Below are 144,179 nucleotides of genomic sequence, written 5' to 3'. Positions count from 1 at the left end.
ACCCGGGTCACACACTGTCTGAACACACTGGGATCTCCATCCTCCTTCCGGTCACACACTGACTTCTCTCAGTGGGATTTCCATTTCCTCACCAACCCCTCTTCACACACTGACTGATCACATTGAAATCTCCATCATCCTCCGGTCATACACTGACTCATCTCAGTGGGACCTTCATTCCCACGGGTCACACACTGATTGACCTTAGTGGGATTTCCATCCCCGGGGGTCACATACTGTCTGATTTCACTGCGATCTCCATCGTCTGCAAGGCACATACTATCTGAGCATCCAGGAGTGAATTGGAAGACCACTTTCCCTTTTCTGTTGATGTCAGAATGCTTTCATTTGTCTCCAAACCCACAGTCAGACCTCCCTTAGAGTACATGCATTAATTATGGGAGATTAATACAGTACATTAGAGAATGATAATCCTATAAACCCTGCATACTGACGCTCTGATTGTAAATATTAAATAAACTTTGCTCCATCAGCAATGAACAATCGATTTGGGCTGTCTCGATGGCATGTCTCCATCTCTGGTCACCGCGCATGCTCGCTGGTAAGTTGCTGCACAATGCTGTGAACCCGCACTTGGTTCTGCGCCGTTTGGTTCCCTCCCGTTCCTCAGAAGATTAAGATAACATGCAAAGTTATCATCTGAAGAAGCAATACATTGAATGCTGGTATTTCCAAATAAATCTGTTGGACTATAAACTGGTGTTGTGTGATTTCTAACTTTGTCTACTACTGACCAACACTGGTAACTCCAAATCTTTACAGTTTCTCGTGGTATCCCAAGCACTGTGTGTCTCGCGTTGAGTCAGTTCATCATCTGATCCACCTTGAACACGGTCGCGCAATGCAGAGAGCGGGTTGGCCCGCTACAATTTGTCGGAGCAACCACCTATCGACATCGTTTGGCCAATAGGCAGTTTTAACGCTCCAATCCTCATGTTGAACTGGACAGTTCAAGTTGGTATTGAGTATGTTGTCATTGCCTGTCAGGGTGGCCTCCGCCTCTGGAAATGGTGAAGGTTTCAGGCAGGGGTTCAGGTTATAATTAGGAATGTGAAGTGGAAGGAGATGGGGAGCACAGAGGCAGTTCAGGGGAACAGTCCAAGGAGGTGGTAGAGGAAGCCCAGAGGAGGCCAATTCAGTTCTAAACTAAATATTGGAGTCACAGTGTAATAAAGATGTACAGCTCAGATAAAGGTATTCCAGTGCATTGCGTTCACTCTGCTCAATAACAACGATTTTCATTCCATTTTCCATATCTTAGCCATGGTTTTGCATGTGTTGGCATTTCAAGCCCACATCTATTTATTTCTGCCTCTACCACCCTCACATACAGTGAGTTCAATATGCTCAACATCCACTGAGTGAAAAATATTTTTCACACGTATTTAAACCTTCTATCCCTCAACTTCAATATATGCCTCCTCGTTATTGAATTGAAGAATGTGGTGCTGGAAAAGCACAACTGGTCAAGTAGCATCCGAGGAGCAGGAGAATCAACATTTCGTGCATCAGCCCTTCATTAGGAATGAGGCTTTTGGGCCAAGGGGACTAGGAGATAGTTGGCTGGAGGGTCGGTCTGGGGAGAATGTAGCTGGAAATGCAGCATAAAAGTGGGGGGTGATGGTGATATGTCAGGGAGGAGGGCGTAGCAGGGAGGTCAGAAGGACGATGGGCAGGTAGGGCTTTTCAAGAGAGCGGCGCTGAGTCGGAAAGTTGGGACTGAATTGGTGGGGGGTGGGTAAATGCGAATACTGGTGAAATCCACATTGATCCCATGTGGTTGGAGGGACACAAGGCAGAATATGAGACATTCTTCGAAAGGCATCGGGTGGTTAGGGTTCGGCGATGGAAAAGGCGAAGGACAAGTATGTCCTTGACAGAATGGAAGGGGAGTTAAACTGAACAGCCGCAGGGTGATTGGATTGGTTAATATGGGTGTCCCAGTGATGTTCACTGAAACAATGCATAAGTTGGCATCCTGTGCCCTCAATGCAGTGAAGACCACATCGGGTGCCACGGATGCAGTACATGACGTGCGTGGAAGTAAATCTAAATTTCTATCAGATGTAGGAGGATCCTTTGGGAGTTTGAGCGGGGAGAATGACGGTATGGACGCGAGTTTTACATTTGTGGATGGAGGTGTGGGTTGGTGGTGAGCATGGATGTGACAAGAGAGCCACGGAAGGAATTGTTGCCACGTGGTTCGTGAGTTCCACCATCCTACTGGATCCATGAGTTTGACAGGCCTTGCGACATTGAACATTTCTTCCATTGCCTCCAACCCTGGGTTCACTTTTCCTGTAAATCCCCAGCTTCCAGCTACCCCATCTGGGTCCGTCATACTTTTGTAGACTCACTGAAGTCACGGTTAACATCTCTGCTGTGTAGAAAACAATCCCAGCTTGTCTAGTCTAACCCATTGGAGAATCCTCTTACCAGGACAGAATGTCCGTCCCTGCAATCCAAACTGCCCTCATTTTGTAACACACCATTTTTCTTCCCTTTGTTTTGTACCTGCCTGGACTTAATGACTCTCCCCTCCTCATTTATCTGCACACATATTTTTGTGTTATCCCCAGATTTTACGTTCGCTGACGCCTATAACCTTCCACTTATTTTGCCCCTCTGACGAAATATTTCTCCCCCTGAACATTGACATCCATCCAATTGCCCCTTACGTTGTGCAGGTTTGCATCCGCGCCCCCAAACCGCCCCTTATCGTTCCTTTATTATCAACCATCTCGCCAGCTCACACGCCATTATGTTCGGCAACATAGTGAGCACGTGTAGGAATTCACTAAACGTTTGAGTGACTGCTTCAAAGTAGAGCAAGATCCCAACTCGCATGCACCGCTCCTCACTGCAAAAGAGGCTTTATGTAACCCCCCATAAATTTTAATCCCCCCATAATTTTGTACTCCTCCCTCCCCAATTGTATTCCTGTCCAGAATTGCCACCCGTCAAATGTTCAGTCTCTCTCCACCATTTCAGGGGTTTTGCAGACTCCCTCTTGTATTTTATTCTCCAAATATTGGGCGTCCCCCAAATATCATGTGTGCATCAAAGTCCCCTCTGTGCCTCCTCCTTGTGCAATTCCACACCCACTCACCTCCACCATCATTCCCCATAACAACGAAGGGTTTAGGACCACAGAGAATAAGTGCAGAGACTGACCAGTGTTAATGACAAGTGCAGCAGCTCATGACACTGGATCCAATTAGAGAAGAAGGGTGAGAGAGACAAACAGACAGAGGGAGAGATGGGGGAAGGAGGTGGACAGTCAGAGAGGAAGAGAGTGTGCAGGGAAAGAGAGAGGCGGACACATATCGAGAGGGTAGAGAAAGGGAGCGAGACCAGGGTCAAAGATAAATAGATAGGCATAGAGAGAGAAAGTGATGGGCGGGGGGTGTAGTTGTGGGGTGACAGTGAGAGAGTGAGAGAGAGAGAGAGAGAGAGAGAGAGAGAGAGAGAGAGACAGAGACAGAGAGAGGCAATGACAGAGAGAGCCAAGGAAGGAGATAGATACTGTGGAGGGAAACAAAAGTGCAGGATTGGGACGACAAAAGCCAACAGAGTTTCAGATACAACGAAGGAGAGGCAGAGTGTGAAACCAGGGAAAGAGATTGAGAGAAAAGCACCCAGGCGAAGACAGCAAGGGACATAGAAACATCCCACGTAGCGAATGAAGGACAGACAGAATGAGACACAATGAAACTCCCTGCGTGATAAACAGAGGAGAGATGAGACAGACAGGAAACTAAGGTGGACAGAGATGACACAGATGACAGACAAGAGAGAGTGCACAACCCTGGGAGCAAATGAGAAAAGCATACAAACAGAATGAGATAGGAAGGCAGAGAGATAATACAAAGGGGAAAACCAAAAACAGAACTCAGAACAGGGTTAGACCAGGAAATTAAAAATGACCCGGGGAAGGAGAGAGAGAGAGAGAGAGAGATAGAGATAGAGAGAGACAGAGAGAGAGAAACTACAGGAAGAAATGGAAAAGAGAACGAGTCATAAATGCGTGCGAGAGAGGAGGATGTTGTTCGGCAGATAGAGTGATCCTCCATTAGGAACAGGAAGATTCCACATGGCTGAGAGAGAGGGAAAGGTGTGGAGAGAGCTGAGCAGGGAGCGGAGATAAGGAAAGACTGAACGATGAAACAATTCCAGGAGAAAGAATGAGGAGGCAGAGATCATAGAAAGGCAATCCACAGGAAAATATGAACAACATGAAGATGGGAGGGATGGGGAAGAGAGATGTGGGGGGAAGAGATAGAGAGACAGCTAGGAACACAGAGGTGAATATGGGAGCTTTAGTGAGAGACGAAGGCAGTGACATCTGTTGGATCAGACTAGTAGCACTTCTCAAAAACATGTTTACCCCCTTGCCAACCCAATCCCCAAACCCAGCCCGAGTTCGCATACATTCGTTCGGGCATGAATCTATAATTATTGTGTGTGTGTGTGTGTGTGTGTGTGTGTGTGTGTGTGTGTGTGTGTGTGTGTGTGTGTGTGTGTGTGTGTGTGTGTGTGTGTGCGTGTGCGTGTGTGTGTGTGTGTGTGTGTGTGTGTGTGTGTGTGTGTGTACAATAAGGAGACGGGACGGTTTCTGATTATTGTCCTTCTTATCTGACAATTTCTTACGAAGAATGATTTGATTTGGTCTGTTTCTGTAACATCTTATTTTCAGCTCCCCAATGAAGTCTGTTCCTCGAGGGGAGAGACTGGGAGGAAAATGGCAATTTATTAAAATGAAACAAAATTGTGACACCAAAAGGAAAGCAATATCCCACCACTTACCGCCTTCCATAATCTCACATTTTCCCAGCACATATTAAACCCAAAGAATGGGAACAGGTAGATGTCAAACTGCCTTCGCACTCCCAGTGTTCCTGTTAAAGGGATCGCGAAAGAATTTTATTCCAGAGGCAGGGACCCGTTGCAATCCCCTCCATACCAACTCAGAGAGAGCTTTTCTGTGTCTGTGTCCCAGAATCAGTCTCAGAAATCCACTCCAGCAGAGAGAGAGGAGGAGGTGTGGGGGTGGAGGAGAGAAGGAAATTGATCACACCAAGCCGAGCTCTTTTAAAACATTAAACAAGTGAAACAAACAAGATCCCGTCATGACATACCTCCCAACTCTTTTTCATTTCATGAGCACTTCCCCTTGGTTTTAATTCCAGAGAATGGGTGCAGATTCCACCTGGGTTCAAGGAGTTAATGTTTTCTGACTGCCCACCCCAAGGGTATATTTTCTGAGAGGGGGCCTGGGCAGTGAATCAATATTAGGGCGTCATTCCCAAAACCTGTCTCGTCGTCCACCCTCCGTGTTTACTCTACACCTTTCAGTTCTTTCTCTGACATACTGGGGACGAAAAAATAATACAAGAGACAAGACTGATGCCCCCAATATCCTAAACTCCTTCACCGCCCACAAACCACTGCCCAGTTTGCCTTCGATTGGGGCTGTTTCTAATCAAGTTATTCACAATGAAGCATCCAATAACAGTAGCGTCTTTCTCTTTCACTCGTTACATCTCTCTCCCTCGGTGTACATCATCCTTCTCTCCCTCCCTCGCTTTTCACTCCTTTGTGCCCCTACCGTTCACTCGTTCATCTCCCTTTCTCTTACTCTTTCCATCTCTCTGTCTCCTACTCACTTTCTGTCTCCTACTCTCTCTCCTTCTCTTTCGGATTCTCTCTCCCTCTCATATACTATGCCCCCCATCGCTGTCCCACCCTATCTGATCAGCTTTCTTTAGCTCTCGAGAAGTGTTTGGCCTCTGTCCTGCCATTCCCTCTGCATTCTGATTGAAATGCATTCTCCTCACCACCAATTTAAAGTGTACACCCATCTCCACATTCTTTCTTGTAGAGTCATGTCAATATCTCATTTTGGGGGAAAATGGAAGAGAGGTGAAAGTGGATTGTGCTGGTCTAGGAGGAATGATACACCCCACCTACTATCAGACCATCAGAAAACAGAGCGCAGACTCTGCAGACAGGCAGAGCGATTCCTGCTATGCCCTGCTAGAAGTCTCTGCACCCAACTATGCCACATCCAGAACCGCCCCCAAACACACACACACACATACACACACACAGGGACAGGCTGACATTGGAATTTTGCAAATTAGAATCCAACCATCCCACACTGACTGGCACGGTAAAGATGCCTGTACTTTCACTATCCACATTCATAACCATACGTCCTCCTCAACTCCCCAAATCGACCTACGTTTGACAAATGTGGCTCACTGCTACTGTAAATAAAAATGGTTCAGGCTGTTCATGCACAGCAAGATCCAACAGGCTGTAATATGAAAACGCCTCCCCCGAGTCACCAGCAAATGCTTCCAAACACCATTTCAACTTAAGGGCTGGATAACGAGAGAGGGAAATTCAGCCCTCTTCTATCCCTTCACCTCAACCTCCCGTTTTCAATAAGCTGCATTCAAGAGCGCCTGAGCCTTGCATTTAAACCTCACTACTTCCTGATCCTGTCGAAAAAAACCTGATATAACCATCCAATGATTCAGAAAGCCCCACACAGACTCAAAACTCCTAACGTACCCATCTTCCATGCACCCGCGCCCGCCCACCACCCACACAATCCCGCAGCAAGTACTAAAGTGGTAATGAAGGAACCACCGTACAGCAACATCCCACATGCTGTCCCACTGCGTGTGTAATAGTAACATATCTAAAACACGCAGTTGGAATCCAGAGGTTGCAAAGTTTGAGATGCTGCACATCTCTTTATGTGTTCATGGCTGTCTCATTCTCTTATCCCAACCTGGCATCTTTACATCACGGGCTGGGAAATATTTCCCCCTCAATTTCAATGTTCAATGACTGATCACTGGAGAGCACCCATTCCCCAACCATCAGACTTTGCGTATATTCTCGGCCCCAGATCAGACAGCCCCTCACTGCTCCAGCCCTGCCCTCCAGTCGATGACTTTCCATGCTCTCCCTGTCTCTACCTTTCTCTCCCCATCTCAGTCCCAACATTATCTCCAACGTAGACATCTGACTCTGAAACGTTGTAACTCCCGTCCTTTTGTAAACCTGACCTGTCGCGTCAGTGTTTTAAAATGATTGAATAGTCTGGAGAGATTGAGCAGGTCAGGAGGCAGACTCGGTAACAGCAATGGTGTTGGACAGAGGTAAGAAGAGAGAAGGAAAGAGGAATACAGGGAGAAAGTCTCAGACTATGGACAGGAGAATTCAGGGAAACGCATACAGTGAAAAGCGATGGAGATGGAGAGAAGGGAATGGACAGAGCGAGAGATGACGAGAATAAGATCAAAGCCACTGGAAGTTACATTTTCACACTGCAATGTCGGGCACCAAACAGGTCATTTGTGGTAGAGAAAGATCCCAAAAGTGGCACGCCTATTGTACGCATCACAGACGCTGGTTAAGAGGTCAATTCTGGCTCCAGGACGAGAAAGACCGTTCTGTTTGACAAATGCAAAACACTTTCCACTTTCTCACTTCCACACTGTTCTCCATTGCTAATCTTATTCTCTCTAACTCTGATTTAATCTTGTACATGATAACCTTTGTCTTATATTTTAAAACACTGCAGCGTTTATATTGACAACATTCCATTTTATTAACAGCAGCTCCCCTTCTCCGCTGTCTCTGTTCCTGCAATGCTATAGGCCATTAATGCACAGGGAGATTCCACAGAGTGGCTCCTTTCCTTCACCAGAATATACTCAAAGCCCACTTTCCATCCACCAAGAGATGATGGATTTCTTTAGGATTCCTGATTAAAAATTCACTGTTCTATCCCAGGATTCAGGTTTGCGAATGGCACTTTCTAGAAAAAAGTGATTGCTGCTGGGCAGTAATGAGACGTTGGAGACCCCCGTTCTCATCTCTTACCCAGATCCTGTCTCCCTTTCGCAGCACAGCTAAAATGACATATCTTATCTCTCTATCATTCCCTTCTTCGAACCCAACTCTCTCTCTCTTTGTCTGCATCTTGCATCTTTTTTACCTCTTTGAATAAAAAAACCTACTTTGAACTGACAGTAATATCTATCACATCGACTTCAAATAACCACTACTAACATAGCTTTATGTGGGATGGTTTTATTTGTTTGATAAATTAGCAAAAGAAGGCGAGAGAAGTTTCAACAGCGGGGCTACAGAGAGAGAGAGAGAGAGAGAGATAGAGAGAAATCCTCCCAGATGCTTTGTGAATTGAATTGAAATGGCCACACTGCGTCTTATTTGTCCCCGGTTACATTGACCCAAGGTTTCAAATCTGTTTTTAAATGACAGGGGCACACTCCAACAGGAGTCAGTTAACCAGTGACCCCTAAATCTCGGGGTTCCCCAGAGGAGATTAAACTTCGGGTAAATAAACACATAATCCATGTGGGCCCTCACAGTGTGCAGCGTGTGCAAACAAGCCTCAAGCCTCAGCATCGTCCTCCACACTGCAGACTGTTGCTGTCCAAGTCTTTCTTGGTCCCATACATTTTGGTTCCTCCCATTGCATCTTTCCAAATAAAATTTTCTCAGGATAAAAAAGAGAAAAGATTAGTTGAAAGTTGAAGCAAGAGCATGTTTAAGGAAAATGACACTGCAAGATGCCAGCCATCCAACTCAAGTGTACTGTAATGCATCACAGCAACTTTGAAATACAAACACATCCTAAGACAGCAACTAGAGTATAGAAACATGAATAAGCGCACATACATACATATACACACACGCAGACATACATACACACAGACATACATACACACAATTCTGATCAGACTGGGAGACCTGCTCACTCTCTCACCCACCCATCCGTCTCACCATTCCGATCCAGTATTATGCAAGAACTCCATCCCAGGCGCTGAATTCCTCCGCATCTGCCGTATCTAATCAGATGAGGAGACATTCCAGTCGCGAGCATCCAAGATATCCAAATATTTTGAACAATGCATGTTTCCTCCCTCTGTCATCCAGACAGACCTCTACCGCTCAAACTTCATAACCCATTGCAACGCTGTGAACCACCTCCCTGCCAACTCAATGAGGACAGAAACCACTTGTCCTCACCTATAACCCCACCAGTCTCTACATCCAACGCGTCACCCTCAAACAGTTCCGCTGTATCCAAATAGATCATTCCACCAAGAACATGTTCCCCTCCCCACCACACTCAGCCTTCTGCTAGGACCAATCCCTCTGACAGTTCATGGTTCACGCTGCACCCGCCAACTGGCATCGAATACCCAGGTACCTTCCCCTTCAAACAGAGAAAATGCAAAACCTGTCAGTACACAACAACCCTCGCCTTCTTTCAGGGCCCCAAACTGGTGAGACAGAGGTTCACCAGCCGCTATCCCAGCCTAGTTTACAAGATCAGGTGCTCCCAATGTGATCTTCTCTGTATCGGGATGTCCAATAAAACCGGTTCGGCGCGCATCACTGCTAGGTCTGCAGTAGCAGATTGGCCTTTCCAGTCACAACCTGATTTAATTCCCCTTCCCACTCCCTTTCCGACATAACCATCCTTTGCCTCCTCCATTGTCAAAACAAACCATAACGCCTACTGGAGGAAAATCACCATAGCCTCTGCGTGGGAACCCTATAGCCCGGTGGGTTGCAGTGTTCCAACGCAGAATAACTTCATCCTTTGACTCACTTCCCAGACCCTAAATCTCCATGCGACTTTTCCTGCCACCAATCAATTTCGTTCCTCCCATTGATCAACCAGCCGTACCCTCTACCTGTTTGCACCTATCTCCACTTCACCACGTTTCGCCCACCTCCCACTTTATCTGCAGCTCCCCCACACCCACCTCCAATCCTGAAGAAGGGTTCCACGCACTGATGCTCCCTGGCTTGTTCTGTTCTTCCAACCTCCTTCACGACCACTCTCTCAATATCGACAGAGAACATAGTTTGAGGATGAATTTGCCAATTTCTGTGCAGATTTAACCTGAACGTAATGTTTGCTGACTCCACCCCTAGAATCGCCAACTGCTTGCAAAGTCGGTCGATATGTTTCTTGGGGAGGCTTGTTTTTTTTTGAAATAGCAATGCCAAGGAAAGGAGCCATATTGGAAATTTCTTCCGACTGAGGTAGAAATTACCAGAATTGAGGCCTTATCGGACCTTCCTGGACATTGTGATATTAGTTTTAGGGTGGCAAAAGTTTTCATTAATCGTTCTGCATAATCTATTTGTAGCTTTGTTATGTATGTCGGTGCAATTTGAAAATAGTAAGCATTAGACCAAACCAGCATCTTAGAGTCTCACTTTTGACAACCCACTGGGAAGAGAGGGGGCTATTTGCTGAGGATCTACCAGGATCGTTTTGCTGTTCCTGTAGTTCTCACAACATAACTCTCTGTCTCTCTATCTGTCATCTGTCCTTCCCTGCCCTGATCTGCGTATAGCCATTTCTATGTAAACTTTAAGTCTTTTATTTTTTTACCCTTCTTGCACATATTGATAGAGTTTAGGAATGCAAAACATAGTTTATTTGCCTGCCCTTCAAACACGCACATGTCCCCTCTCCATGTTCCTGCCCTCAACCCCTCGCACCCATTGAAACTGCCTGCAACACAGGACTGGGAATAATATTGGCACTTCACAAGGCTTTTGGCGTAGGGGACATTGAGATGGGAGAGTCAGTGAGTGTCTGGGGAGAGTCATTGAGGGTCTGAGCTCACGATCGTCACTTTAATGTCTGAGTGTGTGTATGTCTGTGTGTATATATATGAGAGAGAGGTACAATATCTCTGTGAATGTATGCATGCAGGAGAGAGACAAAAAGCGATCGAGAGAGTAACAATGCCAGTTTGTTCTGTGTGTGTCCATGTGAGTGCACTGTTTAAGTGTCAAGTGTGTGACTCCATAATGTGACTTTTTTTAAACAATGTGTATATGTCCTTGAACGAGCAATGATCCTAAAACATATAAGCACTCCCTGATTCTCATTCACTCTTCACACTCACTGCACACAGCACACCCTCGCACATCACATTCAGTCCTACACACGCACAATTTCACACACGAGCATGCAGGCATTCGCATAGTGACATGCGCAGTCACTCTTACAGTCAAGTGCACACTCGAATTATTTCACATACACTGTCATGATCAGTACACATTCTCTCGCGCACACACGTAAACATACTCTCTTTTTGTACACACAAACTCATTTTGTCTCATGCATGAACTCACATTCTCTGTCTGGTGCGCATGTAGGCACTCCAGGCAACACATTCTGGCAGATGCCCTTCCTCTCTTGCACTCCCTCTCTCTCGCATAAGCGCACACACTCTCTCAGACATACGCTCTTACTCTCATGCACACATATGCCCCCTCTTGTGCACTCACAGACGTCCTGACGAATGCACATGCTCTCTCTCATGTGTACGTACTCTTTTTCCTGCCTAAGCACTCTCTTAGACATAAACACACTTCTTTTTGCATGGACACATACTCACTCTCTTGCACACGCTCACACTCTACCTAATGCACATGCAGGTGCTCGCTCTCCCACATACTTTGTTTCTCTCACAGGCACACACACTATTTCTCATGTATGCGCACACACACTCTCTCGCGTGCATATGCACAGTCTCTCTCAGGTAAGCATGCATGTGTTTCCTCTTGCACATGCGCAAGCTCTCTCGTGCGTGCATGCAGACACACCTTCTTTTGTCTTTCTTTCCTGCACGCATGCGCGCACAGACACACACACTCTCTCTCTCACACACACACACACACATAATTTCTCTCCCCCATTCGTGTTTGTATGCTCTCTCTCTCTCATGCATGTTTGCACACAATCACCCCATTTCCATCTCTCTGTCGCGCATGGGCACACACCTCTTCTCATGCACATACAAACTGTTTCTCTCGTGTAGATGCATACTTACTCACACAAGTACACATAATCTCTTTAATGAATCTATGCACGTGTATTGAGCACGCACACCTCTCTCACACACACATGCAAAATCTCTCACTATTATGCAGGCAAACACTGCCTCTCAATTGCACGAATACACTATATGCTGTCAACATTTACTATTTTCGCCATTGGTGGACAGTGGCAGTATTTTGAATGAACAGCAAGATGCATTCCTTCAACTTCCCCAGGATCTTTCAAATGTATTTCACAAAACCATAATCATAGAGCTCGACAGTGGGGAAACAAGCTATTCATCAAAACCTCGAATGTGTGCCTTGAATAACTCATCCATTTTCTCTCTTAAGGCACGTTCTTAGCATTTCTTTCGACGGTTCGAAGTTCACTCACTCGTTTATCCATCTCCTCCATGATTTTCTTAACCTCTCTAAGACTTTCCTCAGCCTCTGAAGCAGCAGGCAAAATAGACCACCCTAACAAACCTCTCCCTGAAGTTCGAACCCTCCAATCTGAACAACATCCTTCTGAATATTGCTTGAACCGTTGAATGTCTCGGGATACTAGTTATCTGTTCATACTGTTCAAACAGGCAGCATGTTTGGCAAAGTTGCCAGATGTTGATTTTGGGACACGTGTCTGTTTAAGTAGAATCTGTTCTATTCTCAGTATAACAGGTTCTTTTTGTTGGGTGCGATGGATTGTCAATAATAATGTAATTTACCTGACAATCCCTGACAAGTTTCACTTTGTCTGCGAATCAGTCAGCCAATGAACTACATACCTGCTTTCATAAACTGAAACAGAGGGGAATTTCTCATTGAACAAGGGGCAGATCACAAAGTCCTTTGACTGAGAATGTTTTCGTCCACTAACCACCAACCAGTATATCTAAAATATGTTTCTTGATTCCAGTCTCTGTCTAAATCTGACAGTCTGTGCTCTCTGATGAGGAATCAAACGCCTTGTTCTGAGCTCTTGAATGCAACAGTTAAAATAAATCAGTTTCACCAGTTAGTCGCACCAACTTACTATCCCACTGTATGATATGTCTTTTAGCGATATATTACCAGAAAGTCATGTTATTAAGGGAAGAGGGAATTGGCACTTCATATGAAATTTTCTGCTTTACATTTAATAGAGCTATAGCTTGTGATTGTGAGAGGGTAATGATGCTCTGTGTAACATTCTGAAAATAATCGCATTATATCCTCAAACACAGATTTCCTTTGTCTGCAAATTACACATGAACTGACTTGAACACGTGAAAAGGAATACATCCATTGTCATGTGATTTTCTAATTGTGGAACTCCCGAGGGACACAGTTGTGTGCAGACTTGGTTTCCTCACTTAAAGAAGCAGACATTGGCATGGAGTGATTGTAACAGACGGGTACCAGACACATTCCTGGGACTGGAGATTTTTTTATGATGTGGAAAAATGAGGATTAGATTTAGACATCCTGGACTGAATGTGAATTAGAGGTGTTCTCGGTGACCTGTAAATTATTTTTTAAAAAGTTGTCGGAATTCATGTTGTCTCCTGTTATCAGCTGTCTGTGCTGATAGGAATCCAGAACAATCGGTCATATTCTCGGACCTGTCGAGCAGCCTGAGTAACTCAGATAAGGAGCAAGGTCTTCACTCAAATACCTCTGAATCTGAAATCATTTCCACCTCAAGGAATGAACCACTTGACTGCGTTCCAAACAAAACTTAGAAATGTTTGCGATATTAAGGCGGCCAAAAGGTTGCAGAAATTGGATCAGTACTGAAACATCAAGAATGATGTTATTAAGATTTTTAAAAAGTGCTATAAATTCGGGAAATTTGAAACAAAACAGAAAATGCTGCAGTAGTTTCTGACCGCAGAAACAGAGTTAATATTTTGTATCTGATGTAATTCTTTTTCAGAACATTTCAGTACCTATAGTGACTCCAAGCGGTGTGTGCGTGTTAATATTTACAGGGAATACAAGGAGGACCAACAGTGTTTAAAGGGGCTGTTCCCAGAGAGAGTGGGTAACTATGTAAATGGTGTCCAAATTCAGTTTGTCAGCACTTACAGGCATTCTCTAGGGTGTGTGTTAGCTTTTTTTATAGTCTGCCATGGAAATTGAAAATTTTAACTCTATTGTCAGAGGGAATATTTAACAGGAGACCAGCTCGAGTATGTCTCATTCACAGAGGGTAATGTAATTGTTTACTTGAGTCTGAGATTAGTGTGTCGGTGTGCAAGAAACATACACAGGGAGATCGCAGTGACTCTCACAGTGAGTGTGCCCATGGGTCCGGATTTCGTGTCTCAGTGTGTAACAGACATACACAGAGACACATCACAGAGACTTTCGCAGTAAGCATATCACAATTTGAACGTGTGCCAAAGGATACAATTAGGATTTAGAGACAATGGGAAGAGTGTTCATATTTGCAGAAATGTCACAGTGTTTCCAGGGTGTCTGTTAGGAATGAACCAGCATTTGTAGCGAGTCCTCAATAACTGTGACATTATTCAATCTGTTTCTGCGGGAACTATACGCAGCAGTCCATTGCGTAAACATGAATGCAGTCCTATTTACAGTTTGACCACCAGGAACACGTTCAGGAGTTTACTGAGAAGTTCATCCTCCCTTACAGAGAGGGCCAAGGAGTTTGCAAAGTCGAGTCAGAAATTACGGGGTGCCTGGAGGGATGGTGACAGTATTTTCTCGGAGTCCCTGGCAGTACATTATTACTGACAGTGGGTGCACAGGGAGACTGCCAGGATTACAATAGAGTCTCTAGACAATGGAACAGTATTTACAGGGAACCAGTGCATTGTGTGTTCGCAGTTTCATGGATACTTGGCAGAAAAGCAGTATCATCGAATTCTTCAACTGTGACAACAAACATTCAACCTGTCAAGTCCATACCAACCCGCTGAGAAGCATCCCACCTTTCGAACGTAGCATCTGGAATTTTCCATGGTTAATGCACGTACACTGTATATCTCTGGAATGTGGGAGGAAACAGGACTAGATAGGCTGAAAATGTTCAAATTCCACACACAGTCAGCCGAGGATGGAAGTGAAACCAGGAGCGCGGGGTTGTGAGATATGTATCTATGCATAATACAAGGCAAGTGTGTTAAAATTTACAGGGTTTACAGATGAGACAAATCAGTACATACAGTATGAATGTGTGGCAGACCGTCAGCATTGATAGCATGTTTTTGAGGAGGTTTTCAATTTTTCAAGGATGTCCCTGTGGAGTATGACTAAAGTTACCAGGGAATGCCAGGAGACTATGTCAGGAAATCATTTACGAGAATGTTAATAATTTCTGGGAATCCAGGAAGTGTTTCAATATTTACTGGCTGGGCTGGGGAGTGGGTCGATTATGACAGGGAATACTTGAAAAATGTCAGAGTTTTCTGGGGTGACTGGACACTATATGAGTATCGTCAGGTTGAGTGTGTGAGTGTGGAGTGGCATGCCGGCTTGTGCTGTTCCCGCAGATTACAAGGGACCAACATTCGATTCCACCCTCGGGTGGCTGCATGGCATTTGCACATTAACTATGCGTCTGCTTAGGTTATCTCCGGGTATTCCAGTACCCTCCCACAGTTCAATGCTGCGTTTTCTAGATGGACTACCCATTGGAAATGCACAGTTTTAGAAAAAGGGTGAGTCTGAGCTGGATGGTATTCAGAGAGTCAGAGTGCATCCGATGGGCCGATTGCCGTCCTGCCATATTGCAGGGTTTGTTTGGTAATTACAGGGTGCCCCAGGCCCGATTCTGCAGTATCTTCAGGGTGACCCAGATGGGATGTAGCAGTATATTCAGGGTGTCCTAGCGCAAATGCCACAGCACCTTCTGGGTGTCCTCGAGGTTGATGCAGCATTGTCTACAGTGTGCCCCAAGGACAGCAGTATCTACAGGTTATCGAAAAGAGAATGCAGAGTATCTAACGGATGTCCCAATTGGGATGCAGGTGACCAGAGGTGATGGAGCAGTATCTACAGCGAGTCCAAGAGAGGTAGCACCAGTATCGACAAGGTACCCCAGAGAGAATGAAGCAGGATCTACAGGTGTTCCAGAGAGGACGCAACAGTACCCAAAAAGTGTCCCAGAGAGGATGCAGCAGTGTCCATAGGGAGTCCCAAAGGGGATACAGCAGTACCTACAGTGAGTCCCAGAATGCAGGCAGCAGTATCCAAATGGTATTACGGAGAGGATGCAGCAGTATCTACAGGGTGTCTCAGAGAGAATGTAGCAGCATATGCAGGGTACCCCAGAGACAACTCCACAGTTTCTACAGGGTATCACAGATGGGATGCAACAATATGTTCAGGATGCCCCAGAGACGATGTAGCAGTATAAACAGGTTGCCTCAGAGGGGATGCAGCAGAAGGTACAGGGACCCACAGGAAGATTGGAGTAGTATCTGCAGGATGTCGCAGAAGGAATGCATGATGTCCCAGAGAATATGCAGGAGAATCTGTAGGGTGTCCCAGAGGGGATGCAGCAATATCTACAGGGCATTGCAGCGAGGATGCAACAGTATCCACATTGTGTCTGCAGAAGGCTTGCCACAGTATCTACAGGGCATCACAGAAAGGAGACCGCATTACGTATAGGGTGTCCCAGAGCAGATGCAGCAGAATCTACATTTTGTCAGAGACAGATCCAGTAATATCTACCGGGTGTCCAAGAATGCACGCAGCAGTATCTACAGGGCGTCCGATAGGGAATGCAGCAGCATCTCGAGGATTTCAAATGGAGGATAGAGCATTATCTACAGGGTATCACAGAAGGGACGCATCAGTGTCCGCATGTGTCCCTGGGAGGGTCTCTCATTATTCATAGCCTGTCAAGGTTAACACCCACAGTCTTTCCACGGAGACCAGTGGGACTATTTGAATTTGAATGAAAAATCCGGCCAGTATCGGACAGGATAATGTGTAGTGTGTGTCATCATTTGCACATTGCCTTGTCTATGTTTCTATTGTCACGGGTCGTTCGTATATAAATGTGCAACAGACATCCACAGAGAGGCCGCAGTGAGTCTCCAAGTGAGTGTGTCCTTGTTAACATGGTTCTGCAGGATATAGTGTTACAGACATCCACAGGCAGACTCATAGTCAGTGTGTCCCTGTTAAAATGGGTTTAGCGGTTGTAGCGTGTCAGGGTGTAACAGAAATCCACAGAGACTCGTTAGTCTCTCAGTGAGTGTTTCCATGCTTACATGAGTCAGGAAGATCAAGAGCAACTGCTTTTTTATCGGATGGATTTTTCAGGCAGTTTGTTTTGACTCAGACGGTCAGAGGGAGGGTTCCACTGCGTGTTGAGCGTTCTCGGGGTGAGAAGAGTATTTGACGGGATTCTCTGGGAGTGGATCAGTATTTATAGGAATTTTTGGCAACTTATCAGTATTTATTGGGTGTGCTGAGTTGCAATGTCCTAATTGGTGTGTCTCCACAGGAATTCTGTCAGGATTTCTGGATCGTCCCAAGTATGTATTGCAGCAGTTAGTGCATTCATGGGATATTTATCTGTGACCCCGGGGATTGTGTCAGCTTTTATAGTGGCTCCCTACATTGGGGAAATGCATGGCGGATTTATTGTGATGCAGATAAACGTGATTTTATCTACTTTGATCCCAATAATAGGAAGCCAGTTTCTTGGAAACGGAATGTCGGCTTTCACAGTGAGAGTGTTCAGATACAGTAGCACGGATGCCTTGATGCAATTGTACAGGGCATTAGTGAGTACCCTAGAGTATTATGTGCAGCGTCTATCTCCTTTATCTCGGGAAGGATGTTCTGGCTGCAAAGGGAGTGTAACAAAGGAATATCAGACTGATTCCTGGGATGGCAGGAATGATGTATGAAAAGAGATGAGATTAGTACGGACGATATTCACTGGAGTTCAGAAGAATGACGGGGAAGGGGATCTCAGTGCCGACAAACGTGTAACACGCAACACACTGCAAGGATGTTCCTGATGTTCGTGTTTTCGTAAGTCGGGATCACAGTTTTAGAATCAAATGTGAGTCATTCAGGACTGAGATGAAGAGAAACCTTCTCACCCAGGGAATGGTGAAGCCGAGCTGGATAACCAACGACGCTTTAATTGAATGACTGAGCTGATTTGAGGGGCTGTAGGACCTTCTCCTGCTCCTGTTTATTGTGTTTCTTTATTCCTCTTGGATGGTTACATGTGGTCAATTAGTCACTAAGAATGTGGTTGCATTTCACATCATTTTGATTTGATATTATCCATCCCTTCTGAAAATGTGATACAATGTTATGGGAAATCAAAAACAGAGGAACTACATAACATACTCAGCATGTCTCACCATCAGGTCACCTTTGCAGAGAGAAACTCTGTGATTGTTTGAGTTGGTGATAACTTCAAGACTCAGCCTGCGATTGGACGTGCATTTTTAATCAATATTCATCGTGTGAACACTTTATGAATTATGTGTTTTTTACACATATATTCTCACTCTTATGCACCCCAAGGTATGGAGGACGATGCATATCGGAAGCTGGTTGTGGTTTTCGGACGTCAATCATCTCACCTCCAGGCCATCTCTGCAAGAGCTGCTCTGGGTAAGGAATTAACCAACATGCTCAGAGATGTTATGGTGCATAACTGCTGCAGGTGAGACTTCAACACAATAGGTGCCTCAAAGTTGCTGTCAAGGTTGCTACAGCCTGGGTGGTTAAGAAGGTGTATGGAGTGTTGGCTATCATTAAAAAACGGAGATTGAGTTTAAGAGCCCAGACTCTGTGCTGCAGCTCCATAAAGCATTGGTCAGACCACACTTGGAATGTAGTGTTTAGTTTATCATAGGAAGGATGTGGGACCCACAGAGAGGCTGCAGGTAAGATTTATCAGGATGATGCATAGACTAGAGGGCACGTCTTATGAAGAAAGTATGATGAAACCAGGGCTTTTCTTATTCGAGTGAAGAAGCACAAGCAATTACTTGATGGAGGTGTTCAAGTTAATGAGAGGCATCGATAGGTTAGGAAGTGAGAGACGTTTTCTCAGCACAGAAATTGTTACAGCGAGGGAGTGTAATTTGGAGTAAAGTTTAAGGGGAATGTCGTGGGTAGATTCTTTGCACAGAGAGTGTTGGGTGCATGAAACGCACTGCTTTCGGTGGTCGCAGAGTAAGATGCTTTAGGAATATTTAAGCGACCCTTGGATACACACATGATTGACAACAAATGAAGGGTATGTGGGCTGAATTGATCTTAGACAAGGATGAAAGTTTGGCACAGTATCGAGGGCAGAAATGCCTGTATTGTGCTGTGTTTTTCTATGCTCGTTGTACTTCCTGGACAAAGGTAGAGACACTATCACTGTATCACAAGAACCCTAATGCACAAGTGTAATCTCTCAGGCCCAACCATCTTTAGTTGTTTTGTCAATGATCTTTCTTCCATGATAAGGTAAAAGTGAGAATGTTCACCTTCTGTTTACGCAATGTTCAGCCCCATTCGTGACTCTTCAGATCCTTAAGCAGATGCATGTCAATTGCAACAAGACCTAAATAATATCCGGATTAGAGTGTTGCTGGAATAGCAACGGAGGTCAGGCAGCATCGGAGAAGCAGGAAAATAGAAGTTTCGGGCAAAAGCCCTCAATCACGAAAGGAGGTAGGGAGCCTCCGTGGTGGTATGATAAATTGGAGGGAGGTAGGACTCGGGAGAAGGTAACTAAGAGTGCGATAGGTAGATGGAGGTGGTGATGAAAACGATAGGTCAGAGAGGAGTGTGGAGCGGATAGATGGGAAGGAAGATTGCCAGGTAGGACAGGTTATGAGGGTGGTTCTGAACTGGTTGGTTGTAACTGGGGTAAGGAAGTGGAGTGAATAGAAGAAATTGGTGATGTCCACATTGATGCCCTGTGGTTGAAGTGTTCCAAGATGGAAGATGAGGAGTTCTTACTCCAGGTGTTGGGTGGTAAAGGAGTGGATGTAGAGGAGGTCCAGGGCCTGCATGTTCTTGGCACAGTGGAAACTAGGCATTGAAATGTTCGTTCACGGGGCGCTAGAGTTCATTGTTGCGGGCGTCGCGGAGATGTTTGATAAAGCGCTCTGTGAGAATGCGTCCAGTCTCCCCAATGAAACGAAGACGGCATTGGGAGCAGCGGACACAATAAATGACTTTTGTGGGTTTCCAGGTCAAAATTATATGGATGTGGGACGCTACTTTGGGGCCTTCAATGGAGGTGAGAGGTAGGTGTGGGTGCAGGTTTTGCAAGTTTTGCTGTGGCAGGGGAAGGTGCCAGGAGGAATTGTGGTTTGTTGGGGGCTTGGACCTGACCAGGCAGTCCCGGAGGGAACGGTCTTTGCGGAAAGCAGATAGGTGTGTAATGAGGGAAATATATCCCTGGTGGTGGAGTCCATTTGTAGATGGTGGAAATGTCGGCGGATGATATGATTTATGCAGTGGTTGACACAGTGGAGCGTGAGGACCGGGGGGTTCTGTCCTTTTTGTCCTCACCCCTAGCCATTTTCTGCAAAGACAGCTAACTCTGTGAGTACCTGGTCAGGTGCACGCCGACCAGCAACCAACCCTCCCCTACTGGCACTTTCACCTGCCACCAAAGGAATTGCAAAACCCTCCCCCTCAGTTCCATCCAAGGCCCCAACGGAGCCTTCCACATCCATCAAATTGCACGTGCACATCCACAAATGCCATTTATTGCATCCATTGCTCCCAATGGGGCCTCCTTTACAGGGAGATTGGATACCATCATGCAGAGCGCATTAAGGAACTGGGACACCAGCACCAATCAACCACCCCCCCCCGCCCGTGGCCTAATATTTTAACGCTCCCTCCCACTCTGCCGAATATATGCAGGTCCTGGGCCTCCTCTACCACCACTCGCTAACTGCCCACGCCTGGACGAAGAACGCCTCACCTTCTGCCTCGGAACACTTCAACCCAAACACATCAATATGGACTTCACCAGTTTTCTCTTTTCCCCTCTCTCCACCTTAACCCAACTCCACGTTTCGAGCTCAGGACATTAATCATTACCTGTCCCACCTGCCAATCCCCCTTCCCACTGATCCGCTCCACCCTCCTCTCTGATCGATCAACTTCATCTCCACCTCTATCCACCTATTGTACTCTTAGCCAACTTCTCACCAGCCACACCCACTCCAATTTACCTCTCCACCCCGGAGGCTCCCTGTCTCATTCCTGGTGAAGGACATTTACCCGAAACGTTGATTTTCCTGCTCTTGGGATGCTGCCTGACCTGCTGTAATTTTTTCAGCACCACTCGAATCTCGACTCTGTTCCCCAGCATCTCTTGCCCTCACTTTTGCCTAAATAATATCCAGGCTGGTGACGAAAAGTGGCAAATAATATGTGTGCCTCACAGATCCCAGGCAATGACCATATCCAACAACATGCAATCTAACTGCTGCCCGTTGGTATTTGTAACAATCATTGAATGTCTGACTAGGGATGCTGTTGTCCAGAAACCAAGCTGTAGAAGCCATATAAGTACACTGGCTGCAAAATACCTCAGAGATAAGGAATCCTGAATGAAATAAATTACCACCTGAGCTCCAATGCCTGCTCACCATCTAAAAGGCAAATGTTCCCCATTTTCCTGGATGTGTACACCTCCGATAGCACTCAAGATGCCTGACACAATCGAGGAGAAAGCAGCTCGCTTGAATGGCACCACATCCTGAAACAACCTTTACCCAGTGCTATCTATATGATGCCATGCAGTAATACAATGATGCTCCTAAGATAGTGCCTTGCCACTCCCCGACATTTCCATCTCGAAAGAAAAGGGCAACAGATACATGGGGCCATCACCCGCTTAAAGTTTACCTTCCAAATATTTAGCATCCTGACATGGAAATATATCACTGTTTTGACTGAAATCGCTGAATCGAAATCCTGGCGTTCCCTCCCTAACTGCAGTAACAGACATCAGATAAACAGCAGTGGTTGAAGGTGGCAGCTCACCTTCATATACCTGAGTGCACTGAGGGATTGGCAATAAAATGCTGACCCAGACAGAGACACCCTCTTCTCTCAAGGGAACAATAAGATAAAAAATTCTCAAATTTTCTTGCTCTTGGTCGTAGACAATTGTGCCGTTCTCCTGTTTTAATGCAGATTTTAGGTTAAGATTAGTTTATTCGACCATGAGGACAGACAAAAAAAAATGTTTGTTCATGTTATCCTGAAGAATTGACACGTTACTGGAGTCTGGAGTCATACGCAGACCAGAACAAATGAGGAGAGCTAACTTCCCGCTCCCTCTGTGGGACTGTCTCTGTCTCTCTCTCTCTCTCTCTCTCTCCCTCTGTCTGACTCTCTCTCTCTCCATCTCCCTCTGTATGGCACTCTCTCCCTAATTCTCCCTCTATCTAGCAATCTATCTCTGACTCCATCTGACTGACTCTTGGGAAATAAGGCAGGACATGTGACTGAGGTGTCAGTGGGGGAACACTTTGGGGTCAGTGACCATAATTCTATTCGTTTTAAATCGTGATGAAAAAGGATAGACCAGATCTAAAAGTTCAAGTTCTAAATTGGAGAAAGGCCTATTTTGACGGTATTAGGCATGAACTTTCAAAAGCTGATTGGAGGCAGATGTTCGCAGGTAAAGGGACGGTTGGAAAATTGGAAGCCTTCAGAAATGAGATAACAAGAATCCAGAGAAAGTATGTTCCTGTCAGGGTGAAAGGGAAGGCTGGTTGACTAAAGAAATTGAGGATTTGGTTAAGAAATAGAAGGAAGAATATGTCAGGTACAGACAAGATAGATCGAGTGAATGCTGAGAAGAGTATAAAGAATGTAGGAGTATACATAAGAGGGAAATCAGGAGGGCAAAACGGGGACATGAGATTGCTTTGGCAAATAGAATTAAAGATAATCCAAAGGGGCTTTACAAATATATTAAGGATAAAAGGTTAACTAGGGAGACAATAGGGTCCCTCAAAGATCAGCAAGGCGGCCGTTCTGTGGAGCCACAGAAACTGGGGAGATACAAAATGAATATTTTGCATCAGTATTTACTGTGGAAATGGCTTTGGAAGATATAGACTGTGGGGAAATGATGGTGACATCTTCCAAAATGTCCAGGTGACAGAGGAGGAAGTGCTGGATGTCTTGAAACGGTTAAATGTGGATAAATCCCCAGGACCTGATCAGGTGTACCCGAGAACTCGATGGGAAGCTCGATAAGTGATTGCTGCGCCTCTTGCTGAGATATTTGCATCACCGATAGTCACAGGTGAGGTGCCAGAAGACTGGAGTTTGGCAAACGTGGTGCCACTGTTTAAGAAAGGTGGTAAGGACAAGCCAGGGAATTATAGACCAGTGAGCCTGACCTCGGTGGGCAAGTTGTTGGAGGGAATCCTGAGGGACAGGATGTACATGTATTTGGAAAGGCAAGGACTGATTCGGGATCATCGACATGGCTTTGTGCGTGGGAAATCATGTCTCACAAACTTCATTGAATTTTCGGATCAAGTAACAAAGAAGATTGATGAGGGCAGAGCAATAGATGTGATCTATCTGGACTTCAGCAAGGCGTTTGACAAGGTTCCCCATGAGGGACTGATTAGCAAGGTTAGATCTCGTGGAATACAGGGAGAATTAGCCATTTGGATACAGAACTGACTCAAAGGTAGAAGACAGAGGGTGGTGGTGGAGGGTTGATTTTCAGACTGGAGGCCTGTGACTAGTGGCGTGCCACAAGGATGGGTGCTGGACCCTCTACTTTCTGTCCTTTACATAAATGATTTGGATGTGAGCATAAGAGGTACAGTTAATAAGTTTGCAGATGACACCAAAATTGGAGGTGTAGTGGACAGCGAAGAGGGTTACCTCAGATTACAACAGGATCTTGACCAGATGGGCCAATGGGCTGAGACGTGGCAGATGGAGTTTAATGCAGGTAAATGCGAGATGCTGCATTTTGGTAAGGAAATCTTACCAGGACTTATACACTTAATAGTAAGGTCCAAAGGAATGTTTCTGAACAAAGAGACCTTGGAGTGCAGGTTCATATCTCCTTGAAAGCCGAGTTGAAGGGAGATAGGATAGTGAAGGAGGCGTTTGATATGCTTTCTTTTATTTGTCAGAGTATTGAGTATAAGAGTTGGGAGGTCATGTTGCGGCTGTACAGGACATTAGTTAGGCCACTCAAAGTTTGTGAGAAGATTTCCAGCTCGGGTGCTCATTGTTGTATTCCGAATTCAACCAATAAGCAAATCTATCTGGACCCAATATGCCGGCCACTGCAACGGACAGCTGGAACTGACAACCGGAAGCGACAGATTCAAACCACTACGAATGCCAAAGGAAAGATCACAGAAGCGCTTCACAGGAGGCTCCCAAGCTCGAAGGATGTCACCTAGACAGGGGATGAAACGTCTGCAACACAAATTCCCAGCTCAGCGAACAGAACCAAAACAACGGTTCGGCCACTGTTAGAATATTGCATGCAATTCTGGTCTCCTTCCTATCGGAATGATGTTGTGAAACTTGAAAGGGTTCAGAAAAGATTTACAAGGATGTTGCCACAGTTGGAGGGTCTGACCTACAGGTAGAGGCTGAACAGGCTGGGGCTGTTTTCCCTGAAGCATCAGAGGCTGAGGGGTGACCTTATAGAGGTTTAGAAAATTATGAGGGGCATGGATAAAATAAATAGGCAAAGTCTTTTCGCTGTGGTCGTGGAGTCTAGAACTAGTGGTCATAGGTTTAGGGTGAGAAGGGAACGATATGAAAGAGACCGAAGGGGCAACGTTTTCACACAGAGAGTGGTATGTGTATGGAATGAGCTGCCAGTGGATGTGGTGGAGGCTGGCACAATTGCAACATTTAAGAGGCAGTTGGATGGGTATATGACTAGGAAGGGTTTGGAGGGATATGGGCCCGGTGGTGGCAGGTGGGACTAGATTGGGTTGGGATATCTGGTCGGCAAGGATGGGTTGGACCGAATGGTGTGTTTCAATGCTGTATATCTCTATGACTCTCTGACTCTATGACTATGTCTGACTCGTTTTTTCTTTCCCTTTCTCCACAGGTCGATCTGACTCTCATTCTCACCATCGCCCTCTGCCTGACTGTCTCCATCCGTCTAACATTTTCTCTCTCCCTCTCCTTTCTCTCTCTGTGTTTCTCTCTCTTCCCCTCACTCTGTCTGACTTACTCACTCACATAATTCCTGCCCTCTCTCTCTTTCATCCTCTCCCTCTCCTCTCTCTCTCTCTCTCCTGTCTCTCCTCTCTCTCACTCTCCTTCTGTCTGATTCCGCCCTCACTTGGACTGAATCTTTCTTTCTCTCCAACTCCCTCAACTGACTCTGTCTCTCTATAGCCCTCTCTTTCCTGCTTTCTGATTTGTCTCGACCTCACACTCTCTCTTGTCTGACTGACTCTCCCTCTCCCTCTCCCTGATTCACTCTCTCGACATCCCTTCCTCTCCATCTGTCTGACTTTCTCTCTCCACCCATTTCACGCTCTCCCTCCCTCCCCTACTCTATCTGACAATCCCTATCTCTTTATTCCTTCCCCTCTATCTGATTCACGATCTCTATTCCGTCTGTTTGACTTTGTCACTCTCCCTCTCTCTCTGTTTCTCCCTCTGTCCGACCGTTTCGTTCCCCTCCCTCCGGCTGACTTTGTCAATCATCCTGTTCCTCTTTTTGACACTCTATTTTCTCCCATTCTCCCTCTATTTGAATCGCTCTCCTTCTCTCTATCTTTCCATTCCTCTGGCCGACTCTTTCCCTCCCTCTCCATCTCTCTGTCTGACCTTCTATAGGTCTCTCCATCTCCCTCAGTCTGAATCTATCTCTGTCCCTCTCCTGTGTCCGAAACGCTACATCTTCCTCTCTACCTCCCTGTGACTCTCTCTGCATCTCGTTTTGACGGTTTCATTTTCTTTCTCCAACCTCCCTCTGTCTGAACCTCCCTTTCTCCACTCTCCCTCTGTCCGAATGATTGCCTCTCCCCTCCTTCTGTCTGACTGACTCTCTTTCTTTCCCATTCTCTCTGTCTGACTCTGGCTCTCTCGCTCCTCCCCCTCTGTCTGAACCTTGGTCTCTCTCTCTCCCTCTCCCTCGAACTGATTCTCGTTTCCTCCCGTCTCCCTTTGTTGGCATCTCCCTCTCCGCCCCTCTCTCTCTGTCTGAATTACTCCCTCTCCCTCTCCCTGGGATTGACGGTTGCTCCCTCTCCCTCAGTCTAACGCTTCCTCTACCTCTCCTTATCTGACTCTCTGTCTCTGTATTGCCCTCCCTCTCTCTGACTCTGTCTCACCCCCACTGTCGGACACACTCTCCCAACCTCGTCCTCTGTCTAATTCTCTCTATCTTCCCTCCCTCTATCTAACGATCTCAGTTTCTTCTTCTCCTTGTTTTAAACTTCCTCTATTCCCCCTTCTGAATCTCTCTCTTCCACGGCCTCTGTGGGACTCTTTCTCTTTCTTCCTTTTAGACGCATAGGGTCATAGATATGTACAGCATGGAAATTGATCCTTCAGTCCAAACCGTCCTCCAACCCTGGCATCATCCTTGTAAATCTTTTCGGAAACCTTTCGAGTTTCACAACATATTTCCGATATAAGGCGGTCCTAATGCTGACTCTCTCCCTCTCTCCCTCTTTCTGCCTCTCTCTCCCTCCCTCTCCCTGTCTGACTCTCTCTCTCTATTTCCCTCCCTCTATCTGACTCTCTCACCACCTTTGTCCGACACACTCTCCCAAACTCTCCCTCTGTATAATTCTCTCTGTCTTCCCTCCCTCTATCTAACTGTATCTCACTTCCTTCTTCTCCCTTTCTGACACCCCCGCTCTCTCTCTATCTGAATCTCTCTCTCCCACTACCTCTGGCTCTCTCTTTCTCTCTCACCCCCTCGGTTGATCTATTTCCATTTTCCCTCTTCCACTGACTCTCTCTCTCCCTCTGTCGGACTGTCTCTCTCTCTCTCTCTTCCACTGTCTGACTCACAATCTCTTGCCCTCTCCCTCTGTCTGACTCTTTCTCTTTCTCCCTCTCCCTCTGACTCTCTCTCCCAGACTCCCACCGTCTGACTCTCTTTCTCTCCCTCTCCGTCTGTCTTCCACTCCCTCTCTCTGACTCTCTCTCTCGCCGCCTCTTTCACTCTTGATCTGTCTGATTTATCTTTCTCTCTCTTCCCTTCTCTCTGCTTAACTCTCTCCTTCTTCCTGACTCTTTCTCACTCTTCCTCCAACACTGACTCTCTCTGTCTCTTGCTGTCTCCCTCTGCCTGAAACTCTCGCTCATTCCCTCATCCTCAATTTGACTTTCTGTTGACTGTCCCTCTCCTGTCGCAATCTGTCTCTCTCCCGCTACTGATTCTCTCTCCCGCCCACTTCCTCTGCCCGACTCTCACTCTCCCTCTTCCTCTCCATCCGACTGACTCTCTACCACATTCCCTCTGCCTGATCCCCTACGATGCTCCCTCTCCCCTCTCTGTCTTTGCCTTCCAGTCCATCTTCCTGAAACTCTCCCTCCCCAATTGTCTGACTCTGCTATACTCCCTCTCCCTCTCTTTAATTTACTCGCCCTTTTTCTCTCCATGTGTCGCCCTTTGTTCGCCTTCCTCTGTCTCTCCTCCTCTGTGTGAAATTCTCTCACCACCTCTCTGTGACTCTCTCTTTCTCTATCCCTCTGCAGGGCTATTTCTCCATCTCTAGAACTCTACATTTGTCTGACTCTCGCTCTCTTCCCCAATCCTGCCCGATTATCTCTGTACACACTTCCTCTATCTGATTCTCTCTTTACATCTCACTTTTCATTTATCTGACCCTCTCTCTCTCCCTCTACTTGTACGTGACTCTTTCTCTCTACGTCTCTCTCTCTGTCTGCCTCTCTCTCGTCCTCTCCCTCGGTCTGAAACTCTCTCACCTTCCTCCCTCGGCCAGATTCGCTCTATCTGCCCTCCCTCTATCTGGCCCTCCCTCTCCCCCTTTCTCTGTCTGCCACTTTCTGCCACTCCCTCTCCCCGTCTGACCCTCTCGTTCCATCCTACATGTGAGACCCTTTCTCTCCCTCTCCCTTTATCTGAGTCTCCCTATATCTCTACCTCTCCCATTGCCTGACTCCCATTCTTCCTCTCTCTAACCCTGACTCTGTCTCTCCCTCTTTCCCTCTCCATCTGTTTGACTCTCTCTTTCTCTCTGTCTCCCTTCTGACTCTCTCTTTTCCTCTTCCTCTCCTCTCCCACTTCCTCTCTCTGATACTCATTCTGACTCTCATTCTGACTCTCTCTCTCCTCCAATCCCTCTCTCTCTCAACCTCTGCCTCTGTCTGACTCTTTCTATCTCTCCCTCCCGTCTGGATCACTTCTTCCCCCTCCCTATATCTGACACGCTGTCAGCCCCTCTCCCTCTGGCTGGGTCCGTGTTTCTCCCTTTCCGTCAGTTTGACGCTTTTCCCCTCTCCCACTGTCTGCATCTCTTTCTCCATCTGTCGAACTCTCCTCCTTTCTCACTTTACTCCTTCTATCTGCCTAACTGTCTCCCACTTCCTCTTCCTCTGTCTGCCTCTCTGACTGACTTCCTCTCTCTCCAACTCTCCTTCTCCCTTTGTCTGACGCTGTCTGACCATGTGTCACACTCCCTCTGTTTGTCTCTTTCTCTCCCCACACAGTCTCTCTCGACCCCCTTCTACTCTATCTCTACGCACCGTGCCACTCTCTCGGCCCCAGTCCTCCTTTGTCTCCTCCTACATTGTCTCCACCACACTTTCTCGCTCTGCCTCACCCCCTCCCTCTTGCTCTCTTCCCCGTCCCACACTTTCTCTCAGCAACCCATTCCTCTCTTTCTATCTCGACCTTCTCCCTCTCTGTATATTTGTCTGTTCCCATCCCTCTCCATCTATCCCCCTCCCTCTCCCTCTATCTCCCCCGCTCTATCTCTCTCGAACCTCCTCCTCGCACACCACTCTGTCTAACTCCCATCGACTTTCTCTCTCTACACCTACCTCCCACTCTCTCCCTCGCTGGTGGTTGCGACCTCACAATTTCTCTCTCTGTCGCCTACCTCTCTCTCTCACTTTCGAGCTCCCTCACACTCTCCCTCTCCAACAGCATTCTATATTCACCCTCTTTCTCTCATTCTCTCCCCTTCCTCTCTCTTTCTCTACCTCATCCCACACTATCTCTTGACCTCCTGCCGCCGACTCTCTCTCTCCAATCTCCTCACTCCCTTTCTCCAGCTCCTCCCACTGTCTCTGCCCTGCTTTCTCCCACACACTTTCCTGATTCATTCTCCCTCCCGCTCACCAGCTGCCCCTCACTCTCCCCAAACCACACCTAGCATCTCTCTTTTAAGTTCTCGCCCACGCTCTCTCTCTATCACCCCTCGAGACTCACTCTGTATCTCCATCACACTCTCTTTACCCTGTCCCATTCTCCCTTTGTAACCCGTCCCACTTTCTCTCTCCAACATCCTCCCTCTCTCTCTCAAGCTCACCCCTAAGTCCCCTCTGCCCTCACCGGCTCTCACTCTATTCCTTCTCAAACTCTGTTTCTATCCTCCGCCTAGTTTCTCTCTCTATTTCCCCATCAACTCTCTGTATCCTGATACCCATCCACCTCTCTCACTCTGAAACCCTCCAACTCTCTCTCGATCCCTCCCTCTCTGTGTCTTTGTCCATCATCCCACTACTCTCTCTGTATTCCTTTCCCTTTCGATCTCTCTCGAACCTCTCCATCTCTCTCTCTGTCATTTTTTCCTCCCCTCCCACTCTCTCTCGAAGCTTCCCCCTCTCCAACCCTCTCCGACTCTCTCTGTCACTCCCACTCTCTGCCAATACACGTCACCTATTCTCTCTTTCTCTACTACCTCTATGTATTTCTCAGTCGCTCTTCCTACTCACACTCCCTCTTCACCCCTCCCACTCTATCTCTCATCTCTCCCGCTGTCTCACTCTCTCCAACTCCCTCGCACTTCCACTCTTTCAAGCTTAGTCCCACTCTCTCTCCACACCCAAGTCTCTCTCTCCATGCTGCTCCCACTCTGTCCCGCTTTAGCCCCTCACACTCTCTTTCTCTACATCTCAATCGTCTGCCTACTCTCTCTACACCTTCCAACTCTCCCCATCTCCACTCCCCCACTGTCACGGTAACCCTACAGCCATCCACATGTCTCTCTGTAACTCTGTCTCTCGTTTTCTATCTCGATATCTCTTTCTCTCTCCCTCCCATTCCCCGTCCATCTCTCTCTACACCCTCACTCCCTTCTCTCCCCACTTTCTCTCTCTAACCCTGTCCTACTCTCTCTGTAGCATGCTCCCACTCTGGCTGTCTCTCTATGTCCCCTTCCACTACCTCACTCTCTAATCACCCACTCTCATTCTCTATCTCTCCTTCTCTCTCCATCTCTCTGTCTCGCCCTCACCTCTCTGTCCTACCTCCCAATATCACTCTCTCTGTAGCCTCCTCACACTCTCTGTCTAACCCAACTCACTGTCTCCCTGTATTATCCACCCACTGTCTCAGTCTCTTCCTGTCTCTACCCCCTCCCTTCCTCTGTCTCTCTATACACCCATCCCCAGTCTCTGTCTCTAACTATAAGCCTGCCCACTCTCTCCTGATACCCGTCCTCGCTCTCGCTCTTTATCTACCCCCTACCTTTCTGTCTTTCTCTGTCTCACCACCCTCCCTCTCACACTCTCTTTCTCTACGTCCACTCCAACTCTCTCGCTCTTCCCATTTCGCACTCTTTCTCTCTGTATCTTCCTCACAATCTTCCTCGACAGATCTCGCAAAAACGTTTTATATCTATTCCCCCGACCCACACTCTTCCCTTTCCCGTCTCTACTCCGCTCAAATCTCTCATTCTCTCTCCACGCCTCAATAAAACTTTCTCTCTCTCTGTCTCTTCGCTTCTCAAACACTGTCTCTCTCTGCCATTCTCCTTCTCTCTGTCTACACCTTCCTCACACTCTCTCTGTACCCTCTCAGTCTGTCTACCTATTACCGCTCTGACTATGTTATCCCAATAAACTATTTTTCTCTCGATAATTCTCTACTTCTCTTTCGACCGTCTCCCATTCTCTCTCTCTATCCCACCCCCACTTTCTCACTCGCTCTTTCAAACCCACTCCCGTTGTCTCTCTGTCTATCACCTTCAATCTCTTTCACTTGACACCCCGCCTCACTCTGAGTGTCTATCTCTACCCCTTCCACTCTCTCGCTCCCTATACGAACACCCAATCTATCTCTCCATTCCCCACCCTGTTTGTGTCTGCCTCTCTCCAAATTCCCACTCTTTCTGAAAACATCTGTCACTCTTTCTCTCTCCCTTCAGATATGTCCCAATCTCTTTCTCTACCTCTTGCCACTCTGTTTTTCTCTCTCTCCAACACATCTCCCAGTGTCTCCCCATGTATTCCCCCACTCTTTCTCTCCCTCGCTAACCCACCCCTATTTCTTGATATCTGCCTGCAACTATTTTCCTCTCTCTCTCCAAACCCCACTCTCTGTGACTCTCTTTCTTTAATCTCCCACTCTATCTCTGTACTACTCCCTCTCGATCTCTCTCAATCCCTTTCCCTCTCTCTCTTCTCGACTTTTCTCTCTCTCCCCGCCTCTCACTCTCTCTGTCTCTGCATCCTTTCCACTGTCTCTCTACACTCTCCCCTTACGATCTCTTTACACCCCTCCCATTCTTCCTCTCCATTCCCACCCCTACAATCTCTGTCTCGATGTTCCCTCGCTCTCGCTCCCTCATGTAACCCTCCCATGCTCTCTGTCTTGACCCTCCTCTCTCGTTGCTCTCTGTCCCCTCTTCCACTCTTCTCGCTAACACATTCCCCTTCTCTCTTAATACTTCTCTAGATATCTCTCGAAACTCCCGTCTCAATCTTTCCCTTTAGCAACTTCCCACTCTCTCTCCAAACACCATTCACTCTTTCGAAGTCGATCCCATTCTGTCTCCATACTCCCCAATCTCTCTGCCTCTCTCTGTCGACCGCCCCACCCCTTCGCACTGTCTCACACTCTCAGTTCTCTGCCAATTTCTCCCTCTACCCCACTCCCACACTCTCTTGATACACCTAGCCCACTCCCACTTCCTCACCTTTTTCACAGACCTCTCCCCATTCTCTCTCCCTAACTGCTCCCTCTCTACCTTCCTACCAATCTCTCCTTCAATACCATCCCACTCTCTATGAATCCCTCCCTACCCGTCCCACAAACACTCTCTCTTTCTTTCTCTACCCCACTCAATCCAACTACTCTCCATTTCTCCGAACCACTACCACTCTCCATCCCCACTCCCACACTCTGTCTCTCTACCCTCGCTTTCTCTCTACCACTCCCCCACACCTTCTCTCACTATCTCTTTACTCTCCCTCTCTCTCTATACAGCCCACCCACAGACTTACTTTCTCTATTCCCCCATCCACTCTCTCTTTCCCTCTCTCTACCCCACTCACAATCTTGCTCTCTCTCTCTCCGACTCTCCCATACCCTCTCTGCCATTCTCCCATTCTCTCAGTCTCCATTACCTCCACACAATCCCACCGCGCACTTCTCTCACTCTCTCTATATTTATTCCTCCTGGTCTCATTGTGTTCCGTCCCACACTCTCTCTGGATACTTCTCATCCTACGTCTCTCTCCCTCTAACCCCTCCCACTTAATCTCTCACTACACCACTCCCAACCCCTTCGCCTCTCTCAACCCCCTGCAACTCTACCTTTCCATCGATGACCTTCCCATCTCTCTTTCTCTCTCACGTCACCCCTCACTCTGTGTGTCTCTCTCTCTCACTTCCACTTCTGACCCTGTCATGCACTAACTCCGTCCCACTTTTTATCACCCTCTACCTCCAGCTCATTCCCACTCATTCGCTGTCTACCTGCCTTCTAATCTCTTTCTTTCTCTCCAACATTTCTTCCAGTCTCTCTCTATTCCCCTCCCACTCTCGCGCCGTATCGCCATTCCTCTCTCTCGCTCTGTCTCTGTGTCCCTCGGCCGCTCACCAATTCCCTCTCTGTCTCTCATGCCCTCCCAACTCCCACACTCTCTCTATACCGCCCCTCTCTAACTTTCTGGAACCTCTTCCTTTCTCCATCCCTCATGCTCTCTCTACCTTCTTCCCACTCTCTGTCTCTGCATCCGTCCCTCTCTCAGTCTGCATCATTCTCATAATCTTTCTCTACATTCCTCCCATTCTCACTCTCTATCAACTACATCCCCACTCTCTATCTCTCTCTGCTTACCGTCTTCTCTCTGTCGCTTTCTGTAACTCTCCCAACCATAGAATTTACAACATAGAACATTACAGCGCAGTGCTGGCCCTTCGACCCTCAATGTTGCGCCAACTTGTGAAAACAATCTGATGCCCACCTAACCTGTAGCATTCCACAATTATTCACATGTATGTTCAATGCCAATTACAAACACTTAATGTCTACTAGTATTACAGGCAGGCCGTTCCATGCCCCAACTACGCTCTGAGTGAAGACATTTCCCATTATATCTGTCCTAAATCCATCACCCCTCAAATTAAAGCTATGTGCCCTCGTGTTAGCCTTCAGCATCCGATGAAAGACGGTCTCGCTTTCTGCCCCATTTAGCCCTCTGATTATCTCATATGTCTCGATCAAGACCCCTCTCAGATTCTCCAACAAATAGCAACCTCACTTCCCTCAGCCTTTCCGCATAAGTCCTCCTTTCTGTTCCAGGTTCCATCCAAGTTAATCTCCTCTGAACCCTTTCGAAGCTTCCACATCCTTCCTGTAACTCGGTGACCAAAACGGCACACAATGCTCCAGGTGCCGTCTTACCAGTGTCATGTACAGTTGAATCATGACCTTGTAGCGCCGAAATTCAAGCCCCCCCTCCAATAAACGCTAATACACGACATGGCTTCTTAAAAACCCTATCAACCCATTCATAAATTTCAGGGAGTTATGCACCAGGAAACCGAGATATCTCTGTTCATCTACCCTGTCAAGAAATTTACCACGAGCCGAGTAGAATGATCTCTAGTTATTTCTGCTGAAGTGAACTACCTCATACCTTTCCGCATTATCTCCATTTGCTTCTTCATAGCGCAGCTTCTCATCTTATGGATGTACCTATGTGACAAACAACATCCATAACCCTGCCTACCTTTGTGTCTTCAGCAAATTTACTATCCCATCCTTCTTGGCCCACGTACAGATCATTTATAAAAATGATACACAGCAATGGCCCTGTAACAGATCCTTGCGGCCCACCACTGCTAACAGAGCTCCGGGATGAACTATCCCATCAACCACCATCCTTTTTTTTCTTTCATCTAACCAATTTCTGATCCACACCGCTAAATCACCTGCAATTCCAAATCTCCATATTTTGCGCAATAGCCTATCATGTGGTTTCTTAGCAAACGCCTCAGAGAAGTTCGTATAGAACACAGCAATTGCTTTACCTTCACTCACCTGTTTTGTCACCTTCTCGAAGAACTTAATAAGGTTAGTGAGGCACCTCCTACCCTTCACAAAACCCGTTTGACTATCCCTAATGAAATTATTCCTTTCTAGAAGTTTACAAATCCTATCAATTATGAAATCTTCGAACATCTTTCTCACATCTGAAGTACGGCTCTCTGGCTTATAATAACCAGAGCTGTCTAATTCCCATTCTTAAACAAAGGAACAATATTTGTTCTCCTCCAGTCTTCTGGCACGAATCCTGTCAACAATGATGACCTAAAGATCAAAGCCAATGGCTCTGCAATGTATTCCCTGGCTTCCCATAGAATCCGAAGATAAATCCATAACATCCCAGGGGTCTTTTCTATTTTCTGATCTTCTAAAATTACTTAAAATCATCTTTGTCTACCTGAATCCCATTTAATCTTATAGAATGTATCTCCGAATACTCACTAGCATTGCCTTATTCCAATGTGAGTATTGACGAAACATATTCATTAAGTGCTTCCACTATATCCTCAGATTCCTCACACAACTTTCCACTACTACCTTTGTTCGGCCCTAATGTTATTCTAGTCATTCTTTCATTCATGATATATCCATCGTATGTCTTCGGATAGTCCTTGATCCTATCCACTAACAACTTCTGATGTCCCATCCTGGCGCTTCAATGGTTTCTCTGTAGATCTTTTCCTCACACAAGCCTTTTTCCTCTCGAGAAGATCTTCAACGTCTTTGTTAAACAATGGTTCCCTCTATCTACGCCCACCTTGGTGCCGAATAATTATATACTTATCATGGACCCATAGTCGCGGTTCATTGAATAAGTTTCAAATTTCACGTGTGTCCGTCTCTTACAGTTTCCTTCCCCATCCTTTGAGTTGTGTATTTTTTTATAATCGAGTCAAAAGTGCCTTTCCCCCAGTTATACCTGTTTCCCTGCGGTATACACCACTCCCTGCCAATTGCTATTGTAAACATAAACGGATTGTGGTCACGATTGCCAAAGTGCTCCCCTACCACTAAATCTAACACCTGGTGAGGTTTATTACCTAGGACCAAATCCAAATTGGCTTCACACCTTGTTGCCCTGTCTACATACAGTATCAGAAAACCATCCTGCTCACATTGAACAAAAATAGATCCATAAAAACTACGTGAGTCTCTTGTATTCCCAGTCTTTGTTGGGGAAGTTACAGTCACCCATAGAATTACGCTGTTAATCTCGCTCCTATTGAGAATCATATTTGCTATCCTTTCCTCTACATCCATGGAACATTTCGGACGTTTGTAGAAAACACCCAAAATGGTGACCTCTCTTTTTCTGTTTCAAACCACAGCCCAACTACATAAGTTGCTGATTCCTCAAACATTCTCTACTAACAATGTCACACCACCCACCTCTTTTCACATCATTTCTCTTCGTGCTGAGGTATCTAAATCCTGTAATCTGCAACAACCATTCGTATCTCACCTCCAGTCATTTATCTGAAATGGCGACAAGATCGAAATTCCTAGCACCAACCCAAGCTGCAATTCTACCCACCTTCTTTCGGATGCTCCTGGCATTGGAATACAAATTTCAATCCAACATCCTGTTTGCCGGTGCCTTATCGAGACCCTGTAAACCTGTCCCCGATCTCACAATCCTCAACCTCCTGTACATTGAACTGTAAATTCTGATTCCCATGCCACTGTTGAAATAATTTAAGCAGTCCAACCCCTAGAAAAGCATTCGCAAATCTTCCCCCAGGATACTGGTATCCCGCTGGTTCAGCTGAAGACCATTCTGTTTGTAGAGGTCCCACCTTCCCCAGAAAGACCTTCAATTATCCAAGAACCCAAAACCCTTCCTCCTGCACCGCCCCTGCAGCCACGTGTTCAACTCGTCTCCCTCCCTGTTCCTCGCATCACTAGCACGTGACATGGGCTACAAACCAGAAGTCACAACCCTGTTTGGTCTAGCTCTCGGCTTCCACTCTCGGTCTCCAAATTCTGACTTAGACCTCCATTTTCTTCCTCACTATGTCGTTCTTACCTTTGTGGATGATGAGTTGTGGCTGCTCTCCCTCCCCGTCAATGCTCCAGAAAACACAATAATGGGCATCGCTCATTCTGGCACTTGGGAGGCAACACAGTAATCGCGAGTCTCTCTTTAATCCCACAAAACCTCCTATCTACAACCCTGACTTTGGCGTTCTAAATGAATAAAGCTCTCTCCTCTTCCCATTCCCCTTGATCAATAGGGGCAGAATCTGTGACAGAGACCATTTCTTACACCTGGTACGTCGTCACCATCCCAGCCGCAAAAGTACACAAAACGATATTCTTGTTGAGCACAACGACCAGAGAGATCCCTGCACTGCCCACCGGTTCCATCTACTACTCCAGGTGATAATTCATCTACGTTATTCACGTGACTGTGGAGTAATTTCCGCTCTGTAATTCCTCTTAATCGCCCCTCTGCTTCTTGAAAGATCCAAAATTCATTGAACTCCAGATCCAGTTCCCTAACACGGTTATCTAGGATGTGAAGTTGTGTGCCCTTCCCACAAATGAAGTCAGCAGGGACACGAGAGATTACATTTACCTCCCACATACCTCGGGAGGAGCATTCAACTGCCCTAACCTCCATTTTCACTATTCTGAATTCCCATATAAACCGCTGAAAAAGTGTAACACGAAATAAAATAGTTATCGACTTACCAACCAACGCAGGGAACATCTTTTTGGTTATGGGAGGATTGGTGAGAGACACTAGCTGGGTAGATTTTAGTGTAAAGCAACTGCCAAAATACGTAAACTCATGATGTCTTCAACAGACTCCTGCTCGATTCTCCCGCACTTCCTTCAGCTGGAGCAACAATGGCGGGCCCCGACGCTAAAGATGAGTTTTAAAATATTTTGCTCACATTACGGCAGCCTCCCGCTGGACGCTCTCTTGATTTGTTCGCTCCACCATTTCCACTATCTCTCTCTATCACCTTACATTTCCCATTCTACGCATATCTCGATCTCTCCCTCCCACCCTGTCCAAGTGCAAAACTATATCGCTCGTCCATTCCTCTCCCTCTGACACCGTGAAGGGTAAAATTATTGAGAGTCTGAATATGTGGGAGAGTGGGAGTGGTGGGAGGAGAGAGGTAGGTAAAAACAATGACTGCAGATTCTGCAAAACGGAGTTTATATTAGAGTGGTGCTGGAAAGCACAGCAGTTCAGGCAGCATCCGAGGAGCAGTAAAATCGACGTTTCAGGCAAACGCCCTTCATCAGGAGTACAGGCAGAGTACCTGAAGGGTAGACAGATAATTGAGAGGAGGGTGGAGGTGGGGAGAAAGGAGCATAGAGTACAATAGGGGAGTGGGGGAGGGGATGAAAGTGATAGGTCAAGGGGGATGGTGGAATGGATAGGTGGAAAATAAGGTAGGCAAGTAGGATAGGTCATGGGGACAGTGCTGAGCTGGAAGTTTGGAACTGGGGTGAGGTGGGGGATGGGGAAATGAGGAAACTATTGAAGTACACATTGATGCCCTGGGGTTGAAGTGTTCCGAGTCGGAAAATAAGGCGTTCTTCCTCTAGGCGTCTGGCAGTGAGGGAGCGGCAGTGAAGGAGGCCCAGGACCTCCATGTTCTCGGCAGAGTGGGAGGAGAGTTGGCATCTTGGGGCACAGGGCGGTGTGGTTGATTGGTGCGGGTGTCCCAGAGATGTTCCCTAAAGCGCTCTGCCAGGAAGCGCCCAGTCCCCCCAATGTAGACGAGACTGCCTCAGGAGCAACCTGATATTAAACGATGTGCAGGTAAAACGTTCACGGGTGTGGAAGGCTTCTTTAGGGCCTTAGACGGAGGTGAGAAATCAGGTGAGGGTGCAGGTTTTGCAGTTCCTGCGGTGGCAGGGCAAGGTGCCAGGATTGGAGAATGGGTTGCGGGGGGGGCATGGAACTGACCAGGCAGTCACGGAGGGAACGGTATTTGCGGAAGGCGGAAAGGGGTGGGGAGGGAAATATATCCCTGGTGGTGGGGTCCGTTTGGATGTGGCGGAAATGTCGCCGGATGATTTGGTTTATGCAAAGGTTGGTGGGGTGGAAAGTGAGCACCAGGGGCGTTCTGTCCTTGTTATGGTTGCAGGGTGGCGTCTGAGGGTGGAGGTGCGGGATGTGGACGAGATGCGTTGGATTATATTTTTAACCACGTGGAAAAGGAAATTGCAGTCTCTAAAAAAGCAGTCCATCTGGTGTGTTCTGTGGTGGAACTGGTCCTGCTGGGAGCAGATGCGGCGGAGGCGGAAGAATTGGGGATAAGTGATGGCATTTTTGCAGGAGGTAGGGTCGGAAAAGATGTAATCCAGATAGCTGTTGTAGTTGGTGGGCTTGTAAAAAAATATTGGTGTCAAGTCAGTCGTCATTGATGGAGATGGAGCGGTCGAGGAAGGGAAGGGTGGTGTCAGAGATGGTCCAGGTAAATTTAAGGTCTGGGTGGAATGTGTTGGTGAAGTTGATGAATTGCTCAACCTCCTCGCGGGAGCACGAGTTGGCGCCAATTCAGTCATCAATGTAGCGGAGGAAGAGATGGGGAGTGGTGTCGTTGTAATGACGGAAGATGGACTGTTCTACTTAGCCAACAAAGAGACAGGCATAGCTGGGGCCCATGGCTACCCCTTTGGTCTCGAGGACGTGGGAGGATTCGAAGGAGAAACTGTAAAGGGTGAGGACCAGTTCGGCCAAACAAATGAGAGTGTCGGTGGAAGGGTACCGTTGGGGACGTCGGGACAGGAAGAAACGGAGGGCTTGGATGACATGGTCATGGCGGATTGAGGTGTAGAGGGACTTGATATCCATGGTGAAGATAAGGTGTTGGGGGCCAGGGAAACGGAAGTCTTGGAGGAGGTGGAGGGCGTGGGTGGTGTCTCGAACATATGTAGCGAGTTCCTGGACTTGGTGGGTTAGGACAGTGTCGAAGTAGGTGGAAATGATTTCAGTGTGGCAGGAGCATGCTGTGACAATAGGTCGGCCAGGGCGGTCGGGCTTGTGGATCTTGGGATGGAGGTAGAACTGAACAGTGTGGGGTTCCCGGACTGAGGTTGGAATACGTAGGTGGTAGATCTCCTGATGTGATGACATTCTGTATGCTCTGGATGATGATGGTTTGGAGAGAGGAAGAATGGAGGGAGACACAGCAGGAGAGTGAGAGAGAGGGAAGGAGAGAGAAAAAGTGAAGGCAGAGAAACTGGGGTTTTGGGAGAGATGGTGGGAGAAGGGGGTGTGAGATGAGAGAGAGTGAAAGGGAGAGAAAGAGACAGTGTGCAGAGAGAGAGTCTGGAAGAGAAATGAGGAGAAAGAGATATGAATAGGAAAGGAGGACAGAGTGCAAGAGAGAGGACGAGGAGGCAAGAGACAGATCGAGGGATGGAGAGCGATAGATTTTCAGAAGCAGTTGAGTGGAGATTAGATGAACTGGGTAGAGAGATGAAGGTCTGGTCGGAATGGGGGACCCAGAGGTGAAAACAAGGACAGGATGACTTTAACGCAACTCCGAAGCTCAGGCCGAGTCCCCTCCATTTCCCTGAGGACCAGGACATGGGGCTGACTCTGCCTCTCTCAGCTCAGCTTATTCAACACAACGACAATCAGCAGTATCGTTCATTCTGTTGCTTGGTACTTCATTTTGGCATGTTTATTGATAAAAAATTGAATTGTTCGGTACAGCTAATGGGATGGTGCTTTTACTCACTGATTCCTGAGTTGACAGAAGCATGGAAATGTATCCATGTAACACCCTTTTGGATAAGATTGGACAAACCAACACTACCCTCAGTCTTTTACCATGGTGCCAGGCTGCTTCACTGCTAAAACATTGAACTGAAATGAGAAATTACCGGATGGATTTATTATTGATTAAATTTGATTGATTGATGAAGTTTGGTAAAGGGAAATTTCAGCACATTCTTCAGCTGCTGTCTGAACTTAGTCTGGGTCACGACATAAATCACGGTGTTTGTGCAACAACTGAGGAGCTGCAGGATAAAGCCCAAATCCAGCACATAGAACTCTAGATGTATAGGGCTATGCACAATCGATTGCATCTGGTTCCATATAGAATATACCATTAACGTTGACCATAACAGAATGAAGTTGGCCGAGATCACAAAGAGTAAAATGATCGATTTTTTTCGATTTCTCATTTCTGTGTCAGACTGAGCCTCTCCATTGGTGTGAGCACGGAGTCTCCTGCGAGCTCTGCTGGTCACAAAAATGTGCCTGACAGTGAGAACATTGAGCAGCAGAATCAGGAGAAATGGGACACACGGGGTTAGAATGTGGTGGAGGAACTCGATTGTTGCCCAAAGAATGGTGGCATTCACAGTCCATGGTACATTACCAAACCAGGTTAAGTTAAATAGATGATACTTCGCCTCGAACATAAAATACCAGTAAACGTTCTTTAAACAGCTCAGCACAGTCACTGTTCCCAGAACGACAGCCGCCGTTTTCTCACGGCAATATTTACTTTTCAGCTTCTGGCAACAAATGGCCACAAACCGATCAAAGGTGAAACTGACAGTGAACCAGACAGAGCAGTCAGTGGCTGCATAAAGCAGGACAGCGTGGATATTACAGACGCGGACGGAATACAGGAAATAAAACGGTTTCTGATAAACAATGGGAATATGTCTCAAAATCAGGTCGAGGATAATGACCAGTAGATCAGCCATTGCCATGGCCCCCAGGTAACGTCTGACACATGAAGACAATCCACAATCTTTATAAAGCAGGACGTAGATGGTCAATACGTTAACTATGGGGAAGGAAAACAAACAGATTATACAACAGCCTGGAGGCATATTGATCACTTTGATTAAAGACAGAGAGAGATTTTCATTCGTGTCTCCGAAATCAGAGATTTATTAAAATAATTGGAGCTGAAATAACAAAATGGATGATATGAATAAATGACAAAAATTGTCATAAAACACAGGACACCTCTCCCCACAAACATGCAGAGGTCCATCCATAAAAACAAATGGTTTCTAAAATATTCCAAAACATTCGATGGAGGACAGACACAGGTCACATCATCCCAGTTCGAAGTACGGAGGCTGAAGACGTTGCTGTCATGAAGGACCCTCTTGCAGTTCCTTGAAAACAAACGGACGTTGAAAATTTCTGTCTTTTAGTCTAAACTATCCTCGATGCTGTGTCAAGCAGAAATGTAAATGGGGGAAACTGTATTTAGCCTTTTAACTCCCTGAGGCGACTTTGGAAGAGTGTCTCCATCTCCCTGGAAGGGCAGCTCTTCCCTCGGGATCTACCCTTTTGTTCAATTAACTTATGTCCGGCCAGTCACAAATAATGTTAGGGAAAGAGTGTTCCCGGGAATGTCGGGTCCAGAATTCCCCAGCAATTATCGGTTTTAGAATGACTCTGGGAATGTCACCCATAGAATGTTCCAGGGCGATGTCGAGTTTCGAATGACCTGAAAAATGTCAGTTGTAGAATGTTCTGGGGAATGTCAGTTGTAGATGTTCTCGGAAATGTTGGAGCTAGACTGTAATGGAGTATGTCAGCTGTCGAATATTTTGGTGCATGTCGTGCATAGATTGTTCCGGGCAATGTCGAGTTTGTGTTCTGGGGAATGTCATTGATAGAATATTCCGGAGAATGTGAGTTATGGAATGTCCGGGAAAGAATATTCCGAGGAATTTCAGTTATAGAATGTTCCAGGGAATTTTGGGTATAGAATGCTTCAGAGAATGTCACTTATCCAGTGTGGCGTAAAGAATGTTCTGGGGAATGTCAAAGACAGAATTTTCCGTCGAATCTCCGTTATTGCACGTTGTGTATGCATTGTTCTGGAGAATGTCAGGTAGAGTATGATCTGAGGAATGTCAGTCATAGAATATTCTGGGGAACGTTGGTGGAGGATGTTCTGAAAAATGTCAGTTATAGAATGGCCTGCCGAATGTCAGTTAGAGGAAGTTCTGGCAAAGTCTGATAGAATGTTCCAAAGAATGTTGGGTATAGTTTGTTCAGAAGAATGTCAGTTCTAGACGTTTACAGAGAATGTCAGTTATAGAATGTTACGCATGGATTGTACTGGAGAATAACCGTCACAGAATGATCTGGGGAATATCAGTTAAATAATGTCTTGAGGAATGTAAGGTGTAGAATGTTACAGAGAATCTCAGTTATTGAATGTTCTGGGAATGTCAGTTGCAGAATGTTCTGAGGAATGTTGGGTATAGAATGCTTTGGAAAAGCCAGCTGTAGAATGTTGGTCAAAGAACTGGCTGGAGGATGTCAGTTATAGAACATTCCGGGGAATGTCGGTGCAGAATGCTTCCGTAAATGTCGGATATGGAATGTGACAGATTCATAAAGACTCACATCAAATGTTTGTTCGGCCCATTGAGTTTGGCGAGACTCACTCAGCCTCACGGTGGGAATAAATCCCCAAACACAAGTCAACTGACAATTTGGACATAAAATGAATAGGATTAAGATAATAACCCAAAAATGTGAAGTGAGATCCACTCTTATGAGCATAAAGAAAGTCATCTCTTATTTCGTGCTCTCCTCCACTTGCTTCTCATTTGTGTATAACACTCCCAAATCTAAACTGCTCTGGATATTTAGTTCCCAATATCGGTCATTCTATCGCTATGTCTGTCGACTACCATTGAATCCAATGCATTTTCCATAATGTATTTAGTGAGGTCCTGAGTCTGATTGTGAATATGAAACACACTCAGGTAGAGTGCCTCTCCTTCACCTTTATACACCATTTTATCCTGCTCCATTGTGTCCTTAATTCATCATATCGACCCGTTCAGGAAATTGTCTGTAATGGTTATACTCACAGTGCCGGTCCTGCTGGCTAACGTTTCATGAAGCACCATCACTATCCTTGCGTATATCCTGTCCCGCCGGCTGGACAGTCCCATCAATGCTAGGGATGCAATCAGGGAAGAGGTAATCCTAGAAATGTTTCACATTGATTCCAGGACCAGGCAAATATCATGGTAACACATCAGGGATTGTCAAGGAAATCACCTGCTGATCGACCGCATTGCCCTCCACACCACCCGCTCGGTGACAACTCATTTCCCTCGATGTTGAAAACAAATCAGAGGAAGCACTCCGAGTGCCTCCAAAGGCTGGCCAAGAACAGACAGGGTGAGGCTCACATTTGCCGCAGGCAGACTGTGAGAAGTGATGGGTGAACCAACAAGAGGGAAATATTCTCATCAAACTACTTGTTACAAATGGGTCTGCCCCAAACAGTATCTGTAGGAGCAGCCAGCATTCCTGATTGCTGATTCCTGATGAAGGCCTTTTACCAGAAAAGACAATTTTCCTGCTCCTCGGATGCTGTCTGACATGGTATCCATTTACAGCACGACTCTAATCTTGTCCCTCATCTCCAGCATCTGCCGTACACACTTCCGCCTGGGAGCAGCGAGCGCAGAGTCCTGGCTGATGGAATGCATCAGTCTCATATTGAAGATCCTGACAACTGTGTTATGTTGCAATACGGCCTGCGAAGTTGGACAAAATTCGAAAGGACTGAGCAAATGAAAACTGGGCATCCATGAGACACTGTGGGCCATCAGCAGCTCAGCATCAATGACCTTACCCTCAGTATAAATTCAGAAGTGGGCTGTTTACTGATGGTTCCAATACTTTCACCATCATGCACAACTATAATGAAGCAGGATATTCAGCCCATCATGAGTTGCAAACAGGAACAGAATGATGTCATTCAGCTATTCGAGGATGTTACTCAGCAGTTGGCGTCGTTTTGTATCTCTCATGCCTGTTACATAGGAAATGGAAGGGGCTATTCACTCTTTCGAAGCTGCTGGCCAGAATAACAGGGGTCGGAGTGGGATGAGGATCTGCTAGCTGAGCCGATGGCAGGGATGAATGCGAGTTATCAGCTTAACAGAAATTAATGATTGTGGGGACACCGTGACACCTGCTGGGCCCACCACTATTTGAAAACGCTGCCTGTGGCTTTGCGAAATGGAACAAAACAGCAAAACGTGGGGATAACACGAAGATAGACAGGGAACTATGTTGTGAAGTGGAGGTAGAGAATCGGGAGATAGAAAATCGGTAAATGGACAAGCAATAGTCAACAAATTGGCAGAAGGCATGCAACGTAGGTAACTGTGAACGTGTGAATATTACCAGAAATGTAAAATACTATATTGCATAAATGGAGGCAGAATCCACGTATTATCCATGCAATATGCACTGAGTATTCACTCTAACCAGTTCAAACGTGGGAAGTATTGCTCCATCTCACTGATGGTCTACTCCCTGATGTGCCCAGTGCCGCCATTGCTCTCAGTAAACACGGCATATTTTAATTTGGTTGGTTGGCAGGCAGTAGAGAATGCTCGGGGGAGGGTATTTTTAGCCATGTACCAACGGGAAAACTTTTAACCCAGAGGCCATCCTTTCTTTCTATGTGGAGAGCGGGAGATAACGTAAATGACTGACTGCTTCTGAATGAAGAGGCTGTGGCTGCTGCCAGGACAATTGGTATTCACCAGCAAGATGTATTGTGCATGGGCACAACGCAATATTAATGGAGTGTGCAATGGAGGGTCCAATTACAGGAATAAGAACTAAAGGCATTTTCAATCAGCTGAAATGGTTAGATATACCACATTCTCATTTCACCTCACAGAACTAGCTCAGACACCATAAACCCAGAGGAGGTGCCTATTCAGTGCAGAGCACTGTGTACATCAAACTATGCATGGTGCGACCTTACAATCTGCCGAGTGTGGAGCATTGTCCAAATCACAGCAGTGCATTGATCCATAAAGTTGAAATGGATATCTGTTCAGCAACAGGATATTGGACCAAGTGCAATCTGGAGACACGGTCTGATGCTGTCTCGAGATTGGGCCCACTGCAAGAAGGAAACCGAGCCGGGCACTGCCTGGAAACATAGCCCCACGTGGTCCGGATACTGTGCCAGTTGCAGCCTGGAGACTCAGCACTGTGCAGTTTGGAGACTGGGCCTGCTACAGTCTGGACAATGGTCCTGCTGAAGAGTGGAGATCTGGACCCATGCGGTCCAGAAACTTGACCAAGTGCGATGTGGAGACTCAGTATGGTGCGATCTGCACACTGGGCCTGGGGCAGTCTGGAGACTGGACCCAGTGTGGTATGGAGACTCGCTACTGGCGCAGACTGTCTTGAAGGGACATTAGATCGAGTCTGTTTTGTTTTAGTTTTCACTCTTCTGCTGGACTTTCATTTCTTTGTCATTTCGTTGCGTACCAAATAACAAAGATACTGCACCGAAGTATCTTGTATCAAAGATGGCGTCATAAGCGAAGATACTGCAAACGTTGCATATGATTCATTGGTGTGCACATGACAATGAAGCCAATTCAATTCCAATATGAGAAACTCACTGTCTTTGATGCCTTTTCAGAACAAAACTCCCGCGTTTATAGAGGTGCAAGGCGGCTCGCAGAGCGTGGTATTACATTACATTGAACACCAGAGGTAGAGATCGACGGAGAGTGACTGAGACAGTGAGGAGGGACATTTTGATTACCATTTCAATGGAATCACTCCGAAACCAACAGAACCCCAAAGGCTCAGAGATGCAGATGCAGAGATATAGACGTTAATTCACTAAAGAATGCACGCAAAGACAAAAACAAATGTACACCAACACATAACCATGAACAAACAGATAAATGCAGACAATCGACCCATCATCAATACCTTCCAATTCAATAAGATCATGACTGATCTGATGTAGGCCTTAACCTTATTTCCTTTTGGGAAAATAAAGAATTCCAACTGTTAGATCGGGAGCACATTGGAACCAGTGACTGCAATTCTATCAGTTCGAAAATATTTCAGGAAAAGGATAGGCCTTTTACGTTAACGATATAATATATGTGCAAGGCCAGTTGTGATAGTATTCGGCAGGTACTTTCAAAAATTTATTGTGGAAGCTGGACACCTAGAGGGTCGTCAGGCAAGTGGAAGCCTTTCCAAAGCGGGATAATGATAATCAGGGACAGCATGTCCTTGATTGTGTGAAAGGCAACGTTAACAGTAGTATAGAACACGATATGACAGAGGATTGTGATGCTCTTGCCAAAAATATAAGAAGAGGTATTCTTATGTATAGGCATCTAGAATCAAGTGAATCCCTTGAGGAGCATAAGGATTGTAGTAATGCTCTTATGAGGGAAAAAATAGCATGAGATAGCATTCACAAATAGAGTTAAAGCGAATTCAAAATGATACTTCAAAGGCAAAAGAGCAATTAGGGAGAGGATAGGTCTTCTTGAAAAATCAAAGAACGATTTACATGTGGACCCAGAGGAGATGAATTACGCTTATTGGGTTTATTGTCACATGTGTTCACATGTGGATAGTGAAGAGTTTACTAATCATCACATATGATGCAATCTTAAGTATGAAAGTACCCTTCTAACCGGCGCTAGGAAAAGAATACTAGTGTAAAGCAGAAAAATAAAGTAAACAAAGTTAAAAATATAAAATATTACAGGCCATCCTATGGAAATAAAAAAAAACAACACAAAATAACATATTTCACAGTTCAACATGACAATCCAAAAGCACCTAGCCATGCAGGGATCACTCTCCTCACAAGGACTCTACATTCCCCACACTGCTGCCTGACATCACGTCACTGCTGGATGGCTGAGATCCTATGCGAATGTATCATGTCATGACTGACTGTGAAGAAAGACATGGAAGCTAGGGAACTCGGGGTAGTAAATGCATGTCATGATGTTTTGAAACGAGGCTTCATCACAGAAGAGGAATTGCTGGAACCTTTAATACGCATAACCGTAGATAAATAACCAGGACTTGTTGAAGTGTATCTCAGGTTGTTGTGGGAGACTGGGGAAAAAATTGTGGTGCCATTGCTGAGATACTTGTACCATTCCCCAGAGTTGTGAGGAAATGTCACTGGATCCGGTTCGTTAACTCTAACTTATCTGCACAGATGCTGGCAGACCTGCTGAGTTTTATTTCTCGCAACTTCAAATATTATTTCTAATTTACAGCATGTTCAGTTCCATTAGTTTTTATTTGAATGACTGACAGCCACGGGTGACGTGCCAGTATATTGGAAGCCAGATAATGTTGTGACATTTGGCCTAGAAAGACTGCAAGGAAAATCTAGGGATTTACAGTCTCGTGAATCTAATGTCAGCAGTGGATAAGTGTTTAGAGGGAATTCGGAGAGACAGGATCATCATGCCGTCAGAAAGGCATAGACTGATTCTGTATCGTCAGCACAGGTTTATGTCACAAAGTTAATTGACATTTTACTCGACATGACCAGCAGCAACATTGGGAGGTTACAGTGTCGGTGATGATGAAGCTGTTGTGGAGGAATCGAGGTGCCGTGTCATCGATTCTGAGGAGCTGCCTCAGCGCCCATGGTCTATTTTCAAGCTACATCTTTTGTTTCTTCCAAATTCTTATATTATTCAAATCAGCGCTACTTTTTGGTGATAAGTGAAAGTATTTCACTGTATTTTATTGTACTTTTCTTGCAAAATACACCTGGTAATAAACTCAAAATCAAATCAAAGAATTTGACTCACTGTTTCCTGCCAGCTCTCCAATTCTAAGTCGACATCTATTTATCAGCCTCAATATCATAAAATTTGATTTAGCACTCTCGGCTTGGGGATTCATCAGAAGGTTTTCTTACAATCCCATCACATTGCGAAGAGCACCTCCCCATGATATATCTCCCCGTCGGTTTCTCAGATATGATTCCCATTTCAAAACCTTTGTTGACTGTGTCTATGCCCATTAATTTAAGCCCAAATAATTTCTCCAAATCAATGGATTTACAGATTTCATTTTATTCCCTTTCCAACGAGCTCAGAAATTAGGACATAAAACGCTACAGTGCAGAATAGCTCATTGGGCCTTTGATGTTACACAGATCAATGAAAATAATCTGATGTCCATCTGACCTATTCCGTGCCATTATGTAAAAATATACCTGTCCAATTCCATTATCGTTGGCGACTCTACCACTGTTGCAGGCAGGCCCTTCCACGCTCATACTACTCTCTGAGTGAAGAAAATACCCCTAACATCTAACCGAAATCTAAACCCTTCAATTTAAACTATGTTCCGTCGTGTTAGCCTTCACTATCCGAGGAAAAAGGCTCTCACTGTCCACCCCATGGAACACTTAGATTTTTAAAAAATAAATTCCTTCTGTGAAGACAGAACTGATATAGTGTGTTTGTAGTTCTGCCCATTACTTGTTCTACATTCTCTGATTTCAGACTGTCAGGAAGCTATGCCTGTTTTCTCTTCATTTTACATCAACATAATTTTAGAAGGCATTATAGTCCATTTCGTTAACCCTTGTTACTGTATTCTCCGGTAGCTCAGCAATTTCTGTCTTAAACTCCTCAATGATTTCCCGTCCTGCAACAAAGAGACACTGACCCTGTTCCATCAGAAATACAGCATGGTCTACATCATTCCAAGTACTTCTTAATGGTTGTGAGGTAACCGGTGACAACCATGTTCTCAAAAAGGTCATTCCAGACCGTTAAACCCTATGGTTGAAAAACAATTTGCAAATTCTCTCTCGACATCAAACGCATCACTTTAAAAGTGTGTTCCCTTGTTCTTGGTTTCTGACTAAGTTAATAGCTGCTGTATGTTCACCAGGTCCATTCCCATCATAATCTTATCCTTCTGCAACACATCCCCTCAGTATTTCCTGCTCCACAGCAAACAACGAGAGCTTATCCAGTCAGTATTTCATGGTTGATATTCTCCATCCCAGCGAACACACTGGTGAATCCCCTCTGTACCCCTCCAGTGCAATCACATTCTTACTGTAATCTGGTTCGCAGAACTGCACACCGTATTCAATCCATGGCCTACACATGACCCTGTATAGCTTTAATGATCTATGTCTCACTAAATAAACGCAAGCACCACGGAAACGGGTACCTTCTTGTCTCACCCAGGCCAGGTACATTGAGACTTGTGGATAAGAAAGCCTGAACGTCTTAGTGTGCTGCTAGTCACTGATTACTCCCCTGTCCGTTCCTTCTCCCAAAGAGCATCATCTCATATTTGTCAGGTTTACATTCCTTCTGCCATTGGCTTGCTCATCTGACCATTACATGTATGTCTGCCTCTAAGTAAGGCCTTCCCCCTCAATGTCAAACAGCCGGAAAATGTCAAGCTCAAACTTACTGATCACACTCGCCCCCTTCCCCCGCCGCCACACAACGTTCTCATCTGCATGAGCTATGGACATCACAAATAAAAAAAGGACTCAACACTGATTTCTGCAGTTCACCAGAAGACACTGGTCTCCAGTCACACAAACAAGCTGCATTCACCAGCCTCTGTCTCCTGCCACGAAGTTAAGTTGGGATGCAACTTGGGAAATCACGAATGGGTCTTACCTGTACATTGGTTATTCTGTTCCACTTGATATGCCTGTAGAATATTCGGGGATTCTCACTAATCTGACCTGCCAATGATTTCCATTCCATTTCGTTAGTCAGTTCCGTCCAACTGACGGATTTCCTACTTCTTGCTGTCTTATATGGCCTGTCACTTAGCCTTGAATTATTTCCCTTGAATATAGAGTAGGCAGCTGGAGAGACACTCTGTTTATTTTCACCTGGTAATATGATTTGTGAATTTTGTAAGTTTCAATATAGCTTTGAAACTTTAGAGAATACATGCAAGTTTCCTCATCAGATAATCTCGACATCAGAGGAACGAAATGGGGAACATCAATTCGACTTCCTCTGTGGGCAGTATCATTTTTCTCAGATTGTAACAGCAAAACTGTACACAATACTTCCCTTTCAGTCTCATCAACACTCTATGCAACGGCTTCATTATGTATTTACTTGTACATTCCGATTCCATTCAGCGAAAGCCAACCAAACTTTAGCATTCACCAAAAATAATTCGCATTAATTGCATTTAAGATCTCACTATGTGAGTTCTTTCAGAAAGCCACCTGAAATTCCAAATATGCTAATTCCACTATTTCTACACTGTCTGTGCTGCAAGAAACAACTTCAAACAATTCTGGTGATTGTCAAGTATGATTTTTCTGTCATAAATCCAGACTGATTCTCTCCAATGCTGCTGTTAATTTCGAAATATCCAAAACCTCATCCTGATTGATAGATTCCAATCGTTTCCCCGCAGATATCAAGTTAATTGGTCTCCAGTTCTCCATATTATCTCGTCTTCTCTTCGTAGAAGTTTGGATCACGTTTACTACCTTCCAGTTATTTATAATGGCTTCCGAGCTTTACAGGGTGTACAGGAAAATACAATACAGTCATTAACAGTATTTTTAATATGTCTATCTCCATTTTCTTCTGTCGTTCTAATATTAATAACATCTGGTCTGTCAAACTTAGCAACTCTCAATCCAGCTACCTTTTTGAAGTACTACCTTGTTACAGATATGAATTAATTTTGCATTTTAGTTCCATAAGTCCCTTATGATCATTTGTATTTCTGGAAAACGTTCTGGGTCTTCCTCTATGAAGGCAGATACAAATTAATTGGTTGGTTTCGCTGAATTTTCACTATTCTCCACGATAAATTCTCCTATCCCTGTTTTAAACGTCCACAGTTGAACTTAAATTTATTTTATTTGAATTGTGCATCGTAGATTTAGCCTTTCTTTGTGTTTCTTTTTCGTTTGTATTCATGCTCTCTTTTTCGATTTCCTTTTCAGTCTTATGGCCGTCTTTCTCTGGACATTGATTTTTCAGAATTCTCAGGTTTCCACAAACTCTGGAATTCTTCTGAAGCCACTTCCTTTGATTTAACCATTGTTGTGCCACCTTCCAATTTTTTGCTCTTTGTACCTGGAAAATGCATGCATTTTTCAGCCGTTACAGCATTTCTAAAAGTAGCAATATTGATGTTTACCACTGTACTTTCCTAACTCACTTTACCAAGCTTGGTCCTTCAGCTCTGGGCGTCCATGTAGACTGACGATAATGTTCCAAAAAATCTATGTTTTGTGTAATCGCCGAGTAAAATGCAATTTATTGTTGCCACTATTTCTAAAAAGCTGCTTCATTGCAAGTTCATAAATTAATCCTTCTGATGACACAGTACCAAAACTGAAAGTCCAGGTCTCTAGTTGGTTCACAACATTCTCTTTAACCTATTTCAGATACACAGCAGAAGCAGTCAATTAGTTAAGGATTATTAAAATGTAACTCGAGATTATCCATTATTACTGCAGCACCTATGATGCTTGGATATCAAATTTCCAGAGTGCTTAATGCACAAAATGTGTGCAGCAGTTTTCCGTAAGGCGTATAATGCTCCAATGCTTGCCTCTCCTTGCTATTGGCAATCTCCACCCAAACTAATTGTGTGGAAGCTGAGGGACAAGGTCTGTGTCGTGGTCAATGATAGACTTGGCAAGATATTCAGTGAGGCTCACCTCGACGCTCAGATAATATGAAGAAATGTCAAGCAATACAGGACAAGCATAAATAAGCATCCGTGCTCTGCCAGCATAAGTTTGACGGTCAGCTCCCTGCTCTCTCACACTCATTGTATATCTGTGAAATCACCTTCCCCGAGCGATGCCAATGTTCCAAAATTCTCACTATTGATCTGTCTTCATAACACTGTATGGATTCAACACTGTGGACTAACTCCTTTCTGACACCTCACCATTCCCCTCCCACACACCCACCACCAGCTAATCCAGCACGAACATTAGGGCTGCCCACTTCCACTCTTATTCCCTCCAAGCCTCTCTTTCATTCCAGGAGAAACAGCCTGGAACAGGACAGAAGCGTACAAGTTAGATGTTGGAGTGCCCGGTGTCCATTCTTTCACACATTCTCTACCGCTCCTGCTATGCCCAACCCCAATGTGGATCAGAGCCTGACATATGCCGGAGATGACCGGAACGAATCGTATGGAGATTGCGAATCATTCCCTTCCCAACAACAATGTCCAGTGGAGGACAATTCTCACTTTAAACACTTTGTCTATTCGAATACTTCTCTCCCTCCCAAAACAACAAATGCCACATTGCATTGTCACACAGAGAAATGTGTAAACACCCCAAGAAACTAATACTTTCATTACTTACATGGATATTACATTACATACACGCACACAAGTCGAGGAATACAGAGACATATACAGTCACAAACAAGCAATCGCAGAAACAGATCAAACGCCAGTCTGTGGCACGGATGGACAGATATACACACAAAATGCACAGCAACATCAACTCATGGACAAATGCACACATAGAGCCACTAACAAACAAAGACATTGGTATCTTTAAGAAGAATAGATCAGTTTTTCGATTAATAACAGGTCCAAGGGTTAGCGGCTGAAATCAGGAGAATGATGTTGAGAAACGTATAAGCGATTATTAAAAGGCATATCGGACGCGTTGAATGGAATGTCCGAGCTCTGTTACGACTTTATCCTTGTGTGGTGTCACGCTATCTGGTATTATCTTCCCGGGATAGGAACGGAGGCTGGGTTTGACACATGTTTGATTGGAATGAGTCAGTGGTAATGTGGGATAGGTTTTGGACAGCTGAATGGTATACGTCTATTCCTAAGTATTGCATCCTTACATTTCAAATGAGTTGGCAAGTTCATGTTAGATTAACTCAGTTACAAAGTAGGGCTTCAGCACTTTTAAGGTTGTGTTTCCTGTGGTGTCCTCATCCTCAGGCAGAAATGAAGATTCGATTACTGAAGAAATGCAAGACTGACCTCAGCTTATTTTGCTGGACAACAGAGTAAATGTTTATTGGGTTCAGACAGGAGCGGAGTGGTCAGACACAATCAGATGGTCAGACAAAATTGAATGGTCAGACACATCGGATCAGCCATGAACATTCTCAATGGTGCAACCAAATGGCCAACTGATGCCCCTGCCCCACGTGTTGGTCTCTCAATCCCCCCCTTGAGGATGTTGTATAGGAAGAGGACAATCCCATTCAAGCAGAAAGGATCGTTATAATGAGACGGGAGGAAACCATTCTGCCCCTTGTCGAAGATACACAGGAATAGAGAATGAAGTCATTCATTTCGTTGATTACATTATACCACCAGGAGGTGGCCATTCAACGTGCTCACGTTGCGAAATACGAAACGGTCATGGACAGGAAATAGAGCATTGAGATAAATGTTAACTTTCAAGTGGCAATGTTTTCACTTATATAATGCTGGAGACATCAATGTGGGATCACGAATGATCAATCATCTGCATCAAAGACCTGGATGAAGCGATTGCAGGGATTGAAGCTCAAGTAGCTTATACGCAAACATAATCAATCGATATGTCATCAAATGGAGGTAGTGAGTCTGCAATTTTGACATAGACATGGACGTTTACTGACCAACCCTTCAGCAGAAACAACATACATGAGTTGCCTATTTTCTCAGGAAGGATACAATAATGGTGAACAATTTAAATGGAGAGAGATTGCTGAGATCTGTGCTACAGACAGTTTCATGCTCTTGGTTAATAAAATATGTGAAATTAGTCTGCAGGTACAGCAATTATTTTGATAAGTGGAATGATGCTGTTTTATTCAAAGGCTATCAAGTTTAATCGTAGAAATATGTTATTTCATCTGTCCGGGGAGAAGCTGAGGACTGCAGATGCTGTAGGTAACAGTCGAAAATTGTTGGTCGGGCAGCATCTCAAGAGCAGGAGAGTCGAAGTTTCGGACATGAGCCCTTCTTCAGGAATGTGCAATAAACCTCAACTCTCCTGTTGCACGGATGCTGCCTGACCTGCTTTGCTATTCCAGCACAACACATTTCGACTCTGTATCCATCCGGGGCCCTCTGTGCACTTTTGATCCCCTAAATTAAAGAAGAAGTTAAAATGCATTCAGAAGATTTTCAAAGATATGTGTTCCTGGAATGAAGGCAATCTGATATGAAGGATAATCAGATTCGGTCTTAGATGAGAAATCTTTTTGAACCATGCACGACTTTGAGCAAAGTGTGTCAGATGGAGTGATATTTTCTCTTGTCGGGGTGATTAACTCGAGGGAATACATTTTAAGAGTAATATGTATTGCTTTTAACACAGATATTATGAAAGCATCAAACGATTAAAGAATACACAAACGTGCATACACATGTCATCGAATTTGAAAGCAGATTTTTCTTTTGTTCATGGAAGTTACTGTATACGAGAACAGCAATGATTCACATGCCTAGAGCACATAATCATATACTTCGGGAATGTTCATGGAGAGCACACGCAGTACAGTTTGGTGTTCAGGTGATATTATTATATGTTTCAACACAGAAAGGGAGATAAATGTTCCCTGCCTGAGGAGGGATTGATTGATTCCTCTCATCTTACTGGGTTGCGCCTGAGAGCAAAGTGTGTGAGCAGAAAATCCCTGAGTCATCTCGACCACTCGTGCAGAAATGCTGATGACGATACGTTGGATTCTGTCCACTGACTTAAGCGAAGGGAATTCAGCCAAATCCAACTGTCCTGGGAATAATTATCTTTAAACGCAGCTTGTGTGAGCAGATGACCTCAAATGACAGAATGACATTTGGGGCATTCTATCACTTTTTCATTTGTTATGAATTCAACTAGTGTGAAACTATAGAAAGCTTTCATTTTCTATTTGTCTTAAGATTTGTGCGTGCTTGTGTTTGTGCGTGTCTCACATTTTACAAGAAAATGACCGAGCTGGAAATTATACCATTAGCCTGATTACGAAACTTTCAAATTTGCTGTAACCAATGTTGGTATGTGGCTGCAAAAGGGATGAGTGACCCTGCAACATTGATCAGAACACGAATGCGGAATACTGAAATGGCTATACAAGTGGGAATTCCCTTTCCTAGACGTTTGTGGTGCCTAGTGTTTGCATTGATTCAAAGTTCAGTTTGTTGAACATCTCATAGACAAGTGAATGTAGGCGAATAATGAGTACAGGAGTTGAGAGGTCATGGTACGACTGTACAGGACATTGCTTAGCCCACTGTTGGAATATTGTGTGCAATTCTGGTCTCCTTCCTATCGGAAAGATGTTGTGAAACTTGAAAGGGTTCAGAAGAGATTTACAAGGATGTTGCCAGGGTTGGAGGATCTGAGCTACAGGGGGAAGCTGAACAGGCTGGGGCTGTTTTCCCTGGAGTGTCGGAGGCTGAGAGGTGACCTTGTAGAGGTTTACAAAATTATGAGGGGCATGGATAGGATAAATAGTCAGAGTCTTTTCCCTGACGTCGGGGAGTCCAGAACTGGAAGGCACAGTTTTAGGGTGAGAGGGGAAAGATATAAATGAGACCTAAGGGGAAACGTTTTCATGCAGAGTGTGGTACGTGTATGGAATGAGCTGCCAAAGGATGTGGTGGAGGCTGGAACAATTGCAACATTTAAGAGGCATTTTAGATGTGTATATGAATACGAAGGGTTTGGAGGGATATGGGGCAGGTACTGGCAGGTGGGACTAGATTGGGTAGGGATATCTGGTTGGCATGGACAGGTTGTACCGAGGGGTCTGTTTCCATGCTGTACATCTCTATGACTCTATGACTAACTGGTACACGAGAGAAACGGGCTACTCAGCCTTCAATCAAATTAACTACGAGCTTAGAGTCTGGTGGAACTGTGACAAAGTGTCCAATGACTCATTCCTGCTCCTTTGTCCGATGTTACATTCAGCCCATCACGCCTCCTGCACAAGAGCAGATGTAGCCCACTTGCTCCAATTACTTGGTCTGCAGTAACACAGTATACCACTTCGTCCCTCAAGACTGTCACATACGTTTTGGTTTGGGTCAGAAAATGGTTTTGGGAAATCCAGACTGGTTAAAAATATATGTCTCCCGTTTCTTCACAGAGTGTCTCCCCACTGCACAATGTGCTTCATTTATTGGTCATGTTGTAGATCTAGATTCACTGTGAATATAGCCCCAATATCTCAGAGATGACTCACAACATACTTCCCTCTCTGTCAGCAGCATTCAATAACATTAATTCCAGTAAAATAGCAAACATTAAATTTTCAGTGCAAGAATATAAGTACATCAGGAACAGGATCAGATAATTCGAATCCTCGGGCCTGCCAGGCTGTTGTGCAAGATCATGGCTGATCAGCTTTGCAAGCAAGTCCAATTTAATACTCAATTCTTCACACCGCTCACCTCACGCACAGATCAAAAACTAATCTCCATCTTCTTTGAATACTTTCAGTGATATAGCTCACCGAACTCTTTTGTCTCCACAATTTCTGACATTCACTACCCTCATTGAGAAGAAAATACTCCACAAACATGTGCCATCACTGATTGATATGTTCAAACGAGGTGAACACTGGGGCGCAGGTAAGAGAGACAGACCCTGATATGAAAGCAATCGTTGAGTAAAGATGGTATCAAGGTACGCTGATTAAACTTAATTTAATAAGAATCCACCAGAACCTCTCCACTGGCTGGTGTCATTCAGAGGCCAAAGGAAGATGACCGTGGTTGGCGGACACCAATCCTCTCAGTCGAGGGACATCTCTGGAGAAAACCCTCTTGGAAACTTCCTCGGCAAGAATATCTTCAGCTGCTTCATCAATGTCTTTCCCCGAAAATAAGATCAGAAGCGGGGATGATAACTGAGGATTGCAACATTTTCAGACACTTTGTTCCTCACCCCCACCCACTCAGTTCCTGAAGCAGTTTGTGCCATGTACAGCAAACCCGGCCAAAATTCAGGCTTGTCCTGATAACGTGTCGGGAACATACATGTAACACGGCTGCCAGGCACTTCCACAGTTCAAAGAGCTCATTCAGTATCTGAAGCTCGTTGCACACGAATATGTGGAAGGTATTCAGCCCATCGAATTTACAGAACACTAATAGTGACACAGGAAAAGAACGACTCTGGGTTGCACTTCTAGCTGTTAATTGGAAGAGGCAGAGACCCATTAATTACTTGAAAATGTTCCATGGGACCAGGAGAAGGGGATTCACTCCTTCGAGGCACTTATTCAAGAGCAGAGGATAACATTGACGCTCCAACTTGACAAACCAATGAAGCAAACTCTGCACACGTAGACTGCATCATGATGTTCCTCGTGGTTCCATTCCCTGTGGAGCACGGGATACTTTGACCTGGTTTGATGGCAGTGAGGAGTGAAGCCAAATGTTTTATGTCACGTCTCAAGGAGATATCTCCCATCTCTGAGAAGTCAGACCCATGTTCATCAAGGAGGTCAGAAGCTGCTGAGAATAGGTAACACTTTTGCAATGAAGGCACGTGGCAGCTGTCGGGAGTGTGGCTAACATGTCGCTCAGTGCTGGGTCACGCATCAACTGCGCTATATTAATGTGCGAAGAATATATTCAAAGCCTCGACTTCTTCATTTCTCAATCGACATGGGGAAATGGGTCTGGGATTGGGGAAAACTTTCAGAGGCGCATAAATTATCCAGAATCATGTAATCATGAACAAAAACGCCATGGAAATTTTCACCGTATCCGTGTCTGTTTATAAAATAATGAGCATTGTCCATCACACTCATGGTTCAGTGCGGTCCCCTTTTATTCCGTCACAGCACTACAGAGTAATCTTCAGTCACTCCTCATGGTACTGTCATCCCAGGGATTAGTTTGGTGAAACTCCTTTGCCCTCTCTCTGTGGTAAGTGAGAACCTCCCTTATAAAAGCGAAAAATCTGTTCAAAATACCGGGAACATCAACAACACCGTCAGGGTCGATTACAATAATTCATTATCCTCGCTCCACCGTCGCCTTTGCGTCATTGTCACGTCAAAACCCATTCCTTCTCCTTGCACTCTGACTGACGTGGAATTTAAATATTCCTTGCATCTGTATTTCAGCATCAATAAAACCAACAACAATGGAGATAAATATTGCTCGCAGGCAGAAATTGAATGCCATATAATACGCCTAAAATATGGAATGGCCACATACCTGAATGGTAATGAGCTGTAAGAATGTAAGATACAGGCAGAGGAAGGGGGCTATCTTTCCTTTTGGTCTTCTCTCACGGAATGTGAGTAGCCCTGTGTCGTCCTGATCAGGTCAGTTTGTTATGGCTATCTTGAACTGAGTGCCTAGTTCAGTTGTTCCACAAGAGAGTAAAGAGTAAAACACATAGCCTTGGAGTTGCAGTAATCTGGAGACCTGACCTGGTAAGAATGAGCCATTGCACTCTCTAAAGGGCATGAGGCAAGCAAATGTGCTGATATCACCAGATTTTTGTTGTATCGTTGTCGATTACTTGACCACCATGAACTGTCTTTCTGCCTGACGCACGGGATGTAGGGAACAAGTTAAACATCTCAAGTGCAATTATTTTGTAACAGAACTATGGTTAGAATGGACATGAAACAGATGTTTACAAATTTAAAGTAATTACAAATGATAATCTATTGAGATATTGCACTGAGGCTAACAAGCAGACTGGGGTGGGGAAGGATATGCAAATCTGTGTAGGAGGAATAAAAGACAATGCAGTTTTAGGACTTTCTGGTTCCTCCTCGCAAACCAGTGAGTAATTTTTAAATATTTGATTGCTAGCCTATAATTTATAAGGAAAGGAAATTCTGTTCGGAATTGAAAACATTGACTTCTAACTTTCCAAAATGTACATGTCAGCAGCAGCAATTCTGTTCAACCTGTTTTAATAGACAGATAGAGAGACTTACCAGGAACACCAACCACAGCAAGAATTGGATAGTAAACACCTTGAAAAATCCAAAGGATATCCTGGATCCGCGATGCTAATGATACCCAAGGCTGAGTAAGCCAGTAAAGACCCTCAGAAAAACTCCTGTCCATTGTTGTAATATTCCAGTCTGGTATTCTCAGATTCTGACCCATTGATGGAACTTTATAGTCTATTGTTTTCAGATTCTGATCCATTGTTACAAATTACGGTCTATTGTTCTCAGATGTTGAGCCCTCCTACCCCTCTGTCAGGAGCTGCTGATTCCTGTTAGTGATGCCGGGATGCTCACGCTCATATTATGGAGCAACAGGTTGAAATAAGTCTCTCATTTAAAGAGGAGGCGCACATTCGACTGACACATTGAGGATCCACTGAGACGGACGTTAATCACAGTCGCTGAACAAATAAAACCAGTCAACCACTTTCAATTCAATGCTGTTTTATTATTTTCAAAAAATATTCAAAGTTTACAATTTCTGAATAACATACGTGAAGGTGACTGAGGGAAGGAAGGTGGAGTTGGTAGATCGATTTGTATAATCACTCAAACTGCTTTGGATATGGGAATAATACAAGAGCATTGTTGGAACATAAACATGCTTCTCTATTGAGAAATGGAAACATACAGCTGTAACTCTTGAATTGTCATTGCAATATCAATAAAATTTTGGTAGAAACTTTATTGCCCATAAACTGACAAGAAAATGTTCCTAATGCGACATAGTTTTATAACATTCAAATTGCATGGATATGTTACGAGAGAATTGTACATGATAAAATCAGTTCAGAACATGTATTCTCGGAGCAGGGAAGGCAAGTTAGAGTGATACTGTTGATGTTATCAATTACAATGAAATGTAATGAAGTGTCATTTACTGGACTTCAATTATAGCATGATATTTACATTGTGGAAGAGACTAAAAAAGAGATAATTGGGGAAATTTCTGCTGAGACTGGAGGGATGGAGCATAATACTGCCCAGTGACCATTATTGGGACATTAGTCTTCATAATCCTTATGATGAACATTTTCAGGGATACACCTACAATCATTAATGAGGAAAACAATAAGAAGAAGACCATAAGATATAGGAGCTCAAATTTTGCCACTCAACCTAATGAGACAACTCTGCCATTCAATCATGGCTGATTGTTTTCCCAAACCTTCTCGCGCTTTCTCCCCATTACCCTCAGTCGCCTTGGCAATCAAGGACCTATTTATCTCCCTCCTAATTGTACTCAATGACCTGACCTCCACAAACTTCTGTGGCAGTCAATTCCACAGTTTCACCACTCTCTCGCTGAAAAGGTTTTACCTTATCACTTTTCAAAAATGTCTTCCCTTTACTCGATGGCTGTGCCCTCGGGTTCTTCTCTTTACTTTCAATGGAAACATTTTCCCAACATCCACTCTGTGCAGGTCTTTCATTATTCTGTAAGTTTCAATTATATCCCCGCTCATAATTCTGAACTCCATCGAGTACAGACTCAAAGTCTCGAATGCACCTCGTATGTTTAGTCTTTCATTGCTCGGACGATCCTTGTGTACCTCTTCTGAACATGCTATGGGCCAGTACATTCTTCATGAGAAACGGGGCTCAAAACTGCGCACAATACTCAAATACTGATCTGACCAGAGCCTTAGAGAAACTTCAGATGTCTGTCCCTTCTTTCATATTCAAGTCCTTTCAGAATAAATGGCATCATTGCATTTGCCTTCCTAACTACTGATTCCACTTGCAAATTTAATTTGAGAGAACTACAACTCTGAAGTGTCCTTGCACATCCGAAACCTGGATTTTTTCCGCATTTGGAAAATAGTCCATGCCTCTATTCCTTCTACTAATGTGTAGAATTACAATTACTCCTATTATAATGCATCTGCCAGTTTTTGCCCTCTCTCCAAAATAGTCTAAATTTTCGGCAGCCTCACAGCCGCCTCAATATTTCTTGTCCCTCTCTCTATCTTTGTATAACCTGCAAAATTATTTAAATTGCCCTCAGTTCCCTCATCTGGATCATTAATGTATAAAGTGAAATGTTGTAGTCCAAACACTGAACCTTATGGAATACCACTCGTCACTGGCTGCCATCCTAAGAAAGATCCTCTTATCACCACTCTGCTTTCGACCAGACGGCCAAGCTTCTATCCATACGAACACGTTGTATCTAACATCATGGGCCCTTATGTCAATCAGTAGCCTCTTTTTTGGCACACTTTGTCAAAGGCATTCTTGAGTTCCAGGCAGATAGCATCCATTGTTTCTCCTTGGTGGAACCTGCTTGTCACTTTTGAAAAGAATTGAAACAGATTTTTCAGGCATGACCTCGCCGCGGTGAAACCATGCTGACTTTGCCCTATTTTACCATGCAGTTCCAAGTATTCAGAAATCTCATTCTTCGCAATGGATTTCGGGATCTTATTCATGACCATGTTTAGGTTAATTGGCCTGCAATTTTGAGTCTTCTACCATACTTTGTTTTGAAACAGTGGTGTTACTTCAGCGCTTTTCCAGTCCTTTGGGATCCATTCTGATTGCACTGATTCGTGAAAGGTCACCGCTGCTGCCTTCACTGTCTGTTCACCTCTATCACTTTTGAGTCTGGGGTGTCGTCCATCTCGTCCAGTCGATTTATTTAGCTTCAGGTCATTCAGATTTTCAAGCACCGTCGTCCTTGGAGACGGCCAGCATTGTCAATTCTGCCCCGTCACTCTTTGGAATTTTTGGGATATTAATCGTGTCTTCCACCACGAAGACGGATGCCAAGTCATTATTCAGTTCCTTCGCCATTTCTTTGTTCTCCAATACTTTATCTCCTGTGTCATTTTCCAGCAGACGGATGAGCACTTCTGCCTCTCGTTAGCACTTTATGTATCGAAAGAAATTCTTAGAGTTTTCCTTTCTAATCCTGGCTATCTTACCCTCATAAATAATCTTTTTCCTCCTTATTTCTGCTTTTGTTGCACTCTGTTTGTCTTTGTATGCATCCCAATCATCTGGTTTTCCATTGCCTTCGCCACATTGTATGCTTTCTCTTCCGGTTTTACGCTATTCCTGTCTTCCTTAGGCAGCCGTGGATGCCTCAGCCACCCTCTACCGTGCTTCTTTTTCGTCGGAATGAAAAGCTGCCATATCTCCTGAATTACTGCCAGAACCTTCTGCCAAATGCTGCTCCTCTGCGTTTTCTCTTGGTCTCCTCTCCCATTCAATTGTGACGATATCCTCCCTCAAGCCTCTGTCGTTGCCTTTATTCAGCTCTAATAATTTTATCTCTGATTCTACTTTCTCCCTCTGAAATTCAATCATAGTATGATCACTGCCGCCTCACGGTTTCTTCACCTTAAGTTCCTTTATCAATTGTACATCATTGCCCAACATTAAATGCAGTATTGCCTGTCCCTGGGGACTCCATCAGAAACTGTTCCAAAAAAGACATTTTGTCGATATTTCTCAAACTCCTTTTTTTGCAAACCACTCCCAACTTGATTTTCCCAGACACATTAAGCTTTTGTTCTGGGTCACAGAACCTCAATACTATGCATTTTAATACTACATGATGACTGTAACTTTGCCTTTACTACACAGCTTTTCTGTCGCTTGGTGTATGTTGAACCACAGCTGCTGACTAATTTTTGAAGGCCTGTTCGTAACCGCAACTATTTTTGTTTTTAACTTTTGCGGTTTCTCAATTCGACCCATGAAGATTCTACATGATCTGACAGATCTTCTTCTTTTATTATCGATATAGTTTCATTTCTTCGGAAAAATGCAACCTTGCTCCCACTGCCCAGCTGCCTGTCTTTTCTATAGGATATACATCCTTGAATATTCAACTGTGAATCTTGATTCCCTTTGAGCCACGTCTCCGTGATGCCCACCATGTCATACTTTCCAGTTTCGACCTGTGCGATAGACTCATTTACCTTATTCCTTGAACTGCGTGCACACAGTGTCTAGGGGTGGTTAACATTTCCTGCTGCAGTTGGCCCAGTCTGTTTTAATTAATCCACCTTCTCCCTGGAACCAATCTATCGGTCTACTGGAATCCGTCTAGCTGTCAGCAATATAGTTCTGTCATATAGTTGAAGAAAAATGATCTGGGATGTCAGCCAGTATTAGCAGGATGCTCACAGGGTAAGTTAACAGACAAAGGGCATGCAGACCGCGAGAATTTCTAAATAAAATTTCCATCTCATCTACTTCTCCTCATGCTGTCTCCTAATCTGTCTAACTTCATGCTCGCCTAGCATCCTTTCCTCTCGCCCATTCTGTCGCTCAATTTTTTTCACTTTGTTCATCTCCGTTCTGTTTCTTTCTCTCTGTCTCTCTCCCTCTCTCACACACACACACAAACTCACTCTCTCGATTACCATTCTCTCTGTTTTCAGATAGTGCAGCTGGAGAGCTGGTGGAGGCGCATTGGGCTGAATGGCCTCCATCTGTGCTGTAATATTTCTGAGGTTCTGTGACCCACAATAAAATATTAAGGTGTTTGGAGAGACAAACGTCCCAGTGAAGGACATAGTACATAATCAAACATTATTTCTTCCATTCCCTAGTGGGCAGGGGCCTATGCGTTCAATCAAACTAGATTAAATGCAGAAGGACCTTCACTAGATATTATTGCAATCAGGATGTAATAAATAGTTCCCAGACATCAAATGTATGTTTGTCTGATAGCTACTCCTGCCAATTAACTCTCTCGGCGGAGCAGGTAAGACTCTCTCGGTGGAGCATGTAACGGCTGTTTGATGGTGTTTCATTTAAGTCGCGGTATAGTCCAGTTAATTTTTTTTAAATGGTTAAAATTTAAAGTTTTTTTAAACGCCTAGCGGACCCGGAAGCTGGTGTCGCGCTAGCTTACCTGGGAAGGTTTTTTTCTCCATAAAAGCGCGCAGGCGAGGAACCCGAGGCACTCCAGGGGTAGAGCCTCCCACCCGCCCTCTCCTCTAACCTAATAATAAGACCCGTTGTGGTAAGCAGGTAAGTGCTACATTTTGCTAGTTTGTTTCTTAAGATCCAGTTTTCTTTTTAGAGGGATGGCAGCGAAGGCAGTGCAATGTTCCTCTTGCAAGATGTTTGAGGTGAGGGAAGCCATTAGCGTCCCTCCTGATTACACTTGCGTGAAGTGCACCCATCTTCAGCTCCTCCAAGACCGTGTTAGGGAACTGGAACTGGAGTTGGATGAACAACGGATCATTCGGGAGGCAGAGGTGGTCATAGATCAGAGCTTTAGGGAAGTAGTTACTCCGAAACGTATAGACAGATGGGTGACAGTGAGGGGGACTGGGAGGAAGCAGCCAGTGCAGGGACCCCCTGCGGTCGTTCCCTCAATAACAAGTATACCGTTTTGGATACTTGTGGGGGGGGACGACTTACCAGGGGTTCGCAACGAGGTTCAGGCCTCTGGCACGGAGCCTGTCCCCGTTGCTCAGAAGGGAAGGGCGGAGAAAGGTAGAGCGACAGTTCTTGGGTACTCAATAGTGAGGGGCACAGATAGGCGGTTTTGCGGGGGCGACAGAGACTCACGTTTGGTATGCTGCCTCCCAGGTGCAAGGGAACGTGATGTCTCTGATCGTGTTTTCCGGTTCCTGAAGGGGGAGGGGGAGCAGCCCCAGGTCGTGGTCCACGTTGGCACAAACGACATAGGTAGGAAGAGGGGTGAGGATGTTAGGCAGGCTTTCAGGGAGCTAGGTTGGAAGCTCAGAGCTAGAACGAACAGAGTTGTTGTCTCTGGTCTGTTACCCGTGCCAAGTGATAGAGAGTCGAGAGAATAGGGAGAGAGAACAGTTAAATGCGTGGCTACAGGGATGATGCAGGAGGAAGGGATTTCGGTTTCTGGACAACTGGGGTTCTTTCTGGGGAAGGTGGAACCTCTATAAACAGGATGGTCTCCACCTGAACCTGAGGGGCACCAGCATCCTTGGGGGGAGGTTTGCTAGTGCTCTTTGGGAGGGTTTAAACTCGCTCTGCAGGGGCATGGGAACCTGGACTGTAGCTTTAGGGTACAGGACCTTGAGTATAGTGAGGTGAGGAACAAGGCATCGATCTCGAAGGAGGGTGCTGTTAAACAAGAGGGTGGCTTGTAGTGTCTATACTTCAATGCCAGAAGTATAAGAAATAAGGTAGGAAATCTTGCAGCATGGATTGGTACCTGGGACTTCGATATTGTGGGCATTACAGAGACGTGGGTAGAACAGGGACAGGAATGGCTATTGCAGGTTCCAGGGTTTAAATGTTTTAGGAGTGTCAGAGGTGGGGGTAAAAGAGGGGGAGGTGTGGCATTGCTTGCCAAGTATAGTATTACAGCGGTGGAAAGGACGATGGAGGAAGACTTGCAATCTGAGGTAGTTTGGGCTGAGTTTAGAAATAGGAAAGGTGAGGTCACCCTGTTAGGCGTTTTCTACAGGCCTCCTAATAGTCCGAGAGACGTAGAGGAAAGTATTGCAAGGATGATTCAGGAGAAGAGTGAAAGAAATAGGGTGGTTGTTATGGGGGACTTTAACTTCCCAGATATTGACTGGGAAAGCTACAGCTCAAGTTCGTTAGATGGGTCGGTGTTTGCCCAATGTGTGCAGGAGGGTTTCCTGACACAATATGTAGACAGGCCAACAAGAGGTGAGGCCATAATGGATTTGGTTCTAGATAATGAACCAGGCCAGGTGTTAGACTTGGAGAGAGGTGAACACTTCGGGGACAGTGACCACAACTCGGTGACTTTTACTCTAGTGATGGAGAGGGATAATTGTGCACTGCAGGGCAACAGTTATAGCTGGGGGCAGGGAAATTATGATGCGGTGAGGCATGACTTAGGATGTGTGGATTGGAAAAATAGGCTTCAAGGGAAGGACAGAAATGATATGTGGAGCTTGTTCAAGGAGCAGCTATTGGGTGTCCTTGATAAGTATGTACCAGTCAGGCAGGCAGGAAAGGGTCTTCTGAGGGAGCCGTGATTTAATAAAGAATTGGAATCCCTTTTAAAAGGACAGAGGGCGGCCTATGTAAAGATGAGGCGTGAAGGTTCAGTTGGGGCGATTGAGAGTTCGAAGGTAGCCAGGAAGGATCTGAAGAGAGAGCTAAGAGCAGCGAGAAGGGGACATGAAAAGTCCTTGGTTGGTAGGATTAAGGAAAACCCTAAGGCTTTCTATAGGTATGTCAGGAATAAAATGATGACTAGGGTAGGTATCGGACTAGTCAAGGATAGTAGTGGGAAGTTGTGCTTGGAGGCAGAGGAGATTGGAGAGACACTAAATCAATACTTTTCGTCAGTATTCACTCAGGAACAGGACGTTGTTGCTGATGTGAATATTGAGTCACAAGTCATTAGAATGGATGGCTTTGAGGTATGTAGGGAAGAGGTCCGGGGAATACTGGAAAGGGTGAAAATAGATAAGTCCTCTGGGCCTGATGGCATTTATCCTAGGATCCTCTGGGAAACTAGGGAGGAGATAGCTGAGCCATTGGCCTTGATTTTTATGTCGTCGTTGTCTACAGGAATAGTGCCAGAGGACTGGAGTATAGCGAATGTGGTCCACTTGTTCAAGAAGGGGAGTAGGGACAGCCCTAGTAACAATAGGCCAGTGAGTCTCACTTCTATTGTGGGCAAAGTCTTAGAGAGAATTGTAAGGGATAGGATTTATGAACATCTGGATAGGAATAATGTGATCAAGGATAGACAGCATGGTTCAGTGAAGGGCAGGTCGTGCCTCACAAACTTTATTGAGTTGTTTGAGAAGGTTGCTAAGGAAGTGGACGATGGTAAAGCAGTAGATGTGTTGTATATGGATTTTAGCAAAGCGTTCGCTAAGGTACCCCATGGTAGGCTACAGCAAAAATTACGGAGGTATGGCATTGAGGGTGCATTAGAGGTTTGGATTAGGAATTGGCTGGCTGGAAGGAGACAGAGGGTAGGAGTTGATGGTTAAGGTTCATCTTGGAGTGCAGTTACTAGCGGTGTTCCACAAGAATCTGTTTTGGGACCTTTGCTGTTTGTCATTTTTATAAATGGCCTGGAGGAGGGGCTTGAAGGCTGGGTGAGCAAGTTTGCGGATGATACGAAAGTCGGGGGAGTGGTGAACAGCGAAGAAAGATGTGGAAGGTTACAGCGGGACATAGATAAGTTGCAGACCTGGGCAGAAAGGTGGCAAATGGAGTTCAATGTAGCTAAATGTGAAGTCATTCACTTTGGTAGGAGTAACAAGAAGATGGATTACTGGGCTAATGGTTGGCTACTTGGTAGTGTGGATGAGCAGCGGGATCTTGGTGTCCATGTACACAGATCGCTGAAAGTTGCCACCCAGGTAAATAGTGCTGTGAAGAAGGCATATGGCGTACTGGACTTTATTGGTAGAGGAATTGAGTTCCAGAGTCCTGAGGTAATGTTGCAGTTGTATAAGACTCTGGTGCGGCCTTATCTGGAGTACTGTGTCCAGTTTTACTCGGTATACTGTAGGATGGTTGTGGAGGCACTGGAACGGGTGCAGAGGAGGTTTACCAGGATGTTGCCTGGCATGGTAGGAAGATCGCATGAGGAGAGGCTGAGGCACTTGGGGCTGTTCTCATTGCAGAAAAAAGGTTTAGGGGCGATTTGATAGAGGTGTACAAGATGATTAGGGGTTTAGATAGGGTTGACAGTGAGAACCTTTTTCCGCGTATGGAGTCAGCTGTTACTAGGGGACACAGCTTTAAATTAAGGGGAGGTTGGTATAGGACAGATGTTAGGGGTAGATTCTTTACTCAGCGGGTTGTGAGTTCATGGAATGCCCTGCCAGTATCAGTGGTGGACTCTCCCTCTTTATGTCATTCAAGCGGGCATTGGATAAGCATATGGAGGTTATTGGGCTAGTGTAGGTTAGGTAGGCTTCGGTCGGCGCAACATCGAGGGCCGAAGGGCTTGTACTGCGCTGTATTTTTCTATGTTCTATGTTCTAACTCCCTCAAGCTCCCATCTTGTACTGACATATTTGCCATCCACAAATTCAGTAACTTCCCCCAAGCTCCTGAAAAATCCATGATCCTAGCTATCTTAATATTAAGGAATTGTGATAATCGTTTCCAAAATGCTCTCCTCCTGCAAGTTCAGTCACCTGACTCGCCTCATTATCCAATACGAGCTCCAGCTTATGCCATGCTCTTGTTGGACTATTCACAAGCTGTTGCAAGTAAGCCTCTTGAATGCATTAGCAATTTCTGCCCCGTCTGAGCCTGTTGTTCCAAATTAGTTCCAGTCAATATTGTGGATCCAATTCACTCACTGTGACAAGTCTGTTTTTCATGCACATTTCGATAATTAGCTGACATATTTGTTCCTCAATGTCTCGGTGGCTGTCTGAGGTCCCTGAAGTATAATCCTGACACAGAAATTGAATCCATTTATATTTGAGCTTTACCTGTACTGTTGTAGTGGTTGAACACTCCAGCATGTCCTCTCTGAGTGCAGGTGTAACATTGTCCCCGACCCATAATGCAATTATTCCACATTTTTACCTTGCTTATTTACCTCCTCAAAAACAACAAGAACCTGGGAAGTTGAGCAGTCAGTCATGTCCCCTTCACAACGAAAACCTTGTAATGGCCATACATACTCCCATGTAAGGTATCAGTCTCTATGTTCATCTGCATTAACAGTAATGTTCCTTGCATTGAATAAACACACTTCAGACCAACTCCATCAGATAATGACCTGGTAATTAGGTTGAGTTTCCCTGATGTAAATTATTCCCCTCTATTATCCAGTGGCAGGATATTACAAAAGACGAAAGCAGGAAAGTATTGTGAACAGACAATTCTAATCTCCTATATTGTCCCTTCAATCTCAAAATTGAATATTGCATCTGGTCCAATTGCATTAAAGTGCTGACTAGTTATTTTGAATAACAATTATTCAAGCAACTGTTTCCAGTCATTCGCTGCACATTCTCCAACTCTTTCTGGACCAGTTGGGTTGACTGGTCACTTGACCCTGTCTCTGTAATATTTTTAATGTAGTTATATATACTCACCTAAGCTCCATCTTCATCTCTCTTTCCTTTCATACTCCTCACATTAAAATCAGCATACTTCAGACTGCCAGTCCCACTGTTTTCAGTCACTTCTGCCTGTTTGTTGTTGGTCTTAGCTGTATTGCTATTAGTCTCTCGTTCCACCTCAATCACTGTACTTGTGTACCTACTGCTTTGTTTCCCATTCCCTCCTGCCACACTCGTTTAAACCCTACTGACTGATATAGCAAACCTGCCTGCCAGGAGATTGCTGCCAGTTCAGGCGCATCCCGTTCATCTTGTGTAGGTCCTCCTGATGCGGGAATCCCAATGATCCACATGTTGGAAGAGCTGCCTCCACTCACAGCACTTTGGCAATGTGCTTTACTGTCCTCCAATTCCTAAACAAATGATGAAAGTGATGAAAGATGTCATCTACAGTGGTATCACGCAGCACTTCTTCTGCACCAACGTGTTCACTGGAGCTCAGTTAGGACATGCCAGATAGTCCCATCCTTTGACCTCATTGAAGCCTTGGTTTAAAGATGGACAACAAAAAAAAAACACACAGCTTAACTCTTGGTGTGGCGAGAATGACTGCGCTTAGCATTATCATAACTGTGTTTGGTCAAGTGTGGTATCGAGGATTAACGGCACATCTGGAGCAAATGGCGATGAGGGAATCCTCCGTCCTGGTTGAAGTCATGCCTGGTACAAAGAATATGATTGGGGTTTGTTAAAAGCATCAATTTCAGCTCCACACCAGGTTTGCAGCAGTTTCCAGTGGGCGGGGGGAGGTGTCCCGGATAATCCTGTCTTTCAGATTGGGAGGATCAGGTTTCTCCCTCGTTAAACAGAGACGACTGGTGGTAGTTTTATGAAACAATCATCATGCCTCAAGTAAGGGAGTGGTTGAATATGACAATCCATTATATTCACTTTGGACAGTGAAAGAATTAAACCCATAATGTTGGTATTAATCAGCATTACACACTAGCCGTACAGATTACATGAGCTAACCAAGTACTCACTCAGCTCCTTCGGGGAGATATTTTAATGTCAGTCTGCTCACATTTGTTGTAACACACCACTGTAGCAGGTGGAACGTAAAGAATACATCCGAGCTCAGAGCAAAGGATATAATCTGTGAGTTAGAAAAATGTTCCTGGTGCTGGGATCAATAATTCTCAGTTGTATCTTAAATGAACATGTCTTCGCTGCAAAGATACAAATAGGTATGTCTGCCAATCAGTGGACCATTTTTGACAAAATTTGCGATTAGTCAGATCTACAAAATATGATGGAATGAGCTTAAAAGTGGCAAGTGACATTTGCTTTATGCACATGCCAGAAAACGATCAACTCTAACAATACAGAATTGAACTATCATCCTTTGACATCCAATGCCACTGTCAGCACATAACTTGCAACTTCCAATATCCTGGATATTAATATTAACTCGAACTGGAGTAACAATATGAATTCATTACCCATCCCTCTGAAGGGCCTCTGCCCGAAATGTCAACTCTCCTCTGCGTCGAAGGTTGTCGAACCTATTGTGTTTTGCCAGAAACACACCTTTCGAACTATATAAATTCATTGCATGCAAGAATATGTCAGGCGCACGGAATCCTTCAGAAGAAACTTACATCATGATTGCCGAAAGCCTGGCCACTCTCTATGAGACTCACCTTGAATGTTTTGCGATGAAATAGCTCGGAGAAAGTGAGCACTGCAGATGCTGGAGATCAGAATGGAGCGTGTTGTCCTAGAAAAGCACAGCAGGTCAGGCAACATCCGAGGAGCAGGAGAGTAGACGTTTCGTGCATAAGCCATTAATAATTATTACTGCTGAAAGGCTTGTGCCGAAAAATTCAAATATCCTGCACCTCGGACGCTGCATGACCTGCTGTGCTTTTCCAGAACCAATACCCACCATTCGTCTATCTGAATGCAGCTTCACCCCTCATGCACTGACACTCTGTAGCGGCATTGTCTGCAATCTGCACGGTGTTCTGCATAAATTTACTAAAGCTCCGTACAAAAATGTTGTCTCTGGAATCACGAACAGAAATATGGACAACGGCAGCAGATGTAAGACAACACCATTATGTGCACATTCCGTTCGAAGCCACAAACAATCTTGATTTGGAACTGCATTACTGCTCCTTCAGAGTCACTGGTTCAAGCTCCGTCCCTAATGGTATTGTAAGTCAACCTACAGCACATGCAACGAAGCGGGTCAATTTGAAAGCTCATCTCCACCTTCTCAAGTGCAGTAACGAATGGGCAATAAATACTTGCGAAATCACTTCCAGAATTAAAATAGAATGTAAACTATTGTTAAAAATGCCAATTGCTGGACACTGAGTTTGGGTATTTTTTGAGCGTAGGATGATTAATTCCAGGCAATACCTTCTTTGTTATGAGCAGCTGGAGGAATATCCTCTTTGAAACCATCAGTCAGTCGTTCAGTGGTATCTCCTACACAGCTGGCATCACACAAACATTGCCATTCACAAGCCACATTACTGAACTGTCGGGTAGACAGAAGCAATTAAAAATGTACTCATATCTGACTGTAGAATGGAGAGATACACAGTTATATTGTTATCATGAAAAGTATTGCTGTGAATATTCGCATACAAAATTAGCACAATTTAAAATGATTGCATATTTAGAAAATCCTGGCACTTCTTCATAACTTGGTCTTTGGTACGAGAACGAAAGTCGTCATTTCAAAGACCCTTACGTGATTTAGTTCGAATTTTTGGCATGTTGTTGTCATAAAAGTAAACTGAATAAATGAGCGGATTTTGTGCTAATTGAGTAATCGAAAAGTGGCTATGAACAAAGCATGTAGTATATTCATTTAAAAATGCGTTTGCAGTTAATGTTCAGAACAATGCTACAAACGTTTACATAGAAATTGCTATCCCAAGTCACACACCAGGACATTGGACTGGGATCAGAATGACCATCAATGCAGCTGCACAATTCTGTTTGGGTACTGACTTTGTTGAGCGCACATACACTGAACATGGTTCATGAGGGATCCAATGTAAGATGCTATGTGCTGCAGGAGTCTTTCATCTTTATGACATCTTCATTTAGAATTGAGTCCAAGGTGCAGAGTTACGCATTTTTGGTGGTACACCAGAAGAGGGAAATTTACAAGATATGTTTGATTTCAGGTCATACTACAAGTGTCGAAATGTGTTTTGACAAGCACAGAGCCTTGTGCTTGTGCATTGGCCAGCCTGTGCCGAACATTTCCCTGTTGTTCCAATATGTCTCTAACTGTCCGTTGTAAGGGATTGTGTGAGTAACTCTCCAGCTTCAGTTTCAAAGCTCTCTGGACAGACTTTAGAGATGATCAATGATGTCAATTCATTTGATTCAAATAAAAGTATTACAAAGGACAAAGCTATACTAAGAGTTGGAATTTAAGAATGACCCAGAACAATTTTATTAAACGAGAAGTGATTTCATTCAGTTGAACAGGAAACAATAATGAGATGACAAATCAGACTCAGAGCAGTCGCAGATATTCTGAGGGCAGATTGAAGTGGCTCCGTGGAAACATGTTCCCAAAAGTAAAACGGGTCACTCTGTCAAATCCCTCTTTAAGGAGCAATTGGAAAAACTTGGTTCGTCTTTAATTTGACATCAGTGGCTGAGAGGTTTCCTGATAAACATGTAAAAACTCATCAGAGGCATAGATAAAAGAATACTTTGAGGCTTTCTCCCAGACTAGAAATGCCAATTACTTGCGGCCATAGGTTTTTAGTAAAAGGGGTTAAGTTTGATGGAAATTTGACAATCTTTTTCTTTTTCTTTTCCTGAAAAAATGTTAATGTGCCTGGAATGCAGTGGTAGAGGAGAACAGGATAAATAACAACAAGTAAGAGTTATTTTGGAACAGATATGAGGAGGCGCGGAATAGAATGACATAGAACATACAGAAGTAAATTCTTTATTTTTAACTTTAGAAGGGCATCATTTGTCAGTATTTGGAGATGCCTGTGTTGGACTGGGGGTGTACAAACTTAAAAATCACACAACACCAGGATTAGTCCAAATGGTTTAATTGGAAGTACACTAGCTTTCGGAGCGATGCTCCTTCATTCTGTGTTACGGCTCGATCGTAACACAGAATTTATAACAAAAATTTGCAGTGTGATGTAACTAAAATTATACATTGAAAAATTGATTGTCTGTTAAGCCTTTCATCTGTTAGAATGCAGTGATAGTTTCACTTCTTTCATGTGTAAATCACAAAACTTTTTTTAAAGTTGCATTCTCTGGTTAGCTGTTAACAATGGTGATAGCTAGACAAAATGTTAAAGGTATTAGCCCCCTGTGTTCACTGTCTATGTCCTAATGTTTAGATTGATTCTAATCTAAAAAGTGAGATAACAGAGTTTTACATAGTTTCATGAAGTTTTTGAGCTCAGAGTTCGACATGAATGTATACAGTTTTTGAGCAAATTGCAATGTAACACATCAAGTACAAATTCACCACACAAAATATATGTGTGCATGTGGGTCTTTGTCTGTCTGTGTGTGTGTCTGGGGTGGGGGTTGTGGGTGTGAGAAAGTGTGTGTGTGTAGCGAGTGCCGAGTCTCTTAAGTCTGTGAAGGGGTGCATGTGTGAGTGTGGGAGTATGTGTGTCTATAAGGGTGTATGTTGGTGTCTGTGTGCACATCTGTGCGTACCTGTGTCCGTGTGTATGTGAGAGTGTGTGTGTAGGAATATATGTGTGTATGTGTGTAGTTCAATGTTGATCACCTGTAATGTGACACGAATCATAGTTCCCGGTTGAGGCCCTCCCGATGCGTACTCATGTGACTCAGCCAACGTTGTCTATCTTATACGTTGCAGGCAAGGATGCTTGGAGGCTGAGTCACATGAGTACGCATAGGGAGGGCCTCAACCGGGGCCTTGGGTTCATGTCACATTACAGGTGATCACTATTGCACTGCATTCACACACAGATATTCCTACACACAGACACTCTCACATACACACGGACACAGGTACACACAGACGCGCACACAGTCCCACACATACCCTTATAGACACACACACTCCCACACACTCACCTGCACCCCCTCACAGACTTAAGAAAGTCTGCACTCACTACATACACACACACTTTCTCACACCCACAACCCCCACCCCAGACCGACACACACACACAGACAAAGACCCACATGCACACATATATTTTGTGTGCTGAATTTGTACTTGCAGAGTTACATTGCACTTTGCTCAAAAACTGCATATATTCATGTCGAACTCTGAGCTCACAAACTGCTTGAATCTATATAAAACTCTTTTATCTCACTTTTTAGATTAGAATCAATCTAAGCATCCGGTCATAGACAGAGAACACAGGGGGCTAACACCTTCAACATATTGTCTAGCTATCAACATTGTTAACAGCTAACCCGGGAATGCAACTTTAAAAAACTGTTTTGTGATTTACACATGAAAGAAGTGAAACTATCACTGTATTCTAACAGATGAAAGGCTTAAAAGACAATCAATTTTTCAATGTATAATTTCAGTTACATCACACTGCAAATTTTTGTTATAAATTCTGTGTTACGATCGAGCCGTCCACGATCACCTGATGAAGGAGCATCGCTCCGAAAGCTATTGTGCTTCCAATTAAACCTGTTGGACTAAACCTTGTGTTGTGTGATTTTTAACTTTGCACAGCATTTGTCAGTGGAGTCTTGCTGCGCTTAAGTGCCTGTTTCTGAGATATTCTATTCTGAGAGCCAAAGCTTTACTTAGGTAGTGGCGAGATGCTGATGGAATGAATACCGATGACAATTGACAATTTAATGTCGCTCTCTTCTCATTGATTTGCAACTTCTTTTCCTTTATCCCACTGTGGGGAAACTCAATATGGAGTAATTGAAATGAAAGAGAGAGCTGGTAACTGGTAACTCCACCTCAGCCCTCTCTCCTGAAGACTTCTATCTTGGACTTCAACGTCTCGGGGTACACTTCACAGACAGAGGATGCATGCACTTCACGCACATCAATGCTGACATCTGTTAAGTTCCAGCCTCTCTATACCATCACAGTACATCTGCGACCTACTGACAGTAATCTTCTGCACATCAATGCTGAATCCCAGAGTGCACTGACAACTTTTATTGCAATTACACTGTGTTCAGTGATACACATCCAACTCATTGACTGCACCTCTTGGCTGCTCACTGGATATTTGTACACCGTCACTTTGACATGAACTAAAGGCTCACATAATCATTGTCCTGCCTTACACTGACTTTAGCAGAATTGCCCCTCAGCCAGAGCTTCCAGGTTCCACGCTGCAGTACTTCCTTTTTGTTTAGCACAGACACAAAACCAGGGTGTTTGATATCATTACCCAAAGGCAGTCAAGGTGTCCAGCACAGTCAGTCAAAGGGAGCCTCATATACAAGTCCGGGTGTTTGGACTGGTCAGCCAGCATTTTGTCGTTGTTAATGTTAGGTTCCTTCCCCTTTTAAGGGTGAAGAGCTGAATGCTGGGGACACGTCTATCTCTTTTGGCTATTACTGCACGATTGTGGGATGGTTGCTTCTGGAATGAGAGGAATACAAAGAGGTAATAAAGGCGATGGCAGTGGTTGTCACGGACTTTGTTGCTAGTATAGCTGGTGGAAAGATGCCAAAATGTCCTGAATGATCGAGTCGCCAGCAGAGATACGAAGCAGAGTTGGGGAGGGGGCAGAGAAGAGGATAGAGAGAGAACGAGAGTAGATGCTGCATTCAAAGTGGGAGAGGGAAATCATGAGCCTTGGTGGTTAGTGCACGCAGTAACAAAGAAAGAGTGAGTGCGTGGTCACAACGTACAGATGGTGACAATTACACTGGTGGAGTGGGCAAGGTCACTGATGAACAGAAGGCTGGCACCTCACTGACCCAGGGGTGAGCGTCAGACAAAGCTGAAAGGGTCTGGTATCATGGCCTCCTCTGCGAATCCTGAAGGAATGTAATGAAACAATCGATTTGCAATTTCATCTTCAAGGTTGAGAAGGGGAAAGCTGGGAATATCTCCTTTAAAACAGAGAAGGCTCACATGAGAGATCTGTTTGAAATAGACAGAATGGGAAGAGACCAGACCACAACAAAAATAACAAAAATATGCCCATTCAGACGCTAGGAATAATGATGCCCAAACGTGTCTCCTGACTGCCCAAACTTGCCCAACACTGCCAAGTCTCAAGTCAGCAGTGCGGTGATGATGATGATGATTATGATGACCAATAATCATCAAAAGACGCATGACAGATTTGAGAGTTTAGCAGTTCTCTTGATTGGTACCACATCCACTAACCGCGGCTAGATGGATAAGTGATCAACAGTAGCAGCAGTGTGTAATGTCTGCAAAAGAGAAGTTGCAGAAATTTGCTGAAAATTCTGAGCAACTTCGAATCTTAGTGACACTTCCATCGAGAAGTAAAAGCATTGAAGATAAATTGGCAAACCAACCATTGCAAAATCATCTTCTAAAGTCAATCACCATCCAGAATTAAATGTATACTACCGTTCAGTCAGAGTCATTAGGATGATATCCTGGAATGACCTCGTGGATGGCATTATGGTCTTGCTGCAGCACAGTGACGGCAAAACTTAGAGAAAGCAGCTCATTGCCTCCTTCTGGAGAAGTATCGAGGGAAGGTCAATAAGTGCTGTCCAGCCACTAATGCCCATGTTCCACGAATGATATTTTTAACAAATCACTTGTCTCAGATGCGTGTCATTATATCCGTGTATCAACGTGTTCGAAAATAATAGGTTCAAAAACATTACTCTAAATATCCTCTTTAAGATACGGTATGACCCATAAGAAAATCGGTCCGAGCCTCATGTTGTTGACAAATTATAAAGCTACTATTCATGTTACCTAACAGGTGGGATTGTATCTTGTTTTTATATGTGCCAAGAGTTCGGGGACACAGAATGGTTTTGAATGTTGCGAGGTTGAGCTCAGAAAGGATGGTTGAAAATGCATTTTTGTGACACATTTCCACTTGCCACAGAATAACTTATTTTCTGGCGGTCATATACTTAAGGTAGCTGTTGCTGAGCGTGATTAAGACATTGGGAATAAGTGCATGGATGCTTTCTTGCATTCAAATAACGTAATATTGCAATGTCAGTTGCATAACAACGTAACTTTCCGCGATCACACTTTATTAAGGCGTGGGGTGCTTTTAGAAAAGGTTTTAGAGAATGAAACAGTCGGTGTGCAATTTCAACTTCTGGGATAAAAAGGGGAAACATGGGAACTTCTCCTTGAATGCAGAGAAAGCTCACCAGAGAGATGTTTTTGGTGTGGGTCAAAGTGGGAAATGGCCTAGCCACAAAAGAGAAATACAAAATATGTTCCGACCGTGAATTGATGAGAACAAATGTGCAATTATGTCAAAATGTTGTGTACACGACGGAAAATGGTAAGCGGAATTATTTTTTAACAATGCTAGTGGTTCATATCAGCATCTTGCCGACGTGAGAAAATGTGCTAAAAGTAGATTCAATTGAAAAATGAAAAAGAGACTACACTGTGGTTATAAAAGAGCAATGAGCAATCATCACGGGGTGAAGGCAAGAGAAGAAAAAAACATTGAGTGAGTTGATAATTCGTAAGTTAACAAACGATAGTATGGAAGATATTTTAACGATGGTTAGATGACTGGCTAATTGGCAGGAAAAGTTATTGACGCCTGAAACCAATATGGTGGCACACTAAGCTGGGATAACTAATGTTTCCCAATTATATTGCGACTTGGAGAAAGAAATCAATTGTAATGTGATCACCATGTGATGGTGTAAAATTATATGTAAACTAGACAAGAGGGGGATAGATGTCAAGAGGTGTACAAAAGAAGTTGGCAAGTCGAGCACATAGTAAACAAAATATGAAGTGCTGCATTTTGAAAGGGAGAACAGACAAAAATGGAAAAGACTTGCGGAATACAGAAACATAAAGCAAATTAACGTACGCATTTCAGGCCACAGAGACAGCAAACACACAGATGCAGCAAGTAATCGAAAAACTAAGGAATTGTTTCCCTTCTTTCAAGAGGTTTGTTTTTTGATAATACGTTGTTGGAGTATTGTGACCCATTCTGAACGCTTGCTTTAAAAAAAACAAACATTTCATTGTTAGCAGTTGAGAGAGTTTTTAATCAGCACAATTCCACGTAAATGCAGACTGTCGTTTGAGCAAAAGAAAAGCCTCTTGGCAATATCCATTGGAATTTAGAAAAAATTAAATAATTTCAATGAAGCAAACAGTATTCTTAAGGGTCTGACAGGTAAATATTGAAAGTATTTCTCCTAACATCGAAGAACTTCGACTCAAAGAACAGAGTCTCATATAACATTTCAGGAACCTCAAGACTGTGACAAGGAGGAAATTGTGTCTCAGAGGTTTGTGTCCATTTAAATGTCCATGCCACGCAGATTTCGGGTCATCGGTCCTTGCGTTTGTGTAAGGCTAATGTCAAGATATTGTTGACCAATGAAGGAATAAAGGGTTATTGGGAAAAAATTTGGAGTCTGGACACGAAGAATGTCGGACAGCCATGATCCTGTTGAACTGAGCATGCTGGATGATTCGAAACGTCGATTTTGCTTATCATCGGATGCTGCCTGAACTGCTGTGCTTTTCCAACATGACTGTAATCTAGACTCTAGTTGATACGAATGGCCTACCACGTCACTTATTTCTTTTGGTTCGATGGACTTCAGTGAATGGACATTATGAAAAACCAGCGTCGGCAACAAAAGTCAAATGTTCTCCTTCTGTTCTTTTGAGGATTCACGAAAGGGCCCTTGCTGTTAATCAGGCATTAAACTAATGCTGTCCCGCAAACTGACAGATTCCCTGAAATTCATGCAAGCACATAAATTAATGAAAATAATGAAACTAAGACAATCACTGCGATGAAGACAGAAGCTGCATACTGTACGTTTCTCGAAGTTTGTACACCAATGGACATGGCTTGGTTATTGCATGCAGTTCTGCAAACCACATTATGAGAAGAACGTGTTTTTATTGGAGTTTGTACCAGGTGATTTACCTGGATCTTCCCTGGGTCTGGTGAGTTTTGGTTGTGAATATATACTTGGCAGACTGGGATCGTTTCGTTCAATGCAGAGGAAATTGACACTGGAATATGAAAGAGATGTACAACATTCTGAGCGTGTAGACGTAGTAGAGAGGAGAAATGTTTTCATCTTAGTGCAGAGATGAGTCAAAGGAGGCATAAGTCTCACATTGGGAAGAAGGCGTTGAGGATGATTGAGGAAAAGCCACTCATGATGTTGGTTGTAGAATATGGGAGTCACTGTCAATGATAGTGACAGGACCATTTTTGTGTTATTGTCTGAAAGGGACTTGAAACTGTGAAAGTTTTTTTTTTATTTTCTGTGTTAACATTGTCTATGATCAATTGCTGCCAGGTACGTGCGTCTGTGTGTGTCATGAATGTGAAACCGCGCAGCTAAATGTTCTCTTAGGAGGTTGGCTAACTTGTGATGCACAGGGATGCCATGCAGAGCATGCGTTCACTTTTCGTAATTGCTGATGTGATTGTGAATGACAAAATGCAGTACCATCCTCAGAGAGGCTTCAGCTCTCACAGCCTGTACCCCTCATACATGAAGTACGGGTGCAGGAAGTGGAAAGAAATCACGTCCCACTCAGTTCATTTGGCACCCAGACCAGTAAATTATTTCGTTTGGATGACAGGTAGTTGGGGAAGACGAGAAAGCACGTTTTCCTGTGGACACAGACAGAAAGAGTTATAGACTCTGATTGCATGGCACAGCTCTGAGCAAGACAGGTACAGAAACACACACAGCGAACACAGAACGACAGAGAAAGAGAACGGGACGGGGTAGGAAAAGGAGAGTGAGGAAGAAAATGATAGATTGGAAAACAGTAAAATACAGTAACTGAGAAGGAGGGACAGAGAAGGACCAGACATCATCAGGTTATAAAGGGGGTGCAGAAAAGGGGTAAGAGAGAAATGGAAGGCGACAATGAATTGTTCCAAAATGAAAACAAGGAACGAAAGTCATTCCATCCAATTCTCTTTAACCGGTCACACGAGAAATGGAAGCCATTCCGACCACATCCCCCATTCGAGCCGGTTGCAATGGGACAGGTTGTCATTCAGACCTTTCCTTTCTCGAAGAACGTTTTTCGTTTATATATACGATTACGACTAAATGAAAATGAGGCATAGTGAGCATGTTGGCGGACGAGATCGACAGCGAAGAAGGTTACCTCAGATTACACAGAGATCCTGACCAATTGGATTGATGACCTGAGCAGTAACAGATGGAGTTGAATTTGTGCCATTGCGAGGCATTGTGTTTTGTCGACAAATAAGGGCAGGACATAGGTAATTAATGGTAGAGATATAAAGATACAGAGATTCAGAGGGACAAACGGAGATAGATGAATTGAGACAGAGAGACAAACAAAGACAGAGAGTGAGTGATTGATAGACAGGGAGACAGAGAGTGATATACAGAAAGAGCCAGAGATGACAGCAGATATGAAGAACAATGGGGGGAGGGCAGCAGTCGTCTGTGCATAAGAGACCGAAATGCCCCAGAGTGCGTCAGAAGTCTTTTATTCTCTGACCGCGCTCAAAAGCATTCTCTGTGGCAAAACGTCTTCCAGGATAGGGCTGAAGAATGACAGAGGTTAATCCTGTAGATTATGGCGAGCAGATGTTACAGAACAGCGTGGAAATTGCTATCCATCGTCCATTGAGAAACTGAATTTTCACCATCACACGAAAAAGAAGGCCAAATGTGAAGTATGAGTTTAAGGGGGCAGTATAGAATGAAATCGAGATGTTTCAGGAAATCATACATTTTGATATGGCGGGCGGCTGTAGCAGGGGAACTGGGGAAGGGGTTGCGCGGGATGGAAGGGCGGAACGTGAATTTTGATATTCCCCAATTTTTAAAAAGCTACGGATTTCATACCGAGCACAGTATTGCCTGAAAGCACCCTCGTCATTCCCTTCAATCACAATGGCACACTGCTCCTCAGTATCTACATCCTCATCCCTCTCACTCACCTCAAACTACTTCCCTCTGTAGTACATCGCACGCCAAGTCAGTCACTGTAGCCCACTTCCATCAGACACTATTATGTCTTTGCCCTCCGACCCTAAACCTAATCCTTCTATTTCTGGACTTGTGCATCCCAGAGCAAAGACATCGACTACTAATACTATCCATGCCCTCATGATTTTATAAGCTTCTATACAATTATCCCTCAGCCTCCAACGCTCCAGGGAAACAGCCCCAGCATATATAACCTCCCCATCTAGCTCAAAACCTCCAACTCTGGCAGCATTCTTGTCAAAATTGTTTGAATCCATTCAAGTTTCACAACATCTTTCCGAGAGGAAGGAGAGCACAATAGCATGCAATATTCCAAAACTGGTCGAACCAACGTCCTGTACAGCAGCAACATGATCTCCCTACTGTGACCTCAATATTTGATCAAGAAAAGAAAGCATACCAAATGGGTTCTTCACTGTCCTATCTACGTGCGACTTTACTTCCGAGGAGCTATGAACCGGCACTCCAAGGTCTCTTTTTTCAGCAACACTGCCAAGGAACTTACCATAAAGTATATATGTGCTGCTAAGATTTGCTTTCGCAAAATACCGTACCTCGTATTTACCTAAATCTTTTAAACACTTGTACCCGTTATCCACCTGTTCCCTAAGTCCCTGCTCTTTACTTTTGTACCATTCAAATAAATATTCCCTTCCCACATTTCTTCTCTCAAAATGCCTCCACTCACTGTGTGTTCGAAAGAAGAGAAGTATTCTGCTCAAAATATTAACTCTCACTTCACACATTCTGTCACACAGAAAGTAGAAAGTACAACACCGGAAGAAACCCTTCGGCCCATCATGGCTTTGCTGATCATGATGCCATTCTAAACCAACCCTATCTTCCTGCTCATGGTCAATATCGCTCAATTCTTTGCCCATTCATGTATGTGTCAGAATGCCTCTTAAACATTGTCGTTGTTTCTGCTTCTGCCAACTTCCAGGAGTACGTTCTCACAAACTTCCATCTTCTGCATAAGAAAACTACCTTAATCAACTTCTTTAACCGTTCACAGGAGTTGCTGGAAATGCATAGCGAGCCTTGCAGAATCTGAGAAGAGAAATGAGAGGTTATTTTTCGAGTCCGGTTACCCTTTTTCAGTATACTACCGAAGGACAATTGAGCTTTTCCAGCAACTACTGTATTTGTTTCTGATGTACAACGTCCACGGTCAGTTTTGTCTTCATTCCCTTTTAATTTCCCACCCTTTACCTTCAACCTATGACTCCTCGGCTTTGTCATTTCATCCCTTGGAAAAGTGTCCACCGATCCAATCCACCATTGCGTCTTGGGGCACTCCAAATCACTGGATTTCTTTTGATAACAGTCCAAAATTGTACAAAATCTCCTAATCCCCTCGAGTCCAGAGAATATACTAAACTTCTTTCAGCCTTTCCAAAGCCACCACAACCGTCTTATAATGTGTTAATCAAAACCACACATGATACTACAAAGGTGGACGAATTCCAGTTTTGTATTCCCTTCCCTGATAAAAGAAGGCAAGTTTGCTATAAATTTTCTTTACCACTTTATGCACTTGCGTTGCCATTTTCAGGAAGCGATGAACATGCACCTGAAGATCCTTCTATATACCAATGCCTCTGGAATCGTTATGTTTACTGTATACATGCCTTTTGCAATTTGCCTCCAAACATTCATCACCTCACACTTGTCTGAATTAAGCTCGACTTGCAAATACTCCGCACAACTTTCCAAATGTTCAGTATTCTGCCTTTATACTTTGCCCTAAACCACAATTCACGCTTGATTCCATGCGATATTTCTTGATGACGATATCAATCTTTCAGTTCTCTTTTTTTCATTCATTCACAGTGTGCCTGGACATGGCAGGGCTTCCATAGATAGTGTCACCTCTTCCTGTTCAATTATACCATAATACACATTTCCATTGCAACTGCTCGCAGGGTCATTGCTTACTTTCATTTTTACCTTTACAATATCGTACAGGTAATTAGACCTCCCGTCCTCTGGTTCTGTTGCATTCCGAATCATTTGTCCATTCCCAAAGTGGATGACGGTACTGGCCACTAGCCTGGAAAGAACAAGGATCGAAAACAACTTACAGAAGAGGTTAATGATCATGTTGAGGCTTTACATAACTTCAGATGGCAACAATTCTTCCACTTTTGCCCACTTTCATAACCACATGAGGGCATGTATTTCCTGTAATAATTACCTGGTAGTGGCTGGCCCCTTGCGGTCCCACATCTTCCTGTAATATGCTTCCCGAGGCTTAACAAATGGGTATTGAATGTCAAATCGAATGATTCTGGTGTCTGTTTCCCAGTCTTTCATTGTCTCTCTGTCTGCAACTTCCCTTCTCATCTCATGCAGTTGCTTTGCTAGTTATTTCACAAGCTATAGAGCGCAATCATTGTCATTGCAAATCGCATGTGTTCCCGCTACCATGACCTCGGGCGGTTATGTAGTCCGTCCAGTCACAAATTCAAAGGGGTCATCCCTGGACGTAGGTTTGCTCGTAAGCTAGAAGGTTTATTTCCAGGCGTTTCGGCAAGCAACTAGGTATCATCTTCAATGGGCCTCCAGGCGAAGCACTGTACATGATACCTGCTTTCTGTTTATAAGTTGGGTTGGTAATGTCATTTCTTGTAGTGAAGTCATTTCCTGTGATGATATAATTTTCAGTTGTCTTTCTCAGGGGGTGATAGATGGGGAATAATTCGATGTGTTTGTTGTGATTAGGAGATGCAAACTTATATTTGACTTTGCTCAATACTGATGAATCCATGGAAGACTCTGTTAACTCACTTGTTAGATTAGAATCCGTCTAAGCATTCTGGCAGAGACAGGGAATACAGGGGTTAACACCATCAACATATTATCTGGCTCACACCAATTGTTACTGTTCATCTGAGAAAGGAACTTTTTGAAGAATAGTTTGCAATTTCCATTTGAAAGAAGTGAAACTATCATTGTGTTCTAACAGATGAAAGACTCAACAAACAATCAACGTATTTTTTGATGTATAATTTCAGTTACATCATACTGGAACATTTTGCTATATATTCTCTTTCTCAGAATTGTGTCCTCCACATTCACCTGGTGAAGGAGCGGCACTTTGTTAGCCAGTACTTGGTCAGGTCCTCGCCCACCAACAACCAGCCATGTCACTAAATACTGCTACATGATGACTGATCTCACAACCACAGCATTCAATTGGATCGATTGATTTGAATGTGCTGATGGTGGGATTGTGGCATGTTCACCCAGCAGCAGTGACTACAGCAGTACAGAGTGAAGGGTTTCAATGTGAGTGTCAGATTTCGCAGTGCCTCAATGTAATGGGAGGAGGGAAGTAAAAAACGGTTAGAGTTTGTGGGAGGGAGAGAAACCGTCGAGAATGGATGGGGTTGAATTCTAATATACGAAGTGCAGAATTTTGCGGGAGTGTGCGTTTGAAGGAGCAAAATCATCACCTTGAAGAGCATTTTCACCTGAAAGAAAAATACGATTGATTCTTTCCAGCACTTGGTAAGCACATATTACTTTGTCTGCAACGGGAATATTCCATACCTCAGATTCGAACTGATTATATTGTAGCTGGACCCCGATGCCTCAAGGGAAATTACGAAGCAAAAACCACTTAAGGAGAGTGGCAGAAGATATGTCAGGAAGGTGAACACATGCACATCTTGCATACTTGCCAAATAGTGACTGGTATGTGGTCTGTGGGAACTCTCAATCCGCACAGCCTCTGACAACACTAAGTTTAAAGATTCAGCACGCTCTCAGTTTGTTGAAGATAGAGATGATAGATTTCCACAAAAATTCAAAGAATATGGGGTCAGTGCACAGTATTGATCAAATCTTTTTCTCAACAATGATGTCGCTTAATATCGGTTACTTGAACAAATCCCTCACACAAGGAAGTACCCACTGCTGCAGGCTATCATATAACCCAATTGGCATATGCGGAATCAAAGAAACTGAGTGGTGTAGGTGCGAAGATCCGGCATTTAATGGCGATGGGGATGAGTGCGCAGATGTGGATCCAGTACGCTTTCGGTGAGCGGGAGAAACTTCTTTTATGTTACAGGAGCGCGGGGAATGCTGAGGCTAGTTGTTACAATCTCACCTGGAGCAGCTTCACCCTGGATAGAGGTGGTAGTTGATAGGAAATATTCATCTTGGAATTCAATTACTGAATTGGCACTGCAACAATCTCTTTTGGGTCAACCTTTATTTATCATTTATATGAAGGAGCTGGATGAAGGCATAAAGGGATGCATTCGAAAGTTCGCAGATGGCAGAAGGATTGGTAGAGTTGTGGTTAGTGACGAAGAATGTTGTAGGTTGTACAGAGATACTGATAAGCTGCAGAGCTGGGTTCAGAGATGACAAATGGAGTTTAATGCAGGAAAGTGTGAGGTGATTCATTTTGGAGGCAGTATCAGGAATGCAGAGTACAGATCTACTGGTAAGATTATTGGTAGTGTATTTGAGCACAGAGTTCACGGTGTCCATATCTATAGAGCTGAACAAAACTTTTGTGCTGCCACATTTCGAGCATTGAATACGGTTCTGGTCAGCGCAGTGTAGGAAGGACGTGGAAACTTTGGAAAGTGTTCAGAGGAGATTTACTAGGATGTTGCCTGTAATGGAGGAATGGTCTTCCCAGGAAGAGTGCAGGGACATGAGGCTGTTATCGTTAGAGTGAGGAATGTTGAGAGGAATGTTGAGACATATAAGAAAATCAGGGTTAGATATGATGGGCCGTGAATGGGTAGCTCTGGGGCAACGCTTTAAATTTAGGGGCAATAGATATAGGTCAAAGGTATCAGAGGTAGTTGCTTTATACAGAGAGTACGAGCAGTATGGAATGCAGTGCCTGCACAGTCGTAGACTCGCCAAATTTAACGGCATTAAAATAGTCATTGGACAGGCATATGGACGAGAATTGGAACATTATATTTTAGATGCACTTCAGAATGGTCCACAGGTCGGCGCAAAATCGAGGGCCTGTACTGCACTGTAAGGCACTTTGTTTTATGTTCTCCGTTCATCGCATGCGAAAGAGAAATACTGGCAAACAGTGACTGAGCTGTGGGAACTCAGTGTGGGCTGAATGTTTAACTTTGATGGCCACAGACGTCGGCGAGGTTGAAGGCTGAGATTGTAGATACCTATATAACGTAAACATGTCAGGGGGCAGTGCAAGGTATTGGTGAAATGTGTTTTACCATACCAATGTATTTTAACATCGATTACTTCATCAATTTCCTCAGAAAGGAAGTAAGATATCCTGCACAATATCAAAAAAGAAATCCCAGTTCACAGACCAGGAATCAGAAAAAAAAACTGAGTGGAACTGGGGATGTGTATGACTACGCAAATGTGGCTCTAGTGATGCAATCAGTGAGCGCTAGACATTTATCTGATGATTTGAATGCGTATAAAATGCCGATGCTGGGATATCCAACCTCACCCAGAGCAGCTTCTATTTACATGGAGAAGATAGAATTGGGGCATTAGGCTGGGAGCTGCAACCTTACCTGGAGAAGCTTCTAATAAAAAGCAGCATTGGGACACCCGGGTTGGAGGGAAGGAAGAGCAGATAATTTGGTCTCAAATGAAAGGTTTTTAGCAGGACACATAATTGTGCTTTGAAGGAGTATCTGTCCCAGCGAAATAACTCAATCGAAAAGAGAAATCGATGAAAATCATGGAAGATGATTTGAAATTTTTCAGAACAGCGGTGTCACCATTGAATATCTGAGCAGACGCAGGTTGAATGGAAGCTTCATCAGGACAAATGCATTTTCTTTGTGAAACTCTTTGATTCACAAAATGGAGGTCATTTAAACAAAACAGCCACGGTGATAATCTTTCCTTCTTGTTCTACTGGAAAACGACTGCCATTGCTTACGTCCATGTTACCATTATAATCTGCAGCAAAGCTATCGTGGAAGGAGGGCCAGTGGTGCATTGGTTAACGCGCCTGATAACAGGTTATGAAATTGTAGGCTCGACTCCTACCTGGCTCCAGGGCATCCTAAACTTGTGGTACACTTGCAACCAAACTTTTTCATTATTCAGAAGCTGAAATGTATTTTGAATTCCCGATCGACATGAACGAGAATCCTTTCTGCAAATGTCCCTGAGAACATCAGAGTCAATGTCCGAGCATCATCACATGAGGTGTAGCTGAAATAGTCACACACGTTGATCGTGGTCATTATGTATTCCATAAACACACTTACACAATCGCTGCCACTCATGGGAATAGCAAGGAGACAAAATAACGAGCCTTGTCTCAGGTTTTAGAATCATCAAAAACTCTTTGGCAAGCGAACCAGAAGAAAATAAATGGTAAACTGTCCAAAAGTGCCGGGACCGTCAAGGAAAATTCCCCTTCTTTCAGAGGCTGCGACATTGACTCTGATATTTTCGGTGCCATTAATCGATACGAGGCACTGAATGGACTCCCGTCCTTACTCTCTTTTGTCGTTGTCAGGAGCAAAAATCCCGCTTTCCCTGATCAGGAATCAAGCGAGATCCACCGCGGTTCATGCTTTGTATGGAAACCACTGGACCATCAGTGATAACTGGAGGGAGTGATGCATGAATGGAGAAACAGCAGTCAAACTCCTTGAGCGTTCTATTGTCAGAATCAAAGGCTTGATTATCCTTAACTAATTTTTCATCACATAACCTTGTATGCCTGAGCATCACAAATGCACATCTGAATATCTCTGAAGGACTTTTGGGTTTCTGCTCCGCCGATCATTTCAAGAAGTGAGCACAAGATTCAACTGCATATCTACTCAAACCTTTCTGTGGAGGAGGATAGAAACAGAGGAAATGTTTCTTTCAGTCTATCGTGTCCATATCCCTCATTATATTATACATCTCAATCATGTCTCCTCGTAGTCTCCTCAGCTCTATTTCAAAAAGACCCAGTAAGTTGAATCTGTCTTAATGACTGAAACTATTCAATTGGATAACATTCTGCTAAATCTATCTTGCACCGTTTCCATTGCTATCACATTACTGCTACAATGTGCATTGCAGAACTCTACACAATACTCCACCTAGAGCGAAATAAACAAATGAATCAATGACGAAGAAAGCCACAGAAACTGGCTTTTTGCCAATAAAGTATCATTTTCTCAATCCTGTGCTGTGTTATTTTCCTGAGGCTGATGTTCCAATAATCTCTGGTCCATGTCAGTAAAAGCTGTTTCATGAGGATTGATCTCACATCGCAGCATCCAAATGGATCGACTGTTTTTAATGTTCTAATGGTGAGGCTGGGGCAATTTCACCCAGGAACAGTGACCACAGTAGCACACCCTAAACAGTGTCAATGTGAGTGTTAGACTGTGCATTGCCTCAGTGACATTGGAGGAATGAAATAAAGCAGGTTAATGATTGTGAGAGGAAGGGACATCTCCGAGAATGGGTCAGTTTGAAACCTAATATATGAAGCACATGAGGCAGTGGGTCTTTCAAGGAGCAAAATCATCACCCCGAAGAATATTTTCATGTTAAAATAAGATTGATTCCTTCCAGTGTTGTTTAGGCACATATTATGTGGAGGAAAGGTGAAAATGATGCAACACAATTTGGAGCTGATTTTGCTGCTGCCACAACGCAAATCAGGATGCCAGTACCACATGGGAAAACACAAAGTGTAAAGCAATAAGGATAGTGCCACATGATATGTCAGGAAAAGGACACCTTGCACAACAGGAATACTTGCCAACCAGTGACAGAGATGTGCGAACTCGGAATCTCAACAGACTCTGGAGACTTTAAAGTTAATGATTCCGCCTCCACTGATTTGGTTGAAGATTCAGATTGTTAGATTTCTAGAAAGCTTCAAACCATCAGGGACAGTGCACGATATTGATGAAATCTATTACGCAACAATGTAATGTAATATCGATAACTTGACCAATTTCCTCACTCAACGGATTACCCACTGATGCAGGTGATTATATAATGCAAGTTTCCAGAACCAGAGTCACCCAGCCCCGAGAATACAATGAGATATGGCGATGGGGGTGACTGCACAGATGTGTCCCGAGTGATGCAATCGGGGAGTGGGAGAACCTTCTCTGGCAGTTAGCAGGTGCGTAAAAGACCAAGCCTAAGAGCAGCAACCTCACCTGGAGCAGCTTCGATTGACATGGTGCAGGGACCACCGGGACATTAATCTGAGCGCTGCTAACTCGCCAGGAGAAAATTCGATTGACATAGAGTGGGGATCATTGGCATATCAGGCTGGGAGCTCAAACGTCACCTGGAGCAACTTATATTGAAATAGAGAGCGTGAATTGGAATGTCATGTTAGGACATGCAACCTCACCTGGAGCAGGTTCTATTGACATGGAGCAGAGACCATCAAGATTGGGGAAAAATAGATTCAGTTATTTTAATCAAAATGAATTGATTTTTAACATGACATAGTTTGTAGATAGAGGGAGTATTGGTCCAAAGAAAATTTCGCAATTATATCAAACATCCTGAAAATATTCAACTCGTGGAGGAGCATCTGTGCAGAGAGAAACGGAGGGAAATGTTTCTGTTCTGCGACCTTTCTCAAATTGCTGACTCTGCACTGGGTTAAAATTCAGGAAGCTCTTAGCTCGTTTCGTATCATGCAATTTCCAGCAAAAACACATTAAAGTAATCTCAATCTCAGAAAATTATAGGAAATATGCGATGTTGTGACGAGGGTTCAATTTGCTGAGAGTTATGGAGGAAAAGCGTGCAAGTAGAGTTCATGCTTCGCAGCTCAGCGGTGATCCTATTGAATAGCTAAACTGACACGGATGAATGGAAACTTTATGAGGACAAATGTCTTTGCTTTATGGAACTCGCCAATTCGCAAAGTGCAGGCCATCCGAACGAAGCAGTAACTGTGATTCTTGAACTGATTGTTCAACACATGGAAATAACTGCTATTGATCGTGTCTGTGTTATCATCGCATCTCTGTAGCATGCAAGTCTCCACATGCACGTGAACAATGGTCCAATGAATAATGTGTTTGATTATTGATTAGGCAGTTTTCAGCTCAAGTGCAATGAAGGTTTTTATTACCCTTCCTAAATAATTTCCTCCTATTTCTGAAGCTGAAATGACGTTTTACTTCCTTAGCTGCAGGAACGAGAATCCTTACTATCAATGTCCCCGAGAACATCAGAGTCATTGACTCAGTTTCATCAGAATGGGTGCAGCTCAAATAGTCCCACACACTTCTGATTACAACATTTTAATTTCTCAAAGCCACTGATCTAATCACAGTAGTTTATTCACCGCCTCTACTCCCGCTAAAACTGCAGCAGATAAAAATAAACTTTCAAGCAGCCCTCACCACCATCACTGTTCCTGAAACCTGCAGCCTGGCACTGGGATTTGGAAAATCAGGAAGGATGTGGAGAAGTGGGATTATCTCTCACTTACAGCGTAAACCCCGGCATATTCTCGGGATGGGGTGACAGATTTTTTTTAAAAAAAACGCATCAACACGACTCCAGTGAAGAAGCCACAATCAAATGCCACAACACCACAGCTCACTGAGTTACATAGCAGCTGCCCGCTTTCTGAACCTTATCCCACCCTGCCGAGGAGTGGGATAATCCAAGTTATGTTTCTATGGAACAGCGCCTGGGAGGGAGATATCCCCTACCCATTGCAGTCAAAACACCGAATGGAGATGGCTGAGTGACCTTGTTCGACATTACTGCTGTCTGAGCAAATACAGTGAGGAATGGCACCCCTCTCTGCTGTACCCATTCTCTGTACCTTTCCCGTCTCCACGCGCTGTGATTCCCACATACTGCTGCTGTCCTTGCTTCTCGGAATTTTCCAGATCACTCCTCCCCATTTCCTAGGTTCTATCAGAAACTTTCAAAACATAGGCATGCTTTGGACATGTAGTCACATGTGACTGTTCCACTATACAATACTCTGTTCCGGCTTTCTTTCCACATTCTGTCATCGCTTCAGATGTCAGAACTGTTATTAGCTCCTTCGAGAAAACCATTCAATCGTCACTTTGAGCTCAGCCGTTTCCTGTTGCAAAATATTCCACAGGCTCTGGGTGAAAAGAAAATTCCGTCCTTTCCGGAGAAATGCTTTTGAACTGCTCTTCTGTCTGTATGTGTCTTTTTGATTGTCCTTACGATATATTCAGGATTACTAATGTCCCATTCACACCTCATCCAGACATGTGTTTTGTCTCTTTACTTCTCCATTAGCACTGCTCCTGTTTCGGAATATGAAGCCTTTTTTAGCAGTGAATCTCTCCCTCATTTCAATGGCTTACTCCTTTTTTTCACCGCCACTCCATCTCCCCGTGCCCTGAATGACCAACCTGAACCGTTCGCCCAGTTTCTACCACTTCAAACACTTCTCCCATCGTTGTGTATGTAATAGAACAAACAACATTTACAGCACAGGAACAGGATCTTCGGCCTCCAAGCATGAGCCAATCCAAATCGAATGTCTATTCCTGTTGCCCACTTCCTAAGCATCTGTATCCCTCTGCTCCCCACCTACTCACGCATCTGTCCAGTGGGATCTTAAATGAATCCACCGTTTCTTCTTCCACCATCTCTTCTGGTAATGCATTCAAGTCGCCCACCAACCTCTGTATAAAGTACTTGCCGCGGGTATCCCCCTTAAATATTCCACATCTCACCTTGAAAGTATGACCTCTCGTTATTGAATCCTTCACCTTGGGAAAACGCTTGTCTCTATCCACCATTCATGATTTTGTAAACGTCAAGCAGGTCCTACCTCAATTTCCTTTTTCCTAATAAAAACAAAGCTAACCTACTCAACGTCTCTTCATAGCTAGCACCTTCAATACCAGGCAACATCCTCGTAACTCTTCTCTGCATTCTCTTCAAACGTCCACATCTTTTTGGTAATATGAAAACCAGAACTATCCACATTATTCTAAATGCTGCCGAACCAATGTCTTGTAAAATTTTAACATGACTTGCCAGCTATTATACTCAGTACCTCGTCTAATGAAGGCAGGCATACTATATGCCTTCTTGACCACTTTATCCACCTGTGCATCAAACGTCAGGGTACAATGGACCTGCACTCCCAGATCTTCTAGACCATTTATGTGTATTACAATAAAAAGTGGCCCCAAAACTGACCACTGTGGAACACCACTGGTCACATTTCTCCACGTAGAGAAACTCCCTTGAACTACTATGCTCTGTCTTCAGTTACTCAACCAGTTCTTTTTAAATTGATCTAGTTTGAACCCCCTGCACACAATATGACTTCACTTTCTCTATTACTCTAACATTTGGAACCTTATCAAACGCCTTAATAAAGTCCATGTATATGACATCAAATGCCCTCCTTCATCTATCAACTTGCTCACTTCCTCAAAGAACTCTATTAAATTGGGGAGGCTCGATCTCCCCCGCACAAAACCATGATGTCTATCACTGATAACCCCATTGTTTTCTAAATATAAATGGATCCTATCCTCACCGCCCTCTGCAGCAACTGTCTCATCACCGACATCAGGCTCACTTGTCTGTAGTTACCCGGAATATTCCTACTACCCTTCTTGTTCAGTGGGGCAACATGAGCAAATTTCCAGTCCTCCAACACATCACCTGTATTTCAGGATGCCACGAAGATATCCTTAAGGGCCACAGCTAATTCCTCTCTTGCCTCCCTCAGCAACCTGGGATAAATCCCATTCGGTCCTGGGGATTTATCCACCTTTATAAAATCTAGCCTACACAACAAATCTTCACTACTAATGTCAACGTGATCCAAACTAATCAAACTTCTATCTCTAATTTCAAGATTCATCATGTGTCTCTCCTCAGTGAAGACTGATACAAAGTCATCGTTCAGAATCTCACCCACTCTCTGGTTCAACACAGAGACTTCCTTCATTATCCTTCAGAAGACCAATCCTTTCTCTGGTTACCCGCTTGATTCTTATGTTAGAATAAAATACTTTGGAATTCTGCTTAATTCTGCTTGCTAAAGATATTTCATGACCCCTTTTAGGCTGTTTGATTCCTCGTTTAATTCTTTTCCTAGCCTTCCGATATTCCTCCAGGGCCCATTCTCTGCTTAGCTGGCTAGACCTTATGTACCTTCCCTTTTCTCTTGGTTCGTGGTACAATCTCTCCTTTTATCCACGGTTCACGAATCTTGGCCTTCCTATCCTTTAACTTCAACGGGACATGCCAATCATACACTATCTTTAACCTATCTTTCATAGTCTCCAACATATCAAATGTGGACTTAACTTCAAATGGCTGTGTCCAATTGACATTTCCCAGCTCCTGTCAAATTTTCATATAATTGGCCTTCGCCCAGTTTAGTCCTATTCCCTTCGGACCACTCTCATCTTTACCTGCGAGTATTCATATACATACAGAATTGTGGTCACTGTTCCCAATGAAATCCCCCACTCAACTTCTACCACCTGTCCTGGCTCGTTCCCCATTACCTAGTCCAAAATGGTCCCTTCCCGCGTCGGACTATAGACATATTGCTCTAGAAAGCTCTCCTGGATGCTTCTTACGAATTCTACCCATTTCAGACACTTGACGCTAAGTGTATCCCAGTCAATGTTGAGAAAATTAAAGTGTCCCATCACATCGACCCTGTTGCCTCTTTCCATGATCTGTTTACCTATTTGTTCCTCGACCTCACGCTGACTGTTGGGAGATCTGTAATACAGCTCCAACAATGCACCTGCACACTCCTTATTTGTCAGCACCACAAATAATGCCTGACTACTGAAGACCTCCATAGCGTCCTCCTTCAGCACAACAGTGATATGATCCCTGACCAGTAATGCAATTCCGGCTCCCCTTTTACTTCTTTCGCTGTCATGTCTGAAGCATCTATATTCTGAGACATTTATTTGCCAATCATGCCCTTCCTTCAACCAAGTGCCTGTGATTGCAATAACGTTATGCTGCAGGCTGCAATAAAAGCCCTAAGTTCAACTGCCTTACGCACTATACTCCATGCATTAAAGTAGGTGCATTTCAGGCCACGAGTTCTTTTGCGTTCACCTGCTCTCTGCCTACTCTTCCCTTTTTTAATGCTAATTTATAGTTCTTACTGTCTCCCATCTCCAACTCACTGCCTACTTGTTTTCTCTTCCAGTTTCCAGCCCCCTGCCACATTAGATTAAAAAGTCCCCAACAGCAGCAGCAAAAACTCCCCCAAGGATATTGATTCCATTTTGGTGCAGATGTCGACCGATCCATTTTGTAATACTCCCAACTTCCCCAGAACCGGTCCCAATGTCCGACAAATCTGTACACCTCCCTCCAACACCACCCCACAAGTCACGTGTTCATACTGCCTTTTTTTCATTTCTACGCTGGCTTGCACGTGGCACTGGTGGTGATCCTGTGATCAGTACCTTTGAGATCCTCCTCTTTAACTTCTCTCCCAGCTCCCTGAATTCTTTTTCAGACCCTCATCTCGTTTTTTATTTATATTGTTGGGGCCTCTATGCACCAAGACAACTGGTTGTTCACCTTTCCCTTTTCGAATACTTGGCAGCCAATCTGTGACATCCTTGACCTGAGCAGCTGGGAGGCAACATACAATCCGAGAGTCCTGTTTGCGGCCACAGAAGCACCTATCTACTCACACTGACAATAGAATCCCCTGTGACTATGGTCCTACGAGTCTTTTTCCCGCGCTTCTGACCAGCAGTGCCCGCAACGGTACCATGCTGTTGACAACTGCTGCCCTCTTATGGTGAGCCTTCTCCGTCAACAGTTTCGAAGGTGGTAAACCTGTTTTGGAGGGAAATGACCGCAAAAGACACCTGCACTGCCTTCCTACTCCTTTTCTGCTTTTTGGTCACTCATTCACTGTCTCCCCCAACAATCCTAACCTGCAGCGTGACTAATCGTGCTATCCACGACTTCCTCAGCACCGCAGATGCTCCACAGTAAGTGTATTCGCTGCTCCAGAGCCGTCATGCAGTCAAACAAGAGCTGCAAATGAACACATTTCTTGCAAGTGTGAGAGTCAGAAACGTCAGACACGTTGCCAAGCTCCAACGTCAAACAAGAGGATAATGCCACGGGTCTGAGGTGATCTGCCATTGTATGCTCAGCGTTGTATGAACTAGCTAACACCAAACAATGAATGAAAATTAAAGATAAAGAACAAAGTAAAAGCCTTATCTAGCAGAGTCTTTTTTTCTGGTTGGAGGAGGGGAAGGCGTGAGGGAGATCCTCCACGTGTAGTATCTCGGGTTTAGCCACTGCCCAAATATAATTTGAGCCCTTCCCTTCCGACAGCCCTTGCTTGACTCCACCTTCTCTCCTCGCCGCTCTGTAAAAATGGAGTCCCGACTCACTAGATAAGTCCCTTTTTAAGTGGGAATACGTACCATTCCCGGCAGCACTCGCTTCATTCCACCTTCTCTCCTCGCCTCTCTGTAATGTTCCCACGAGTATACATGTAACTTGTTCTAAACTGATGTGAAACTTTCTGCCTCGACTTCATGTTCGAGCAATGAATTTTGGATTCCAAAAATTAAATTCCAACCCCATCTCTTTAAAACGACCTGCACCAATTATCTATCTATACCCCCTTGACCCATATTGATTCTGGCACCAAGCACAAAGATTAATTACTGTCTTCCTTTTCTATGTTCTTCATTTTTTATACATCTACTTCGGTTTCTGCAGTCTATACTGCTCGAAATAAACTTCCCCCAGTCTATGGGGGCGGTGTGGGTCCCTGCTGATGGAGAGAGATTAGATCCTTCCCTTCTACACATTCTGGGAAGAGTATCTGCCATTATCAACCAGTACCAAACCACTTTCTGTACATGGAAAGGAGCGCAGAGATTGGCCAAAGTCGCAAATCCGTCAGAGTGCCCAGAACCGGCCTCCTGAAACAGGAAGTGGGAGAAAGTGGAAGAGATAGAAGGAGTAATATAATGTAAAACCACTAGCACCTTCAATTCATCTACATTACTGTGATAGTGGCAGAGAATTTAGAAACACTCACCAGCTCAACCCCCGTGAAAGATGCATAACAAAAAGCGGAATAGAAGCCATTCCTGTTCTGATATATTCACAGTCCTGTCACTCACAGGATCAACTCCCACCCAATGCTGTTTCCATTAATTCCAGCCGTATGCTGATATCCCACTATAACCAAGTAATTTCCTCCCGATTCCCCGGGTGATATTGTATCCTGTGTGTGTGTGTGTGTGTGTGTGTGTGTGTGTGTGTGTGTGTGTGTGTGTGTGAATGTGTCTGATTGGATCTTGCCTTGCTAACTGTCTCTCATCTTCAAATCTGAAACATTAACAGTGTTGTTGCCGTTTTATAATCGCAACATATACCCTAAACATTATCCATAATTCTATTCATAGCTCCATGTGTGTTTTTGCTTCCTGAAACTGTGATTAAATTTCGAACTCTTTCCCTGTTGGCAGAGAATGTAAATGTTATTGCTATGTAGCCACCACCCCAATTGTTGCACGTTTCTGGAAATAATGTGAGTGCATCACTAAACATCAATGGATGGTGCATAGAAGGTGGAAGGCAGATGGAGGCCAGATATAATTCGGTCACTTTCTCAGTTTATAGAACCATTGTCATACAGCAGGGAACGGGATCATAGAGTCTACCAGTCTGTGCTAAACAAAGCCTCAAACTAAACGACTCCCATCTGTCTCCTCCTGGCACATGTCCCTCCAAACATTTTCCATTCAGGTAATTATTCCAATGTCTTTTTAATGTAATAGTTGCACCCACCTTCTCTATTTCCCCGGCAAATACATTCCACACATGTAGTAACTGGTGTTAAAACTGCCCCTCATATCTTTTTAAAATCTGTCTCATCTCAACATAAAATCATGCGCCCCTAGTCTTCAAACCCCTCATTTTCTGGAAAAAAAGACTGCAGCATGAACACTTTTATAAGCCTAATTATTGTGTAAACGTATTTAAGGTCGCTTCTCAACTCCTGTGCTCCAGTGAAAATATACCTTTGAACTCTCTGCAGCATAATCCTGCCCTTGTTTGTATTACAGATTACAGTATTGGGAAGTTGAGGTTATAAAGTGAGAAAGTGGCAGGAAAAGAGAGAGAGATGCACTCACAAACATCACGCAAAATGTTTAAAATTCAGGGCGGGTTCGTACCCTGCTGGTGGAGATGGCTTGTAAACCAGGAAAACGTGAGGACTGCAGATACTGGAAAGACAGAGTTGAAAAGAATGACGCTGCGAAAGGGACATTCCTGAGGAAGGACGTCGGCTCTCTCGCATGCAGCCTGATCTGCAGTGTTTTTCAAGCACCACATTTTTAACCAAAGATCGGATTTTACATCGTGGTGAACACAGTATAAACAAGCCCGTTGTCCCAACAACTCCACAGTGATACCGAAAAGTAAGCCAACCATCCCCATTCTGCTACCCTATTTGTATTTTTATAGCTGATAAACACACCAAACCTACACATCCCTGAACACTATGGGCAATTTGGTATGACTAATTCATCTAACTTGTGCATCTCTGGATTGTGTGCGAATCCCACGCAGACAAAAGGAAAATGTACGAACTCCACAAAGACAGTTGCCAGAGGATGGAATCGAAACCAGGTCCCTGGCACTGCGAGGCCGCAATCCTAACCACTGAGACGTCATGACGAATAATCAGGCATTATTACCAACACCTGATCAAAATATGAACGAGAGCAGAATCGACCATTGGAATAAACAGAAATAACATCATTTACGTCAAACAGCAACTTAATTGGAAACCTGCTACCACACCTCCTGAGTTTTTCTGACGTTTATTTTTTTTTCTGTAACAGGCAATTGTTTGCTCTGTTACTGAACATTAACGACCAGCTCTGTAAATGTAGAGTACTGCTGCTTGGAGTTAAATTTTCATCTGACTAATTCTGCAATTTGTCTTGGGAACAGGTTTCTGATTTGAGACTTTCTATTATGAACGCTCTCATATCCAGAGTTCTTGGGGAGTGAGAAACCAATCTGACTGTGGTACCGGGCTTTCTGCGTGATCGGTGCATGTTCAACCAACTTGGGTCATTGCTGCTGGAGCAGCTGAGAAGGCTATCGATCAGCTAAACAAGGCCAGGTTAGTGTCCAAAAGGTTCATTTGTAAGTGCAACATTTCGGTACCAACCTGATGAAGGAAAACCACTCTGAAAGTTTGTAATTCCAATTAATAAAAATAAAAACTGGTGTTGTGATATTTTCAAACGTTGTTCACCCCATTCCAGTACCGGCCCCTCCATATTATGGCAATCAATCAAGCAGTCCATCGAATGGGAGTTACGTAGGTGTGTCTGGATGATCAGAGGAATAGCTGGTCCTCCAGCCAATGGAAATTTATGATGGATGGGCCTGTTAGTTCGCGCTGGAACGCTGGTCCTCTAGTCAATGGAGTAAATGGGTATGGGAATGGAGGACTGATCTGGCAGAGACTGCTCCTCCAGCCAGAGAGAGTGAATGAGGAGCAGGGCTGGAGGACGAGCTAGAGTGCTGAGATTTCCAGCCAGTATGGGTGAATGAGTTGGAACTTTACGATAATTTGGCAGCTTTCATGAGAACTTTATCCTCCAGCCAGCCCCACATATTTGCAGTTCAATCAGCTGCATTCAACCTGCCTCTGTTCTCCAACACTTCTTTGTCATGTGTTTCAGATTTATGATGAACAAAATGCAAGGGATATTGGCAAGATTTAGGGACAGTACAGTGCCTCAGTGGTTTGAAAAGCTACCTCACAGTGCCATGGTGCCCATTTGAATTGCAACCGCCTTGCCTGACTGGAGTTTTCAAATTCTCCCTGTGTCTGCGTGGGGTTTCCTCCCACTGTCTACAGATGTGCAGGTTAGGTGGATTAGCCATGGGGACTTCCAGGGTTACGAGAAGAAGGAATGTGGGCTGTGGATCTGCTTGGCATGCTTTTCGGTGGGCTGGTGCAAAGTTTATTGTCCGAATGTACCCCTCCTCTCCCCTCTTTCTGTTCTGTCAGGATTCTATGCTTCAGTGTGTCTTTTGGGAAAACAGAATTTCCCACTTTTGTAAGTGCATTTATTTTCCGGTAGCCTTGATGACCAATTGATTCGTTGTCCATATTTAGAACGTGAATAGCTTCTCCCTAAATGCAACATTTTTTTTCTTTGCATGTTCAAAATTCAGGCTAGTATAACTGGCTGACTGTCAGAATCTGATCTATTGTTTTGTTTGCGAAATGCTAAACTAAACTAAACTACATATACACTGACATAAATACAAACGACAGAGAGTTCACCTGCTCTGACTGCAGGAAAAGATGCGCATCGTTAACCAATCTACTGACACTCTCGCAATTTCACATTGAGTAGAGCCAATCAGGTACTGTCTTTGCCAGATTCCGTTCGAAACTTTATATTAACTCATTGCAAAGCAGTGTGATCGCACTGAGAGAGAGAGCTAGCAACGTTCAACCCGTGATATCAAGGCAGTATTTGATGGAGTATGTTAGCAAAGAGAAAAAGTGGAATCAGTGTGAAAAGTTGGAGACATTCTTATCAGAATGAATGATGATTGTGTTTAGTGGATTCCAAACATCTCAGCCCTGCACAATCAATGAAGGAATTCCTAAGGGCGGTGTCTTCGGCTCAAATATCTCAATTGCTTTATCAATGAACTTGACGACATCAGAATGTCAGAGATGGGGACAGTCCCTTACGATTATAAAATGCTCAGCACAAGTCACTACTGCTCAGCCATTGAAATTTTCAATAATCAATGCGGTGCAAGACCTTGACAAGATTCAGTCTGGGACTGATTACAGGCAATGTTCATCTATTACAGGAGATAACCGAATCATGTTGCATTAACATGCAAGTGCATTTTCATCACTGAATCCCCCACCATCCACGCGTTCCCGGTTTACATCATCCAGACCCGAACTGAACATTTCATATGATCTCCGTGACGACAAGAGTTCAGAGGCTAGGGAGAAAAAGGCAGTGATTCCACAAAGCCTGATGTGGCAGGGTCAGTGTTGGACTGGGTTGGAAAAATTCAGTAATTCACATGACACCAGGGAATTGTCAAAGGGTTTATTTGAAATCAAAATCTGTCTTAGCGCTGTTTCCTCAACAGGTGAAGTGGAGGGAAACTTAAAGACACCGAAAATTTGTAATGACATACTGATCTGTTGGACTATAACCAGTTGCCTTGTGACTGCTGATATTCTTCGCCAAATCCTGCCCACTATCCACAAGGTATGAGTCAGGAATGTCATGGAACACTTTACATTTGCCTGGATGAATGCAACTACAAAACACTAAGGAAACTCAACACCATTAAGGACAAAGAAGACTCCGTAATCTGGGTATATGAATCAAGATATTCACTCTGGGAAATAGTCTGTTCACTGTGAAGGAACAACGTGAAGAATTAAAGGGAGACGGCAGGTGAATGACACTGAGTGAGATTCGCATTCTGACAGTCGGTGCAGACACAATGCTCAAATGGCTCCTTATTTACTACACCAATTCTGTGCTTCGAACTGAATCAGCAACCTTCAACATTCACTATTTTCTCCATTGGTGGACAGTGGCAGTATTTTGAATGAACAGCAAGGTGCATGCCTTCAACTTCCCCAGGATCTTCAAAAGTATTTCACAAAGCCATAATCATAGAGCCTCGACAGTGGGGAAACAGACTATTCATCAAAACCGAAAAGCAAAGTCCCACAGTTCTAAACGAGAGATCAAAGAAAAAAATTAGGAATACTTGACAGGTCATTCATTGTGGGAAAGAGACAAATTAACGTTCATTGTTGCAGGTGAGACAGCTTCAGAATGAACACTTCCCACCACTACCGGAACTTTACTACCCTGTTCGCTATCTTCTATTTTGCCAATCGTTACACATTGACTTTGGCCACTACAAACCAACCTAATTACTCCCAGTCTCGATTGACATTCAGCATTGGCTGATATTTCGCAGTCGAAATGTGTGGCACCAGAAAAGCAGAGAAGGTCTGCTCAAGCCCTTCAAGGCTTATGCCTGCAGTGTCGATTATCCGGCTCCTCCAATGTGTCTGACATGCTGCGCTGTTCCAGCACCACTCTTTTCCATTTTGATCTCCAGAATATGTAGTCCCCATTTTCTCCTGATACTTGGTGGTGGTTGGTTTAAGCAGTCGCCGTATGACCTGCATACCGTCACATTTCTACTGAACAAGGCTCACCAAACTTAAGCACATGCTGTTCTGCAAATTCAGTATTGCATTGTTTTCACCAGTGTTACTCTATTCATTGACAAAATCTTTCAAATCTACCTTTCCGTTTTAGCAGCAGGGACCCTTCCCAAAATCAACAAAACGCCAGGATCTCCATAACCTTGACATATTTCCTGAACTGCTTCCCATTTTCAGAATAATCTTTCTTTGTTAAAAAATGCTTCAAATGCATGGTGTTAATCGCATTTAATGTTAGCGTCCAATAATGAAAAAGAATCAACGATACTTTGCAGAAATTGACAAAAGATCCTCAGGCAGCACCTTCATAAACCACTTCCATCCAGAAGTGACATGTCAAGAGTAGACACTGCATGAGAACATCACGTCTGCAATTCCCCTCCGAGCGTCTCTCCAAACTGACTTAGAAATATATTGCAGTTCCTAAAATGTTGATAGATTGAAATCCTTGAATTCCCTCCCTCAGAGCATTGTGGTTCAAATACAGCACAAAAACTGCAGCGGTTTAACAAAATAGCTCGCCACCACATTCTCACAGTAATAATGGGTACGTATTAAATGCTGAGCAGCCAGCGAGACCTACATCTCAAGAGTGAATAAATAATACAATACCAGTGTTAAACCAGGGAAAGGGTGATCTCGCTCTCGAGATATCACAATGACCAAGGGCTGTTAAGAGCTTGAATTTTTACATTTTGCGTCTCTATTAAAAACAAAACTGAACATTTTCTGTAACCCATCAATGCATTCACTTGGTCGTTTCCAGTTAGAAAACCAGATGTTTCGTATTCCTTCTACTGGGTCTTTTCTGCAGCTTCCAGCACAGGTTGCAGATAGATTGCTCAAACCCTGTCTCTCACTCTGCGGATGGTATTGCTTTCCATTCAGAGTGTCAGGGACTCTGAGAGTTCCTGCTCAGATCGTTTCATCTATACCCTCAGAGGGCCATAGATGCTATCACAGGACAGCATGGTATGGCGGGAGGTGAAGCTAATGTTGCCTTTCATGTTAATTAGTTTGGTAATGTGGAAAGCTGTTTTCACTGTGTTCTTGTCACTCCTCCCCGGGACCACAGTCGCATTTTGCTCCAACCCTGCTGCAGACGTATTGGTGGACGTTATTGTCGTTTTAGGAAAAAGTGACGACTGCAGATTCTGGAGACCAGAGTTGAAAAATGTGGTGCTGGAAAATCACAGCAGGCCAGGCAACATCCAAGGAGCAGGAGAATCGACGTTTCGGGCATAAGCCCTTCTTCAGGAATGTCATTCTGTCAGGATAGAGCCATTGCATTTATTCTCAAAAACAGAACATGCTTCTAAAGCTGAGCAGGTTAGCAGCATCTGTGAAGTGAAATCAGAGTTAACATTTCGTGTCCGGTGGCCCTTTCTCTGAACAGTCAGTCATTTTCCCGTTGGGAAACTAATGGTGTCAACCCGTGTATGGTATTATCCGTTGTTCCGTCTGATTATAAAGCCAATTTTAATAGAACTTTGTTCTGGGTCTACGAGATATCTGTGAACTTTCGAGCAGAGCGGCTTGACACATTCTTTCTCCAATTCAGGGTGAACATCAACCTCACTCCTAGAGATGAAACAAACAGGAAACAGCGCAAATGTGCCAGATCACAGTTAGCCTGAGAGAAGGGGCAGGGCTGCATGAGCGAAGGGCAGGTGTTGATCTTCCAAGTAATTGGAATGGAGGGGATGTATTCTAGTTTAACACATCATTAAAATTCCCACCAAAGATTGAACGCAGGCGCAGTTCTACACTGATGAATGTCTCTGAGTGATGGCAGTTTACGCCAGAGCCGATAAAGAAAGGCAGACACCGATGTCGGGATGAAACTGGCGACAATGCAGTCGAGGAGGTTTTATAGACCTCGTGTGTTTAAATTTAGACCAGAATTTGAAACTCCCGGTTTCGCTTTTGGTCTAAAGACGAATAGGGTTATTGGCCCTCAGGTTCCATTTGGACGAGGTCTCCGTCGCCACCTTTATTGCAGGCAATGTTCCCCAGAATCCATCATAAAGGACAACATGTATTGGTCTGAGTTGGAGTACAGAGCAGATTTACCTAAACGATGTAGATTTACTTAAACGATAATGTAATCACTGGGGAAAGTGATCAGAAGATGTTATGCAAGTAGACTAAAGATGCATTATGACAAATGAAGATGCCACTTGGACCATAAATCGAAGCTAGCTCTCTGTCGCAAAATGCCATATTCTCATGCACCATCTGTGCCCAAAACTCTGTACGTGTATTTCCCTCAGGTCTGAAAGAAATGCTTTCGTCAATCTGTGATCATCTCGACTTGCACCGCCCTAATATGTAGCATGTTTTGTATATTTTCAGCCAATACAGTCAACAGAAACATTTATTCGTCTCCCACTTTTTTTCAAAGCGATAATTTTGAGCTTTATACTTGTGCAATCACCCACTGGATACAGGACATCAATTTTACTTTCTGTGATATGTCAATCTATTGTAATCTTGCATAGCTCCATCAGTACCACATGCAACTTGGCATCTTCCAAACCTTAAATCTGATCTGATGTTTAATCATTTATTGAATGAATATCTTTTCATTTATTGTCTGCTATATCTAGAATGGTTATACAATTGTACAGCTCTATTAAAATACATTCAAATTGTTTTCTTCAAACAAAATAGCACTTTGTTTCCAAATCAAGCCAGGGAATACATATTATTTGTTAATGAATCTCTCCAATAAATCTGCACTCCACAATCTCAAGGACCCCCAACCCCTTCCTGAGCAGGACTGTGGTGACCACATTTGGATATAGTGATTAACTGTGACCGAACCAGAGCTTTATCAAGGGGCAACGTCTTTTCCATGAGTGTGTTCTCATTTTCTGTAGTAATGAAGCCCAATTACCTATATATTTCTCATCGTGTCATGGAGTCATAGAGATGCACATCACAGAAACAGACTCTTTGCCAAATTGGTCCATGCTGAAACAGATATCCCAACCTAACCTAATTCCACTTGCCAGTATCCGGCTCATATAGTTCCAGACCCTTCCTACTCATACATACATCCAGCTGCCTTTTAAAGGTTGCAAATGCACCAGCCTCCACCACTTCTTCTGGAAGCTTCTTGCATATATGAACTACCATCTGCGTTGAAAACGTTGTCTCTTAGATCTCTTTAGAATATTTGCCTGTTCACCCTAAACCTAAGATTTCTATTTCTGTATTCCCGCATTCCAGTGAAATGACATTGTCTTAAAATACTATCCATACCCTCATGATTTTATAAACTTCAAAGGTTCACCCTCAGCCTCTGACGCTCCAGGGAAAACAGCCCCAGCCTATAAAAACTCTCCCCTACACCTGAAAAACTCCAACCCTGGCAACATCCTTACAAAAATATTCTACGAACCCATTCAATTTTCACATCTTTCCGATAGGAAGGAGAGCACAATACCAGACAATATTCCAAAATTGACATAAGCAACGTCCTGGGCAGCTGCAAAATGTCATTCCAACTCCTTTTCTCAATACTCTGATCGAGAAAAGAATCCATACCAGACGCCTTCTTCACTCTCATATCTACCTGTGATGTTACTTGCGAGGAGTTATGAACATGCGAAACAAGGTCTCTTTGTTCAGCAACACTCCCAACATGCAGAAAATAGTCAACAATCCCCAAATTGACTTATCCAATTCACAATGTATCAGTGGGTCTATTTTAAAATCCTAACTTTCAGTCTACTTGAACTGTCCCCTCTCACTTCCTGTTATATGTCTCAGGTACGTTACTCTCTATCTTCTCAGTTGTGCTGTCAGTGCGTCAATTTTAATGGCGGGAGAAATTGGGGAATGCAGATGCTGGAGATCAGATTTGACAGTTTGGTGCTGGAAAAACACAGCTGATCAGGCAGCATCAAAGGAGCAGGAGAAACGACGGTGCGGGCATAGACCCACGTCTCAGGCATTGTTTCGAGTTTGAAGGCACTGATGACCTCTCCAGGTCAAAATGTTTTTGTTCTGTATGTAGTCCGGTTTTCGTGCAGGAGCAGTCAGTTCTGTCAGCAGATATTAAGGAAGCAGATGTAGCTGTCGTAGAGAGTCTGCTTCAGGATTTTGCTGAAGACCTTCAGTGCAGAGGTCTTGACCTGTCGGTTGCAGTGAGAGACAGACTCACTGAGAACCTTGTTGGGCGAGGAGAAGTATGTCTTCAATGTAAGTATTCTTGGAAAGGCTTCACAGTAGGGTTAAATTAGGAGAAAGTGCGGACGAGATGCAAGAGATCAGAGTGTATAGTTTGAGGCTGGAGCAGCATAGCAGGTCAGGCAGCAACCGTGGATCACGAGAATCGACGTTTCGGGCATAAGCCCTTCGTGACGCTGCCTGACATTCTGAGCTTTTGCAGCAAAATACTTAATTTTAAGGCTGGCCTGGCTCACGTAAACAATATTCTGTCTTGTGTCCGATATGTTTTTTCTCACCGACTGAGGCGAGAAAGTGTTTGTAAGATTAATTTGATTCGTCCATCAGCCTTCAATCTGTGGGATATGGCGGGACTATTGTAGGATCCCTGAGTTAACTGGTCCATGTGTACAGTTTTCCTCGAACAGTAAACACATGCTTATTCTGAGATTCCATGGTCCCAGCTATGGACCAGAACACAGTCGCAATATCATAGCCTAAGATTATATCTTGTGATTTCAATCCCTTAAACCGAGCGGCAGCATTCATTCCCTTACGATACTCTTTAGTGGTAGATTTATTTCGGGAGATATAATCAATCATGAGTTGGGATAAGCTTTGCCCAGCTTCTTTGCATTAGTCTGGGATAGTGTCAGTATGACTATTTCCTGCTTCTCTTCATCTTATTGTCACAGTTATTCCCTCAATGTGAAGATGCTGGTGCTGGACTGAGGAGGGCAAAGTTAAAAATAACACAACATCCTGACTTGCTGCCTCATCTGCCCCAGCTTTGATGGGATCCTTTAGTTGGAGAGTGAGAGAGCATCGATCTAGATAGGGTTTACAGAAAATGATCCACATTTCTGTTTGAGTTACCCATACTGCTGAGTGGGTGAGAGAGACAAAATGATATACACATCGGAAACACATACTTTGGCCCAACTCGTCCATGCCATTCAGACATTCTAAATTAATCCAGTCCAGTTTGGCCCATACCTCTCTAAATCCTTCCTATGCATTTGCCCTTCCAGATGTCTGTTCAATGTAAATATACCCATCTTCTCTCCTTCATTTGGCAGCTCATTCCATACACACACCGCCCTCTGCGTGACCACTGAAATACTGCCTTCGATTCATTTCCAGTCCCAGTGTCCCTGCAATTTTGCTAATCTGGAGATGTCAACTCACCATATCTTCCGCTCCAAGTCCTTGGCTAAGGGTTCCCATGCTATTGTTCGGTTTTATACGTCAATAGCCCTCCGATTTCACGAAAATGTCACTCGCAGATTTGTCCCTTTCATAATTTCATTCAAGCATATCTGAATATACTTTGTCATGCTCCCGATCTGGATCAAGACAAGTTCACATCATCCAGCTTCCTTAGTTCCACCTCTAACTGCTGTAATTTTATTAGGTGAGGGGAGAGGTGTAAATCCATGTTAGTAACTGATATTGATGCTGCTAATTTAACATCCTTCACTGCTGGCTCCATAAAAGCAGGTCAAAAACGTTGATTGGCTCCTTCCCTTCCACTTCCCACCCAACCCTCTACAGCATCTTGCTTCAGTGAGGACATGTCCATCATCATCAGTGAGATTATGTGCCTCGAATTATTCACCCATTTTCACTCTGTAAGGCACGTTATCATCATTTCTTTCGAAGGCTCGAAGCTTACTCACTAGTTTATCCATCTCCTTCATGATTTTCTTAACATCTCTAAGACGTCCCTCAGCCTCTGAAGCTCCAGGCAAAATAGACCAGCCTATCAAACCTCTCCCTGAAGCTCGAACCCTCCAATTCAAGCAACATCCTTCTAAATATTGCTTGAACCTTTCAAACTTTTAGGATATTAGTTATCTGTTCATGCTGTTCAAACAGGCAACATGTCTGTCAAATCAGTCAGATGTTGAATTTCGGACACGTGTCTGTTTACTAGAATCTGTTCTGTTTTCAGTACACCAGGCTGTCTTTGCTGGGTGCGATGGACTGTCAATAATAATGTAATTTACCTGACAATCCCTGACAAGTTTCACTTTGTCTGCAAATCAGGCAGCCAATGAACTACATACCTGCTTTCATAAATTGAAACAGAGGAGCACTTCTCATTGAACAAGTGGCAGATCACAAAGTTCTTTGATTGTGAGTGTTTTCTACCACTCACCACCAACCAGTCTATCTGAAAAATGGTTCTTCCTGTATAATCCGGATCTCTATCTGTAAATCTGACAGTCTGTGCTGCCTGATGAGGAATCAAACGCTTTGTCCTGAGTTCTTGAATGTAAAAGTTAACATGAGCCACTTTTACCAACTTACTACCTCACTGTATTGTATTTGCTTTAGCAATATATTACCAGAAAGTCATTTTATTAAAGAGAGAGGGAGTGGACGCTTCATATGAAGTTTTCTGCTTTATATTTAATAGAGCTATAACTTGTGATGGTGAGACGGTGATGTTGCTGTATGTAACAGTCTGCAAATAATACCATTATGTTCACAGAACACAGATTTCCTTCGGCTACAAATTACACCTGAACTGACTTGAACACGTGAAAAGGAATATCTCCATTGTCATGTGATTTTCAACTTGTGGAACAACCCGAGGGATACAGTTGTGTGCAGACTTTGTTTCCTCACTTAAAGAAGCAGATATTCGCATTGGAGTGATTGTAACAGACGGGCACCAGACACATTCCTGGGACTGGAGACTTTTTGTGCAGTGCAACTATGAGGATTAGATTTAGACATCCTGGATTGCATGAGAATTAGAGGTGTTCTCATTGACCTGTAAAATATGACAAAAGAAGTTGTCGGAATTCATGTTGTCTCATGTTATCAGCTGTCTGTGCTGATAGGAATCGAGAACAATCAGTCACATTCTCAGACCTGTACAGCAGCCTGAGAGACTCAGGTGAGGAGCAATGTCTTCACTCAAATTCCTCTGAATCTGTAATCATTTCCATCACAAGGAATGAATCACTTGACTACATTCCCTTTGTGGAGTGGGAGGGGGAATTGAAGTGTTGGGCCACAGGGTGGTTGGGTTGGTTGCTCCGGGTGTCCCAGAGGTGTTAACAAATTCACCTGCACCTCCACACACATAATTTACTGCATCCGCTGCAAGAAGTGCAAAACTTGCGCCCACACCGCCACCCTCACTTCCCTCCAAGGCCCCAAGGGATCCTTCCATATCCGCCACAAATTCACCTGCACCTCCACACACATCATTTACTGCATCCGCTGCACCTGATGTGGCCTCGTCTATATTGGGGAGACAGGCCGCCTACTTGTGGAATGTTTCAGAGAACTCCTCTGGGACACCCGGACCAACCAACCCAACCACCCCGTGGCTCAACACGTCAACTCCCCCTCCCACTCCACCAATGACATGGAGGTCCTTGGACTCCTCCATCGTCAGACCATAACAACATGACGGCAGGAGGAAGAGCGCCTCATTTGCCACCTAGTAACCCTCAAACCACAAGGGATGAACTCAGATTTCTCCAGTATCCTCATTTGTCCTCCCCCCACCTTGTCTCAGTACCAACCCTCGAACTCAGCACCGCCTTCCTAAACTGCAATCTTTTTCCTGACCTCTCCATCCCCATCCCCACTCCGGCCCATCACCCTTACCTTTACCTCCTTCCACCTATCGCATTTCCAACGACACTCCCCCAAGTCCTTCCTCCCTACCTTTTATCTTAGCCTGCTTGTCACACCTTTCGCATTCATGAAGAAGGGCTCATGCCCGAAACGTCGATTTTCCTGCTCCAGGGATGCTGCCTGACCGGCTGCGCTTTTCCAGCAACACATTTTCAGCTCAGGAAGATCACGAGCAACTGTTTTATTATCGGAGGGATTTTCAGGCAGTTTGTTCTGGCTCAGACGGTCAGAAGGAGGGTTCCACTGCGTGTTGAGCGCCCTCGGGGTGAGAAGAGTCCTTTCTGGGCTTCTCTGGGAGTGGGAATAAGTCTTCGAGGATAAAGTTCGGAGTGAATCAGTATTTATACGAACAGTTGGCAATCTCTCAGTATTTATTGGGTGTGCTGAGTTGCAATGTACTAATTGCTGTGTCTCCCCAGGAAGTCTATCAGCATTTCGAGATCGTCCCAAGTATGTATTTCAGTAGTTAGTGCATTCATGAGATGTTTATCAGTGAGCCCGGGGATTGTGTCAGCTTTTCTAGTGGCTCCCTACAGTGGGGAAATGCATGGCAGATGAATTGTGATGCAGATAAATGTGATTTTATCTACTTTGGTCCCAAAAACAGGAAGCCAGTTTCTTGGAAACGGAATGTTGGCCTTAACAGTGAGAGGGTTCAGGTACAGTAGCACGGATGATTTGTGGCAATTGTACAGTGAACCCACCCCAGATTATTAAGTGCAGCGTCAGTCTCCCTTATCTCGGGAAGGATGCCCTGGCTGCAGAGGGAGTGTAACAAAGATTTACCAGACTGATTCCTGGGATGACAGGAACAAGGTATGAAGAGATGAGATCAGTTCGAACGATATTCACTGGAGTTCTGAAGAATAACGGAGAGGGGATCTCAGTGCCTACAAACATGTAACAGCGACACACAGGAAAGATGTTCCTGATGATCGCGCATTCCGAAGCCAGGTTCACAGTTTTAGAATATAGTGTGGGAGATTCAGGGCTAAGATGAAGAGAAACCTTCTCACCAAGGGATCGGTGAGGCTGTGGAATTCGTACCCACAGAATGCATTTGACGCTAAAATATTGAATGTTTCACGAAGAAGATGGATACTGTTCTTGAGGTTAAAACGATTAAAGCTGATGGGAAGTAAACAGGAACAAGGGACTGAGCTGGATACTTAACCATGTTTGAATTGAATGACTGAGCAAGTTTGACGGTCTGCATGACCTTCTCCTGCTCCTGTTTATTCTGTTTCGTTATTCCTCTTGGATAGTTATATGTAGTCAATTATTCACACACAATTTGGTTGCATTTCACATCATTTTGTTTTGAAATAATCTTTCCCTTCTGAAACTGTGACACAATATTGTGGGAAATCAAAGACATAGTAACTACTGGACATACTCAGCATGTCTCAACCACAGGTCGTCTGTACAGAGAGAAACCCCTTGACTGTGTGAGTTGGTGATATCTTCAAGACTCAGCCTGGGACTGGATGTGTAATTTTCACCAATATTCATCGTGTGAAACACTTTATACATTATGTGATTTCTACAGATCTGTTCTCACTCTTATGCACCCCAAGGTATATAGGACGATGCATATCGGAAACGGGATATGGTTATTGGACGTCAATCATCTCAGCTCCAGGTCATCTCTGCAGGAGCTGCTCTGGTTAAGGATTTAACCAACATGTTCAGAGATGCTATGGTGCTCAACTGCTACAGGGGAGACTTAAACTTCATAGATGCCTCAAAGTTGCCATCCAGGTTGGTACAGCCAGGGTGGTTATGAAGGTGCATGGAGTGTTGGCTTTCAGTTTAAGAAGGAAGTTGACTTTTAGAGCCGCGAGTTTATGCTGCAGCTCCATAAAGCACTGGTCAGACAACACTTGGAATATTGTGTTTAGTTCCAGTTGCTTCATTATGGGAAGAATGTAGGACCTATAGAAAGGCTGCAGAGAAGATTTATCTGGATAATGCAATGGACTGGAGGGCACGTTTTGTGAAGAAAGTTTGATGATATCAGGACTTTTCTTATTGGAGTGAAGAAGGACGAGCGATGACATGATATGTTTTCCCAGCACAGAAATAGTACAGCGAGGGGATATAATTTGGAGGAAAGTTTAAGAGAAATGTCAGAGGTAGATTCTTCGCACAGAGACTGTTGTGTGCATGAAATGCACTGCCAGCAGTGGCAGCAGAGTCAGATATATTAGGAATATTTAAGCGACTCTTGGATCCGCAAATGAATGACAACAAATTAAAGGGGATTTGGATTGATTTCATCTTAGACAAGGATGAAAGTTTGGCACAATATAGAAGCTGAAAGGGCTGTATTGTGCTGTATTTTTCTATGCACGATGTACTCCAGGACACTATCACTGTATCACAAGAACCCTAATGCACCAGGGTAAACTCTTAGGCCCAACCATTTTTAGTTGTTTTGTCAATGATCTTTCTTCCGTGATAAGATCAAGGAGAAAATATTCACCAATGGTTACGCAATGTCCAGAACCATTCATGACTCCTCAGATCCTTAAGCAGACGCATGCCAAACGCAAAAAGACCGAAATAATACCAGGAATGGCGTGCTGCTGGAAAAGCACAGGAGGACAGGCAGCTTCTGAGGAAGAGGCAAATAGACGTTTCGGGCAAAAAACGTTCATCAGAATTGGAGACAGGGAGCCTCCGTGGTGGTAAGACAAATGGAAGGGGGTAGAACTCGGGAGAAGGTAGCGAAGAGTACAACAGGTAGATGGAGGTGATGATGGAGATGATAGGTCAGAAAGGAAGGTGGAGCAGATAGACGGGAAGGAAGATTGGCAGGTGGGGCAGGTTATGAGAATGGTTCTGAATTGGTTGTTTGGAACTGGGGTACGGTAGGGAAGGGGAAAAGAAGAAACTGATAATGTTCACATTGAAGCCCTGGGATTAAAGTGCTCCGAGGTGGAAGAGGAGGCATTCTTACTCCAGCTGTTGGATGCTGAAGGAGTGGATGTGGAGGAGGTCAATGACCTGCATGTCTTCGGAAGCGGGCGTTGAAATGTTCATTCACGAGCGCTAGGGTTGATTGGAAGCCCTTCCTTTCATCAGGTAGGATTCCAGCCCGAAATGTCGATTGGCCTGCTCCTCGGATGCTGCCTGACCTGCTGTGCTTTTCCAGCACCACAATGATGTTGACTCTCGCTCTCGCCCTCGCCCTCTGCCTGACTGTCTCTACCAGTGTGACATTTTCTCGCTCTCCGCCTCCCTCTGTATGCATCCCTCTCTATCCTACTCCCTCTGCGTGACTCTCCCCCCACCTCTGCGTGACTCACTCTTTCAGAATGCCTGCCCTTTTTCTTCCTCACCCTCAGTCTGATGTTCTTTCTCTCTTCTCGCTCACCTCTCTTACTCGCTCTCCCTCTAACTGGTTCCTACTCTCCCTCTCTCTGACTCATTCTTTCTTTACATCCCTTCCTTTCCAACTGTCTGTCTGTCTCCCTTCTTCTCGTGGTTTCCCTCAAACATCCCCCTCGTGTCTGACAATCAAGCTCTCCTACTACCCTTTTCTCTGCCTCACAATCTACCACTACCTCTATCTGACTTTGTCGCCCTCCCTCTCGCTTTGTCTGTGCCCCTCTAACTGATTCTCCCGCTAATTTTGTATCCCTCTGACTTTGTCACTCATCCACTCCCTCTTTCTGACACTCTCTTTTCTCTCACTCTCCCTCTGTCTGACTCTTTTTCTCTCTCTCCGTTTCCTTCTGTCAGACTGTCTCCCTCTGCCTGAAACACTCTCACTCCCTCTCCCTCTCGATCCATCAGACTCTCAATCATAACATCCCCCAATATCCGACATTTTCCCTCTCTCTCCATCCCTCTGTCGGACGTTCTACTGGCCTCTCCCTCTCCCGCAGTCTGAATCTATGCCTATCCCTCTCCCTGTGTCTGAAACCTTTTCTCACTCTCCAAATCCCTGTAAATCTCTCTTCGTCTCGTTTTGACGGACTCACTCTCTAGTGCCCCTCTGTCCGAAAGTCTCTGTCTCCCCCTCTTTCTGTCTGACTCTCTCTTTCTTACCCTCTCTCTCTGTCTGACTCTCGCTCCCTTCCTCCCACTATTTCTGATTATCTCACTCCCTCAGTTTGACTCCGTTTTCCTTTCCATCTGTCTGACTCTCTCTCCCTTTAACCGAATATCTATTTCTACCCTTCTCTATGCCTGATTCTCACCTCATCTTCATCTGTTTCATTGGAAACTCTCTCGCTAGCCTTTCCTTTGTCTGACACTCACTCCCTCTTCTTCTTCTGATTCTCTCTCGCGTTCATTTGTCTGTCTGAGTTTTCTCCCCTGCCACTGTCTGACTCTCTCTCTCTCTCCCCTTCCTCGACCTCTCCATCTCCATTAATGACAACAGACGTGACACCGACGTTTTTTTACAAACACACCGACTCCCACAGTACCTGGACTACACCTCATCGCACCCTACCTCCTGCAATGATTCGGAGATGCCAGGGTGTTGGATTGGGGTGTACAAAGTTAAAAATCACACAACACCAGCTTATAGTCCAACAGGTTTAATTGGAAGCACACTAGCTTTCGTAGCGACGCTCTTTCATCAGGTGATTTTGGAGGGCTCGATCGTAACACAGAATTTATATAAATTTATATATAAATTTTGTGTTAGGATCGAGCCCTCCACAATCACCTGATAAAGGAGCGTCGCTCCTAAAGCTACTGTGCTTCCAAAAACCCTGTTGGACTATAACCTGGTGTTGTGTGATTTTTAACTTTGTACCTCCTGCAAAATTGCCATTCCATATTCCCAATTCCTCTGCCTCTGCCGTATCTGCTCCCAGCAGTAGCAGTTCCACCACAGAACACACCAGATGGACTCCTTCGTTAGAGACAGCAATTTCCCTTACCACGTGGTTAAATATGCCCTCCAATGGATCTCGTCCATACCACGCACCTATGCCCTCAGACCCCACCCCTCCAACCGCAACAAGGACTGAACCCCCCGCTGCTCAATTTCCAACCTTCCAACCTTCGCATAAACCAAATCATCTGCCGACATTTCCGCCACCTCCAAACAGACCCCACCATCAGGGATATATTTCCCTCCCCACCCCTTTCCGTCTTCCGCAAAGACCATTCCCTCCGTGACTACGTGGTCAGGTCCACTTCCCCCACAACCCACTCTCCTATGATGGCGCCTTCCCCTGTTACCGCAGGAATTGCAAAACCTGCGCCCATACCTGCTCACACAGCCCTAAAGGAACTTTCCACAGCCATCAAAATTTACCTGCACATCCAGTCATATCAGTTATTGTTGTTCCCGATGCGGTCTCCTCTATATTGGGGAGACTGGACGCCTCCTCGCAGAGCGCTTTAGGGAATATCTCCGGGACACCCGTACCAATCAACCACACCGCCCTGTGGCCCAACATTTCAACTCACACTCCCACTCTGCCGAGGACATGGAGGTCCTGCGCCTCCTTCACAGCCGCTCCCTCACCACCCGACGCCTGGAGAAAGAACGCCTCATCTTCTGCCTCGGAATACTTCAACCCCTGGGCATCAATGTGGACTTCAACAGTTTCCTCATTTCCCCTTCCCCACCTCACCCCAGTTCCAAACTTCCAGCTCAGCACTGTCCCCATGACTTGTCCTACCTGCCTATCTTCTTTTCCACCTATCCAATCCACCCTCCTCCCTGACATATAATCTTCATCCCCTCTCCCACTCACCTATTGGGCTCTGTGCTACTTTCTACCCACTCCCACCCTCCTCTCATTTATCTCTCCACCCTTCAGGCACTCTGCCTGTTTTCCTGATGAAGGGCTTTCGCCCGAAACATCGATGTTACTGCTCCTCGGATGCTGCCTGAACTGCTGTGTTTTTCCAGCTCCTCTAATCCAGAATCTGATTCCCAACATCTGCAGTCATTGTTTTTACCTAGTTCACCCTCTCTCTGACTCGCTTTCTCAATCTCACCGTATCTCCCTCTATCTGTCTCTCTATGCCTCTCCCTCTCTGTCTGACTGTTTCTTTCCTAATCAGCGTCTTCCTCTGTGTAAATCTCTCACTCCCCCTCTACGTTTGTTTGCATCTTCCTCCCCGACCAGCTCCAGTGTGTGGGTGTGTGTCTCACCCTCTCATTACATCTGACTCTATCCCCCTTTCTCTCTGTCGGGTTCTCTCTCCCCAACACCCACTGCCTGAATCTCACTCTATCCCTCTCCTTTCCCCACTGACTGACGCTCACTCTTCACTAACTCTCACTGTCTGTTTCCATCTATTCGTCCTTCAACCTCAGTCTGACTGTCTCTCTCTACCTCTGTCTAACTCTCTCTCTATCCGTCTCCCCCTGTCTGACACTCTCCCTCCATCACTCTCCCTCTGACTCACTCTTGCTAACTTTCTGTCTGTCTGACTTTGTCTTCTCCTATCAATCTCTCTGACCTTCCCTCTCTCCCCTTCCCCGTCTAACTCACTCTCCCCCTCTCGCTCTGTCGGAATTTGTCACACTCCGTCTCTCTTCGATGCGAATCTCTCTCTATCTCTCTACCTCTCTCTGAACTTCTTTCTCTCCCTTCTCCCTCTGGCGGACTCATTTTCTCTCTCCTCCCCTTCCCCCCTGTCCGAATCGCTCTGTCTCTCCCTTATCCATTTGTGTGACAGTTTGTCTCCATCCCTGTCCCTCTCACTGACTCACACACTCTCTCCTTCTCCCCCATCTCCCTCTGCCCGACTCTCTCTCTCTCCCCCTCACTCTGTCTGAAACTCTCTCTCCCAAACCCCCTCTTGCCCTCTCTCTGACTTTCTCTCTCAAACACTCACTCTTTCTCCCCTCTGTCTGACTGTCTCCCTCTCCATATCTCTCTCCCACTGTCCGACTCTCGCTCTCCCTCTCCCTCTCCCTCTACTTCCGTCATACTCCCTGTCTTTCCCTCCCACTCCCTCTCCCACTGTCAGACTCTCGCTCTCCCTCTGCCTGACTCTCCCCCTCTCCCGCTCCATCTGTCTGACTCTCCGTGTCTTTCCCTCCCTCTCTGACTGACTCTCTCTCCCTCCCTCTTCCACTGTCTGACTGTCTGCTCTTTCTTCCTCGCCTTCTGTCAGAATGTCTCGTTCTCTCTCCCTCCCATTGTCTGACTGTGTCTCACGCTCTCCCTCTGCCAGACTCTGTCTCTCCTTCTCCGTGTTGGACAACCTGTCTGTCACTCCCTCCACCTCCTTCTCACTCACTCTCCTTCGATCTGTCTGAAAATCTGTCCATTCTTCCTTCTACCTCTGTCTGACTCTCTCTCTCCCTCCCTCAACATCTGCCAGATTCGGTCACTCTCCCTCTCCCACTGACTGACTCCCTCTCTCGCCCTCCCTCAGTCTGAAATTCTCTCTCCCTCTCTCTCTGACACTTTATCTCCATCTTCCTGCGTCTGAATCTCTCGCTCTCCCCCTCCTTCTGTCAGACTCTCTCTCACTCTTCTCCCTGAGTCTGACTCTCGCTCTCCCTTTTTCGGACACTTTATCTCTCACCCGTTTCCTGTCTCTCTTTGTCTCTCTGTCTGAAACTTTCGCATCCCTCCCTCTGAGTGACTCTGTCCCTCTCCCTCTGTCTGACTCTGTCTTTCCCTGTCTCTCTGTCAGACTCTCTCTTACTCTACCTCAACCTCTGTCTTTCTCTTCGTGTCCCTCCCTCCGCATTACTCTCACTCCTTCTCCCTCTGTCTGACTCTCACCGTCTTCCCCGCTTTTCTGTCTGACACTCTCGCTCCCTTTCCTGATGTCTGACTCTCTCCATGTTTTTCCTCTGTATGACTCTCGCTGTCACCCTCCCTCTGTGTCAGTCCGATACTCTCTCTCTCTCATTTCTCTTTCTCTGTCTCTTTCTCTACCCATCTCTCCCTGTGTATGATTTTCTCGCTCTCTCTGTCTGACTCTGCTGGCCTCTCTCTGCTTCTGAATGACTCTATCTCTCCCTTTCCTCTGCCTGGCACTCTATCTGTCTTAATCTGTCTGACTCTCTCGGTCTCTCCGGCGCTCTGACTCTTTCCCGCCCACCCCTACATCTGTCTGAAACTCTCTGTCTAAATCTCTCTCTCTCTCTTTCTCACACGCCATATGTCAGTTTCTCACTCCCTACATACCATTCGCTCTCCCTGCCCCTTTCTCTTCCTGGCACTCACTCTCTCTCATTCTCCCTCTCTCTGGTTCTGCCTCTGTCTACTTTTACTCTTTTGGCACTCTCCCTCTACCTCTGTTGAATCTCTTTCTGCCACTCTCCCTTCTCTTGACACATTTTCTCCCTTGCTCAAGGTCTGGCTGTCTCTCTCCTGTCCCGCTGTTTGAATCTCTCTCTCTCGCTCGCTGTCTCCCTCTCCTTTCCCCTCTCTTACCTTCTCATTCTGTCGAATCTCTCTCCTCCCTTTGTCTGTCTTTCTCTCTCTCCTACCTTGCCTGACTGCTTCTCCTGCTCCCTTGCCCATTGTCCGCACTCCCTCTGTCTGACGCTCTGGCTTTCCGTCTTCCTCTCCCACTGTCTGAATCTGACTTTCATCTCCCTCCTTCTGTCTCTCTCTCGCTACATCCTTACCCTCGCTCTGACTGTCTCTCTCCTTCTGACTCTCCCTCCACCTCACTCTATTTCTCGATCTCGCTCTTCCTGAGCTTTACTCTCTCTTCCTCTCCCCTGTCTGACATCTCTGTCCTTCTTTCTGACACTGTCGCTCTCTATCCCTCTCCCCCTCTGTCTCTCACACTCTCTCTGCTCTCTCACTCACTGACACTGCCTTTCTCTCACTCTCCCTTCCTCTCACTGCCTGCCTCTTCCACTTTGCCATTCGGACTCCACCTCTCTTACTCGCTGTCTCCCTCTCCCTCAGTCCGACTGTCTCTCTCTCTCGCACTCTCCGTCATGTTCTGTCTGGAATTCTCTCCTGCTCTGACGCTCTCTTTCCTTCTCCCTCCGTTTGACTTTGCAACTCTCAGTCTCTCTCTCTCTCTCTGAAAATCTCTCTCTCCCTGTATCTGACTCTCTCGCTCCGACACTCTCTGTCCATCATCTTCTGTCTGAAAATTTCTCCCTCTACCTCTGCCTGACAATCTCATTCCATCTGTCACACACTACTTGTGTCTGACAGTTTCTCTTTGCCTCTCCATCCGTCGTACTCAGCATCTCTCTTCCTGTCCACTCGCTCCCTCTCCCTCTGTTTGACTCTTTCTCTCTTCCACTCCCGCTGTCAGATTTTCTCTCTCTCTTTCTCCCACTTGCTGACTCTCTCTCTCTCCCTCCTTTCCCCTTATGTCTATCTCCCACTTCCTCTTCCTCTGCCTAACACTCTCTCTCGCTCCAACTCCCACTCACTGACTCTGCCTCACTTTCTCTCTCTCCCTCCCCACCCCCCGGTTAATGCTCTCTTCCTCTGTCTGTCTCTCTCTCTCTCTCTCTCTCTCTCTCTCTCTGTCACCTACACGCTACCTGAGTTGCTGTTTTCCCCCCAAAATATATCTGACTCTCTCAATCTCTCCCCTTGTCCCTCTGTCTGAGTCACTCTCTTTCACTGTTCCTTTCCCACATTCTGAGTCTAACTTTCCTCTCCATCGGTTTGTCTGTCTGTCTGGCTCACCTTCCTCTCCCCCTGTTGTCTGTCTGCCTGACTCTCTCCCTCCTTACCCTATATCTAACTCGCCCCTTCTCCGTCTCCGTCTGCCTAACTCTCTCACTCGCTCTGCCTCTGCCTGACTTTTACTCTCTCAATCTCACCACCTGACACTTTCTCTCCCTCTGTCCGTCACTGTTTCTCTCTCTCCTTCTCGTGCTGTTCGCCTCTCTCCCCCTTGCGCTCTATCAGCATGTCTCTTGCTCTTTGTGTCTGTCCCTCTTTCTCCCTCTCCCTCTGTCTGACTCTGACTCTCCATTTCACACTCTAAATCTCTGAGACTCTCTCTCCCTCACTACGACTCTCCCTTTCTGTGACACTGGGATTGAAATTCTATTCACCTTTCTGAACCTCTCTCCCCCTTCGTCTGACTCTAGAACTCTTCCTGTCATACTCCATCTCTCTGCCTCTCTCTCTCCCTCCCCCTTTGTCCGAGTCATTGTTTGTCTCTCTCCCTCTCTCACTCTCTCTGGAAGTCTCCTCCGCTCTCCCTCTCCCTGACTCTTTCTCTCTCTCTCCCCCCTTTCCTCTCCTTTCTCTCTCTGTCTCTTTCACTCTCCCATTCCATCCATCTGACTCAATCGCTCCCTTTCTCTTTCCATCTAACTGCCTCCCTGTCGGTCCCACACTCAATCTGACACTCTGCCTCTATTTCCCTCTGTCAGAAACTCTTCTGTATCCCTCTGTCCAATTCTCTCTCTCTCCCCCTCACTCCCTCTCTGACTCTTTCTCTCTCTCTCTGCCTCTCTTCCCCTCTCCCTCTTTGAAGTCATTCTCTCTCTTCCTTTCCATCTGTCAGATTCTCTCCCCCCAACTGACTCTATTTCTTGCTGTCCCTTCCTCTGTCTGTCTCTCACTCTGTCGGACTCTCACTCGTTTCCTTTACTCTGCCTGACACTCCATCTCCTTCCCTCGTCCACTTACTGTGTCTGCCTCTATCCTCTCCCTCTGTTTAACGCTCTCTCTCTTTCTCACACGCGTTCCTCTCCATCTGCATCTCTGTGTCTTCCTCCCCCGGATCTGATCTCTCTCTCTCATGCACTTTTCTCCCCTCTATCCATTGCCCGCCTCTCTCTCCCGTACTTCCTCTGTGAAACACTCTCTCTTTCCCTTTCCCTTCTCCACTCTCTGAATCTCACTTTCCTCTCCCTATCTGAAACTCTCTCTCCTTCTCCTTTACCTCTGTCTACCTCCATTGCTCCCACTACCTCTTTTTAACGCACTGTCATTCTGTTCATCTCTCTCTCGCACGTGCCCACCAGCCGTCTGACTCACTATCTTTCCTTAGTCCTCTGTCTGACTCATTCTTCCCCTAAATTCTGTCTGACTCTCACTACCCCACCCGCACTGCCTGTCTCTCTCTTTATTCCCCCTCCCTCTCCCTATGTCTGAGTTTCACTTTCCTCTCCCTCTCTCTCTCTCGCTCTCTTTCACATTTACCCTCCCTAACTCTTTCTTTTCCTCCCTCTCCTCTGCATAAAAGTCTCTCTCGTTCTGTCTCTGCCTAACTTCCACTCTGTCTCCCTGTTAACCTGTCTGACACTCTCTCCCCTGTCTGAAATTATTACTCTCTCTCTCCCTCTCCTGCTGTCGGCTTCCCTCTGTTAGACTCTCTCTGTTTCTCTGTCAGACGCTCTTTCTCCCTTTCACACTCCACCTCTCTGACTCTGTCTCACCCCCTCCCTCAGAACGATTCTCTCCATCTCACTCTGTCTGAAATTCTCTTCCCCGACTCTCTCCCTCTTCTTCTGTCTGACTCTCTCACTCTACCCTTTCCAGTCCATTTGTCTGACGTTTTCTCTCCTTCTCCCTCTGTCCTACTCTGTCTCCCGTTCACTCTGTCTGAAACTCGCTCTCGCTCTCACTCCCTCGTTTTGACTCTCTCTCTCTCTCTCTCTCTCTCTCTCTCTCTCTCTCTCTCTCTCTCTCTCTCTCTCTCTGTCTCTCTCTCTCTGTCAGCGTCTCTCACCCTCTTTCTCAACCAGCTCTGTCTGGCTCTGTCACTCTCCCTCACTCTCTCTCTCCCGCACCCTCTCCCCTTGTTTGGCTCTCTCTCTCTCTCTCTCTCTTTCCTTCTCGACTCCTCTGAGAGTATCTATCCTCCTCCCTCTCCCATGGTTGACTCACCCTCCCTCTCCCTCTGTCTGACCCTCTCTCCCTTTCCCTCTCCCGCTTCCGATACTCTCCCGTCTTTCCCACACCTTCTAACTGATTCTATCACTCCCTCTCCCTTTCCTCGACTCTCTCACTGCATCATCTTCTGTATGACACGCACTCTCCCTGATCTTCTGCCTGACCCTCTCCGTCTCGCCATCTCCCTGTCTGTATCTCTCTTCCTCTTCCTCCTTCTCCATCTGCCTGGCACTCTCTTTCGCGCCACTTCCCTCTATCCGATTGTCACGATCCGTTTCCCTTTGTCTGACATTCTCTGTCAAACCCAGTCTACTGTCTGACCCTCTCTCCCACTCTCCATCTGCCTGACGCCCTCTTGCTCACCCTCGATCCGATTCTCTCTCTCTAAACTACTCACTCTGTTTGACACTCTCTCTCCCTCCCTCTCCCTCTTTTTGATTCTCACTCGCTCTAGATTTTGACTCATTTCCACTCTCTCCCTCTCTGTCTGTGTCTCACTTTCTCTCTCACTCCTTCTGTCTGAATCTCTGTCATCCCTTCTCTCTTTATCTGACTCTTTCTCTCCCTCTCTCCATCTGTCTTTCTTTTTCTCTCTATGATCCCTTCCCTCTATGTGACACGGTCTATCCCTCTCCCTTTCCCACTGCCTGACTCTGTCTCTCTTATTCGACCTGTGTCTGACTCTCGGTCTCTCCCTCACTCCCCTTCTGCCTGACCCTCTCTCTTTATTTCACTCAACCTCCATTTGAATTCTCTGTTGTCTCTCCCTCTCCTTCTGTAAGAATCTCTCTCCCCCGACTGATTGTCTGTCACTCCCTCTCCCTCTGCCCGATTCTCGCTCTCCCTCATCCTCTGTATGACTCTGTCTCTTCCTCTGCCTGACATTCTCTCTCCCTATCCCTCTGCCTGACCCTTTCCCTCCCTCCGTCTCCCTGCCTCTTTCCCTGTCTCTCTCTCTCTCTCTAACTCTCTCTCCATCTCCATCTGTCTGACACTCTCTCTCTTTTCCCTCCATCATAGGGACACTGTTACACACCCTCTCTCTCTCTCTCTCTAACTCTCCCATTTACTCCCCATGTGTCTGACTGTCACACTCCATCGCAGTCTGTTCCACTCTCTCACTCCCTCTAACCGAAAGTCCCTATCTCACTGTCCCTGACTCTATCTCTTCCTATCCCTCTGACGGACTGTTTTTCCATCTCTCGAACTCTACATCTGCATGACACTCTCTCTCTCTTCCTCACCCTCTGTCCGATACTCTCTCTCTAACCCCGCCCTCTAATAGACTCTCTCTAAGCTTCTCAAGCTTCATTTATCTGATTCTCTCAAACTTCCTTCCCTCTGCTCGTCCCTACTCTTCATCTATCTCTTTAAAAAACTCTGTCCATTTCCCCATTTCCCTGTGTCTGATTCTCTCTTCCTCCCACTCCCTTTTGCCTGAAACTGTCCCTGCTTGTCTCCCTCTGTCTGATACTCTCTCATCCCCTGGTCTGATTCTCTCTCTCCCACTCACTCTGTCTGCGTCTGTCTCTCTCCCCCGCTCCCACGGCGTGACTCTCTCTCTCTCTCGCTTTCCCACTTCCTCTATCTGGCTCTCTCTCTCCCCCCGCACTCCGTGACATTCCCTCTCTCTCCCTCCGCCTCTGTCTCAGACTCCCTCCTCCATCTCCACAGTGTGACACTCTCTCTCTCCGTCCCATTCTTTTTGACTCTCTCTAGCTCTCTCTGTCTCTCAATGTCTGACTCATTCTTCCTCTCCCTATGGCCGGCTCTATCTCCCTCTTTCCCTCATTCTCTGTCTGATTCTCGTTCTCTCTCTCCCCCTTCTCTCTGCCTAACTCTCTCCCTCTCCCTCTTCTTGAGTCGCTCTCTCTTCCTCTAACTCTGTCTGTATCTCTCTGATCTTTGCTCGCCTTCCCTCTGCCTGACACTCTCTCTCATTCCCTCATACCCAATTTGACTTTCAGTTGACTCTCCCTCTCCCGTCAGAATGTCTGTCTCTCGCCCTACTGATTCTGTCTCTCGCCCACTCCCTTTGCCCGAATGTCGCCCTCCCTCTCCCTCTTCCTGACCGTCTTCCTCCCTCCCTCTCCCTCTCTCTGTCTCTCTGTCTCTACCTCCCACTCCATCTCTCTGAAACTCTCTTTCCCTCCCCCATTTGTCTGAGTCTGTTACACTCCCTCTCCCTCTATTTTAATTCTCTCTCCCTTTTACTCTCCATGTATCTGACTCTCTCTCGCTCCCTCGACCTCTGTTCGACTCTCTCTGTCTCTCCTCCTCTGTCTAAATGTTTCTTTCGCGTCTTTGTGACTCTCACTCTTGGTGTCTATCTGCCGGACTATTTCTCCCTTTCTGGAACTCTACTCCAGTCTGACTATCTCTCTCTTTCTCTCTTCTTCACCCTCTGTCGAGTTATCTGTCTCCCTCGATCTGACTCTCTCTATCTTTCTCTCTCTTCATTTACTTGACTCTCTCTATCTGCCTCTCCCTGGACATGACTCTCTCTCAGTCTGTCCCTTTGTCTGCCTCTCTCTCCCCCTTCTGTTTGACTCTCTATCGCCCTCTCCCTCTGTCTAAAACTATCTCACCCAATCCCCCAGCCAGGTTCTTTCTCTCGAGCTGGCTTTCCCTCTCTTCCTCGCTCTGTCTGACTCTTTCTCCTCTCCCTCTCCCCGTCTGACCCTCTCGCTCCATCCTCATATGTGAGACCGTTTCTCTCCCTCTCCCTGACTCTCCCTTTCTCTCTGCTTCACCCAATGTCTGACTCCCATTTTTCCTCCCCTATGTCTGTCTCTGTATCTCCCCTTTTACCCTCTGTCTGACTCTCTCTTTCCGTCCTACTCTTTTCTTCCTCAACTCTCCCTATCCCTCATTCTCATTCTGACTCTCATTCTCTCTCTCCCTCTCCTCGACTCCCTCTCTCACCCTCTCTCTCTGTCTGACTCTTTCTCCCTCCCGCCTAAATCTCTTTCTCCCCTCCCTATCTCTGACACGTTGTCACCCCATCTCAATCTGTCTGAGTCCATATTTCACCCTTTCTCTCTGTGTGACTCCGTCTCCCTCTCCCTCTGTCTGACTCTCACCCTCATTCTGACTAATTCTCTTCGTTTCTCTCTATACCCCCTTCTATCTGTCTAACTGTCTCCTGCTCCCTCTTCCTCTGTCTGCTTCTCTGTCTGACTTCCTCTCTCTCCAACTCTCCTTCTCCCTTTGTCTGACGCTGTCTGACGCTGTCTGACCACATCCCTCACTCCCTCTGTATGACTCTTTCTCTTCCCCATACACTCTCTCTCGACCCCTTCCACTCTCTCTCTATGCACCCTCCCATTCTTTTGACCCCATCCCTCTCTGTGTCTCTCCCTCCCTTGTCTCCACTCCCTCTTTCTCGCTCTGTCTCACTTCCCTTACCACTCTCTCTTCCTCCATCCCACACTTTCTCTCAGCACCCCATTTCACTCCATCTCTCTCGACCTCCTACCTCTCTCTCTATTTGTCTGTCCCCATCCCTCTCCCTCCATCCCGCTTCCTCTCTTTCTCTCTCGAAACTCCTCCTCTCACTCAACTCTGTATAAACCCGATCGACTTTCTCGTTCTCCACCTACCTCGCGCTCACTTGCTCCCTCTCGGTTACGACCTCACACTTTTTCTCTCTATCGCCTCCCTCTCTCACTCTCTTTCAAGCTCCCTCACACTCTCCCTTTAACACCATTCCACACTCGCCCTCTTTCTCTCTCTTTCTCTCCCCTTCCTCTCTTTCTCCATATCGTCCCTCACTATCTGTTGATCTCCTGCCTCCGACTCCCTCTCTCCAATCCCCTCACACTGTCTCTCCATCTCCCCCTGCACTCTCTCTCCAGCTTTCCCTCACACTCTCGTTATACACCAGCCACTCTCTCTCCAGCTCCCCTCACCTTCTCCAACCCACACCCACCCTCTCTATTTTAATCTCTCTCCCACTATCTCTCTCTCTACTGCCCCCCTACACTCACTCTCTCTCTCCATCGCACTCTCTCTTTACCCTGGCCCACTTTCTCTCTCTACCCCGTCCCATTTTCTCTCTCCAACACCCTCCCACTCTCCCTCAAGCTCACTCCCACGCCCTCTCTATCTCCTCCCACTCTGTCTCTATAAATCCTCAAACACACTTTCTACCTTCCAATCAGTCTCTCTCTATTTCACCATCAATTATCTGTATCCCTATCCCTATCTCCTCTCTGCATCACTCTGAAACCTTTCCACTCTCTCTCAACCCCTCCCTCCATGTGTCTTTGTCCCTCCTCCCACTCTTTCTGTAGTCCTTTCCATTTCTATCTCTCTCGAACCCCTCCCTCTCACTCTCTGTGTCTTATTACCTCCCCTCACATCCTCTCCCTCTCCAAACACTCCCCTCTTCAATCCCCTCCGACACTTTCTATCGCTCCCACTCTCTGCCAATACACATTATATATTCTCTCTTTCTCTACTACCCCTCTCTATTGCACTATCGTTCTTCCTACTCCCACTCTCTCGACACCTCTCCCATACTCTTTCTAATCCCTTCCCACTGCATCACTCTCTCCAACTCCCTCGCGCTTTCACGCTTCCAAGCTCAGTCCCACTCTCTCCCCACACCCAAATCTCTCTCCCCATGCCGCTCTCACTCTCTCCTACTCTATCACCTCCCACTCTCTTTCTCTACATCTCGACCGTCTGCCTACTCTCTCTCTACCCCTTCCATCTCTCACACTCTCCACTCCCCCACAGTCTCTCTCACCTTATAGCCATCCACCTCTCTCTCTCTGTAACTCTCTCATGTTTTCTCTCTCGATACCTCAATTTGTCTCTGTTCCACCACCCCCCCCCTTCTAAGTCTCTGTACCCCCTCACTCTCTTCCCTCCCCATTCTCTGTCTCCAATACTGCCCAACTCTGTCTGTAGCATGATCTGACTCTGGCTATCTCGCTATTACCCCTTCCACTACCTCACTCTCTAATCCCACACTCTCTTTCTTTACCTCTCCTTCTCTCTCACACCCTCGCCTCTCTGTCCGAACTCCGAATCTCTCTCTCTCTATGCCCTTCTCACACTCTCTCTCAAACCCCCCTCACTATCTCCCTGTATTCTCCTACGCGCTGTCTCAGTCTCTCCCTCTCTCTACACCCTCTCTCGCTCGCTCTCTCACTACACCTCTCCCACTCTCTGTCTCTTCCTATAAGCCTGGCCCACTCTCTCTTGACACTCGTCCTCCCTCTCCCTTTCTCACTACCTTCTCCCTCTCTGTCTTTCTCTGTCCCTCCTCCCTCCCAAACTCTCTTTCTCTACACCCACCCCAACTCTCTCTCTACCATCTCCCACTCTTTCTCACTATACCTTCCTCACAATCTCCCTCGACAGACCTCCAAAAAACGTTGTCTCTCCATTCCCGACACACTCTTCTCTTTCTCCTCTCTACCTCGCCCCCATTCTCTCTCTTTTCAGCCCTCTTCTAAACGTCCTCTCTCTCTTTCTCTGCCTTTCTCACAATCATCCTATCTGCCGTTCTCCCTCTCTCTCTGTCTATACCCTCCTCACACTCTGTCACTCTGTGCAATCTCAGGCTATCTAACCATTACACTCTGACTGTCTTATCCCAATCAACTTTTTTTCTCTCGATAACCATCTACCTCTGATTCTGTCCTTTCCAATTCTCTCTCTCTACTCCTCCCCCACTTTCTCCCTCTCTTTTTCATGCCCACTCCCGCTCTCTCTCCGTCTATCACATCCCAATCTCTTTCTCCCGACACTCTCTCTCTTTGTTTGTCTCTCTCAACCCACTTCCAGTATTTCGCTCCCTGCACGAACACTCAACCTCTCTCTCCACTCCCCTCCCTCTCCCTGTCTGCCTCTCTCACTGCTCACACTCTCTCTCTAAACCCCTGTCACTCTTTCTCTCCCTCTACAGATCTCTGCTAATCTCTCCCTCTATCTGCCTCCCACTCTGTTTCTCTATGTCTCCAACACCTCACCCAGTGTCTCCCTCTGCATTCCCCCACTCTTTCTCTCTCTCGCTCCCCATCCCACTCTCTCGTTGTCTGTCTGTAACCATTGTTTCTCTCTCTCCAACCCTCTCTCTCTGTGACTCTGTTTCTCCAAACTCTCACTCTATGTCTGTACTGGTAGCGTCTGACACAAAGAGACAATCCACAATGTTTATAAAGCAGGACGTAGATCGTCAATACATTAACTCGGAGGAAGGCAAACCAACAGATTATACAACAGCCGAGAGGCATATTGAGCAACTTGATTGAAGACAGAGAGCGATTTTCATACGTGTCTCGGAAATCAGAGATTTATTAAAATAATTGGAGCTGAAAAAACAAAATGGATGGTATGAATTATTGGCAAAAATTGTCATAAAACACAGGAACGCCTCTCCCCCACAAATACACAGAGATCCATCCATAAGAACAAATGGTTTCTAAAATATTTCCATGCCTTCGATCACTCGAGAAGACACACAGGTCACACCATCCCAGTTCCAAGTGAAGACCTTGCTGTCCTGAATGATTCTCTCCCAGTTCCTTGAAGACAAACGGAAGTTGGAAATTTCTGTCTTTTCATCTGAATTATCGTCGATCCAGTGTCGAGCAGAAATTTTTTTAGATTAGATTACTTACAGTGTGGAAACAGGCCCGCCTGCCCAACAAGTCCACACCGCCCCGCCGAAGCGTAACCCACCCATACCCCTACATCTACATCTACATCTACATCTACCCCTTACCTAACACTACGGGCAATTTAGCATGGCCAATTCACCTAACCTGCACATCTTTGGACCGTGGGAGGAAACCCACGCAGACACGGGGAGAACGTGCAAACTCTACACAGTCGGTCGCCTGAGGCGGGAATTGAACCCGGGTCTCCGGCGCTGCGAGGCAGCAGTGCTAACCACTGTGCCACCGTGCCGCCCACAAGTGTAAACGGGGAAACTGTACTGAACCATTTAACTCCCTGAGGCGACTTCGGATCAGTGTCTCCATCTCGCTGGAAAGGCATCTCTTCCATCGGGAGCTTACCTATTGTTCAATTGACTTACGTCTGGCCAGTCACAAACAATGTCAATGAAAGAGTGTTCCCGAGAATGTCGAGTCCAGAATTCCCCAGGTAATGTCGATTTTAAAATGTTTTGGGGCATGTCGTGCATAGATTGTTCCGAGGAATGTCGTGTTTGGCGTTTCGGAGAATGTCAGTGATAGAATATTGCGGGAAATGTCAGTTGTGGGATGTCGGGTATAGAATGTTCCAGGGAATGTTGGGAACAGAATCTTCCAGAGAATGTCAGTTATACAACGTAGCGTAACGAATGTTCTGGGGAATGTCAACTGCAGAATGCTCCAGCGAATCTCAATTATTGTATATTTTGTATGGATTTGTCTGGAGAATATGAGGTAGGGAATGATCTGGGGGATATCAGTCATAGAATATTCTGGGGAATGTTGGGTGGAGAATGTTCTGGGAAATGTCAGTTATAGAAAGTTCTGGGGAATGTCTGTTATAGAATACTCCAGGAAATGTTGGATACAGTATATTCAGAAGGATGTCAGTTCGAGAAGGTTCCGGAGAATGTCAGTTATAGAATGTTATGCATGGAAATATTCTGGAGAATGTACGTTCCAGAATGATCTGGGGAATCCCAGTTAAATAATTTTCTGGGGAATGTTGGGTATAGAATGCTCTGGAAAAGTCAGCTATGGAATATTGGGCAAAGAACTGTTCGGAGAAAGTCAGTTGTAGAAAATTGTGAAAAACTTCAGTGCGGAATGCCTTCGGGAATGCCGGGTATAGAATGTGACAGAATCATAAAGACTCACATGACAATGGCTCTTCTGCCCATTGAGATTGGCAAGACTCACTCAGCCTCACGGTGGGAATCTGTCCCCAAACGCAAAAAAACTGGCAATTTGGACATAAAATAAATAGGATTCAGATAATAACCCAAAAATGTGATGTGACATCCACTCTTAACGATCATTAAAAGTGCCATCCCTTATTTCGTGCTCTCCTCCACTTGCTTCTCGTTTGTGTATGACACTCCCAAATCTAAACTGCTCTGGATATTCAGTTCCCAGTATCGGTCATTCTATCTCTATGTCTGTCTAATACCATTGAATCAAATGCATTTTCCGTAATGTATGTAGTGAAGTCCTGAGTCTGTTTGGGAATACAAAACACAATCAGAGAGAATGCCTCTCCTTCGCCTTTATACGCCATTTCTTTCCTGCTCCATTGTGTCTTTAATTCATCATATTTTCCCGATCAGGAAACTGTCTATATCATCATACTCACAGTATCCATCCTGCTGGCTACTGTTTCATGAAGCACGATCACTATCCTTGGGTATATCCTGGCGCACCGGCTGGACAGAACAATCAATGCTCGGAGGACTATGGGTTGTAATCAGGAAAGAAGTAACCCTGGAATTGCTCGACATTGATTACAGAACCAGGCGAATGTCACGGTAACACCTCAGAGATTGTCAAGGAAATCGCTTGATGTTCGACCATTTTGCACTCCACACCACCCCTCGGTGATAACGCATTTCCCTCGATTTTGAAAACATATCGGAGGCAGCACTGTGAGTGTCTCCACAGGCTGGCCAATAACTGAACAGTTTGAAGCCTCAAATACGCCCCAAGCAGACGATGGGAAGTGATGGGTGAATCAACAAGAGGAGCATATTCTCACCAAACTACTTGTCTCAAATGGGTATGCCAATAACAGTGTCTGTAGGAGCAGCCAGCATTCCTGATTCCTGATGAAGGGCTATTCGCAAAACGTCATTTTTCCTGCTCCTCGGATGCTGCCTATCCTGCTGTCCTTTTAGAGCACCACTCTACTTTTGTCTCTCATCTCCAGCATCTGCCGTACACATTTCCGCATAGGAGCAGCCAGCACTGACTCCTGGCAGAGGGAATACCTCAGTTTCATATTGAAGATACGGCAACTATGTTATGTGCACTACCTCCTGCGAAGTTGGATGTAATTCTATAGGACCGACCAAATGAAAACTTGGCATCCATGAACCACTATGGGCCATCAGCAGCTGCAGCATCAATGGCCTTGCCCTCATCATAAATTCAGAAGTGGGCTGTTTACTGATGGTTCCAATACTTTCACCATCATGCACAACGAGACCTAAAATGAAGCAGATATTCAGCCCATCATGAGTTGTAAAAAGGAACAGAATGATGTCATCCAGCTATTCAAGGCTGTTATTCAGCAATTGGAGTAGAGTTTTGTATCTCTCATGCCTGTTACATAGGAAATTGAAGGGGATTTTGAGACTTTCGAAGTTGCTGCCCAGGATAACGGGGGTCGGGGTGGTAGTGGTGGTGAGGAGCTGGGAACTGAACTGAAGGAAGGGATGAATGCGAGTAATTATGTTAACAGAAACTAACGACTGTGGAGACACCGTGACAAGTGCTCGGCCCTCAACTATTTGAAAACTCTGCCTGTGGCTTTGAGAAATGCAAGAAAACAGCAAAACGTGTGGATAACACGAGCATAGACAGGAAACTAAGTTGTGAAGAGGAGGTAGGGAATCGGGAGGTAGAGAATTGGTAAATGGATGAGCAATAGTCATAAATTTGGCAGAAGAATGGAACGTACGTATCTGTGAGCGTGTGAATGTTATCAGAAGGATAAATTACTATCTTACAAGAATGGAGGCAGAATCCACGAATTATTCACGCAATATGCACTGGAGTATTCACTCCAAAATGTTCAAACATGGGAAGTATTGCTTCATCTCCATGATTGTCTATGGCCTGATGTTCCCAGTTTCCCCAATTGCTCTCTGCAAAGACACACCATATTTTGATTTGGTTGATTGACGGCAGTAGGGAGTGCTCGGGGGAGGGTGTTTTGAGCCATGTTCCAATGGGACAACCTTTCATTCGATGTGGAGAGCCGAAGACGATGTAAGAAGCTGACTGCTTTTGAATGAAGAGATTTTGGCTCCTGCCAGGACAATTGGTATTCACAAACATATGTATTGTGCATCGACATTATGCAACATTAATGGAGTGAGTTATGCAGGGTCCAATTACAGGAATAAGAACTAAAGGCATTTTCAGATCAGCTGAAATAGTCAGTTATCCGGTGACTGGGCTCAGTGCGGTTTGGAGACTCGTTTCTGAGGCAGACTGTCTTGAAGGGACATTAGGTCGAGTCTGTTTTATGTTAGTTTTTGCTCTTTTGCTGGACTTTGATTTATTTTCTTTTCATTTTGGGCCAAATACCTAAGATACTGGACCGAAGTACCTTGTATCTAAAATGGTGTCATAAGCGAAGACACTGCAAAGGATGCACTTCATTCATTGGTGGGCACCTGACAATGAAGCCAATTCAATTCCAATGTAGAACAAAGCTGCTGCTTGTGCAGAGGTGCAAGTTGCTCGCAGAGCGTGGTCTGACTTTGAACACCAGAAGTAGAGATTAACGGAGAGAGATTGCGACAGTGAGGAGGGATGTTTTGATCCCCATTTCAATGGATTCACTCCCAAAGCAACAGAATCCCAAAAGCTCAGGGATGCAGATGCAGAGATATAGACTAAAGAACGCACGCAAAGACAAAAACAAATGCAAACCAACACACAATCATGAACAAACAGGTAAATTCAGACATTCGACCCATCATCCATACCTTGCCATTCAGTAAGATCATGACTGAGCAGATGAAGGCCTTAACCTTACTTGCTCTTGGGAACATATGGAATTCCTGATTGAGCTGTTAGATCGGGAGCACTTTGGGACCAGGGATTGTAATTCTAACAGTTTGAACATAGTTCAGGAAAAGGATAGACCTTGTCCACAAGTTAACGTTATAAAAAGGGGACAATGCCAGTTGTGATAGTATTTGGCAGGATCATTCAAAAATTGCTTGTGGAAGCTGTACACAGGTAGAGAGACATCAGGCAAGTGGAAGTCTTTCCAGAGCGAGATAATGATAATTCAGGGACGGTATGTTTAGTAAGTGTGAAAGGCAACGTTAGCAGGAGTATGAAATATTATATGACAGAGGCTTTTGATGCTCTTGCCATTAAAATAGAAGGAGGCATACTTCATGTGTAGACATCTATAATCAAGTGAATCCCTTGAGGAGCATACGGATTGTAACAATGCTCTTATGAGGGAAATCAGGAGGGAAGAAAGAAAGCTTTGACAAACAGAATGAAAGCGAATCCAAAACGATTCTTCAAAGGCAAAAGAGCATTTAGGGAGAGAATAGGTCTTCTTGACAATCAAAGAACGATCCAAATACGGATACACAGGAAATGAATTCCGCTTACTGGGTTTATTGTCATATGTATTCACATGAAGAGAGTGAAGAGTTTACTAATCATCATCTGATGCAATCTTAGGTACGAATGTACCCCTCCTAACACGCGCGAGAAAATAATCCTGGTGTAAAGCAGAAAAATAAAGAAAATAACGTTAAAATGTAAAACATTACCGGCCTTCCGATAGAAATTTAAAAAAGCACAAATTAACATAGTTACCAGTTCAACGTGACAATCAAAAAGCACCTGGACATGCTGGGTTCACTCTCCTCACAAAGACTCTACCTTCCCCAATCCGCTGCCTGACATCCCGCAACTGCTGGATAGTTGAGATCATGAACAAATGTATCATGTCACGACTTACTGTGAATAAAGACGTAGAAGCTACGGAACTCGGTGAAATAAATCCGTGTCATGATGTTTCGAAACGAGGCTACATTACAGAAGAGCAAGTGCAAGAATTTTTAATACCCATAACCTTAGATAAATAAGCAGGACTTGTTGAAGTGTAGCCCAGGTTATTGTGGGAGGCTGGGGAAGAAATTATGGGGCCATTGCTGAGATACTTTTACCATTCCACAGTGCTGTGAGGAAAGGTCACTGTGTCCGAAACGTTAACTCTAATTTCAGTGCACAGAGGCCGTCAGACCTGCTGAAATTTTCTCACAACTTCAGATATTATTTCTAATTTGCAACATGCTCAGTTCCTTTGTTTTTTTTTGTATGATTGACAGCCATGGGTAAGGTGCCGGTGTATCAGAAGTCTACTAATGTTGGGACGTTTGGCGTAAAAACGCTGCAAGGAAAGTCTAGGGAATTACAGTCCTGTGAATCTGATGTCAACAGTGCATAAGTGTTTGGAGGAAATTCTGAGAGACAAGATCTTCATGCCGTCAGAAAGCCATAGACTGATTCTAGATCGTCAGCACAGGGTTGGTTAGATTAGATTACTTAGAGTTTGGAAACAGACCCTTCGGCCTAACTAGTCCACACCAACCCGCCAAAGTGCAACCCACCCAGACCCCTTCCCCTAACACTACGGGCAATTTAGAATGGCCAATTCAACTAACCTGCACATTTTTGGACTGTGGGAGGAAACCACAGCACCCGGAGGAATCCAACGCAGACACGGAGAGAATGTGCAAACTCTACACAGTCAGTCGCCTGAGGGTCTCTGGCGCTGTGAGGCAGCAATGCTAACCACTGTTGCATTGTGCCACCCACAGGACTTTGTTTCGTAAAACTTATCCCACAAACTTGATTGAGGATTTACGAGAGATACCAATGGAGACAGACAAATCTCGATCAGCAGTCGTTGTCTACATGAAATTCCGTGAAGTCCACAAGGTTCCACATGATAGATTGGTAATAATGGAAAATCACAGTGAATCAGAGACTACTAGCCAATTAGATGCAAAATTGGCTTGAGTGGAAGAGACAGAGGGTGCTGAGAAAGGTTTATTGTTCTGACTGAAGGCCTGTGACCAGCCGTGTACCACATGAATTGTTCCTGTGACTACTATTGGTCATTCATTTTATGTTTGATTTGTGTATGAAAACAGATACCATGGATTGTACTTTTATAAGACGACACTAAAATTGGTAATATCATGCACAATTCAAAAGGTCATTTAAGAAAACAATGAGATCTTGATCAATTGGGCAGTAGGCTGAAAAATGTTCGATGGAGTATAAAGACAAATGTGATGCGTTGCATTTTGTAAGAGAACCCATAACAAGATTTACAGTTAATGTTAGGACCACGGGGAGCGTTTTCAAACAGAGGCATCCAGGTAGTTCCTAGAAAGTGGAGTCGCAGCTCGACAGAGCATTTCAGAAGGCAGTATATACACTTAACTTCATCTAATAGAACATTGAGTATAGAGTTGAGAAATCATGTAAGGCCACTTTTGGAGTAGAGAGTAGAATTCATACTGCTCTTGGAAGGATATTATAAATATTTCAAATGACGTGATAGGGATTGGAGATTTTGATATATATGTATCCTCTGGATAAACACAATGTCACATTTTCCTTGATTGGATAAGGAGACCAAACCTGAACATATTACTGCACAGTGTTCGAGATGGGTTCTCACTGAGGCCCCGTACAGTGCGGTAAAGCACTGCTACTCCTGTCCTCAAATCCCCTTGAAATGAAGTTCAACATATCATTTATATTCCGAACTGAGTTCTGTTCTGTAATATTGCTTTCAGTAACTGGTGAACAACGACATCCTTTTTATTGCAATGTTACAGCTGCACGCTTGGTGACTCTATATACACTGATTTGTGTGCAAATGTCATGCCCAGTTTTAACTTCTGTCTTCAGAACTCACTGTGCTGTACATACCTCCAAGGTCTGCGCAGATGAAAACAAAACAACGTATGTCCTTTTATAGAATAACAGTTTTTACCAAACCGTTTTCAAATGTTAGACTGCTGTTCTATATTTCCAAACAAAGTGCCCAACGTTACATCTAACCACGTTGCTCTTCATCTGGCAAACATTGGCCCATTCACGCTGCCTGTCTCTATTACCAGGAGCGTTTTTACCTCCTCCTCATCCACTCCTCCTCACATCCAACAACGCTTTGTGCTGTCTAAAGGCTTGGAAATATTGCATTTGATTCTCTCAAGAAAGTAGGGTGATTATGTTAGGAGATTTTAACTTTCCAAACATAGACTGGGACTGCCATAGCATTAAGAATCTAGATGGAGAGGAATATATTCAGTGTGTACAAGAAACTTTTCTGATTCAGTATGTGGATGAACCTACTAGAGAAGGTGCAAAACTTGACCCACTCTGGGGAAATAAGGCAGGGCAGGTGACTGAGATGTCAGTGGAGGTGCACTTTGGGGCCAGCTACCATAATACTATTAGATTTAAGATAATTATGGAAAACGATAGACCAGATCTTAAAGTTGAAGTTCTAAGTTGGAGAAAGGCCAATTTTGACAGTATTTGGCAAGAACTTTCAAACCCTGATTGGGGGCAGATGTTCACAGGTAAACGGACGGCTGGAAAATGGGAAGCCTTCAGAAATGAGACAACAAGAATCCAGAGAAAGTATATTCCTGTTTGGATGAAAAGAAAGGCTGGTAGTATAGGGATTGCTGACTAACGAAAGGGTTTGATTAATAAAAAGAAGGAAGCATATGTCAGGTATAGACAGGATAGATCGAGCGAATCCTTCGAAGAGTATAAAGGCAGTAGGAGTATACTTAAGAGGGAAATCAGGATTTCAAAAAGGGGACATGAGATAGCTTTAGCAAGTAGAATTATGGAGACTGCAAAGGGTTTTTACAAATACATTAAGGACAAAATCATAACTAGGGAGAGAATAGAACCCCTCAAAGATCAGCAAGGCAGCCCTTGTGTGGAGCTGCAGGAAATGGGGGAGATACTAAACGAGTATTTTGCATCGGTATTTACTGTGGAAACGGATATGGAAGATATAGAATGTCAGGAAATAGATGGTTACACGTTGAAAAATGTCCATATTCGAGAGGAGGAAGTGCTGGATGTCTTGAAACGTGTACAAGTGGATAAATCCCCAGGACCCGAACAGGTGTACCATAGAACTCTGTGGGAAGCCAGAGAAGTGATTGCTGGGTTTCTTGCTGAGACATTTGTACCATTGATAATCACAGGAGAGGTGCCAGAAAACTGGAGTTTGGCAAACGTGGTACCACTGTTTTAGCAGGGTGGTCCGGACAAACCATGGAACTATAGGCCAGTGAGCCTGACGTCGGTGGTGAGCAAGTTGTTGAAGGGAATCCTGAAGGACAGGATGTACATGGAGTTGGAAAGTCAAGGACGGATTAGGAATAGTCAACATAGCTTTAACCGTGGGAAATCATATCTCACGATCTTGATTGAGTTTTTTGAAGAAGTCACGAAGAGGACAGAGCGGTAGATGTGTTCTATATGGACTTCAGTAACGCGTTCGACTAGATTCTCCATGGAAGACTGGTTAGCAAGTTTAGATCTCACGGAACACCGGGACAACTAGCCACTTGAATACAGAACTGGCTCAAAGGTTGAAGACAAAGGGTGGAGGTGGAGGGTTATTTTTTCGACTGGAGGCCTGTGACCAGTGGAGTACCACAAGGATCAGTGCTGGTTCCTCAATTTTTTATCATTTACGTAAATGATTTGGATGTCAGCGCAAGAGGCATTGTTAGTAAGTTTGCAGATGAGAACAAAATTGGAGGTGTAGTGTACAGCGAAGAGGTTTACCTCAGAGTACAACAGGATCTTGATCAGATGAGCCAATGGGCTGAGAAGTGGCAGATGGAGTTTAATTGAAATAAATGCGAGGTGCTGCATTTTGGGAAAGCAAATTTTAGCAGGACTTCTACACTTAATGGCAATGTACTGGGGAGTATTGCTGAACAAAGAGCCCTTGGAGTGCACGTTCATGGCTCCTTGAAAGTGGAGTCGCCGGTAGGTAGGATAGTTAAGGTGGTGTTTGGTATGCTTTTCTTTATTGGTTAGAGTATTGAGTATTGGAGTTGGGAGGTCATGTTGTGGTTGTACGGGACACTGGTTAGGCCACTGATGGAATATTGTGTGGAATTCTGGTCTCCTTCCTATCGGAAATATGTTGTGAAAATTGAAAGGGCTCAGGAAAGATTTACAAGGATGTTGACAGAGTTGGAGAATTTGAGGTATAAGGAGAGGCTGTACAGGCTGGGGTTGTTTTCCCTTGAGCGTTGGAGGCTGAGGGGTGACCTTCTCGAGATGTACAAAATTGTGAAGTGCATGGAGAGGATAAATACAGAAAGTCATTTCCCTGGCGTCGGGGAGTCCAGAACTAAAGGGAATAGGTTTAGGCTGAGAAGCGAAGGATGTTGGGTGGCACAGTGTTTAGCAATGCTACCTCCCAACGCCACGTGACTCGGGTTCAATTCTCACCTTAGGCTGGGTGGACATTGCACATTCTCCCTATGTCGGCGTGGGTTTCCTCCCACAATCCAAAATGGTGCAGGCTGTGTTGAATTGCCTGCACTGTTAGGTTAAGGGGTAAATGTAGGGGGAAGGATCTGGGTGGTTTGCGCTTTGGCGGGTTGGTGTGGACCTTTTTCCACACTTTAAAAAATCTAAACGTGAAAAAGACCTAAGGAGAAACTTTTTCACACATACGATGGTACGTGTATGGAATGAGCTGCCAGAGGATGTGGTGGAGGCTGGTACAATTGCAGCATTTAAAAGACATTTGGATGGTTATATGAATAGGAAGGGTTTGGAGGGATATGGGTCAGATGCGGGCAGTTGGGAATAGATTGGGTTGGGATATCTGCTAGACATGGACGGATTGCAATAAAGGGTCTGTTTCCATGCTGTACATCTCTATGCCTCGATAACTCACAGAGTGAGTTCGTAAATGCAATTAGTGTGAATGGTATTTGGAGCAATACATGTAATTAGAAAGTTAAAGTTCGGTTGGAGTTTGTTTAAAGGGATTGGAATATAGAGGTAAAGACATCATGAAGCAGTTGCGTAGAGTGTTGGTTGGACTGTACCTGAGGTATTGAGTGCAGTGTCGGTGACCTAATCTAAGAAAGATTAAACTGATCACAGAGGACGTGCAATGGACATTCTCCAGATTAATTCCTGAGATGACAAGTTTTTCTGATGGGGAGATTTGTCCCACGACCTCTCCAGTTTCAAAGCATGAGAGGTGATCTCATTGAAATTTCAAAAATCTATGCTTCATGTGATGAGGTGGAAATAACCAGGATGTTCCTCTAGCTGTCTACTCTATATTTAAGGCAAATAATGACAGGATAAGGGATATGCCATTTAAGACCGTAATAAGGAGGAAATTCTTCCCTCGGAGGGGACTGACTAACACAGGGGCATGGAAGCCTGTTGGCAGGGCAAGATTAAGGAGAATCTCCAGAAATTCTTCACGTGGAAGAAGTGGAACAGAACAACCAGGGAACATGTAGGGCCTATTAGTGACTTGGCAAGTTGCATCCCAACTCAACTTCATGGTAGAAGGGTGTTTGTGTGACTGGAGCCCAATTTCCCCGGTGTACCCGGTAGAGATCAGTGCTGTGTTCTGTATTATTAGTGGTATTCATAAGTGATGTAAATGTGAAGTGGGTAGGGGGAGTGTGGTAAGTAAGTTTGTGTTTGACACAAAGATTGGCGGTGTGGTTGGCAGTGAAGAGGGAGGTCTTATATTACAGGAAGATACAGATAGAATGGTCAGATGGACAGAACAATGACAAATGGAATGTCACCCTGATAAATATAAGGTGATACACTTTGGAAGAAGGAACCAGACAGGGGAGGACTCAAAGAACAGCATCACACTAGGAAGCTCAGAGCGTGCTTCTCCACACATCCCTAAATGTGACTGGATATGATAATTGATGAGTTCAGCATGACTGTAGATAAAGCCTTTATCCATTGACCCAAAGATTATCCGTGTTTTATATAGCACTTCGGTCAGGCCAAATGAAATATTGTGTGCAGTTCTGGGAGCCGCATTACAGGAAGGATGTGATTGTACTGGATGAGGAACAGAAGAGATTCCCCAGGATGTTCCCTGGGATGGACCATATGAGCTGTGGAGAGAGGCTGGGTAAGCTCGAGTCATTTATTTTGGAGCAGAGGAAGTTGAATGGGTAAGTAATTCAGGTTTAAGATTACAAGATGCATGGACAGGGTGAATAGACAACAGCTGTTTTTTTTTAGTCAAAGTGTAAGCTTCCATAAAGTCAGAAACCAGGAAATGGAGAACAGAGAAATATGACACAACGACTTCACTTTGCCTTCACAGAAAAGTACATAAACAAAGCCTTCCCAGCAATAGGAGAAAACCTGAGTCTAACGAGAAAATGATGTGGAATGAAAGTAGTAAATACACTAATTTGAAGAAATTATTGGAACTGAAAATAAAGGGAATAGGAAAAAATCAACACACATTGGTGAAATTGGAAACATATTTGAGAAACTGACTGGTAGATTAATTACAGAAAAAAGCAATAGAGGCACAGAACATGGATTTTCAGCAAGAATTTTAATAGAGTCTCAAGCCTCGTGTGCAAAGTAAAAGCACATGGGATATGGGTAATATATGAACATGGTGTTAAAATGGGAGTGTGGACAGGAAACAATGAGTAGGAATAAATGGATGGGTTTCAGTTTGGAAGGCTCCTGCAGTATTGCAATGACTGGTGCTGGGTCGCCAGATATTCACAATACATCTCAAACATCTTGTTGAGAGAATCAAATGCAAAGTTTCCAAGTCTGATGACGGAAGTAGGATTTTGAAAGTGAGGAGGATGTGAAAAAAAACTTCAATTGATTGAAAAAAATGGAGTGAATGAGTAAATATGTGGCAGATGAAGAGCAGTGTGGATAGATGTGATGTTGTCTACTTTGTTGGGAAACACTAAAATTCCAGCCAACCATTGGAAAAGGGAGTGGTTGAGAAATGTCGATCTATGAAGGGAACTGCACTTTTCTTCTGTTATTGTTTGGACAGACATCTGAGTTCCATGCAGGGCAGTGGGTTCTGAAGACAGAAGCCAATTCAGGGAATACACTGGCACACAGACCAGTTTACACAGACCCACCAAGTGGGTAGCTGTAACATTGAAAAGGATCTGGGACCTCACTGTACACCAGTCACTGAAAGCAAGATTGCAGGAGCAGAAAGCAGTCGGGAAGATAAATGGGGTGTTGACCCTCATTTCAGGTGGACTTGAGTCCAGGAGTAAGGGTATCTCAGTGCAGCTGTACAGGCTCTTGGTGAGACCTCAACTCGAACATTGTGCAGTGTTGTGTGCAGTTTTGGTCTCCGTACCTAATAAAGGACAAACCTGACATTGAGGGAGATCAGCGAAGGATGACCAGACGGATCTCTGAGATGACAGACATTTTGTGGGAGCAGAGTTTGGGGCGACTGAGCCTGTATTCCATATGGTTTAGGAAAATGAGTGGAGATCTCAGTGAGATATATAAAACACTGACAGGGTTAGGTAGATTGGAAGCAGCGATGATAATTCCCCTGGCTGGGACGTCTAAAACAAGAGGCCACGTATAAAATACAGATGGGTCACATTGCATACGAATAAATGTCTGCACTCAGATACTGGTGAACATGGGAATTCTCTCTCACATAAGGTTGTGGAAGACAAGGCACTAAAGACTAATAAGGATGTCTCGACACCGAAAGGATGGGGGAGAGAGCAGGAGTATGGTGTAGAAATAAAGGGTCAGCCATCATTATATTGAATTGGATAGCAAACTCGACAGACCAAGGGGACGACTGCAGTTCCTATTTTATAGCTTCACAAGGTTAATCACTTTAAGGGGTGTGTAAAGTGTGTGGGGAAAGTGCATTGAGGAGATGTTCAGACATTAACTAGAATGGGGCAGGCTCAGTGTGCTGTATGGCCTATTACATTCCAGGTGTTTCTGTGCGGTCTGTAGGAAAGCTCTGTAAATGTTGTCACAAGTTCGCAGATGTTAGGAAGGAGGTCTCTGCAGGGTCAACAGGACTGTCTTTCCAGTTACCTTTTCCATACTGATGCTGGGGCTGGGTGTTCTGTCCGGTTTTATCCTTGAAGACTTCAGAGCAATTTGATACAATAGAATGTCTTGCTTGGCCTTTTCAGAGACCATTGAAGAGTTTATCACATGTCTGTGTGTCTGGAGTCACTTTTAGGCCAGACCAGGAAAGCACGGGAGAATCAATTCCTGAAAGTTCATTGGAAAAGCAAATTGGTGCTTACAATCGACATTGGCTTCAAGGTCACTGTTACTGACACCAGATTTGAGATCTCGATGTTTTATTAATTGTTTTTAACTTCCATCAGCTGCCACAGCATTAGCCTGGTCTGGATTATTAATCCAGTGACTTTTCCAAAACAGCATCATCTCCACATGGGGACCTATCAGAAACCACACTGAGCAAGTTTATGTCTATGCTGCTTGACAGCTCTATCGAAACGAACTCCCAATTTGACTATCGTGATGAGACTGAGAGGGTTGTAATTGGTCAGATTGTAATTATTCCCCGACACTGAGTAATTTTCCACATTGCCAGGGAGATGTCAGAATTGGAGCTGGAAGGAAACCGCTTCCCCAGGGACACGGCTTGTTGTACAGCACAAGTCTTCAGTCCTATTGCAGGAATGGGGTCAGGGCTCATTGCCTGTGCCGAGTCTACTGTGTTCAGCTGGTTCTTCATGTCACGTGCAGCGAATCGAATTGGATGAAGACTGCCATCTGTGATTCTGTGGGCATCATGATGATGGTGAGTTGAATCATTGACTCAACACCCCTGGCTAGGATGGTACAGATATTATTTCCTTGTTTTTTACACTGATGTGCAGAGCTGATCCATTGATAGAATGGGAATAATTGTGGAGCCCACTCCATCTGTCAGTTGTTTAATCGTCTATCACGATTTTTGGCCGGATGTGGCAGGCTGCAGAGTTCGATCTGGGTGTATTGACCTTGTGACAATTTCTCTCTCTCTATCATTAGACTTGGTTTCATTTGATTTGATAGGAGTCATTGTCGTATGTATCTAAGTGGAGTGAAACTCCTTGTTTATACACAGTTCTGGCAGATCATAGTGAGTTTTGGAGCTACCTTTTTTTAGAGACATGGAGTGGCCAAAATTTAAAAGTCTACTTCAACTGTCTGGTTTTGAAGAGCCACAATATAGCCAGAAATTAAAATAGATTGCTTCAGCATGAGTGAAAAAAGGGCCTTTGAAAAGGGAATTATTCCAAAGCAAAATAAATGATAATCTGATTCGTAAGATTCTGAAACATGCCAACATTGTGATATAGAAAGTTCATTTTTTAGAATCGATTATTTTTAACAGAACACAGAAGAAATAATGAAATTGTAGCACAAAAGCTCTGAAGAATCATTACAAAAGGTAACTTATTCTGATCTCAGTAAGGATTATTTTCATCCCCAAAAACAGCAACTCAAGTTATCTTTCAGAAGATCGCTGTGCCTTTGAAACTATTTACAATTGTAATAAGTCCGAGTTAAATATTTGGTAAATAATCATGGACACAGATTTCAACGGAATTCTAAAAGCTTAACGAGATGCCTGGCATGTCTTGTCTAATTCACTAAGAAAAAGGTGAACAGTAGAAATAATAATAACAATACGAATTTTGTAACAGAATCAACTTTTTAATGTAAAATGTGATCTTGGAATTTGATAAGAGATAGCCTGCCCATTGGAGAATAGAATTTATGCAATCCTTCAAGATAAACAATGAGGGATATGACTAAAAAGGGCACAGCCCCGAACTTTGGAATCCATTATAGAAAGATCCCAAGGACTCGAGACAACAACAATCGTTAAACTTCCGAAACAAATAAAAACCTCGGGCTGTCCCTGGGAGTGTCCATCATTGATCAGTTGTTTTACAAGATTGGTTCTGCAGAAAGGGAGTGGAGGGTACACTGACAAGGTTGTGAATGATCATTGCAACACAGAACGTATAAAAATACTGTCCTTTTACTGTAAACTCGAAGTGTGTCATTGGATTTGCCGTCTGATCTGAGCTAAAGATTAAGGGAAAAATTGTCTTCTCATGTCAAAGCCAGATTCGAGGAAGATCCTTTGGTATTCTCCCAGCATTAACCAGGTTTTGGTTGAATTAAAGTCCACTCCGTGCCTGTGTCCTGTCTGCCTCCAGAGTCTTTGTCCCTAGCTGGGGAATCTCGCTCCTACAATAAGCAAGGACATACAGATCATAGGGTGAAGGAAAAACTTAGACTGAGACATACAGGATACACCAGAAAGGGCATGCAACAGGCAACATCAATGTGAGCAAGATCAGCAATATTTGAAGTTAGAGAGTCCATTCATTAGTTTAATAATGGGCTGGGAAGATGTTGTCCAGGAGCTGCTGGTTTGTGTGTTCAAGCTTCTGTATTGTCGGCATGATGGAAGAGATCCAGGGTGCGATGGGTCTTTGATCATGTTGTCAGCCTTTCCGCGGCAGTGAGCTGTGTAAATGGAGACAGTGGATGGGACGTTGGTTTCCGTGATGGCATGGGCTGTGCACACAACCTTCTGTCATTTCTCTTACTGTCCTGGGCACGGCTGTGGCCACACCAGGTCATTATGCACACAGATAGTTTGCTGTCAGTGGTGCATTTGTAGACATTGGTGAAGGTCGTTGTGGACATGTCAAATGTCATGAGCAGCCAGAGAAAGAAGAGGTGTTGTTGTGCCATTTCGGCTGTCACATCTACATGGGAGGTCTGTTATCGTCACTCCAAGCAACTTAATGCTTTCCACTCTTTCAACTTCAGTTCCATTGATGCAGATGGGAGCATGTTCTCCTCATTTCTTTCTGAAGTCATTGATCAGTTGGTTAGTTCTGCCAACGTTGAAAGAGAGGTTGGTCTCAGTGCAGCACATCACCAAGTGCTCTATTTCTGTTCTGTATTTTGACTTGCCATCATCACATATCTGTCCTACTATGATGGTGTCATCAGTGATCACGTAGATGGCATTTGTTCAAAATTTGGCACTGCAATCATGGGTGAAAAGGGAGTATACTAGGGGGCTGAGGACACATCCTTTGGGATTTCAGCATAGAATGTTATCATGGAAGAGACACACCTATTTTCACTCACTGTGCACTGTAGGTCAGAAAGATGAGGATCCAAATTCAGAGGGCGGAGCCAAGACTAAGGTCAGGGAGTTTGGTGATCAGTCTGAAGGGAAT

This window comes from Chiloscyllium punctatum, chromosome 52 (assembly GCF_047496795.1).
Source record: "Chiloscyllium punctatum isolate Juve2018m chromosome 52, sChiPun1.3, whole genome shotgun sequence".
In the NCBI taxonomy this organism is placed as follows: Eukaryota; Metazoa; Chordata; class Chondrichthyes; order Orectolobiformes; family Hemiscylliidae; genus Chiloscyllium; species Chiloscyllium punctatum.
The sequence above is the reverse complement of the archived record's forward strand: the minus strand, read 5'-3'. Positions refer to the sequence as shown.